The 144,179-nt window shown below is 38.3% G+C and overlaps 1 protein-coding gene and 1 long non-coding RNA gene across 5 annotated transcripts; one reads left to right on the forward strand and one right to left on the reverse strand.

The window, feature by feature from the left end:
* Positions 1-32,203: 32,203 nt before the first annotated feature.
* LOC125355578 lies at positions 32,204-76,336 on the reverse strand. The gene is made up of 5 exons (XR_007211686.1): positions 76,326-76,336; positions 58,000-58,005; positions 55,749-55,854; positions 33,657-33,662; positions 32,204-32,215 (listed from the first exon to the last, which is right to left on the reverse strand). It is a non-coding gene; the product is annotated as an uncharacterized LOC125355578 (long non-coding RNA).
* On the forward strand, positions 39,060-91,911 carry Ptbp2 (polypyrimidine tract binding protein 2). 4 transcript variants are annotated; one of them, XM_048352015.1, is made up of 14 exons: positions 39,060-39,230; positions 40,845-40,875; positions 54,153-54,228; positions 62,038-62,210; positions 63,516-63,659; positions 68,968-69,132; positions 69,215-69,325; positions 74,261-74,456; positions 82,040-82,179; positions 83,603-83,636; positions 84,054-84,146; positions 89,854-90,070; positions 90,170-90,247; positions 90,420-91,911. In XM_048352015.1, the coding sequence occupies exons 1-14, from the start codon at positions 39,223-39,225 to the stop codon at positions 90,550-90,552; spliced, it is 1,599 nt and encodes a 532-aa protein (XP_048207972.1). In that variant the 5' UTR covers positions 39,060-39,222; the 3' UTR covers positions 90,553-91,911. The 4 variants fall into 4 exon arrangements, with proteins under 4 accessions (XP_048207972.1, XP_048207973.1, XP_048207970.1 ...); XM_048352016.1 differs by having other exon boundaries at positions 90,423-91,911; XM_048352013.1 differs by having other exon boundaries at positions 39,122-39,230; positions 82,025-82,179.
* The last annotated feature ends 52,268 nt before the right edge of the window (positions 91,912-144,179 follow it).

The raw sequence follows: 144,179 nt of genomic DNA on the forward strand, positions 1-144,179 counted from the left end.
AGTAGAGAGAGCTGGGTGTTGGTGGCTTACATCTATCATCCTATCTATTCATGAGACCAAGATCTGAGAATCCATGTTCAAAGCCAGCCCATAAAGACAAATTTGAGAGACTGTTATCTTCAATTTACCTACCCCCCCAAAAAAAATAAAAAACATGGGGGGGGGGAGAGAACTGTGGCTCAAGTGGGAAAGTGCCAGCCTTGAGCATAAAAGCAACTAAGAGTGTGTTCAAGTCCACACACACACACACACATACACACACACACAGAGACACGTAGGCCAGAGAGTGTCCACTACTACTCACCAGCTTACTCTAATGTTGACACGCTTCATAAGTAATCAGGGTACGTTTGTTAAAACTATGAAATTAACATCGATACAACACTGTTAACTAAAGCACTATTTCACCAAGTTGTTCTCTAAAATGCTTTTTCTGTTCCAGAACTCAGTCCAGGATACACATTGAATCATCATGGTTTCTCAGTCTACTATGGCCTGTGAGTTTCTCAGTCTTTGCTTCCTCATATGATCTTGATTGATAGGTACTTATGAAGATTCATGGTCAAGTTTTTATTCTTGTGAAATGTCCATCAGTTTGAACATGTCCATTGTGTCATGATTTGACTGAGTTTATAAGTCTTTAGGAATTGTACCCCAGAGGTTGCCGGGAGCCAAAATGGCTGTCAGGATGTAACTTAAAGAAACTATAAAACTTAACTGATAAGAAAATCTGGCACTGTTTGTCATGCTCTAACAAGAAGACACTATAAGTCTTAGCTGATAAGAATGTTTGATGCTTTTACAACCTTGCCTGTTAAACCTAACATCTTGTCTAGTTTTAATTAACAACCTTGTAAACTTTACTCAGTCCCTGTCCTGAGAAGGACCATCCCATGGTTCTGTAACCTAGCAACCTAATGACCCTGTCTGTGTGAGTTACCCTTTGCTGATTACTATATAAGCTGCCCTGCGAAAATAAAGTTTGAGACCTTGATCAGAATCCTGTCTTGGTCTCCCTCCTTGTGTCTGGTTTGTCTCTCATTCAGGTCAATTCCCCCTCGGGCTCCTGTTGATGAAACCCCGCCGGCCGGGGCAGAGTGGCGCCCAACGTGGGGCTCGAGGAACGGAGTTTGGTCTGAACGTCGACCTCACAGAGCAGCTGCACCATTCATTGGATCGCCACCCAGCCGGTGAGTGAAGATCCGCACTGAGATCACCGCAGAAACGCCCATCTGCGATACAGATCCGTGAGGTAAGAGAGGCGACGCAATTATGGGACAAACACTCAGCAAGCATGAGCTGTTTCTCTGGGGGCTAAAGGCCTCTATCAAGGCACGAGGAGTACGGGTTAAGAAAAAAGACTTAGTAGAGATTTTTATATTTTTGGAAGATATTTGTACATGGTTCCCACAAGAAGGGACGATAGATGAAAAAAGATGGTGTCGTGTTGGAGATTGCCTTAAAGATTATTATCAGACTTTTGGTCCCAAGAAGGTACCTGTGCAGGCCTTCTCCTATTGGAATCTTATACATGAGGTTCTACAAGTCCGCCATTATCAGGCGGATGTTTCCAAGGTAGTTGAAGATAGTGAAACTTTCCTAAAAGAAAAGTTCAAAGGGAGCCAGGCTTCTCTCCACGAGGAGCCTGCTAAAACGCCCTGCCCTCCCTCTGTTATGTCTCCTTGTCCTTCTGTTTCCATTCCCATGCCTGAAGTCAGCAGTGATCCCCAGCCTAGGGGCCCAAAGTCCATTTACCCGGCCCTCTCTGGTTTAGAATCTGGTGGCTCTAATGATGATATGCCTCCACTGGGAGATAGGGCCACTTTAGGGGAGGAGACAGCCAAATACCATAATCCTGACTGGCCCCCCTTGGCCGCTTCCAGCACACGGCCACCTCCTTACAATACAGCACCTTCCTTTTGTGTTCCCACTCTTGCCGATTCCCCCAATCTTGAAGAAATAACCAGGCAAGCAACAGTTAAACTCTCCTGGGAGGCTCAGTCTTTAAAAGCCCTCCTTCAAGCCAAAAAGAAAAGTCTCAGCTTCTTAAACAGTTGTGAGATCTTGACTTAGAGTTATCATCTCTGCCCACCGCCCACCTCAGTCCTGGCAGAGTTACAGCTCTCCTAGGTGCAGGCTACTCACAGAGGGGAGGGACCTGAGGCTAGGGAAGTGCTAACACCACAGAGGTAACTTCTCCTGACCCAGTGCTCTACAATGGGAGGAGCACAATCTAAAAGCTGCTCAAGTTTGAGCCTAGCCTTACAAATTTGGAATATTTTATTTAACTTCTATGAGTGCTTGGGCAGACGAAGTTCTCTCTGTCTCTCTCTTTTTCTGCCTCTCTCTAAACTCTGCCTGCCTGCCTGCTTGTGATAGATGATGGGCTGGTGCTAGCTTCCAAAGGTACCAATGTTTGTTTAACATCTGTTTTGAAAGACACAAAGAAAGGTTTTTTATTCTTGTTATTAATGTTTGTTAAGTTTGGAGATTGCATTAAATTCTGCTTGTTTGGCTAAATCCTAAGTTTTCTCTAGCATTCAGCACATGGTGGACAATAGAATTGGTTGGAGGTGGAAGCCCACCCTGAACTCTGGAACTGTGGCCTTGCAATTCAAAGGTGCCTTGCAATTCAAATGCTGGGAGGTGAAGCTGTCTTGCTGTGAGCCTGCTAAGGCTCTGACCAGCTCCTTTGCCATTATGCCTTGCCACATGTCTGTGTTCTTTCTGTTCATGCCCTGTCTCCCATCTCCTGGACCTTCTCTGGTCATAGTGTCCCATTTCAGCTCCTCATTGGAACTAAACTGGTTTCTCAAAATGTGGCTTCTCAGATAATCTGTGAAAATTTTTGTTTGCTGAAAAAGTTTTTTGTTTTCTAACCACGTGGTTCTAAAATATGGGCAAAATAATATCATTTTGCTACTGGAATTCCAGAAAATGTACATGGCCAATTAAAAAACAATTCTAAGCGCGCCCCAAAGCTTGTGCACAACTCTCTGTATGTCTGTTTGTCTGTCTGTCTGTCTGTCTGTTGGTAAAAGTAAAACAACAACAACAACAACAACAAAACAGGTTTTAAACCCATGTTTGGGTGCAAGCAAGTGTGTCTAAGAAAAACTCCAAAAAGTTCTAATATACAGCACGTGATATAAGTACAATGATGTAAAACCAGTGTGTTATTCTTTATTTCTATCTATGCTAAGAGTCAAATGTATATCTAGTCCTGACAATTCTTTGGTATAGATTAAGATTTGCTTCTCCATTTATTTTTTCTGTGCTCTCATAAACTCTTTAAGATCAAGGGACAAGAGTCATTTTAAAACAAGTATACAAATGTGGCTGCTAACCTATATTTTCCTGACCCAGGATTAATATTTTGCTTTATAGGATTCAGGTCGACATATGTGCTAGATGCACATGTGCTAGCTGTGTGGACTGTGGCAGTCCGTGGCTACAGGAAGCTGCCTCCACAGTCTGCTCCCAAACTGCCTGGTTTCACTGATTCCTTTCTCTCTCTTTCATGGAAAACTGTTCAGGAAATCTATGAGTCCTGTAAAGATTTTGACAGGCCCAGCTCTGCCCCACCCCCTCCCAAGATTAGAGTTGGATTTATAGCAGGCCTATCATGACAGAGTTGCAACAGAAATTTACTCCAAGGTTAAAAGCATCAGAGTTGTGTTTGGTGGCCACAGGGTTGCATTGGGGAAGCATTGGTATCTTCCCCCTCCATGTCTCAAAAACTGTCGTGGCTGCTGCAGAGAGCAGACTTTGTTGGCATTTGGCCTTTGTGGATTTTGTGACTAAAAAGATGGTTAAAGGCCCAAGCCTTCTAAAATCTTTTAAAGTTGTCACCCTGCTTAAACCAGTAGGGCACCAGCCAACAAAAGCCAGAGTACTCAGGGTAAACAACCAAGGAATACTGGAAGGTTTCAAATGTCTTTAACCAGTCTGTGTAGAAATTTGCAGGAAACTCAGAAGAAGGTGTGACAATCTATTCAGGGGACTCAGAGATGCCACTACAGCCTTGCCCAGATCCAACCCATCCCTCCTGCTGGCCTACTGATTCCGGATGTAAGACATAAGCCACTTGGGATGCACTGAAGCTGAGACTTTTACATTGTCCTGATCCTTTGCCCTCTTGATTGTTATTCATTTGTGTTCTCTTCCACCTGCTGGTAAGGTAAGGTTAAATAATTTGATTTGATTTAATGGCACATGGATCTCATTCAGTCTGCTGTTTTCTAAGTGTTACAGCAGAACTCTGGCAAGTATTTGTTGGTCTTATTTAGGTCATTGTTATTTTACTAGTCAAAAATTACAGATTAAGACTTCTCATTTGTGTACCTTGCATGATTTTCAAAAACTTTTAGGAGACATTAATTGGCTTCGGCTGTACCTTAAACTAACCACTGGTGAACTTAAGCCTTTACTTGACATCCTTAAAGGGGACCCAAATCCAACCTCTAGTCGGTCACTAACTGCCCCCGCCCAAGAGGCCTTAAAGATAGTGGAAACGGCCATCACAAATCAACAAGTAACTTTTATTTCTTACAATAAACCCCTCCAATTTATTATTTGTGCCACCAGCTTTACACCTACTGGAGTCTTCTGGCAAGAGGGACCCCTCTTTTGGGTACATTTACCTGCCTCCCCGCTTAAAGTTCTCACCCCTTATGCCACCTGGGTGGCAGAACTAATTAAAGTTGGAAGAGAACATAGCAGAAAAATGTTTGGCAGAGACCCTGATAAAATAATATTGCCATATTCCCCCACTCAGATTCAGTGGCTAATGCAAAATGATGACACTTGGACGGTGTCTTGCATTTCTTTTCAAGGAATCTTTGATAATCATTACCCTGCTGATAAACTCCTCCAATTTTTAAAATACCAATCCCTTGTTTTCCCCACTCAAACTTCTCGTCAACCTCTTTCCCACGCTTCCCTGGTGTTTACTGATGGGTCCTCAAATGGAATGGCAGCCTTTACTATTGACAACCAAACCACTTCCCTACAATCCCCTTATCGCTCTGCACAAATGGTTGAGCTTTTTGCTGTTTTACAAGTGTTTATTCAGTTACCTAATACTCCTTTTAATTTGTATACAGATAGCGCTTATATTGCCCACTCCATCCCCTTACTTGAAACAGTATCCTATATTAAACCAACTACAAATGCCACTCCATTGTTTTCCTTAATCCAACAACATATTTTAATTAGACATTGTCCCTTTTATATAGGACATATTCGTGCTCACTCTGGTCTCCCAGGGCCCTTGACAGCAGGCAATAAAGTAACTGATCAAGCAACTCAACTTGCCCTTTTGATCGAATGTGACCCTATAGCTCGAGCAAAAGAAGCTCACTCTCTGCATCACCTTAATGCCCAAACCCTGCGCCTCCTCTATAACATTACCAGGGAGCAGGCACGACAAATTGTCAAACAATGTCACAATTGTGTCACCTTTTTACCAATCCCTCACTTAGGTGTCAACCCCAGAGGATTGGTCCCTAATGAAATTTGGCAAATGGACGTTACCCACGTCCCTTCTTTTGGTAATCTTAAATATCTTCACGTCACTATTGACACTTTTAGTGGCTTTATTTTTGCCAGCCTCCACACTGGAGAGGCCTCTAAAAACGTTATTGCCCATGTACTTAATTGTCTAACAGTCATGGGAAAGCCCAAACTTATTAAGACTGATAATGGCCCTGGGTATACAGGGAAAAACTTTCAACAGTTTTGTGGCCAATTACAAATAAAACATATTACTGGCATTCCCTACAACCCTCAAGGCCAAGGAATTGTTGAACGAGCTCACCAAACTCTTAAAAATACTCTTCAGAAATTAAAAATGGGGGAATTTTACCCCACAAAAGGATCCCCCAAAAATATTCTTCATCATGCCTTGTTTGTCATTAATTTCTTAACTTTAGACGCTAATGGAAAATCTGCAGCCGATCGTCTCTGGCATCCACAAACAATTCATAATTATGCTACTGTTATGTGGAAAGATCCACTGACCTTTCAATGGAAAAGCCCAGACCCTGTATTAATCTGGGGTCGACGGTCTGCTTGTATATTTGACAACAAAGAAGGTGCAGCATGCCGGCTTCCTGAATGCTTGATTAAAACTGTTGATCATAACCTATCTTCCAGGGAAACATGACCCCCTGAGAACACCTTTTTCTTTTTCAGGAATAACAATGACAACGTGGACTTTTATAACAACAATCCTGTTGGCCCTGCCCTTCACAACTCATGCTGGATTGGGGGCCCCGATAAACAAACAAGAATTGCTTAAAGCCCTTTTTGTCCCCCATGCGAGTGTCAGGGAGGACGATTTAAGACCATTCCCAAACGATATACTAATGTTGTTGACTGTGGCACTAGCACTGCATACCTTCAGATGGAGCCTAGTAATGCAGGAGGTTTTAGAAAACAAGAATGGATATGCATTGATAAACCAAAAATTATACCATCCAATAATGGTATTCCTGGAAAATGTCCCCAGAGTTGTAGCTATGTTACCCAAATGCACTCCTCTTGTTATTCCACTGTACAGGAATGCACTGACACGGATGGCAAAAGATATTTTACTGCCATATTACAAAAAAATAAACTGGCAGTTCAGGGAGGCGATTGGTCCAATTTTCCTCAAGTAGTGGGCAACAATAAATACACTCAAGCCTCCTGCATGGGCACCCCAGGTGCTGATGCCTGTTGGCCCACTAAAGCCCCTATTCATATCTCTGATGGAGGAGGACCTATAGATATAATTAGAGAAGCTGAAGTACAAAAAAGGCTTGAGGAACTAGAAAGACAAATTTACCCCAAAATTGATTACCACCCCTTGGCCCTCCCAAGGCCCAAGGAAACAAATCTAGATGTCCATACCTCGGATATCCTAAAGGCCACACTTAACATCCTAAATACTTCCAACCCCGAATTGGCTAATGATTGCTGGTTATGCATATCTTTAGGAACGCCCATGCCCCTTGCTATTCCCTCTGATAACTTAATTAATTTTACAGATAACAATCTTACTTGCAGTCCGAGTCTGCCTTTTAAAATACAACCTGTTGGTAATTTTTCTATTTGCATATATGGTGATTTCCAAAATAATAGCCTAGATATAGATGTGGGCCTGATCTCATTTGGCAAATGCTTACAAGTAACTAATTATTCTTCTCCCACAAGCCCCCTTTGCCCCCCAAAAGGAAGTATATTTGTATGTGGAGGGAACTTGGCTTTCTCTATGCTTCCTGCTAACTGGACTGGATTGTGTGTGGTTGCTTTGTTACTTCCAGACATAGACATTGTTCCAGGTAGTGAACCATTACCCATTCCTAGTTTTGATATGATAGGAGGAAGAAAGAAAAGAGCAGTTCAACTTATACCCCTTTTGGCAGGACTAGGTGTAACTGCTGCTCTGGGCTCGGGAACTGCAGGCCTGGGAGTAGCTGTACATTCTTATGCAAAACTGTCTAATCAGCTAATAGAGGATGTTCAGGCACTATCCAGCACCATAAACGATCTTCAAGATCAAATTGACTCCCTGGCTGAAGTAGTCCTACAAAACAGGAGGGGACTGGATTTACTTACTGCAGAACAGGGAGGGATTTGCTTAGCTTTACAGGAACGCTGCTGCTTTTATGCCAACAAATCTGGGATCGTCAGAGACAAGGTCAAAAGGCTCCAGGAGGACCTGATCAAACGGAGGCGAGAACTGTTTGACAGCCCATTGTGGACCGGACTGAACGGACTCCTTCCCTATCTTCTCCCTTTACTAGGCCCTCTGCTTGGAATGTTAATTTTTGTGGCTGTCGGCCCCTGTATTCTTAATAGAATTATGAGCTTTGTAAAACAGCAAATTGACTCCCTTGCATCTAAACCCCTTCAAATTCACTATCATAGGCTGGATTTGGCCAGCCAAAGGCAGGACAACAGCGGTTCGGTCACTGTGTCCTGCTACCTGTGTGGCCAGGACAGAGAGCCTTGCGCTCCAAGGCAGCCGGAACCCGGACCGGCTAGACACATATGCCATGGGCACCTATGGGAGGGTAGAACCTAGCGGTATCTGCCGGCGAGGGCTATAAACAATTGCCGTTCGGGCTCGTGGAAGCATACCCATCTGCATAGAGGTTGGATCCGTTTAAAATCCTCTCCCCTCAAAAAGGATCATTAAAACACTTTAGGGGGATGGGTCCCTACTTCCTTCCATGGGTTAATGCCCCCATTCCCGATATAACTGTACAAAAACTGTCTTCTAAAGCACTGGCTATGTTCTGGGCCTTCCACCCCCACCAAAGTAACAATTGGCTTTTTAATTATAATAGAAAGGGAGGAGATGCCGGGAGCCAAAATGGCTGTCAGGATGTAACTTAAAGAAACTATAAAACTTAACTGATAAGAAAATCTGGCACTGTTTGTCATGCTCTAACAAGAAGACACTATAAGTCTTAGCTGATAAGAATGTTTGATGCTTTTACAACCTTGCCTGTTAAACCTAACATCTTGTCTAGTTTTAATTAACAACCTTGTAAACTTTACTCAGTCCCTGTCCTGAGAAGGACCATCCCATGGTTCTGTAACCTAGCAACCTAATGACCCTGTCTGTGTGAGTTACCCTTTGCTGATTACTATATAAGCTGCCCTGCGAAAATAAAGTTTGAGACCTTGATCAGAATCCTGTCTTGGTCTCCCTCCTTGTGTCTGGTTTGTCTCTCATTCAGGTCAATTCCCCCTCGGGCTCCTGTTGATGAAACCCCGCCGGCCGGGGCAAGAGGTGTTATGAACTTGTCCATTGAGATTTTGAATGATATTGCTAGCCTTCAATTCAACACTAACATTTCATATCACATGCTGCACTTATCAAAACTTATGCCAAATATAGTTGAAATACTTCATTCACATGTATGAAAATAGAGTAATGAAACTCATTAAAAATAGTTTAAAGATGGAAAGTAGGAAAGAGCAAGAGTGGGTGAATTTGATCAAAGCACATTATATGCCTGTATGGAAATATAATGAAACCCCTCTGTAGGCAATTAGCATACGTTAATAAGGAAAGAGAGAGAGAGAGAGAGAGAGAGAGAGAGAGGCATGCTTGGTGTTGGTTGCATTATATAAATCCTCATTTATAGTACATTTGTTTACTAGAACAAATGAATTCAAGCTCTAGCTATACAGATATAGGCTAGAAGCTAGGCTGGAACGAAGAGATCAAAGACTAAATTTATCAGATGGGTGAAAGATTTTCAGATTCTGATTCTAGTAGTTATTGAAGTAAAAGATTTGATTAGAAGATACCCATTTCTTGTTGTGATGTCATGGAGGATGATACTTGGTAAAAGACTCACCACATAATAATAGTAATAAATATTTGTTAAATTACTATTGAAATAAATGGTTAAATTAGTGGTCTGGGTCACAAAAACATATTGCTTGGTACCAATAATAGACTATTGGACTCTGAGGACAACAGATCTGACCCAGTACATCTGGAAATTTCACTCTTTAGATACCATGGTAACATGATTTAAAAAAAAAAAAAAGCTTTAACACAGACAGTTGAAAAGAAACTGCCAGTGTGATTTCATCAGAGGTTATGTTAAGAATAAAACCTAGAAATTAAGCCGAGCCACATATACTAAGCTCATTCTTGCTTATGAACAAAAAAAGTAGATTCTAGAGAAACAATGATTTTGTTTCCAGTATTTTAATTATGCATGTATATTTAACAGTCTTAAATCAAGGCAATTGTTTCCAACATCATTGTGAGCTATGCTGACAAGAATTTCCTTTCTGTGGCCAAACTCAACTGTTATGTGTACTATTGGCTGAATTTGATTTTCATTATTTTTAAGGGTTTGACTTACAGAAATCCAAAATTGCACATATAACTAGAGAGGCAGTTTCTCTATTTCAGAAATAATTCCCCCTTAAAAAAAATCCCTGGCTTAAAGAAAATTTCGAAAAGGTTTTCTCTTTGAAAAACTCAGATGATTGAAGAGATTTCACCTTCAAAGAGTTTCACTCCAAAAGGAACCCCCTTTGAGAATTTTAAGCATTGCATGGGAAATGCATTCTTTGAAGATTCTCATGTTAGAAAAAAACAGTTGCATGACTTGGGTATCCTCTTTGAAGTTCTTTTAAAAAACAATATTTAAAGGATTTCCCTCTTTGAATGTTTTCATGATGCTGAAGGCTGCTTTTCTGAAAAGATGTTACTCTCTATTCAAAAGGTTTGCATCTTCTTTTCCTCCTTTATTACTATACCATTAATTATTTTGCTATAATAAGAAAAATTGAAGCTGATACTTTGCTAGGACTATCTGCTATATTAGGGTTTCTCCAACAAGGATTGGTTTTCTTGGCTTCTACTTACATCTGATTAGACCCAGAAATATTATAAAAATTATTAACTCAAGTAAGTAACAAATATAGAAATGGATCATAACATAGGTTATCTGAGAACTGGGAGTATCTGGTGAGTTACTTTGGAGCTTGATAAGTGGATTCTTGATAATCAAGAGCTTCTGAATGAATAATATCATCACATCCCTAAAGCAGATACAGTGTATTATTTCATGATTGCACTTAGCTTAATGTTTTCAACAGGCACCATGCTATATAATAGATCACAATTTCACTCCTTTCTAGGGCTCACCTATGTGTTTTTATCACAGCATCTTATTACAGTGCATAAGGACTCCTTAAAATTTTACATATAGCCTTTCAAGTTTGATCCCAGCACTTTTCAGGCCAGAAATGAGATTCCTCCTGCTGCCTTACTACCAGTCAGCAGCTGACATCCCCGTAAAGAATCATAAAGGGGAAAAGGGGTTATGCTTCCTGCTATATAATCATCTAACAACCTCATTCCTTTATTCTGTTCTCTGTGCTGCCACTCCCAGCTCTCACAACTCTTCCAGTTTCTAGTTTCAGAAGCTCAGCAACCCAGTCCTTCTGCAAGCAAGCACCCATCTCTCTCTTCGCCAAATTCTCTGAACTTCTAACACATTGAGGGACCATAGATAGATTCCTTCCAAAGCTTCTTACCCAACTGTTGCCATACACTAGATCATTGCTATACAGCCAACAGACTATTGCAGGATAGGTTTGCTAAGATGAGTTGAATTCCTTTTTTAATGTGATTGTCACTGGAATATCATTGGCCACTTCAAAGTGATGGTTAGTGATTGCACATTTAATTCCATGTAGAACTTTTGTTTGTTTGTTGTTCCCAGGCGTGGGACTTGAACTCAGGGCCTGAGCACTGTCCCTGGCTTCTTTTTTGTTCAAGGCTAACACTCTACCACTTGAGCCATTGTGCCACTTCTGGCCTTTTCTGTATATGTGGTGCTGAGGAATCGAACCCAGGGCTTTATGTATATGAGGCAAGCACTCTTGCCACTAGGCCATATTCCCAGCCCCATGTAGAACTTTTTTTAAAAAAAGAAAAAGGCTCTTGAAATATTTCTACATAATAATATTTGGATAGAGTTGGGATATGTTTAATTTCCAGCTCTATTAAAGCAGTTTTGTGTCATTTTCCATATATCTGGATGCTAAGGAGCTATTCAATGTAAATATCAAATAACTGAGGTTTGGATTTCAAAGAGCAAAGTAATACATTTGAAAGACCAGAGGAAGCTAACTACCAGAGATATGTTATCTTTCTGTTTCTTTCTCCCCCTACTTTACATATGCACAGAGATCCTACAAAGCCTCTTTTGTTTCTATGCAAAACGAAGGACTATGGTACGCTATACCTTGCCTGTCATAGTATTTATTGCTTCTTATGGTATTGGTTTCACCAATTTCCTCTACACTAGGAGACACTCTGCATGAAGACATTCATGCATTTGTTTTACTCAGATCTGTAACAGGAATCTTGACCTAATATAAATTCAGGCCTATCACATGGCTAGGCAAATGTAGTAGTGCCTTTGCTTATTCTCAGCTTTGCCTCTATTGCTAACCTAGAAGTAAATAACTAGATGCACAGTTCCCAGTGCTGGGCTGTCCTGATCTCATCCTACCAGGGATTAGCTCATGAGTGGAAAAATGATCTAGGCTTGGCTAGATCAGAATTACTTTAGGACCTTTCCTGGAGCTTTCAAGAGAAGGGAATCCCTTTCATTTTGAATCTAGAGTTGCTGGATTCTGAGACTGCTAGCCTCGGACTTCAAGATATTCCCATAAATAAAACCAACCTGGAGACAATAACCCCCAAGGAAAAGCAGAAGATGGAGTCCTCTTGACAGATTTTGAGTCCCTCAGTGCAATTCTGCTTGGCCTTGTACATCTTTGTATTTACCAGTTTTATCATAATAAATATACCTATGACAAAGAAATACATTGTCTTTCACTATCCAAGGATTTGAATTTTCTATCATTTGCAAATAAGAGCCCTGCCTGGGAAAGTAGGTTTAAAATAGATGGCCCATTTGTAAAGCAACTGTGATTATTTGTAAAAAAAAAAAAAATATATATATATATATATATATATATTCTTCTGTTATACATACAGATAATTTAATGAAGTCTCAAGCTGTTATTTTTATAATGGGGGAAATATTTTATTTAGTTAGTTAGTTTTACTGGTTTTATAGCTTGAACTCAGAACTTCCAACTCATGCCTAAGGGGATGGTTTGGAACTACAACAGCCACTTTGCTACCATGAGGAAAATTGAGTCAACACAGAGACAAATGAAGCTGCAAAAGTCAAAGACAGGTCCAATCTGTTTCCAAATCAAATTTCCTGTACCTTCAAGCTCTGTAGGCTAGTGCATCAATATGTTTTATAATTGCTGAAGCTATCTGACCTACATTGTCTTAATAGTTGGATTTGGAAGTATTCTATTACAGTGTCTCAATTGAAGTAAAAATCAATCAACTAATGAGACAAGACAAACTCCTGGAAAAATATTTTACTTTGCTAAAATATCTTTTTTGAGGGGCTGGGAATATGGCCTAGTGGCAAGAGTACTTGCCTCCTACACATGAAGCTCTCGGTTTGATTCCCCAGCACCACATATATGGAAAATGGCCAGAAGGGGCACTGTGGCTCAGGTGGCAGAGTGCTAGCCTTGAGCGGGAAGAAGCCAGGGAAGGTGCTCAGGCCCTGAGTCCAAGGTCCAGGACTGGCCAAAAAAATATATATATATATATTTTTTTGAGGAGGCAAACCAAGTAGTAGAACATGGAATATAATTGTAGCCCAACAAATGTTGATTAAATTGAAAATGAGCCTTATTCTTAATAATAAGTATCATTTTAACCAGTTATGGCAGTCTGTACTAAGGACTTTATAAGCTTTTCATTAAATCTTCACAACTTAGTCTATTATTAATCCTCATTTTACAAAGGAGGAGACTAACCAGTCAAAAAGATTCGGATTTGGGAGCACTTTCGTTTAATTTTTAAGCTCCAATGTGCCATTTATAAAAAGGTTTTCAAGTTCTGAATCCTGGATAGAGAATATTAACTTATATTTGACAAAGGGTCCATATATTTTAAGAAATAGCAACTAAATTTTCTCCAATTTGAAATCATTAAGAGGGAAGTTAAGGGAAAGAGTGTACTATTAAAAAAGTCCCTAAGTATATAGGTAAGAACCTATTACCAATTATCTCTCTGTGCATCCTCTAACTCTTCTCTACTAGAGCAGCGGGGATGAGGTGATCAGGTGAGAGTAAATAAGAGCTAGAATGGAACTTGTATAGCCTAACACTAACCAAATAAATAACAAAGAATCATCCATACTAAAATCCAATGCAGAAACCCCTCCAGGAGCCTCTTGGAGCTAAGATGTTTCTTCTCTCACTTGAATGGGATGTGCTTTTAGGATCTCAGTTCTGATCCAATCTATCATTAGAGAAAACTGACATATAGGTAAGAAGAAAATAAAACTACTTCTGAGCACTGGTGGCCCATACCTATAACCCTAGCTACTCAGGAGGCTGAGATCTGAGGATGATAGATCAAAGGCAGCCTGGGCTGAAAAGTCCCCATGAGACTCTTACCTCCAATTAGCCACCAGAAAACTGTAAGTGGCACTGTGGCTCAAAGTGGTAGAGCACTAGGCTCAGGGACAGCACCCAGGCCCTGAGTTCAAGCCCCATGAGTGACAAAAGAAAACTACATATAATAAGGATGATCATGTAATTTAAGATCTAAGTGGGGATACTATTGAGAGAGTAAAGGAGATAATGACAATTTCAAGGAGAAAACTGATGGAAACTTGAATTGTCCCATACAAAGTGGTGACATAGAATATAATACTAACAGAATGACAGGAGGCAAATATGATGTCTAGGCGTAGATGCGCTGATATTATACTAAGATACTATTCTTATCTTTATTTCCTTTAGGATTGACCTTACAGTATACAAATAAATGCATGACGTTGCTCTCAATCAGTTCTTCAAAATTATCTATTTTCTCTGGCCACACTTTCCAAAGGCCTCAAGTAACAATGAATTGGAGATTAGAATAACAGGGATAGTACCTTCATTGAAAATTGCATATTTAAAACAGATTCACGAGCTGGGTACTGTGTCTCACGCCTATAATCCTGACTACTTAGGAGGCTGAGATCAGGAGAATAATAGTTTATGATTCAAACAAGCATGAAGTACTAAAGTCCCCATCCCAACCAATAAAAAGCTAGTGTGTAGCTATTATCTCAGGTACATGAGAAACATAAATAAAGAAGGATCATGGTGTAGGTCAGTTGGTCATAAACACAAGATTCTATTAAAACATGAGAAAAAGTCAGGCGCTGGTGGCTCATGCCCGTAATCCTAGCTATTCAGGAGGCTAAGATCCAAGTATGGTGTGTGAAAGTCATCTGGGGCAGAAAAATCCATGAGACTCTTATCTCCAATGAACTACTCAGAAAAAGCTGGGAGTGGCACTGTGGCTCTAGAGCCCAGTTCTAGACTTGAGCACAAAGAGTCTCAGGGACAACACCTAGGCTCTGAGTTCAAACCCCAAAACCAGAAGGAGGAGGAGGAGGAAGAGGAGGAGGAGGAGGAAGGCACAGGGGCAGAGAAGAAGAAGAAGAAGAAGAAGAAGAAGAAGAAGAAGAAGAAGAAGAAGAAGAAGAAGAAGAGGAGGAGGAGGAGGAGGAGGAGGAGGAGGAGGAGGAGGAGGAGGAGGAGGAGGAGGAGGAGGAGGAGGAGGAGGAGGAGGACAAGGACATGACAAAAGCAAAAAAGAATACAGATGTAGCTCAAGTGGCTAGAGCACCTGCTTAGCAAGTATGAGGTCCAGAGTTCAGTCCCCCAATACTTCAAAACACAAAACAAAACTAAAACAAACAAAACAGTTCCATCTATTTGAACAGAGAGGGTGATATTTGCATCTCCTATTACTAGAATTAGCAGTTTTTACTTAGAAAATAAAATAGCCTTTAAGATAAAATATGCATGTATATATACACATGTACATTCACATACCCATGCATATACATACCTCACTAGAGTTTGAACCTAAGGCTTTGAACTTACTGAGCAGGCACTCTAGCACTTGAACTATTTCTGTATCCCTTTTACTCTCATTATTTTTCAGATTAAGTCTCCTTTTATAGAGGCCAAATGTGGACAGTGAACCACTTATTTATGTTTCTGAGTACCTGAGATTACATATGCATGGCACTGCACCGATCTTTTTAGTGGTTGAGATGGGACTTCACTAACTTTTTTCCTCAATAGGCCTTGAATTGATCTGAGCTTTCTAAATAGCTAGGAATTTAAGACATGTGATCTCAGCTTTCTGAATAGCTAGGCTGATAGGCATGAATCACCACATCTGACAGGACATGGAAATTTCATATTATATGTTCGTTTTGTTCTTTTTCTTCATTGTCCTTTGAAAATTTTGATTATACGGAATCAGACTCTGAAACACAGGGCTACACACATGCTAAGGCAGAAAAAAAGCTGTACCACCAAGCCACATCCCAAACTCTTGTGTTGAAATTGGCTTGGGGTGAGACCCCGCGCTGGCCCCGCCCCCGCACGTCTGTGTCTGAGCTTGTGGGCTGGTGTCTCCATCAAGTAAAGGCGAAGTTGTGATCCCATCCTACAGGCAGGCTCAAGATTTTGACAACAGGAGGAGGAAGATGATGCCACCACAGTAGGGAGGCACCCCAACTCGCTCCAACTGAATAGTGAGCTGGGAACTCCAGCACCCAACACCCCATCAAGAGCCCAGCAAAACCAGCAGCCAGAAGCAACAGAGAAATGCAGGAAATAAAATAATAATTAAAAAAAGAAGCACCTATAACCTGCACGGAGCCAGAAAAACTCCTGGGTACACTCCCCCCACCCGCCGACCCTGGCCCGAACAGGGCCAGGCTGGGAAAGGGGACCCGGTGCCAACAAACCGACTGCTGAAAAGTTATGCCAGGAGCATAGAGTCTAGACAGCAGGACTCCACGGACCCCAGGGGGTGTGCGGACCAATCAAGACAGACGGCAGCAGACGGGAGGTCCGGGACCGCACAGCCGGGATCGGACATGAGTGGCGGGGGAACCGGGAGGTGCAGAAGGGGAGAGCCGGGGCCAGCACCACCAAACGACCGATCGCCGCAACCCAGCACCACAGCCCCGAAGGGCCAACAACAGCGCTGGACACACACACAATCCAGGACCAGTAATTTCCCCATTACCCCCATCCCCAACAGGAGACCAGCTATCAGAGACCCAAACCCTACAAAGAAACTAGTGCTCCCGCCCTCCCCCTCCCCACCCCAAAGGAACAAAGAACCCCCAAGTCAGGCGGCAAAAGGTCCCTTCAGACTCTGGGAGGACACAGGAGCTAGCAGGGACAGAGCAGCGCCAAGTCAGCAGAGGAGCCTGAGCCGGTCGCACTGGCCACGCCCCCTCCCCAACAAGGGCCCAGGGACCAGCAGGCATTGGAAGCCCCACCTGAGGCGCCTGGTCCTCACAGACTTTTTGAACAAAAGTCACAGGCTAGCTGGTGGGCAATACCAGCCCAGGAGGGACAGCTGGGCCCAATCACATGCCCCCCTCGCAGCAGAGGCACAGAGTCTGGGGGCACCAACCCACGCCCGGACACTTGATCCTACTGGGGCCCACACATAATGTCCCCCACAGCAAACTCCTGGGAGGGCACAAGCACACAACAACAACCCGGGCCCGCTCCAGTAGGCATAGTCTGCAGAGGTGGGCAGGGCCCCCCAGCAGCAGCACCCGCTCTGATAGGCACACCGCCCAGGAGGGCAGAGCCCCCCAGCGGCAGTGCCCACCCAGATTGGCGCATTTCGCACAAGTGGGTGGGCTGCCCCTCAACAACACTGGCCCCGGAGCAATCCACACAGTTGGGCGAACCACCTGAGAGGGGAACTCCTCTGACCAAGATACCGAGTGGAAAAAACCAAAGAAGAGAAAAGCCTCCATGCCACGCAGAATCAGCGACCAGCAAACCCCCACCAGGGGCACACTAGGGTCAGCACAACACAGCAGTAGGACACTATCCCACAGAGAAAGACACAGAACCTACCCACCCCCAAGTACAGTGAGGGTGACCACCTCGGCAACAACAGAAACGGTCATCCTCACCCATTGGGCAGTAAGGTTCAACAGCCAAACTCAAACCCAGAGCCAGGACACAGCAGGAACTGATGGCCCAGCAGGAACCAGCACAAAGCCAAACCAGGGAAGCCACCCACAGATCTCCAGATGCACAAATAACAAAGAAATATAACAAATTTCATCAAAGGGCAAGCCAACTCGCCAGCTCCAAAAAGCAGTACGACTGAAGAGGAGATGGAGAATAAAAAAACAACTGAGACTATGATAGCAGAAATGATGGAAAGCCTCAGAAACTAAATCAGAAAACAATTCCAGGAGTTTAGAGTGGAAGTCTCGAAGGACATCCAGGAAGCCAAGAAAGAAATGGAAGCAAAAATGGATACAGTGCAAACCTCCGTAAAGAAGACCTAATATCCTGAGAAGTGAAATGCATGAAAAAATAGATTTAAAATACAACTCTTTAAAGGAAGAAATTTCCACCAGCAGAGCTGATCTGGTAACCATAAATAGCTCCCTGACATCCATAAACTCTGCACTTGAAACCACAGCAAAAAGGACTGACCATATTGAAGCCAGAATCTCTCTCTTGCACGATGATGCAGCCGATAAGGACCAAAAAATTACCACAATCCAAGAAATGGTAACGCTCCAGGGCAGACTAATCCGGGAGCTAGTGGACAAAGACAAGAGATATAATCTGCGCATAATTGAAATAGAAGAAGGAGCCGAATACCAGACCAAAGGGCTTCAACATATTTTCAATAAAATTATTGCAGAAAACTTCCCCAATCTCACAAGGGACCTCATTCAGGTAACCGAAGCCTATAGAACACTTGGCAGACCAGACCCTAGAAAAGCCATGCCCAGGCACATAATAATCAAGACTTCAGATCTCAAGAATAAAGAGAAAATTCTGAATGCAGCCAAAGCGAAGAAAGAAATGTATTACAATGGGAAGAGGATCCGAATAACAGCAGACCTCTCCACACAAACCTACCACACGCAAAGAGAATGGAAGAACACCATCCAAGCCCTACAGGCCAACAACTGCCAACCTAGAATAAAATATCCAGCCAAGCTGGAGTTCATATCCGAGGGGAAAATCAGATCTTTCCATAGCAAAGAGGATCTAAAGGAGTATGTGAATAAAAAACCAGCCCTACAGAGAATTCTAAGAGGGGAACCCCACCCAACAGAAATTGTACAGGACACACAGACAGAAACAGAAAGAAACTACAACAGCCAGAGCCCAACAGAAAGAACAGCTCAGTAAAAACAAGGAAAAAAAAAAAAAGAGGAAAAACAGCCTAACAAGAAAATGGAAGGAGAAAAAACACTCTTATCCTTGATCTCTGTGAATATAAATAGTATAAACTCTCCGATAAAGAGAAGCAGACTGGCAGAATGGATCCGCAAACAAAAAGTTGCCATCTGTTGTCTACAAGAGACCCACCTTACAGCAAGGGATAAAAACAGGCTCTGAATGAAAGGATGGAACAAGATCTTCCAAGCAAACGCATCTACCAAAATGGCAGGAGTAGCCATCCTGATCTCAGACAAGCTGGACTTCTCATTAAAATCAACTCAAAAGGACAAAGAAGGTCACTACATTTCAATACAAGGAAAAATCCAGAATCAAGACAACACAGTGATAAATGTATACTCACCGAACAAAAGAGACCCTACATATGTCAAGCAAATTCTCACAGAACTACAGAACAAGATAGACCCAAACACAATCATAGTGGATGACTTTAATACCCCACTCTCTCCAAGAGACTGATCCAACACCCAGAGGATTAGCAAGGGACCTGAGGACCTAAGTAACACCATATCCCAAATGGATCTGACAGATCTACACAGAATCTTCCACCCTACAGAGACCCAACACCTTCTTCTCAGCAGCCCATGATGACACTCCAAAATAGACCATGTCATAGCCCACACAAAGAACCTCAGCAAATACAGAAGTATTGACGTTATCCCATGTATTATATCTGACCACAGTGGATTAAAGGTAACCCTCAATAACAACGGTTACCACAAAGGCTATACACATTCTTGGAGGCTAAACCCCACACTGTTATCCAACACTTGGGCCACAGACCAAATTAAAGATGAAATTAACGAATTCATAAGCAACAATGACAATGAAAATACATCACAAAGAAACCTATGGGACAGAGCTAAGGCAGTACTGAGGGGCAAGATCATTGCCCTCAGCACTCACATTAAAAGAACGGAAACAGAGCAGGTGAATAACCTTATGATGAAACTAAAACAACTGTAGAAACAAGAAATGACCGAATCTAAAATGACTAGGAAGAGAGAGATCACAAAGATTAAAGAAGAGATAAATCTAATTGAATATAGAAAGACCATTCAACAAATAAATAAGACTAAAAGCTGGTTCTTTGAGAAAATAAATAAAATTGACAGACCCCTCGCAAGACTTACAAAAAAAAAAAAAAAGAGACTCATATATGTAAAATCAGGGACTCTACCGGAAAAATTACCACAAGTACACATGATATTCAAAGAATCATAAGGAACTATTTCCAGAACCTCTACAAACTAAAAAACAATAATTTTACAGAAATGGATCAATTCTTAGAGAAGTATAAACTGCTCAAACTGAACCAAGAAGAAATAAATCAACTAAATAAACCAATAACTTACAGTGAGACACAGGGGGTAATCAAAAACCTCCCAAAAAAGAAAAGTCCAGGCCCAGATGGATTCACCAACGAATTCTATAAAACCTTTAGTGAGGAGCTAATACCAATACTCCTCAAATTCTTCCACAAAATAGAAACAGAGGGAGGAATAAAAAACTCATTCTATGAAGCTAATATCATACTCATTCCCAAACCAGGCAAAGACCCAACAAAAAAGAGAACTACAGACCAATATCACTAATGAACACAGACACAAAGCTTCTCAATAAAATATTAGCTAACTGGATCCAGAAACTGATCAAGAAAATTATACATCATGACCAAGTAGGCTTCATCCTACAGTCACAAGGATGGTTCAACATGTGTAAATCAATCAATGTAATTCACCACATCAACGGAACTAAAATCAAGAATCACATTGTTATCTCAGTCGATGCCCAAAAAGCCATTGACAAAATACAACATCCATACTCATTAAAAGCTCTGGAGAGAAGAGGAATAGATGGAACATTCCTCAAAACAATAAAAGCCATATACAACAGACCAAGTGCTAACTTCATATTAAATGGAGAAAACTAAAATCATTCCCCATAAAGTCAGGAATAAGACAAGGATGCCCACTCTCCCCACTTCTTTTCAACATAGTGCTGGAATCTCTAGCCATAGCAATAAGGCAAGAGGAGGACATCAAAGGGATCCAAATCGGCAAGGAAGAAATCAAACTTTCCCTATTCGCAGATGACATGATCTTATATCTGAAGGACCCAAAAAACTCAGTTCCCAAACTCCTACACCTAATAAACCGTTTTGGCAAAGTAGCAGGATACAAAATCAATCCACAAAAGTCAGCAGCTTTTCTATACACCAGCAATGTACAAGCAGAAAAGGAAATTATGGAAACAATTCCATTTACAGTAGAAAAAAAAAAAGTACCTAGGGATCAACCTAACCAAGGATGTGACGGACCTATTTAATAGAACTGTATAAATCTAATAAGGGAAATCAAAGAAGACACAGGAGATGGAAAGACCTCCCATGCTCATGGGTAGGCAGAATCAATATAGTGAAAATGGCCATATTGCCCAAATTGTTATACAAATTCAATGCAATCCCTATCAAAATCCCAGTTACATTCTTCACTGAAATAAAGAAAGCAATCCATAAATTCATATGGAACAGCAAAAGACCTAGAATAGCCAAAGCAATTCTAGGCAAAAAAAAGCAGCGCAGGAGGTATCACAATACCAGACTTCAAGCTCTACTACAGGGCCATCATAACAAAAACAGCCTGGTATTGGCATAAAAACAGACCAGAAGACCAATGGATTAGAATTGAAGATCCAGAAATAAAACCGCACTCTTACAGTCAGCTGATATTCAACAAAGGAGCTAAAGACATACAATGGAGCAAACATAGCCTCTTCAACTACTGGTGCTGGGAACACTGGGCAGCCATATGAAGAAAACTCAATGTAGACCCAAGCCTATCACCATGCACCAAGATCAACTCAAAATGGATCAAGAACCTCAATATCAGACCTGAATCCTTGAAACTACTGGACAGAGTAGGAAAGACGCTAGAACTTATAGGCACAGGAAGGAACTTCCTGAATATAGTCCCAGGGCACAACAAATAGGGGAGAAACTCGACAAATGGGACTACTACAAATTAAAAAGTTTCTGCACAGCTAAGGACATAGCCACCAAACTAGAAAGACAGCCCACCATATGGGAAAGGATCTTTACCAGCACAGCAACAGACAAAGGCCTAATATCTGTCATCTACAGAGAACTCAAAAAACTAAGCCCCTCCAAGCCCAGTAAACCAATTAGGAAATGGGCAAAGGAGCTAAAGAGAGACTTCACAAGAGAAGAAATAAAAATGGCAAAGAAACATATGAGGAAATGTTCAACATCCCTGGTAGTAAAGGAAATGCAAATAAAAACGACTCTGAGATACCACCTCACTCCAGTTAGAATGGCCTATACTCTGAACTCAGGCAACAACAAATTCTGCAGGGGGTGTGGGGAAAGAGGAACCCTCCTCCATTGTTGGTGGGAGTGCAAATTAGTACAACCACTTTGGAGAATAGTATGGAGGTTTCTCAAAAAGCTCAACATAGACCTACCCTATGACCCAGCCATACCACTTCTAGGCATGTATCCTGAACAGCAGGTCCCAAGATATCAAAAAGACATCTGCACTTCCATGTTTATCGCTGCACAATTCACAATAGCCAAAATATGGAGTCAACCCAGATGCCCCTCCACAGATGAATGGATCCAAAAAATATGGTACCTATACACAATGGAATACTACATAGTGATTAGGAATGGTGAAATATTGTTATTTGCAGGGAAATGGTCAGAACTCGAACAAATAATGTTGAGCGAGACAAGCCTAGAACACAGAAAACAAAGGGGCATGATCTCTCTGATATATGACTGTTAAGATGGGGTGATGGGGAGACAGTAGAGACCAGGTCTGTGAAACCAAAAACTTCTTGTCAAATGGTATTTCCCACAGGATTGGGTCAGCGACCCAACATTATGTAACTAAAACCAAACAACTACTCAACATATAAAGGTCAAAAATTGACCTCTCAGTGGAATACAATAGCTCAAAAGCTATGTATGTACGTTCATATAAGACTATTGTCAACATATTGTCTAATGTGGACATTACATTTAAAGCCCTAGGCGAATTTTCTTTGGCGTAGGCCACGTGGCTACTGTATATGTTCTTGGTACATTGTGTATTGTATATATGTCTACCTGACCTAGGGAAGGGAAAGAAAAACAGGGTGTAAGATATCACAAGAAATGTACACACTGCCCTACAATGTAACTGTACCCTTTTTGCACAACACCTTGTCAACAAAAAATTTCGTTTAATTAATAAATAAATTACAAAAAGAAAAAGAATTTGGTTTGGAAGAGATTTGTTACTTTTGGGGCGAGTTTGATTCTTTCAGACTTGGTAGCTTGGTCAGGGATGATCAAGAGGAATCTTAACTCTAGAACTAATTTAGTTCTGCTGTCCAGTGGTGACTTTGGGGTATCTACTGGGCATCAAGGGAGTTTGGAAAAGAGTCTCTATAGTGGCTTTTTAGAATTCAAACTTCTCATAGCCCTGTATTGCAAGGGAAATTTCTCCCCTTACAGATTTTCATTCTTTACCCTCCTTGTAGAATGACATTCTATGCATGAGCATTCTATACTCAGCAGACACAAGTGCAACCCTTGCCTATTTCTGGAACTCTCTTATGCTCTCTTCCCTTCCATTTCTCTGCACTTCAAATTTACATGACTTATCCTACCCTAAATCTGAAATCTGTCACCTACTTCTGCTCTGCTTAGCATTAAAAAAAAAAAAGAAAGCCTTCTAGCACAAAGCTGGAGACATCAAGAGGCTTGTACAACTCCCCTCTCCCCTACTTTACTATTCCTGTATTGTTCTTATGCAATATATAAAAACATTTATTTGTTTACATTTTGTCATCATTTCCAAGTTTGTGTGCGTGTGTGTTTTTAAGGTACACAGGGAAATAAGATACTAGTTACTCTGTAATAGCTGCAGTCAGATTGCACAGTGAGAAAAGAGGTGAGTCATGTAGCCCAGCCCAATCCAGGAGTCTTCAGCACCATCAACTGCCTTCATTACTTAACAGTGAAGTTCCATTCTCCCCCATTATCCACTGCAGCTGTGTTAGCCCAGAACACAGAGTTCTACATGCAGAAATATGTTCAGGTTGAGAGATGGAAGTAGCTGACAGTAATCTTAGAAGAAGGGGAAAAAAATAGAGAACTGTCTGCTTACTTTCTTGGACCACTATTATTGCTCATGAACCTTATACTGACTCCAAGTGAGCAATGTGAACATTTTTGCACCCAGGGACTCATGCAGGCTCTTGGCCATTGTTCCCTAACCCCGGTGGTATGGTTTAATGAATATTCTCTAAATTATTTATGTACTGTAAACACTTATATACTATGTATGTATATATATGCAAATTTTTGCTAGACTTTCACTTACAGCAAGGTTGAAAGTTTGTAATTATGAAATTCATGTTTGGTGTTTTTAGCCTTTGCCATGTGAATAGACTCTTGTGGTGACTTTGTTACCAGAAATCAAAAAGCAAACATACAATTAAACCACAAATAAAATGTCAGCTATCCAATGACCATTAACTCCAAAGATACAGGATGCAGAGAAAATTATTCTGTGCTATGAAGAAGCTGATTTAATATAGTTCAATGTTTTAGTGCAATTCAAAATATTGGTTTATCAGCACAAATAAAATGTAGCTTCTATCCTCAAGTAACTAGCAGATATCTGTGGCTATGATGTGGGGGGAGTACAAATGAGATAATTAGAAAATACTCAATAAGAAAAGTGAGAGAAAGCCAAGAGATGGTACTGCAATGCAAAGAAAAAGGCTTTTAAATTACATTAACTGATTCTAATAAGGTCAGCAGACATTAATTAGAAGAAGGTGTGTATGATGCATTGTGATATGTGTCAAAATGTTGGAAAGTTCTTAAACAGACATAAACAAAGACACTAAAGCAAGAAATGGTATGATAGGAGCAGGAACCACTGCTTCCATTCTATTGGGAGACTGACAGTCCTTGGAAGTGAAGTTCAATACAAAGTGTGTTTGCACATTATGTTCACTACATTAGATCTCACCTACAGTGAAGAGAAGCCACTAAAGGATTTCAAGAAATTTAAACAGATCTGTACTTTATATCTAGAGGAGTTAATATGGGCAAGAATAGAAGTGAGAAGAGCCAATAATTAACATAGTGATTGAGTGAAGAGATGATACTTAACTCCTAAACAAAGGAAAGCAATAGAAGAGAAAGAGTAATGAATAGAATAAGAAGATAGATAATACACTATCAAAAAATAGAAGTATACTCCTTCCTTCAAGAAGAAAGGAGAGTAAATGTTTTGTATAAATTCACAGGTGAAAGTTAAGACAGCGTAGACATTATGGCTTCAACTAAGCAAGTGAAGAATTTGATAAGATGTGTAAAGATTTAGAGTGGTAGTTCCTTTTTTAATACAGGAAACTAGAGGCAAAACGAATGATGGATCGAGCCCCCACAAGTGGACTTCATCAGGAAGACCCCCCTCCCCCACTGCAGCTTCTCAGGACAGAATACAAACAGATCCCTATCTGCCTCACTTGGCTGTCTCCCAGGCCTTACACTTAGGAAGCATTCAACAAATAAACACTTTGAGGCACCGCTCTCAGGGACACTTGCTACCTTTTATAAGAGAAATTGAAGAGTAAGAGTGACTAGATCTCTGACCTTTCATTGCCTCTGAATAAACAACTCAAAGCACAGCTCAGTACTGTCATTTTCATATAACAAGGGCATGACATTTTCAAACATCTGAATACTGATAGCACATGAAAATTTTCTGAGAGAGACTGTATAACCAGATATATATGTGTCCTTGGTAACTGCCATACAATCCTGTGGCTAGGCTATAAAATAATGACACTGTCATAACAACCCCACATCAAAATCCATAGAAATCTCTTCTTATAGTCAAGTGCTAGCTTTCAGATTTCTTTTGGCTGGTAATTATCATAGCTATCCAGCTAATGGTGGATAAGCAGGCCAAAATTTTGCTTAAAATTCCAGTAAATCAAGGCTACTGCTTTTTGTTTTCAATGCAACTCTTTCAAATAGTCACCACAGGAAAATGTGTTAGACAGGTTTAGAGAAGTTTGGACTGGGGATTACATTTGAACTACAGAATTACAAATCTTACTTTTGTGAGAAATTATACCTTCAAATTTTATTTTATTGCCTCTATTGATATTGTCCAAAACACAAACATATTGGGTTCTAAATAAACAAGTATAGAGCATGTCAAGGTAGTCACTGTGTTAGTCAACTGTCTGTTATCATGGCAAAATATTTAAGATCAAATATCTTAATGAGGAAATATTTATTTGACTTATGGTTCTGCAGGTTTCAGCCCATAGTTGTTTGGCTCTGTTGTTTTGGAACTGCAAGGACATGGCTAGAGGATTTGGTAGAGCACAGCTACTCACCTCATGGTGATTGGAAATAGGAAACAAAGAGAAGGGCCAGCATCCTACTGTCTTCTTTAAGGGCATGGCACCAATGACCTAACTTCCTTCCACAAACCTCTACCATCTGATGATTCCATTACTTCCCAATAGTGTTACCCTGGAGACCCAGATTTCAACCCATGGACCATTGGAGGTTGCTCCAGATCCAACTGTAGCAGTCACTGAGGAGGAAAAGAGAAAATATCTCAAGTTCATTTGACAAGAGCAGAAAAATATTTGCTTGTTTTACCTTACTCATTTAGGTATGAAGTGGCAAACAACTCAAACTCTCAAACAAACAAAAAGTTGACTAATGGAAGTCATTAAGGGATCAACTTAATGAATAATTATTCACAAATAACTCATTATTAACATAACATTTGTATGGAAGTTTACTACTTCCAAAGTACTTGAAAGTGTTGAAATACTTAGGAAAGTTTAGAGTCTACATTATTCCACATATTTTGCAAGTCAATTATACTGACTTAAGCTAAGAATTAGTTTGGTAAATGTTATCCTTATTGAAGTCTGCTTCAACTTTAGAAATTCTAAATTACCATATCTGAATATTGTAGAGGGGTTTTTTTTTTAAGTTTTATTATAACTTCTAAACTTTCTTTTTTAATTATCAAAAAAATTTATTAAATAGAAAAGTTACAGTTCCATAAGTCAGGCAAACAATACATTTCCTTTTGGTCAATGTCACCTCTTCCCTCGCTCTCTGTCAGATTTTCCCTCCCATCTCACCCACAAGTTGTGTAGTGTTTTTACATCATAGTGTTCATGAGTAACAGTGCTTCATTTGTTTGCCCTATGTCCCTCCATTTCTGTGCCCCTACTTATATTCCCCAAAACATATAGACAAAGAAAATAATAAAGACAGAAAAAAGATAAAAATCTCATTTGCATTTCCTGTAGTTGATTTGGATAAATATTGTTCTGTATGATCAGATGCACATAGGCATTGTACCTTTCTGTTCCTCTCCTAAGAGTATCCTCCTTTGGTCTCACTGTGTGTGAATACCTAGAGTCCTGTATAATTTATCATGACCTGGTGTATTGTAGATCTATCTTCTGCATATGAGAGAAAACATTTGCCATTTGTCTCTCTGAGCTTGGCTTACCTCACTTAACATGATTTGTTCTAGGTCTATTTCCCAGCAAATGACATAATAGTATTCTTTCTAATGGTTGTGTAACATTCCATTGTATATAGGTGCCACATGTTTTGGATCTACTCAATGTCGGGGGTTTTTAGCCTCCCACGCTCTCCTGTCCTACAGGAGAGATGGGATAGCACACCCCACATGGACGGGTCCAGGAAGAGGATAAGAGGGCTGACAGACTGCCACCCAGGCCCTGTCTCGACAGAGGACACACAGACAGTCTGGGAGCCAATCAGCGCTGACTCATTTAATGGCGGCAATGAGCTTCTCTTTTAAAGGAGTCTGAGGGCAGCGGAAGGGGAGGGGTACATGCACCTACGTAGGGGCGGGGATTTGATGCCTGAGCTGTCCATCAGGGTGGAGCTCCAAGGGACCTCCCTAAGGGCCTGCCTACATCTACCTCACGGCCCACAGGACCACGTCTGGGTTCACTACCAGGTGCCATCTTGGCCACACGTGGTCCCAAGGCTGGGAGGCGGGGCCAGCTAGAACCGCCTCTTAATGATACAAGACATCCGGGCGGGTATGCCCCACACTCATCTATTGTAGAACATTTAGGCTATTTCCACAATTTGGCTATTGTGAATAGTGCAGCAATGAACATGAATATGCAAGTGTCTTTATGGTGTCCTGTCTTGTGATGCCCAGAAGTGGTATGGCTGAGTGGTAGACAAGATCAATGTTTAGTTTTTATGAGGAATCTCCAGACTGCTGTCCAGAGTGATTGCACTAGTTTACATTCCCACCAGCAATTCATAGGATTCCTTTTTACTCACATCCCCACTAATATTTGTTGTTTGAATTAATGAGGTTGTCCAATCTGTAGTGAGATGGCATCTCAGAGTTGTTTTGATTTGCATTGCTTTTCCAGCCAGGAATGATAAGCATTTCCTCATGTATTTCTTTTTTTTTTTTTGGCCAGTCCTTGGCCTTGGACTCAGGGCCTGAGCACCGTCCCTGGTTTCTTTTTGCTCAAGGCTAGCACTCTGCCACCTGAGCCACAGCACCACTTCTGGCTGTTTTCCATATATGTGGTGCTGGGGAATCGAACCAAGAGCTTCATGTGTAGGAGGCAAGCACTCTTGCCACTAGGCCATATTCCCAGCCCCCCTCATGTATTTCTTTACCATTTTTACCTTTTCCTATGAGAAGTCTCTCCTGAACTTCTTTGCCCATTTAGTGATTGGTTTATTAGCTTCTGGAGTGGTTAGTTTCTTGAGCTCCTTGTATATTTTAGATATTAGGCCTTTGTCTGATGTATCACTGGTAAAGATCTTCTTTCTCCCAATCTGTTGGCTCTATTTCTACTTCAGTAACTATGTCCTTTGCTGGGCAGAAATGTTTTAGTTCATTGTAATGCCATTTGTATAGTCTCTCTCCTATCCGTGTGCCCTAGGAACTCTTTTCAAAAAGTCTCTACCTATGCCTATGAGTTCTGGTGTTTGTCCTACTCCCTTTTGCTGTAGTTTCAAAGTTTCAGGTCTGACAGCTAAATTATTTAAGACTTTTAAAGCTGAACTAGCACTGGTACTCCTCAAATTTGTCAATGAAATAGAAAAAGAAGGATCCAAACTTGTTTCGTGAAGCCAGCATCACTCTCATCCCCAAACCAGGTAGGGACCCAATGAAAACAGAGTACTATAGCCCAGTCTCTCTGATGAACACAGACGCAAATCTCTTCAATAAAATACTAGCCAAGATAACTCAGCACATAATCAAAAATATCCTACATTATAATCAAGTAGGTTTTATCTCAAAGAGACAAGTTTGGTTTAACATACATAAATCAATAAATGTAATAAATCACATCAATAGAGCCAAGGACAAGAACCGCATGATCATCTCAAAGATTCAGAAAAAGCCTATGACAAATCCAACATCCATTCATGTTGAAAATCTCTGGAGAAGCTAGGAAAAGAAGGAACATACCTCAATATAATAAAGGCTATATATGGTAGACCAGTAGCCAACATAATACTGAACAGTGAAAAACAAAATCCATTTCCTCTAAAATCAGGACTAAAACAACCCTCTTTAGCATACTTCGGGAACTCCTAGCCAGAGCAATAAGGCAAGAAAAAACATATAAAAAGGATTCATATGAGGAAAGATGAAGTCAAACTGTCCCTATTTACAGATGATATGATCTTATATTTAAAGGACTGAAGAGACTCTATCCTTAAGCTATTAGCTTATTGAAAACTTTGACAAAGTAGCTCAATACAGAATTAATCCACAAAAATCAGTAACCTTTCTGTATACCAACAATGTAAAAGCAGAGAGAGAAATCAGGAAGATAATAGCAGTCACAGTAGCATCAGATAAGCTATCTAGGTAGGTAGGTAGATAGGTAGGTAGGTAGGTGGATGGCCGGGCAGGTGGGTGGGCGAGCAGGTGGGTAGGTTGATGGATAGATGAGAGAGAGAGAGAGAGAGAAAGAAAGAGAGAGGAATAAACATAATGGAAGAAGCAAAAGGCCTTTATAGTAAAAACTATAAAAATGATTGAAGAAAGATTTCAAAGATGACATCAAGAAATGGAATGACCTTCCACGTTCATGGATATGTAGAATAAATATTGTAAAAATGGCCATACTGCCAAAAATGATCTGCAAATATAATATGATCCCCACCAAAATTCTAATGAAGTTCTTTACTGAGATAGAGAAGACAATCCAAAAATTCATATGGAACAGCAAAAGAATAGCCAAAACAATTCTAGGCAAAAAATGTAATGATGGTGGTTTAACAATCCCCGACCTCAAGCTCTACTAAAGAGATATAATAATAAAAACAACTTGATATTGGCACAAAAATAGACCCAAATATCAATGGAACAGGTTAGAAGACTTGGAAATAAGACTATATACTTACAGCTGTCTGATATTTGATAAGGAAGCCAAACATATACAATGGAAGAAACATACCTTCTTCTTCAATAATTGGTGTTGGGAAAACTGGGCACCTATAAGCAGAAATCTCAAAGTGGATCACTGTCTGTCACCATGCACAAATATCAGCTCAAATTACATCTAAATTTTCTTAATTATTCTGATAATTCTGTGTGTGTGTGTGTGTGTGTGTGTGTGTGTGTGTGTGTGTGTGTTTTAGGAATGGAAAATAGATGCTTCCACATTTCATGAAGTAAATGTCTAGAGATAACTGATAAAATCACAAATTACAACAAACATTATCTGAAAATAAGCTGTAATTTTACATTTTAAGCACTTACCACTTCATAAAAGCTAGACTGGTATCTTCTATTTAACTATAAGCATTAATCAGTGGGGCAAGGGTTTCCTTTTTGTGGCTAAAATCTAGAAACATTTTTCTGTATTCATGGAAAACATGAGAAAGAACATTTGTAATGAGGTATATTTAAGCTTTGTCTGATTAATATTTTAAAAAAGTGTTAATATATTACATTAACCATGGTAGTTATATTATTAACTCTAATATCAGTGGGAAATATCACATTGGCCTATTACAGAGGCTTCAAAACAAAGATGTTTTCCATCTCATACTAATTAAAGGGAAACTAACATACATATCTTGGACCTTAGATATATTTTCTACTTGTCATTATTAAAAAGAAACAATATATTCATTATAGTGGGGTTTCCTCCTCCTTTTTTTTTTTTTTTTTTTTTTTTTTTTTTTGCCAGTCCTGGGCCTTGGATTCAGGGCCTGAGCACTGTCCCTGGCTTCTTTTTGCTCAGGGCTAGCACTCTGCCACTTGAGCCACAGTGCCACTTCTGGTTGTTTTCTACATATGTGGTGCTGAGAAATCAAACCCAGGGGCTTCATGTATAGGAGGCAAGCACTCTTGCCACTAGGCCACATCCCCAGACCCCCCTCCTCCTTTTCTAAGATAACAAGAGTCTCAAGTGTTTTATAGTCCTTGACTTCAACCAAGTTCAAATCTCATCTCTCCTCAATTCTCTCAAGTATTTATCTTATGGCTTTCGGGACCACTTCCTATCTCATTGCCTTTAGGCTAAAATTTAAACTCAATCACATGGAATATTCAGACATTTCAGGATTAGGTCCTCTCTTCACTCCCACCATCCATCCAAATCCTTACCAACAGCATCATATCTTTATTGGCAGGTTGTGAACCCTTCATTTTACCTGACACTGTCTCAGTCTCCTACCTTGAGTGTTCTCTCGATTTGCCATGTTCTCTACTTGCTATGTTCTTCACAGCTTCAACAACTGGAAATTCAACAGCCATTGTTTTCATGAGGAATGATAGAAGAGGAGTCAGAGATTGAGTGAACACAGAGACCATATTATAAAAATCTCACTAGTCCCAATCAGAGATACATTGTTGAAATGTAGATATTCTTCCTGTCTTTCTGTAGGCTTTACATTTAGGTAAACTCATTTTGTCTTAGTGTAGTCATTAGTATGGATCAAAATTACCAGGACCCATTGAATAAATAATAAATGTGTGTCTTCATCAAACATAAATTATATGTCTACTGATATACCTCTACACCAGTTCCTAGGTTCAAGGAAATGTTACACTTCTATGAATTTAGTTACTAGTTTCTAGATAGTCAGAGTATAGAGAATACCAGAAACTCTGAGACCAGCAGGAGAATGATTGCTTTCATTAGTTTACCCCTGGAGCTTGTGAAAAACTGTCAAACCTACCTAAATTGCACAAGTGCTCCATAAGGAGATACCAGAATGAATATTAACCTGACAATCATAATATGCTCCACAATCATCCTCATAGAAGTACTGTTTGCTTAATATTGATTCTAACTCAGTATAACTAGCAGGAAAAATTGGAGTAGAACACAATGAATCTATGCTATCCTTAAGTGAGTACTTTAATTTGATTAACAAAGCCTAAGGTTTTAAGTGCTTTGGGTTATTGCCTCATGATTTCTTTACAGAGATTGTTATCAAGCCACAGTATCTTTATGGGTATAGAATTTATACAGCTGAATTTCTTTGGTCTTAAATGAAAAGCTTTATATATGTGTCATAATCCTTTCAATATTTTGAATGCTGATGCTATTTTCCCAATATAAGTTCTATTCTGTCATTTGCAAATATGGTTAGCATACTTTATTGCAAATATTAAATAAGAACTCAAATCATATTTCTTTCCCTTTCTAAAATGGATATTTGAAAATGGGTTTGTGGGTGAGAAAATCATGTATTAGAGTAAAAGTGTTTTAACAGACACATTTATTACTAAACAATAGACAACCAAATCAGAACTATTTTCAGCTCTCGTTTCTCAGTTCTTCATTGCAGTTGTGAAGGACCCAAATTCCTTTGGAAACCAGGAATATTAAAAGATTTGAAAAGGCTAATGGCTTCCTTTTGTTGTGTGGTTCCTTTCTTTGTCAAATTATCAAAGGATTTAGTTTCTGTACTAGAGTCTGAGTTTAAATATGTCTGTTCACTTAAACTGCACTATTTTTGTTAGCAAAGCACTTGTTCTTAGTTTTCATTTGCATAAAGCCACACACATTATGATGTCGGTTTTATACTTCAGTTCATGGTTTAGAATATTCTAAGGTAAGACGTTCCCTTTATATTTTTTGTCCCCATCTTTACTTTTCCATGTATTTCTTAACTTTTCTCATCCCATTCTAGTTTAGTTTTTTGTGTGTATGATCATTCTAAAAACTGCTGATCTTCTCAAACCATTGTGTTCTCTTCCAAGAATCATCTTTATTATGTGCAGAATATAAGGACAACCAGCAATGCCAAAGTTTTTTTTTTCCAGTAAACATAAAGATAAGCAGTCTCTACTGCTGAATAAAAGAGCCTTTGATGCTAAAATGGCCTTTGCTCCCAGCCGTCTAATCCCTCTCTTTTTAAATATGCAACTTTATTTTTATCTAAGTTAAACATGCACATAACTTAAAAAGAAAATGGTTTTGGAGGATTTATCATGTAAGAAACAAACTCCAAAACTATACTACTTTGTCTCACCCTTCCTCAGTCTGAACTACCCAAGCAATCATCTCCGAAATCTCTCCCTACCCACCTACTATTTATGTCCAAGCCTCTGAATTCTATGCTGATCTGCCATTTCTCACCTATTGAGACATTTTGTATTGATTTCCTACTTTGGGAGATGAAATTTTAAAATTTCATTCCTACACACATACACACACACACACACCTTTTCTAACCTCTTACAAAATAGTTTTACAACCTTAATCTTATTAATATATTATATTAATATATTAAGACACTTTTTACTACTGGGTACAGAGGATTGAACTCAGGGCCTTTGGCTTAAGCCCTCTATCACTTGAGTGACACCCTCAACATCTTTGCTTTTCATTTGTTTTTTAGATAGGAATCATATTTTTGCTAAGGCTGGCCTTGGACTCCAATCCTCCCGTCTTTCTCCTAAGTAGCTGGGATTACAGATGTGCACCACCAGATAAAACTACTTATCAACAGGGCCATATATATATACCTTGTTCTCACATCCTGGTGAGAAGCCATCCTGGTGCCTAGCTGGATGATGAGGGCTTTTCACTCAGCTTCAAAGGCCTAGAGGTGAGACAGCCACCCTTTGAATTACAGCTGCCTAGCTCAGTCAGGAGAGCAAGGAGGGCTATGTTTCAGAGGATATACAAATACACCAAGTTATCTAGTCCCAGAGAGGATATGCAAATGTATCCTGTTGTTAAGACCCAGGGAGAAAACACCTGTTCCAGATGCCTTTGTTTATGGTGGGGCTTTGCCAACACCCAAACATGTGGTTTTTGTCTTTAAAAGCTTTGTGTAGGTGCTGTGCTGGGGCTACAGGTCTTTGAGACAATAGTCCGCCTGCAGATGTGGTTTCTAATAAAGACTCCAGATTCCATCTCTCAAAATGTGGCTTTTCTGTTTCTTCTGCCTGGATTTACCTTACATATGGTTACTATATATCTATATATCTATATCTGTATACACATAAACAGATATATATATACATATATTATGTGATTATATATACACACATATATATTATATGGTTACATATATACACACGCATGCACACACACACACACACATATATATAAAACTATCTATCTATCTATATATATCATATATAGTCTTTTCTTTTGTTTGCCAGTATTGGGGCTTGAACTCAGGGCCTTGGTGCTGTCCCTTTGCTTTTTCACTCAAAGCTAGCACTCTACTACTTGAGCCACAGCTCCATTTCTGGCTTTTCTGGTGCTTAACTGGAGATAAGAGTCTCATGGACTTTCCTGCTTTGAACTGCAATCTTCTGGCTATGGTTATATTTTATTACATTATTCATTATTCCAGAGTTACTTTAAACAAAATAGTACTTGTGTTTTTGGTTCTTTTCCTAAGTTTGCCAACAGCACTAAAAATCTCTTAATATATTCAGACTTTTAAAAGTCTGTCTCACATTCCCTTTTTTTGTTTTTAAAGAAATATCATTCCTGACATTTGGCAGAGGGGGTGGGGGGGGGCGGCGGACTATATTAAGTGAAGCAAGCCAGACCCAAAGAAATATATAGGTTGCATGTTTTCCCTAATTTTCTGTAACTAGATGGTACCTATTAATCTACAAGTAAACACACCAGATAGTCAAAGCAAAACATTATATTTGGACATGATAAATTATACAGGACTCTAAATATTCACACAGCGAGACTAAAGGCGGATATTTTAGGAAAGGATCACAAAGACTCACTAGCTGTGTGTATATGATCATATGAAATGATGTTTATTGAAATGAACTGCAAAATATGGAATCAAGAGGTGTTTTTTTTTCTCTTTTGTAGCTATTTTTTATTTCTGTACCTTTTGTCTTGTATGTAATTTTATCTTTTTGGGGGAGGGCCAGGGGGAGCCCAGAAATGATGGGACAAAATATGAACAAATGTAGTAGTGATACTCACTTGACACTGTTTCACCTCCCCTTTGGGAGGGCAAAAACCTGGGAGAAAATAAGGGAAGGGCTCACACTGTTCAAAAGAAAGGTACTCATTACCTGACTTACATAACTGTAATCCTTCTGTACCTCACCTTTACAATAAAGAAAAGAAAAAGAAGTATCTTTCCTGAAGCCCTGTGGTCTCTTAATTCCATTGAACCCTCCAGGACTGTTACATAACTGTACTTTAAGGTCTCTTTAGCTGACATCCAACTTTCTTTTCTTCATAGATAGGGATCTATGGCTTGGGATCCCGAATGTTCTTGATCATTTTGGATTAACTCATCCATAGATTCCAAAGGAACAATTCTGTGAAAAAAAAGAGTCCACTTTGACATTTTAATATATCTTGAAGTGTCTTTATTCTGTCTTCACATGGTACTGATAAGCCAGGAAAGGAATCCTTTCTCTCAGACTCAGAAGTTTTGTGCTATATCTTAGGGAGGATGTGCTGTCAAGTTAAAGAAAAGCAGTTTAGTATGGTTATTTTTGTTGTTATTGTTGTTTTGTCTTACCTCAAATTCCTTTTCAGTGAGGCTGAGGATATTGGTTGTTAACTTTTGTGTGTGATTTTACAAATTTATTCAGATGCTTCATCCACTTTTCCATTTAGCTCTTGGCTTTTGAGTTTTTATTTGTAGGAATTCTTTCCATATTAAGAAAATCAGTCCTACCTGGGTGCCGGTGGCTCACACCTGTAATTCTAGCTACTCAGGAGGCTGAGATCTGAGGATTCAGGGTCAAAGTCAGCCCTAGCAGGAAAGTCTATGAGACTCTTATCTCCAGTTATCCGCCAGAAACCACAGGTGGCACTATGGCTCATGTGGTAGCCTTGAGCTGAAGAGCTCAGGGGCAGTGTCCAGGCCCAGAGTTCAAGTCCCATGACTGGCCAAAAAAAGAAAGAAAGAAAGAAAATGAGTCCTTCTCCACTTCTCCATTTCTTCTTGTTGTTGTTTTTATAGTTTCCTGCTAATAGTTTCCTCAAAGGACTTAAGACCCAAGTAGGGCAATTTGGTTACATCTTTTTTAAGTCCTGGAGCTTGAACGTTGTGCCTTGGACCTGCAACACTTCTGGGTTTTTTTTTGAGTTGTTTGTTGGAGATAAGAGTCCCACAGACTTGTCTTGCTCAGGCTGGCTTTGAACCAAGATACTCAGATCTCAGCCTCCCAAATAGCTAGGATTACAGGCATGAGCCACTAATGCATGGCTATTGGTCACATCTTTTAAAATTAAAAGTGTATTATGCCAGTAGTTTTACAGTATTTGTTCAGGAAGTATATTCACACATATGGAAACTGATTTATAATACAAATATTCATTATAGAATGGCTTGTTAAAAGCAAAATTAGAGGTAACCTAAATGCTCACCAACCTTATCTAGTTAAATAAATTATGATTTATGTAATGGGGAGGCCAGATCTGCCCAGTGCCATTAATAGCTGTGGAGGGACTTCAGGTTGACTCCAGCTCAGATTAGAGCAGAAGCCAACTCCATCTCCACTAAGCCCTCCCCCACCCTATTCAGGGAAGCTCCCTTTACTATGTAGATTGACTACCTGAGGCCTGGGAGCTTCAAGGGAACCTGTGTCCTCCTCTTTATTATGATAAGTTATGTAGATTAACCACCTGAGGCCTGGGAGCTTCAAGGGAACCGGCTGTGAGTAGGCATATCCGCCTGCATCTTGTGAGCCCCGCCAAACCCATGCATCAATTCTAACTAGAATGATAGGTTAGTTCAAATGAATATTATGAGACAGACTGTAACTCTATTGGCCACCTGAGTGCGGCCTAGCATGCTCTGTAAGTGTTGTATCTTCATTGGTCACCTGCGTGTGACAAGTTTGTCTGTGATGTTTGCCTTATAACCAGGCTGGAAGGCCACACGGGGGCGGTCCCAGCTCCCTGGGCCGCCCAGGTGTGTACAAGCCCAGCTCCCGAGTCTGGGCTCCACATGTGGTTGGCAGTTTCAGCTTCCGAGTCCGGGCTGCGACCGAGGCCGGTTGGTTCACTTTTTGTTCACTTTTTACTTCCCCAATAAAACTGTCTTTTTGTCACCTTGTAGCTGGAGACTGTGTGGTGGACTCTTGGGGGAACCAGGAATCCCCTCCCTTGGTGGGGAACCCTGTTTCATTGTAGCAAACCCCCACTCTACTTCAATTTACTTGGTGGAATATTACATGGCCATATAGAAAGATTGGAGTCTTCTAAGTGTACTAATAAGGAAAGATTTCTAAGATACAGATTTTTAAGTTGCAAAATAAATTGCCCTATCATTACAAAAATTGGTACCCCTTTGAATAAAAGCACAATATGTGTGTAGTGAACATACATGTTAGAACATCTCTGAAAGAATATGCAATAAACTGACAAGATGGATTGTTCCTTTTTAAAAATTTAATTATTTTTATTATCTTCTAAGTAGTTATAAAAAGTGGTTTAAAAATTTTTTTTAAAGCAGTTTCAATTCAACATGTCAGTTTGTGAGTATAATGCATCTGGATAACTGTTTCTTGAAGATCAAATTCAGTAGTGGGGTAGTAGGAATACAAGGTACATACTTTTTCTTTTGGTTACAGCTTTAGTGGCATATAATTCACATGTCCTGAAATTCATGAGTATTAACGAGGTGTTTAATTCAATATTGAATACATTTGTAAGTTATAGAATGCTTATCACATTCTAGTTTTGGACCAATTCCATCATCTCCAAAATGACTCCATGTCCATTTACATTAATTCCTCTTCCCTCTACTAGCTCCCAAGTTACTACTTACCTACTTTTGGCTTTTATATTTGCCCGTTCTGGATATTTTCTTTTCATTGGACTATACATCATTTGAATTTTTTTCTCCATTTTGAATTTATAATCACCTATTTGAAAATAAAATAGGATCTAGTTGATCCTTTTGCTATTTTCTAGTCCCATAAGTAGCAACTGCATCATGAAAAAGTTAAATGGTACCTCCCATAGATAAGCAGGTAAGTGAGCTATATGTGGATTTAAATTCAGCATTACGAACATGATCTCATTTCCTATTTTTATTGCATCAGTGTTGGACCTCATTTTGCTTTAGCATACACTGAATTTTAGATTTAATCATTGTTCACATAAGTGTAAATCTCTGTAAAATGTCAAAACATATACCATTCAGACAAGAAAGAACACATCATTAAACCACCAACTGAAATGAGAACCAGGTTGGCTCCCAGTCATCCTGATCGATTCCAAGTTTGCAAGCCTGAGATGTGGCCCTAGCTTTCCAGAAGTATTACTTTTTACTCATCAGCGGTCTGGCTGCTTGGGACAAACCTTTTGCAGGGGAGAATTGGAGAAAGGGCCAGGGAGACTAACAAAGCAATTCTCCACCCCAAGGCACCCTTAGGCCTTAGCCTAGGTCAAGGCTCGCCCAGCTGGGGCAGGCTAGGGAGGGAAACTGCAGACGGCCTGGGGGCAATCATTTGCAGCCAAGGGCCGGGTCTCAGCAGGTGTGGGCCAGGCCTGGGCGGGGCTTCAGCTAGGGAGCCCTGGAGAAATAGGGGGACTTCCCCGCCCCCTCGTGGCCCCGCCCACGGCCCCGCCCCCTCAGGCCCCACCCCTCGGCTTCCAGCGGCCCAGCGCCCGCGCGCTCGGCTCTTTCCGCCGCCACCGCTGCCCCGCGCGCCCTGGCACCTTCGGCAATTTCCGTCGGGGCCGGGCCGCCATTTTCTCGCCGCTCGTGTGGCTCGCTGGCTGCGTGGCTCCGTTCTTGGGAAGTGAGAAGCTTTGTCCGGCTCGGCAATGGACGGGTACGTGAGCGCGCCAGGGCGGAGAGGGGCGTGCGGCCGGAGGCGTGGGGGGCCGCGGCCCGCGGAGTGCGGGGGTCCGGGGGTCCGGCGCCAGGGGCCCCGCGGCCCCTCCCAGGCCGGGCTGCCGTTACCCCACCCCCGCCCGGCGCGCACACCCCTCCCCGCGCTCGGCAGGCGCGGAGGCCGCGGCGGGGCTGGGGGGCTCGGGGTACCGCGCCCCGCGTTCCCCTCCCCTCGGGGGCCCGCGTCGAGGGGGCGCGGGGCGCGGGGCCCGGGCCGCGGCGGGGGCGCGGGCTGGGGGCCGAGCGGGCCGGGGTGTGCCTTGGGGGTGCCGAGGGGAGAACCCAGGTCCGCGGGGGGCCTCGGCCGCCCCCAGCACGGCGGGCTTAGGGCGCGGCGCGCGGACGGCGGGAGCCCCGGGGAAAGCCGGCCGCGGGGAGCCGCCGGCGTCACCTTCCTTTGTTTTCCTCCAAGTGGCTCCCGAGCGGGAGGCCGCACAAAGGCCTCTTTATTTATTTGCCTTCTCTTTGAAGTGGGGAGGGGGAGGCGGGCCCCGAGGCCTGGTCGAGCTTGGTTACCGGGGCCCGGAGATGTAATCGGCCTCCTCTCTCACCTCCGCCCCCCACAATTAAAACAAAACGAGGTGCTTGTGAGCGACTTCAGTCGAATGGGCCCCGGCCAGCCGCCTTGGCGGAGCCCGGGCCTCCGTGGCAGTGGCCCGCGTTTTGTTTTTTCTTACCTACTTTGGTCAGTTTCTGGGGGGAGGACACCCAAAAGTACCCACAGGCACCGAAAGGCAGAAGCCAGCTGCGTCTCTTGAAAGCCAAGGGGTGATGGTCGGATGCTGAGGGATGTGAAACTGGCCAGGGGAGAGGTGTGGCCCAGCCACAGAGGCCCCACATAAGAACTGAGTCAGTTTACCTCATTGTCAGAAAGTGAGGGAAGGCCCTTGAGAGTACAGAATGACAGCCCAGCCATGGGTATTTAAAACAGACAGACAAAAACTGTGTCTCTTTAACAAAGCACATCTATCCAACTCAGTCTTGGAAGAGTAAAGTTGAAATCCGAATTTGTTTAGGCTAAGCCCAGAGGGTTTGGTGTTTAAAAGACAGGAAAAGTTAACAGATCGAAGAAATCATCTTTCTAAAATATTAGCGATTCCGTTTTCCAGATGAAAACATAAAAGTTCTGTAGTTATATTCATCCAGATAAACAGGGGAAACTGATTTTTAAAAAATCTTGAGGTTCACTTCATATTCTTTTACCCCTAGATTTCATCTAGAATACTAAAGAATTGAGATATTAAATCAGTTACTTAAGCATAATAGTATGGTGGGAATGCCATAATGTTTTGGGTAAAACCACTCAAAGTAAAAACGTTAAAAGTGTTCTTAAAGATTACCATGAGTTCCCTGACTTTGCTGAAGTGTTTGAAAGTTAGTTGTAGTAAACCATGATGTTACTGGTACAGAGAAATTACCACTGACTTCTGATGTATTTGTTTCCACCTAGACTGTTTGGAAGTTTATGAATGGTGACTCTGGAAACTTAAAAGTCAAGCAGTGATCATTAGGAAGTTAAAACTTCTGTTTCTGTTTTTGTTTTTCTCTACAGAATTGTCACTGAGGTCGCTGTTGGTGTGAAGGTAGGAGGTTATGCTTGAAAATAGTATTCCTGTTTATTAATGCTTCAGTGCTGGAAAGGGTAGAGACACAATAACACAGTCTGCCTAAGGGTATTAAAAATGGTGTCAATTAACAAGGGTTGTGGTGGAAGAGTGCAGTTAATATAAATAAAATAGCTAACAGTATAATAAATTATAGTGGCTAACAAAACCTGTGCATGAAATATTTGTTTGTAAAATTTGGTTATATAAATCATAAAGCCAACCATACCATCAACTTTTCTAGAACTGACAGCCTGCAAGAATAACATTTTAAAGTAAGATTGGTGTTCAAGGCATGTTTTATAGTCATTACTTGTGAATACAAAATTACATCATAGTTTTCTCAATGTAAGTAATAGTTTTAAGTAGATAATTTTTATTAAGTCTTGTAATTTTGTTAATCTAAGTTTTTACTCTTCTGTTTTAAGGAAATAAAAGTGTTTTTGTTAGTAGTGCACATCAGAAGTAAATTCTGAGCCTTAAAAGGAAAAAGTTGAGACAATTTAGATTTGTGTCAGAAGTTGACCAGTTTCATCTATTAGGTCAGCCTTCCTTATTTTTTTGCCAAGGGAAACTCATCTTTTAAACTATAGTTTTTACACGTACACCTTTCATTCCTTTGAATAACCTTAGAGTTTATTGTTTGTAAGCTTGTGTGTGTTCTTTCTGCCTACTAGAATATGATTCTTGTCTTTAACCTTTGTTTTTGTTTTGTTTTGTTTTTGAGATATAGGGGCTTGAACTCACGGCTTGAGGCTTTGAGTTTTGCTTTACTAGAGCCATCTTTCTACTCCTGCTTTTTGTTGGTTAATTGGAGATGGAGATTGGAAGACTTTCCTGCCCAGGCTGGGTTTATACTTTGATCTTTTGGATCTCAGCCTCCTGAGTAGCTAGGATATCAGGGGGTTAGCTTTTTAATTTCCATAGCATGGGACAACAGTGAAACTTCCCTCCCTTGCCCCTTTACTCACTCCCCTCCCAGGTGTGAGTAGTCTCCTAGTCTTGGGATTGTTGTATACTTAGTTCAGAGAGGATGACTGGCATGTTCTTAAAATTCCTTAAATTGCATTTCTAGTGATGTGATAATTCTTTCTAGAATGGCTTTCTGCCTCTTGAGCACTGCCTCTAGCCCATGTTTCCTTAGAATATTTTTGGTGGTATGTTTCTCTTGTTCAGTTGTGAACTATACCCTTGTCCATGCCTTTGCACTTACGTTTCTTTCTTGCATGTAGAGGTGTGGTATTAATAAGCTTTTGAGGAAGGACATGCTGGCAGTGACATATTTGAAGTTGTGATAGTTAAGGTATTTGAGGTAGAGTAGCTTGAATGTAATAAGGTAGATGCAGTTTTTATCCAAATAGATTTATGAGTTCTGTGAAAGAAGAAAGGAAGAAAAGTTCTTCAAAACGAAAACTCAAAAGCTTGAGTTGTCTGGTATTAGCAAATGGGAGAAGATTATCGACAAGACATAGAAAGGAGTAGCTAGGAAAAAGTGAGGACCCTTACACTAATGTACCTAGATTTGGGGTATTGGTTTTATCTGTTTTCTACCTTTGTAGTTCTGGTAGAAAAAAATTAGAAAGTGATACAGAAATATTAGTATTTTTTAAAAAGCATTGCTTAATGTGAAAGTTTGAATAGTTATTGTTCTGTCTATAGTTTTTTAGGATAATGGCTAACATCATTTACTTTGGTGTCAGAACTGTGTAGATGTACTTAAACTTTGTTAAAACTGAAAAGGCCATTTTAAATAAATAGTACCTGTGTCTGTTCAACGAAATTCATGTGAAACATTTTCTCCTATAGTTACATTTGTAGGTGTAATTTAAATTTTTAATTTTTAAAAATCAAAGTTATTCCACTCAGTGGTTTTTGTTTTACATTTCCACATGTTTGTATTAATAGTCTGTTTTATTGCTCAGTAATATTACACTCAATGGCTATATGGCAATATTGAACTCTGATGGATATCTGTGTTTAGCTGTTACAAGTAGTTCCTGTATGTCTTTGTGTAGACATACACTTTTATTTCTTGTGGGACTTATGGTTAAGAATGGTTGTATCATATGGTAGACATGTTTAACTTTTTGAAAACTTTCCCACAGTGGTAGTACTTACTGTTTTACACTGCCATCAGTGGGACGTGAGATTTCCAGCTTCTCTCCATTCTGTCAGCCTCTATTGTGTTTCTCTCCATTCTGTCAGCCCCTATTGTGTCTTTAGTTACACCTTTTGGGGGGTATGAAGTGACAGTTGTATTATAATTGGTTGGGGGAACAGTCTCAAGGTTTGAACTCAGGGCCTTTTGCATGCTAGGCAAATGCTTTACCACTTGAGCCATGTCCCCAGTCCTATGTATTTTGTTAATTTCAGATAGGATTTTGTATTTGTGCCCTGGGTAGCTTGGGTCCTGACCTGTTTATACTGTGATGACAGCCACCTGCCACCATATCCAGCTTTTACTGGTTGAAATGAGTCTCCTTAGGTTTCCCCCAGCTTCTGTGGTCCTCATCTCTATCTGTTAGGACGATAATAGGCTTAAGCCACCACACTTGGTTGGGTGTAGTTTTAATTTCTGTTTCGCAATATATATAATGACGAACCTCTTCTGATGTGCATTTTGATAAAGTTATTTTTATTGGTCCTATTGTTAGTCTTGGGGCTTGAACTCAGGGCATGGGTGCTGTCTGAGATGTTTTTGTACTCAAGGTTAGCACTCTAGCACTTGAGCCATAACTCCCATTTCCAGCTATTTTGGTGGTTAACTGGATAAGTGTCTCACAGACTTTGCTGTCTGGGCTAACTTCAAACAAACCATGATCCTCAGATCTCTACCTCCTGCATAGCTAGGAGGATTACAGGTGAGAACCACCAGCACCTGCCTAGTTTATTATCTTTTGCTAAGTTTCTGTTTAAATCTACTCACCTTTTCTTGTTGGTCATGAGGCTTGAACTCAGAGCTGGGCACTGTCCCTGAGCTCTTTTTGCTCAAGTTTAGCTGGCTGCTGCTCTACCACTTTGAGCCATAGCTCCACTTCCAAATCTACTCACTTGAAAAACTTTTTAAACTGAGTTTGGATTTTGAGAGGAATTAAATAGTATGAGGTTTGCAAATATTTTCTGCCATTTACTGTTATAAGTTCTCAACCTAGACCTTTTGTAGGAGAGAAATTATGCTGAAAAATTCTGCCCAGTTTACCAACATTTTCTGTTATAGATGGTGCTGATGATATCATACCTAAGTGATTTTTCTCTAACCTAAAGTAAAAAAGATTTCTCCTTTGTCCTCTAATAGCATGTGTTTCATTTTTAGTTAATATCTTGAATATAGTACAAAACTATGGGTTGAAGTTTTTTGTTTCAGATGCAGATATCCAGATCTAATATCTAATGTCAAAAAGAATAACTCGGGGCTGGGGATATGGCCTAGTGGCAAGAGTGCTTGCCTCGTATACATGAGGCCCTGGGTTCAATTCCCCAGCACCACATATACAGAAAATGGCCAGAAGTGGCGCTGTGGCTCAAGTGGCAGAGTGCTAGCCTTGAGCAAAAAGAAGCCAGGGACAGTGCTCAGGCCCTAAGTCCAAGGCCCAGGACTGGCCAAAAAAAAAAAAAGAATAACTCCATTGAATTGGCTTATACTCGTCAAAACTAAATTGTCTATGTGTGATTCTATTTTTAGACGGCTTTTCCATTCATTTCTTTATATAGATGCCAAAAACATTGTCTAAATCACTTTATATATATATTGAGTTTTAAAATCAAGGTGTGTGTGTGTGTGTCTGTCTGTGTCTGTCCTGATGTGTGTGTCCTCTTGCTTGGACTTAACACTTAGATGCCTTCCTTAAGCTTTTGTGCTAAAGGATCACTGTCTACTACTTGAGACACAGCTTCACACCTGGCTTTTTGGTGATTAAATGGAGAAAAGAAAAGTCATGGCCTTTCCTGCTCAAGCAGGCTTCAACTGTGATCTTCAGATCTGTCTCCAGAGGATTGTAGGCATGAGCCACCAGCACCCAGCAAAATCTTGGTTTTCCAACTTTGTTCTTTTTCATAATTTTTGTGGCTTTTCTGTGTCACTGAAAGCATGCCAGATATTCCTGGATTTGACTTGAATCTGTTGAGCAATTTGGGGAAATTTGAGTTTCATGTTGATTCTCCTATCCATGACTAAATATAGTTTCTACTAATAGAGGTCTGTAGTTGTCTTCAGCATTGTTTTTAAGATTCATTGTAAAGTTTCTATCCTTAGATCCATCTTACTTCATATCTCTTGATGTAACTATAAGTGATACTTTTAGATATTTAACTTCAATAGTGGTAGTACTTAGAAATAATAATTTTTGCATATTCTTGAATATGCAGAATATTTTTAGACATAATAGCATTTTTAAAATTCCATCATATTTTCAGACCACCTTTAGACAGTATTCTCCCTTCCTCTTTCAGTATCATTTTTTTCCCCCTAGTCTATGACATTAATAAGAATGCTGAATAGAACTGCTGAGAATAGGAATCTTTACCTTGTTGCTGACATTAGGGAAGAGTACTCAGTGGTATTATTTTTAGTTCATCTTCCTCAACCATGATTTGTGAATTGTACCAGTTAAGGGAGGAATATTATTATTCAAATAGTGTGAAAGTGCCATAGTTGCTTAGTATTTAGTGGCTTTAGGAATGATGTCTCAGGCTTCCACATGTTCATAATCTTTCTACCACTTACTAGTAAAAAGACACAAACCAATTTCATTGCTCATATGTATCTCCTCCCTTTCTCTCCCACCCTCTCTCCCTTCCCCTTTTCTCCCCTTCCCCCTCCTCTCTCTCTCTCTCTCTCTCTCTCTCTCTCTCTCTCTCTCTCTCTCTCTTTCTTCGTCCATTGTGGGCTTGAACTCAGGGTCTGAGTGCTGTCCCTGAGCTTTTTTGTACCTCTTTGAGCCATAGTGCCACTTAATAAGTGATCTTCATAGCCTTTCCTGTTGGGGCTGGCTTTGAACTGTGATCCTCAAATCTCAGCCTCCTGAGTAACTACTGTTAATTACAGGCATGAACCACCAATGCCCCTTCTACATTCTTTTTATTAGAGAGCCTAATGAGATTGTCTTTTAGGAAGACCTTTTTTACCCACTTGGACATGTAAAATCTCGTTTAAGTGCCATAAAACTGTGGTAGGAGAGGTTACTTTTGGTTAGTAGGCTAAGAGTAGGTTTTCCATGATTAAAGTGGTAGGCTTGACCTGTGCCTTCTAGATAGGTTTGCAGATGAGAGGAACAGAACTGTACGCAATATATGAAGGGATGACAGAAGTTGTGTTGATTAGCTGGCATGAATTTATAGTCATTGCACAATGAGTCCAATAATTTGGTATTGTTTTCTGTAAGAATACTGATCAACGTTTATTATGCATAAACTCTGCCTAGCAAAACAAGTTAAAAAAACCCCCACAATTTCTGTGCCTTCTAATGGAAGAAGTAGCACCAAAAGTAGAAAGAGAATTTGGTCCAAGTTTCTAGTTCTGACTGTTCAGTTTACTGAATATAATGGAGAACATACTATGTTACAATCAGGGTGTAATCACAAGTGCAGGCTGTAGTTAGGTCTGCACAACCAATACCAGTAACCAGTATAAGGCAGTTAAACCAAACAGAATGGGAGAAAACTTGTACACTAAAAGATATTAAAGAGGAAAAATGAGCATATCTAGTGTGTTGCTTTTATTAGACTGATTCTTTCCACTTTAAAACGTTCCTATAAACATACTATAACTTTTATTTGAAATGAGAAATTTTAACACAGATTTAACATTTGATAATTATTAAGTTTTTGGTTTAAAGTATTATAGTTGTATACATATTTTTAAAAGAATCCTTTCGTTGTAAGCTCTAACTAGGACTTATACATGGGAAGTAATATGCATAGTTGGAACTGATCACAGCAGGAAGAGAAAAATGGACAGTGCTATTATAATTTTAGCTATGTGTTGATAGCACTGATAATAGATCATGGTTTGATACTGTCATGTTAAAGATTCATGATAGGTTATGAAAGAATTATTGCTCAAAGTCTCCCATGTTAACTTTTAGTGTTACTGTTTTTAAATCAAAACAGTAGTAATAAAGTATGCCTAAATACTAATAATGTCCAATATTAAAAATATACCTAAAACTTGATCCATTCTTTTGTTCGCTTTAAGTGGATCTTGAACTCCTATTTTTTTTTTTTTTTATAAAATGCACTCAAACTTATGGATAAGTTAAGAATGATAGCTTTGGCACTATGTTGGCTTTTACAATTCTCCTTTTCATTAAAAAATTTACTGTAAAAGTTTTCAGTACATACAAAAGTAGAGAAAAAGTTATTACATGCTCCTTCCTGTTGAAGGATATTTTAGCAGATGTCAGGTTGTCTCATGTCATTTCAAGATAGTGTAGTATATATCTTTTAAGTAACAAAATCTGTAGTAAAAGTGACATTAGTGGCATTGATATATACCATTATTATAATTAATAAAGTTTAAAACAGTATTCAAAATGATTTTTGCCTTTATTTCAGGAAACAAAACATTGACATGACTTGGTTGATGTCTCTCTTAAGTCTCTTTTAATCTTAAATCACTTTATCCTATCCTCTTTTCTTGCCTTTTCTTTGTTAGAGAAATGGTCATCTATAGAGAAACAGAGTTGTCTACCCAATATTCACTTCCTGGATTCTGCTGATCATACCTCATTTTATGGTCCTTATGTCTTATTTCCTACAAGTTTGTAGTTAGATGAGGCTTAATCAGATACGGGTTTTAAGTCTTACCAATATTTTGTAGATGTGTTCCCATGTGAATTCCTGGTGTACCTACTGTTCAGGAACAGAATGTCTAGTTTTTCTCTGATGTTAACATCAGAAGGTTGAGATATTGTCAGCTTGATGCATATATTACAGAATGTTCCCATCCTTTTACCAAGTAGTTTTTAGTAGTAAATGACTGCATAAACTTTTTTGTTATTGCAAAAAAAGGCAATATTCTTTTTTTTCTTTTCATATATTAGATGAAGTTCTCTATTAACTATTAAGAGCTTTGTGAACTATTTGGTAACAATGAAGTACCTCTTTGTAAGAAAAGCAGGTAGATTTTCTAAAAAAAATAGCTAGTTCCTTTATTATTTTTGTATCATCGTGAAAAAGCTAAACACTTCAAGTTTATTGCAGAGATTTCTTTTTTTTTTTTGAATAATTATTGTCAAAGTGATATACAGAGGGATGGCTAAATTGTTTAATATTAGTCCTGGTGGACCTTGGAATACTAGTAATGTTGAAGTATAATTATCCTTTCTTGATCCATACTGGTTCCATATTGTGAGGTCCCAAACCATGATAATGGGGGTTCCAAAGTGCTAGGTTGTTATATTCCAAGGCCCTTTCATTTAATAGACTTAACTTTTTCTTAAAGCAGAAATCATTTATGTGCCTAGCTTTTACTTCAAATTAATATTTTAAGTTATACAGTTTCTGCCTATTTGATTTTATATTTGTGGTTTTTTTTGTGGTTTTGTACACTAAAAAGATCTTTAAAAATACTTTTTTAGCAGCTAGTTGCTTTTTTTAAGTATCAACATTATACTAACATTGTGATTAGTAGTCATTTTTATGTTTAGTTGTTTTCCACAAAGCAAGTATTATGCAATCACTGTATGTTAGTGAAGATGGAAGGATCACAGTTCAGATGAACCAGACCACAAAAGTTATTAAAGCAAGACGGAAAAAATAAGCAGCTGGATGTTGTGACTACACTAGAGAAAAAGGCAGACAAGTCATGGTTCCAGCCCTGAACGTCTCCATTCTGAAAAGTACACTAAAACAGAGGGCTGAGGTTATGGACTAATTCATAGAAGGCCCTGAATTCCATCCTTAGTATAGCCAAAGGAAGAAAGACATCTCTGTGGTTAACATCAAGTTGATGGTTTGACTTGTTGCATTTTTATTTTATTTTAAATTTTAGTTTTAAAAACTTGTAATTAAAATTTCCAAGGTTAAGATTGTGAAACAAGTACCTTTAGAGACGTCTACCCAAACCACTGCTGTGTGTCTGTCTACTCTGTGTTTCTTTCTCCTCTGTTATTTTAATAGTCCTGGATTTATCCTCTTTTCTTCCCCTCTTCCATGTGGATAACACAATATGTACAATCTTTACACCTAAGGATATGCATCTTAGAAGTTACTTTTTTATGGCTCTGTGTGTATAAGTCTTCCTTTCTGATTGCTGCATAGTAGTCTGGTAGACATCTGCTCCCCACCTCCCCATTTTTCTACTACAGTTTATGTTATAGTAAACAGCTTTGTGCATAGGCACTTTTGCCAGTGTATTTTAAAAGCCAGTATTTCTTTAGAATAGTTCCTGTATGTGGAACTCTGCTGGACCAGCAGGTAAATACACATTTCTGTTTTGGTAATTTTTTGTTTTGTTAGTGTAGAAATTACATTTTGCTATCTAGGAAGAATCCTACGGTTCACTCAACAGAGTATATTTGGAGTTTTGATAGACTTGATAGGTAGGTGGAGGCCATCCAAATGTAGTTTGGGATTTGTCTTGCCAGAAGTAAGATGGAACAGATTTTGAACAAATTTTCAGTTTAAAGGTAATATTTACTTACTGTATTGAGAACTTTATATGTTTTCTTTTTTAAGCTAGAGTAACTAGCCTTAATTTTTTTTATAAGTTTCTATTTGAAGTATAACTGTTGAGTGAAACATTTCTACACTGCTTTTAAGAAGAGGACAGTACTAGTCTTTTTATACCAATATTTAAAACTTGTAAATTCAGGTGGAGGCAGAATTGTATGAAATTTAAGAATAGTTAATTTTGAAGTGAGAAAGTCTATTTTTAAAAATTGAAGTTTAAATTTTTGTTAATGATTTTTTTAATGTTAGCCAGGGTTATCTGACCAGAGAAATTATGGTCCATATTTCCTTCTGTATAATATACCTATTCTAAAAATATCTTGCTTTATGTTGCTTTAAGTTTTCACAAAACGATGACCAGAATATGAGATAAAGAAATTCTTTGATTAGCTTTGTAGGTCTTGTATCTTGGTCAGTGAAGATTGTTAAGTAGAACAGCTAAATTTAGGGATAGCTTAGTTGTAGGATAATGCCCAGTTTTAGTACATATTGGATTTTCTTCATGATGTTTTTGAACTTAGGATCTCACTTTTGTTCATCTTGCTTGCGTGGCTGGGGCTCTACCATTTGAGCCATGTATGTCTCAAGCCCTGCTTGTTTGCTGGTTATTTTGGAGGTGGAGTCTTAAGACTATTCTTCCTTGGTTGGCTTCAAGCCACTATCCCTGGTTTTCATCATCCTGAGCCATAGGCACTCAGCCAAAAGTCATATTTATATATGCAGTGTTTTTAGTTCCTTAAGTTATCCTTACTCCTTCTGTGTTGTGTAAACTGCTTGTGAAAGTACTCTTTTCTGGACCTTCCTTTTGCTTGGTGGATGTTAAAGTTATAAAGGTTTTTTTTTGTTTGTTTTTTGTTTAACTTTAGGAATAAAGCTACTGTGATACTTCCTGTATTTTTTTGTTCCTGGTGTATTTGTGGCAGAGTTTTTGAATATAAGAATATTTATTGCTGGGGGTGGTTAAGGCAATATGGAATGTCACAGGATAGTAGATTGATTTCCTAGAGTATCAGTCTAATTTATGTCTAATTAGTACATGAGTGTTTCAGATTGTCACAAGAACTATAACTATTTAGGTTGTTAATTTTTGTTTGTCTGATACTACAATTTCTCTAGTCTTCGCATTTTCCTGATAGCAATCGTTTCTCTTTTGAAGTATACATTATGTTTACTGATTTTCTGTTGGCTATTTATGTTGGCAATGTTTTTTCCCATTGTAGACAGCCTTCTCACTGCTTAATGCTGTCTTTTGATGAGATGCATTTTATAGTGTGGACTTTTAGTACTAGATGTTCCATTTGCATCTTATTCTTTATGCATTTGACATTTTTCCTGTTTTGGATTCTTCTTGGTTGACTGCTGGAAGCTTTGAAAGGAGTTAGAAAAGCAAAGTTTTTCCTACCAAGCTAGAGTGGACACAGATGAGTTCTGTGACTACAAACTAAAGTAGTATCATTTTTGCATTTCAAGGGTTTTGGGAGTTGTGTCCTAGGAAATGGAGATGATCTCTCTCTCTCTCTCTCTCTCTCTCTGTGTATGTATGATTTTCAGTGTTATTGATAGAACAGAGTGTATTTCTCTCATAAGCTGAGGTCTTTCTGTCATTCATGATTTCCTAGGCTGACATCTCCAAAAGAGGAAGTATTTGGCCAGATCTTAGTATAGAAATCTAGCAGAGTCCAGGGATTCTTGTCAGCCTCAGCCTTGAGTTCTTGCGTAAGTTACTGGTGGCTCCATGGTATTTGGCCAAGGAGTGATAGATGTTAGTTGGATTGAACAGAAGAGTAATATCAGTCACTATGAGTAGAAAAACACTTCCATTCGAAATTCTTGCTAATGGATACTAAAATGTGCTTTTGCACTTAAAAAACTTTTATTCTTCTGATTGATATTAAATTGTGTCATCTTCTGTATTTTCCTAATTGTTTTTGTGGTATGCTAGATTTTTTTTATGAACATTGATATTCTGTACAAGAATTTTGAGTTCAGACTTAACATGACATCCAAGCCAATATTAACAATTTCTGTTTTTACTGACTAAGATCAATTGGTAACTGTCTTGTAAGAATTAAATTACTAAATATTTTTAGTGCAGATTTCCACCCAGAGTTTACATACTACTAATTTGATTTGGTTTCAACAGCCACTAATGTAGAATAGCTGTCAATTATTATCATTGTGTCATTCCATTTAAGTTAAATAAGTAGGCTAGGCTTTCATGTAAAATAGCTCTATCAGTAGATATGAAATCACCTAATAAAATTGACTACATATACAAAAAAAGGACTGCTATGGGTATGGACTCATTTCAGGGTATAGATTCATTTTAGAAACGTTAAATAGTTAACATGGAATAGATACATGGAAGCTGAACTTCAGAGCTCATTTTCTTAACATCTTACTGGAAGCAGAAAATTCAAGAAACATTTTTTACTGTTGCTAGTGAGCCAGTAATATATATCATTGGTTCTTACGTGTTAGTATCAGCAGTACCCAGAAGTCTTAGTAATATTGGCTTGCTGAGCCCTATCCTCAGGGTTTAATTTTTAGTAGGCATAAGACTGACATAAAAACCTCTTACAGTCTGACAATGTCCAGATCTGATACTGATTTTTGAGGGACTACACTTGAAAAATATGTATCTGATCCCTTGGGTGGCTAAGAATATGGCCTAGTGGTAGAGTGCTTGTCTCATATACATGAAGCCCTGGGTTTGATTCCTCAGCACCACAAAAAAATAAAGTATCTGATCCTACATACCATACCTTTATTAAACCTAACTATGCCATGGCAGGTCTTCTGGGCCTTGATTAGAAATTAGACTTAGTATAAAAATGGTAGGATGTAGTGTGAAACTTCTTTCTCTACTTTGTATTTCAGTAAGTTTTTGAGACTAATGAGAAGACTTTATTTTTAAATCTTAAATGTTTTTAACATTTTTATATGTTATAAAGCTTAGGAGTTTCAATTACCATACATTTTATAGTTAATTGCAGTTTTCTTGGATTTAATGCTTTGATAAATGCTCTTTTTACATTTTACATTTTTTTTATTTTTAAGTTACATTTAACTTCTACCTACTAGTTCATTTCATGAGGTAGTATTTTTTTTTTCTTTTCTTTTTTTTTTTTTTTTTGCCAGTCGTGGGGCTTGGACTCAGGGCCTGAGCACTGTCCCTGGCTTCATTTTGCTCAAGGCTAGCACTCTGCCACTTGAGCCACAGCGCCACTTCTGGCCATTTTCGGTATATGTAGTGCCGGGGAATCGAACCCAGGGCCTCATGTATATGAGGCAGGCACTCTTGCCACTAGGCCATATCCCCAGCCCTCTGAGGTAGTATTTTTAAAGTTAATATCTGTGTTTGTAAATGTGTTCTTAAAATAAGCAAAACAATTGATTTAGCTAGTTTAAATATTAGGCTTTACACACACTTTTATAAATGGAAACATTCTTAAAGTCCTTAAAACATCACTGATGCCTTGTGCCTGTGCCTCACACCTGTAATTCTAGTTACTCAGGAGACTGACATGTGAATATGTGATTTGAAGCCAGCCCTGAGAGGAAAGTCTCCTGTTAAGCAACAAAAAGCCACAAGTGGAGCTGTGGAACAAGTGTTAAAAGTGTCAACCTTGAGCAAAAAAGCTGCTCTGCCGGGCCCTAAATTCAAGCCCTTGAATTGGCATAAAAACAAAATAACATAAAATAAAAATATGACTGATTAGTTAGAACAACTGTGCAGTTTTAAAACCTTTCCTTAAGAGTTTTAAGACATAATTCCACTTATTCATTCTGTAGATGTTGCTTTGGCTTTCAATGTTAGGGTAACTGATGTACATATGCCTTTTAAATTTTGATGGATAAATTCAACTTTCTAATATGCATTTGTAATTTTATGATGGCCTAATTTATTTGCATGGAGAAAGAGTTCTTTGGAATGGAACTTTTGAGAAGGTCTAGATACTGGTATAAAGAATTTTTGTTGTTGGTGGTGGTTTTTTTGTTTTTGTTATGTGGTGCTGAGGAATCGAACCCCGGGTTTCATGTATGCGAGGCAAGCACTCTACCACTGGGTCATATTCCTACCCCCTAAAGGTGTTTTTATAAATAGCTTTTGACTATGAGTCTTTTTTCTGAACTCTTCTGGCACTTATGTGAAAGAAAAAAAAGGCAACAATTTTGCTTTTGTGGGAGAGAGAGATGAAAATAATGAAGTTCTTTTTTTTTTTTTTTTTTTTTTTGCCAGTCCTGGGCTTTGGACTCAGGGCCTGAGCACCATCCCTGGCTTCTTTTTGCTCAAGGCTAGCACTCTGCCACCTGAGCCACAGCGCCCCTTCTGGCCGTTTTCCATATATGTGGTGCTGGGGAACCGAGAGCTTCATGTGTAGGAGGCAAGCACTCTTGCCACTAGGCCATATTCCCAGCCCTCATTTTTTATTTTTAAGAATTAAAAATTTTGACTTACCAGTAGTGAAATTTTGAGTAGTTTTTTTAAGGGAATACTTGGAAAGTTATAGATAAGTGACACACCTTGATATTAATGTATTTTTAATTTAAAGATGTCTTATGCTGATTGTTTTGTTTTGTAGAGAGGATCTGACGAACTACTCTCAGGCAGTGTTCTCAGTAGTCCCAACTCTAATATGAGTGGCATGGTAGTTACAGGTAAGTGTTCTCCCGTTAACAGCCTATCATTTACAATTTTATGCAGCAGACTATTAATACAAAAATAGCTTTTATTTTTTAAGAGATATGTTAAAACTTCTAGAGGAAAAGTAAGTGTATTACATTCTAGATGGAAACATGCTCCAGGTTGGTGACTTGTAGACAAACAGCTTTTTTAGGTATGATTGCTTTAAAAAATATTTTATGTGGTGCTAGGGATGGATTTCAAGGCCTTACACAGACAGGCTAGACAGTTTACCAGTAAATAATGTGTGTGTGTGTGTGTGTGTGTGTGTGTGTGTGCTGGTTGTAGGGCTTGAATTCAGGACCTGGGCACTGTTCCTGAGCTTCTTTTGCTCAAGGTTAGTATTAGTACTTGAGCCACAGCACCATCCTGGCCTTTTCTGAGTACTTTATCGGAGACAAATGTCTCACAGACTTTACTGCTCAGGTTGGCTTTAAACCATGATCCTCAGATACTGTTTCCAGAGTAGCTACAGGCATCAGCCTGTCTGGCTTTGTTTGCATTTTAGTTGATATAGAAATTACATGTATTTATGGTGTTAAAGTATGACATTTTGATACATGTTTATGTTGTGTAATGTTTAGGTCAGGGTAATTGGCACATCAGTGAACCTAGATTTTTACACTTACCATTTCATGTTGCAAACCCATTGAAGATGTTCAGTTTTTCTCTATGGGCCCTGATCTCACTTTTGTCCAAGTTAACCTCCAACTCCCAAGTCTGTAGTGGGCAAGTTAGTCATTTTTCTGTTTTGAGTTTTTAAATCATGAAAAAACAATTTTCATTTCATATCTCTATGTGCTTTCTTTTGCCTTTGGTTGTTAGGTTTTGTTTTGTGTGTGTGTGTGATATGCTTTTAAGTTTTTCTTTATACCAAAACCTTAGTCTGCATTTTAAACAACAACAAAAGTTCTATATAGTTGCTTTTCTTCATCTTTTTCTTTCCTGTAACTATTTTTATTATTTCATTATTTAAAATGATTGATCTTCAGAGTTAGCATTTCCTTATATCTCTAAATAGTATTACTTGTAGTTTAAATGTCTACTGGTGAACAAATGAAGATGAAGTTTTTAGGTTTTAGTGTTGAGGTTGATAAGTATAACTTTTGAATCTGAATTACTACTGAATTGATCTTTATAACCACATATTTCTAACTATCGACCTGAAACTCAAGGGTTTTTTTCTATATACTGTCCTGAATTACTTGCTTGAGGAATGTATTAAGCAGTCAAAAAGTTGTTAAGGTTACTGATTGCTTTTGTCAAAGTAACACACACTTGCTTATTCTTTTTTTTTTTTGGCCAGTCCTGGGCCTTGGACTCAGGGCCCCAGCACCGTCCCTGGCTTCTTCCCGCTCAAGGTTAGCACTCTGCCACTTGAGCCACAGCGCCGCTTCTGGCCGTTTTCTGTATATGTGGTGCTGGGGAATCGAACCTAGGGCCTCGTGTATCCGAGGCAGGCACTCTTGCCACTAGGCTATATCCCCAGCCCGACTTGCTTATTCTTGACAATTCAGTTAACCAAAAATTATAATAAGGTATGTTTTTCTTTGTAGAGTTTACAAAACAAAACAGCAGACCATGTTTTTAAACAAAACATACTGATTGATACTTGAAATCTTCTCAAAATTAATATTCAGGGCTCTGAGTGAGTAACTGCTAGCAGCCTTGGCCATTTACCACTTCCTGCAAAATCCTCAAACTATAACAAACATCTCAAGCACTTGAGATTTGTAGTGAAGTGCCCTGGAGAATAGGAAATCATGCAGAGATTTTGGCTGAGGACAGAAGTTGGTGTAGGGCTTTACTTCCTTCAGAATTTCAGATGATGACTAGGTTGTATGGATGTAGGTTGAGTATTTGAAAGATGTGTGAGAAATTGTATTGAGCTTAAAGGTGTTTCATATGGTTGAGCAGTGCTCTTAAGACTTTGGAGTTCTGGAACGTCCATCATTTAAACCTCTTGCACTCAGTTTAGATCACAGAAATCTCAGAACTAATAAAAAGGTACATATTTTGTAGCTAAATACCATTGATCTAAGTAAGAAACTGCAAAGTCTGATAGGATGTGAAAGCTTCATCTGCAATTTACTTGTTAGCAAAACAAAATAGCTCTTACGAAGACTATGATTTAATCTTCTATCTTCATATCTATCTTTAGTCCCATTGCAAAAGCACAAGTCATATGAAGGAGGAAAACATAACCTATAACTGGAGAAGAAACACTCAATAGAAGCAGACTTTGAAAAGGTCGTATATGGTATAATTAGCAAAGTAGACTATAAATATTTTCAAGCTATAAAGAAAAAGATTGAACTAAAGAGTGGAGAGGAATGTTTTAAGAGATAAAGAACTATAAAGACAGTATATAGAAATACTCTTACCAAAAGAAAGAAATACAATATTTGGAGTAAAACATGTACTAGTTGAGATTAACAGTAAGTGGAGATAACAGAAGAATGGTTACCTGCCAGAAAAATCAAATCTACCTATGGGACAGATAAACAGTCTACTATATATGTAGTTGCCAGAGAGTGAATAGAGACAATGGAAAAAGTAAAATGTATATGTTATATGTGTATGTGTATGTCATGCATATGTATGCATACTGTATAAAATATTGTAATATGTGTACATGTGTAATATTTGTCCTTGTGTAACTGGATAAAACAAAAGACAGTTGATAGCAGGAATTAGCATAATAGGAGCTCCTCGGTATGATCATACTTAGTGAAGGCAGCCATGAGGTAAGTAAGCCTCATGATCACTGGCTTTCTACTTTGGGATTTCTCACAGCTTTTAGCACAGGAGAGTAAACTCCAGGAATTCCTAGAGGTCTTGGAACTAAAGAAACATGTTGGATTCAAAGGGAATCAAACACCTGTCACCTGTGGGTAGGTGTCCTGTGGAAAGGAAATCATCCAGAGATTCATGCCGAGGACAAAAGGCAGAATTTGGTTTGGGGATTCACTTTCTTCTGAATTTTGGTTAATGGCTTCAAATATTTGAAGCTGTGTTTAGTGAAACTTGTAATTTATAGGCAGACTGTTCCATTTAGTAATAAGGTTAATAAATTCCCCTTATACATTTAAAAACACAGGTACATATTTTTTAAAATATTTAAAACTATAAATAGCCAATCTTTAAAATAGGTGGTGATCTCCAGGTTAGGCATTTAATTTGCAGATTGCCATCTGTACTAAGAGAAATAAAAACTACCTTTTGAGATTGAATTGAATAGCAGATAAAATCCCTGTCTGAATTGTTTAAATTGGTTTTATGTATTATGTGTTTATTGTGTGATCATGGCAATAGGTAAAATAAATGGAATTTTATAATGGTAAAGTGTAAAGTAATTGTTTTGTGGTACTGGGATTGGAAGTTAGCCTCAGGCTTCCTAGATTGGATTTCTAACACTAGTTCACATTTCTAGCCCTGCCCTGTTTTTTATTTTTTTTATTGGTTATTTTAAAAATAGGGTCTTGGTGACTTTTTGTACTCAGTTGACATTCTACAGGTAAGCATAAGGGGATTTCTTCACTAATGTTAAACTGCAGTTAATAAGGAGAGCCCAATAGAGTGAGCTGAGCTCTGCAGTTTTCTGATGGCTCAAGGATGGTCTATAGATACTAACAGATAGATAGCTCAACAACTCTAGAGTGGTGAGTATGAATTCTCCTTCCTACAAAGCTCAGCTGCTAAGAAAAAAAAAATGCCACAAGGTGCTGAGATTACATAGATCCCACTTTATACTGTCCACCTTCTTGGCTATTATTGGGCTAGTCCTTTTGTTGTTGTTGTTTCTATTTGTTGTTTGCTTTGGTTTTTACACTGAGAGTGCTGTTAATCTGCTCCAGGCTGGGAATGTACGGTTAGAGTCTTTTTTGAGGAAAAGAATAGCCCAGCTATAAATAGCCTTTCTAGTCCTGATGAACCAGAAGCAGTTGTTATTGATTTGTCATGTTTTGAGTTTCTTATGAATTTTCAGTATTGCATTTTACCTATTGTGTTTGAATATATATTCCTTCAATAGTTTTTCTATTAGAGATTTCTCTAGAGATTATAATACTCATATTGTACTTTCTTTACCTGCTACCATTGCAATTTGGAATGAAAATAGTAACAGATATTCTCCCCATTCCAGCTACCACACACTATATTTACAACGAAAGCCTCATCAGACAGTATTTTATTGCTTTCTGTTATGTATAACTGAAAGAACTGGAGCGTGTAGTACTCAGCATATAGCCACAGGTTCTACTTTTCCATCTTTACTTCAGGGGTTCCAAGGTCCCTCTGGCATTATCTCCAACAAGTTTCTTAGGTCAAGTCTACTGGAATGAGTTTTCATATTTTCCTCATCTGAGAAAATCTGTGAATTCTTCAGGAATATTTTTGCTGGATTGATAACTTTCTCTTTAAAAACTCTGCTGTTACTTCTGGTCTCCATGATGAAGAATCCATCCCCATCTATCAAGCCACAGTTCCTCCAAAAGACTGTTGTAGTTTCCTCTGGTTTCAAGAATTTACTTTTTAGGTTTAACAATGTGATATCATATTTGTGTGCAGATTTCTTCTGTTAGGGGCTTTAGGAGATTGATTTATATTATACTGATTTTGTATTATTGAAATATTAAAATAATATAAACATTTAAAAAATCCTCCTGTTTTTAGCCTCCTAAGGAGCTAGAATTACTGGTATAAGCCACCAGCATCAGGCTGTAAAGTTCAGACACACACATTAAGTATATTGTATGTATATGTGTGTTAGGTTTGTGTGTATGGATATATATTTCATTGTATAGTGTTTGAACTTAGTTAAGACCTTGCATTTGCTATTAGGCCATCTGCCACTTAAACCATATCCCAGCCCTTTTTGCTTTAGTTATTTTTTATTTTTTATTTTTTTGCCAGTCCTGGGCCTTGGACTCAGGGCCTGAGCACTGTCCCTGGCTTCTTCCCGCTCAAGGCTAGCACTCTGCCACTTGAGCCACAGCGCTGCTTCTGGCCGTTTTCTGTATATGTGGTGCTGGGGAATCGAACCTAGGGCCTCTTGTATCCGAGGCAGGCACTCTTGCCACTAGGCTATATCCCCAGCCCTGCTTTAGTTATTTTTGAAGTAGGGTCTTTCTATACTGGATCCAGAATAAACCATGATCCTGTATATCTGGAGCGATAGAAGTGTATCAAGTCCAGATTTTTGTTCATGTTTTTTTTTCTGTGCTGGTTACTGTGGCTTGAACTCAGGGCCTGGGTATTAATCCCTGAGGGTCCCCTCCCCCCCTCAAGATTGGTACTATACCATTTGGGTTATCACTCCACTGTTGGCTTTTTTTTTTTTTTTTTGGTCGGATGGGGTGGGGCTAGTTAATTGAATATGAGAATCTCATGGACTTGCATGCCCCGGCTGCCTATAAACCACAATCCTCAGATCTTACTCTGAGGATTACAGGCGAAGCCACCAAGCACCCTGCTCAAGCCCCATTTTTATTGGTTGAAATAGACTCTTAGGAACTTATTGCCTCTCCTGGTCTGGCCCAGCTGAAACTTCTATCTTCCTGGTTTCTACCTGCAAAAGTAGTAGAATCCTATAGGCATCATATATGGCAATCTTTTGTATTTCACAAGAAGTAACACAGTTGATTCATAACATACAAAGATTCTGATAACTTAAAAGTTTCATATTGAAATCTCACTTGCTGTCTTAAAAAGGGCTAAAGGAAGTGTAGCTAAAAGCCTTCAAACATAATAAAATTTCAAATCTGATATTGTGGTATTTTCATCAGTTCTTTTTTTCCCCCCTAGATTGCTTTGGTGATTCTTTCGTATTTTAAATAAATTTTAAGATTAATAGAGCTGGGAATGTAGCTGAGTGGTAGAGTGCCTGCCTAGCATTCATGAAGCACTGAGTTTGATTCCACATAAACAGAAAAGGCCAGAAGTGGTGCTGGGACTCAAGTGGGTAGAGTGCTAGCCTTGAATAAAAAAAGTTCAGGGACAGCGCCCAGGCTTTGAGTTCAAGTCTCCAGGACTGGCAAAAAAAATACGCAAAAGATTTATGTTCTACTTGTGATACATGAAAATTACAACCTTTCTAAGTAAGAGGATACAGTAGGGAATTTGGACAAATGATCTAGCATAATAGAATTTAATTAGCTTTCAAACAATTCTGCTTATATATTACCAATTTCATGGGCAACTTTTTATTTTTGGTACAGCTTTGGAATGAAAGCAAGTAAGTTTGTTGATTGAAATATGTTTATTTAAAACTCAAGAGTAACATAATAAGACAATTAAGTTCATGAGAGATTTTGTACTGTGATATTAATAACCACAAAATATTTGAGTAGATTTCATAGCAATATTAACAAATTAGCAATTTAGCAAGACTCTTTGTTGCAGATAAGCTGTACTGTGGATTGATTGCACAATCATTTTTATAGCACTGCCTTTTTCATACTACTATTGAATATGGCACTTTCAAGTTAGAAGAAATAATAATTTCTCAGTAAAATATGGCCTCTGTGGTTACTGCCAACCCAGTTTTTCACACTTCTTTATTCAATGGCCCCTACTTGTGCCCCGTTTTGTTTTCTGTGGTTCCAGTTGCTTGCCAATCTGCTTCAGATGAAATGGAAGATTCTAGAAATAGAGAAGGTTGAAGCTTGTGCTTTTGGGGTAAAGAGGGCCTTGGGTTAGACGTATTGAGAATTGAACTGTACCTCATACTTGGGAGGCAAGTGCTAAAGCACTTCAACAGTGCCTCAGTCTTTTTGCTTGCCTCAGGGTGTGGTAGTCCTGTTTGCCCACAAGTTGGGATTATAGGCATGTACTTACACATCTAGCCTCACAAATTTATATGTTTGAAGTGGTTCTTCTGGTGTGATAAAAATCTCTTGATTTCTCAATTCATCTCTCTGGGGATGAAAATCACCCCTTTGTCCATTGTATCCATACTGTTGAAATTATGCCTGGTAGATATCTGCTGACTCAGTTATTAGATTGACTCTCATGGGATCACATCCAAAATAGCCCTGACTGTAGTAATAATGGCCCCGGTGCAGTTACAATTGATCTATGTTACCATTGTGCTAATCCCTTATTGTGCTTAGTTTTTAAATTAAACTTTACCATAGGTATGTATGTGTGTAGGAGAAAGCACAGTATATAGAGAATTTGGTACTATCCCTGATATCTGACATACACCGGAAGACATGGGATGGATTCCACTTGCTAAAAGGGGACTTGTTGTGATTTCTATAATTGATTGGATAGCTTATGAAATTGAACTTTGATATTTTTTCTGTTTTCAGAAATGTTGATATAATAATCTTAAATTAATTTTATGTTTTTTTTTCTCTCGTAAACCAAGATTTTGAATTTTAGCAACTCAGGTTTACTTAGCTATGGTATTTTGTGTGTGTGTATGTGTGTATACAGTATGCTGATCTTGGAGCTTGAAATGAGGACTTGAACACTGTCTCTGAACCTTTTTGCTCAAGGCCAGTGTTCTACCATAGCTCAACTGCTGGCTTTTTGGTTGGTGGTTAATTGGAGATACTTTCCTGCCTGAGCTGGCTTCAAATCGCAATGCTGTTTTCATCTTCCTAAATAACTAGGAATATATCCCTACGTCACTTGTATCTGGCTTTTTTTTTAACACTTTTAATTTTAGCTTTCATAGGTTTTATAAAAATTAGGGAAATTAATATATTTTATGTATTAATGTAGTAAGTTGTAAAAATAATGTATTACTATGTAAAGACTATTTAAATGTCTTTCAGCCAATGGTAATGACAGTAAGAAATTTAAAGGAGAAGATAAAATGGATGGTGCTCCTTCTCGTGTGCTTCATATTCGAAAATTACCTGGTGAAGTGACAGAAACTGAAGTCATTGCTTTAGGCTTACCTTTTGGTAAGGTAACCAACATCCTTATGCTGAAAGGAAAAAACCAGGTATGCTTATAAAATGCTAAACTCTACAGCATGTGTGAAATCACTGTCACCTCATAAAAGGATTACTTTTATGGCAAAATGTGAAGAAGTGTTACTCTTTAAGTTTTTCTGGAAGATGTGTTTAGAAAACTAATAGTGGCCAAAACATATCTGCTTAGTTTAAAATTTATATTTGGTATATTTACTTTTTTTTTTTTTTTTTTTTTTTTTTTTTTTTTTTTGGCCAGTCCTGGGGCTTGGACTCAGGGCCTGAGCACTGTCCCTGGCTTCTTTTTGCTCAAGGCTAGCACTCTGCCACTTGAGCCACAGCGCCACTTCTGGCCGTTTTCTGTATATGTGGTGCTGGGGAATTGAACCCAGGGCCTCATGTATACGAGGCAAGCACTCTTGCCACTAGGCCATATCCGCAGCCCCAGGTATATTTACTTTTAAGACTATTTTTGAAGAGTTGTTAGATGGTAGAAAATACAAATGAAGTGTTTCTTTCATTCTATTTTATGGGATACTGTGAATCAGTAGGCTTTTCCCATGAAAATATTCATCTGGAATTAGCAGATTAGACATTAAATCTGAGTATCCAGTAAGTATAACAAGCATCAAATCCCAGAACTATTAAGTTTGAATTTTGTCACAAAATTTCTGGTGATACTATTTGGAGGAGGAACTTAATGAAATTTAATATTCCCTTGAACATAATGAATCTGAAACTTATCTTTGTCTCTATATTGCTACTTTTTAACAAATTATATATACCTTAATTTTCTCTTGGTAAAAATATTCTGATGCTTCAAAATTTTTATTTTTGTAATTTTATTGATTCAGAAAGATTTGTGGAGTGTGGAAAATCATAACTGGAATGATGCAGTAGTACACATTGTGTTTTCTTCTGTGGTTATCTTTACTTACATACTTAAACTTCAATAGGTGATTTCTAATTTTACTTATTAGACCTTTTTTTTTGTTGTTGTTGGTCATGGGGCTTGAACTTGGTCTGGTTGGTTGCTGTCCCTGAGCTCTTTGCTCAAGGCTAGTGCTTTACCACCTTGAGCCACAGCTCCACTTCTGCTTTTCTGGTGGTTGATTGGAGATAAGATTCTCACAGACTTTCCTGCCTGAACTGGCTTGGAACCAGATCTTAGCTTCCCAAGTGGCTAGGATTACAGACTTCAGCCACCAGTGCCCAACTTATTAGAACATTTTTAGTGTAATTTAAGATTATATTCTAGATAATTTTTTTAATAGCTGAATAGATTACACAGATCTTTGAAGTTAATTCATACTAAGTTTGTGCTGTTACATTTACAGGCATTTTTGGAACTGGCAACAGAGGAAGCAGCTATTACTATGGTTAATTACTATTCTGCTGTGACACCTCATCTTCGTAACCAGCCAATTTATATCCAATACTCCAATCACAAAGAACTAAAGACAGATAATACATTAAACCAAGTGAGTATGCATGAGTACAGGAATAAAATGCTCTACATATAAAGAATCTCACAAATACCATATTAATAACCAGAAAATCAAATTCTTAACCATGCACAAGATGTTTTTATCAGCCTTTTCCTGTTATATTAATGATATTTTCACACATGTCCCTAAAGTATTACATTTACAGAAACTTTGTGTACTTCATTAGTTTGTGTTACAAATTAGCAGTAGATGAATTCATTTAGAGCTTTTTGTCAGGAGTTAAAAATTGTGTACAATTAGAGCTGAAAGATGTAAGTTGTCAATAGAGCACAAATACACATGCACTGGTACCTAATAACAAAACGAAAAATAATGACATAAGATGAACATTGCGGATGAACATTGAACTACCCATAATCCTTATTACTTTGGGGACTGAGGCAGGAGGGAGCCCAGAAGTTAAGGGTACTTTGATCACTGTAAAATAACCTTTGTAAAAATAATAGAAAAAATGTATAAGAAAGTGTGATTCTTTGAAGACGAAGTATTGTGTTTTTCATTGTTGGTTTAATTGATGAGGGAGGATGTTAGTTGGTAAGAAGAGAGAAGATTAATTTAGTTTGTGTAATTACCTAGACTTTCTGTTAATATTGTTTTTCATTCTCTCCCTTAATTGCACATGGCAGTGTCTACTTTTTGATTCCTGTGTGTGCTACCAGTGTCTCCAGCTGGTTCTGTGTTCATTGGATCTTCTGTCCATTTGGTGCTATTGGTGTTGGAACTTGGAGCCCTTTATTGCTAGGCAGATGCTCTACCCTTCCAGCTCTTTTATCCATTTGTTTCCATTCATTTCCTCTCTTCTATGAATTTGATAAAAATTTCATTCAGTTATCAAGCATATTAATATTAGCTCAGTGTAGGATCTTGGTTCAAAGGTAGTCTGGGAAAAAGTTCCATATCATGAAATACATTAATACATGATGTCATACTGTAAGTCCTGCCCAAAGCCAGCCTGGGCAAAAATAGGAGACAATATTCAAAAATAGAGCAAAACAAGGTGCCAGCGGGGTGGGGGCTCAAGTGGTAGATCATCTGCCTAACAAGTATGAGGCTGAGTTGAGACCCCAACACTACACACAAAAGTTGTCAGCTAAAGATCACCTTCCCTCTCTTCAGATAATGATTTCATTCTTATAATCACTTATAGATATTTTAATAGGATTTTATAATAGAGGCAAATGAATAGATATATATCTGTGTTATTCTATAACCCTTCATTAACTAGCCCAAGTTCTGTTCATTCCTATCAATTATCTAGCAGTATTCATGTCTCCTGCTCTTGCTTTTCAGACAATACAGTCATTTTCTTTTACTGTATTACTCCAATAGTGGTCTTAATCTACAGTCTTCCCTTTCTTTTCTGAATTTTGTTCCTTGTGTAGCCATGTATATGTCTTCCATAAATGTATGTCTAATTAAGTTACTCCCTTATAGCAGTTCCTTTCCATGCTAAAGATAAAGGCTGTTTGTATATTCTGCCTTAGGTTATCTCTTTGCTAGTGCTTCTGTGTCAAAATTTATACATCCTCTAAACTAGTATGGTTGCTCTTGATTTCAGTCATTTGCACCTGTTTTACCCTCCTATTTTATAACATGGCCAGTTGTTAAGTATCTTGAGATACCTCTTTTGTTGCTGCTTTTTTCTAGAAAGTTGTTATTTGACTGAAAAGAGTGGGTTAGTTTGGGGTGGAGATCCTTTAATGCAAATTAAAATTACAGTATGATACCATGCACATATAAAGAGGAATATGAGTGTGTACCTGAAGGCTGAAACAAGGTCAAGAGTTTGAGGCCATTCTGGGACACGTAGCAAGAACCCTGTTTTATAACAAATAGTCAAGTTTTTTAATATAGGGAAGTTTGAACTGTCATATATAATGTGAAAAGAATGAAAATCTGGTAGCACTTTTTTAGAATAGCTTATATTTACTAAAATGGAGCATACACCATGTTCTTTTGATATAAATCCACCTGAGAAAGCATATACCTAATAGTAATTTTCATTAAAAAAAAAGTTCTTGGTGCACTATATCTACTAAGTGTAGAGATAGGTGGAAATGAATGATTTAGAGCTATATTTGTATCTGGAAAATGTTGATATATATATATATCTTAAAATAATTACAGTTGCTGGAAGAGGAAGTGTGAGAGTGGTTTGAATATCCTGTTTTTATGTGGGTAATTATTTCATAGAGATTTTTTTAATTTGTAATGTCCCATTGAATTTCATTCCTAGGATTTGTGTCTTGTTCTGTACATATGTCATATTTTGATAAGTTCATATAAAATCTAGGTTGGCAAGCCAGCTGTGTTATGAATTAAAACAGACAAATGTGAAGTTGGTTGTTACTGATATGAGAGAATATAATTGTAAAGCTAAAAAAATGAACAGTGTTGAAAAAAAGACTAAGTATATGTATGTATGTGCTTATACTTGCAGATAGTATTTCACTACCTTATCTAAGGTCAGTGATGGTGACCAGTTAGTATAGGAAAGCAGGTTTAGGTGAAAGAGTTGGAGGGTAATGTCACATTTTATATTGGCTGATTTTCTATCATGATCATGTCATTACTGTTTTTAAGACATTGTTCTCCGTCATTGTCAACATGTCAGTATAAGAGTACAATGCATCTTGACCAATCTCACCCCTTCTATCATTCTTCTCCATCTCTCTTAACCCTATACAACTCCTCAAGTTACCTGGATCCATTTCCTCATGTACACTGACTATCACAACTATGTTTGCCTACCTTCCCTCTGTCAGTTCCTTTGTCTCCATCTTTTAAATATTTGTTTTGTCTTAAAATGTTGGGTTTTCTTGAACTTACGTACATGCTTTCAGTTCAAAATGATGAGGATTAGCTAGGTTACTGCAGACTTTTTAGTGTCAAGTTCCACGATCTCTAGCTATCTATTAAGGGTAGTCTTACCACATTTAACGTTTGATTGACAGATTTTCTAAAAATACCATATTATTTTAGGTTCATATGTGTGTTTCTCATAATTAAAGATCTTGAAATGTCTTAGATTCTGATCCATATTTTTAAAAAATATGTTATTGGTGACATTCAAAGAGTTTACTGTGATATAAGTCAGATAATAAGTACATTTCTTTTGGGACAATGTCATATATCTTAAATAGAAACATCTTAATCCACAAAACAATAATGTATTTTACAGTTGACATTAGATATTGTAAAACGTGAAATACTCTTCCTGTTATATTGAAGTTTTCCTGAACATACTAGTTTCTGTTACAAAAATTTAGGTTTCAGAAGTTAACATTCAAATCTTTGTATTTATCTATTACAGTGATATTAGAAATTATAAAGTTAACAGATAATCCTTGTTGCCATGTACCTATATTGTGGAGTGAATTAACTTTCTTTTATTTTCTAAAAGTTTCTATTGCAAACATGTTGATGATTACATAGTTCTGCCAAACCATACCTTTTTTGGGGACCGGTCCTGCGGCTTGAATTCAGGGCCTTGGTTCCGTCTCTGACAGAGGCTAATGCACTACCACTTGAGCAACAGTGCCACTTCTGTTTTTTTCTGAGTAGTTCATTGGAGAAAGGAGTCTCCTTCCAGGGGTGGCTTCTGACCATGGTCCTCACACCTTAGCCTCCTCAGTAGCTAGGATTACAGGCTTGAGCCACTAGCGACCTTATATATTGAAGAACCAACCCTGATGCCTCTCAGTAGATGAATGGGTCAGAAAAATGTGGTGCATATACGCAATGGAATTTTATGCTTTTATCAGAAAGAATGACATTGTCCCATTCCTAAGGAAATGGAAGGACTTGAAAAAAATTATACTAAGTGAAGTGAGCCAGACCCAAAGAAACATGGACTCTTTGGTTTCCCTCATAGGGAATAATAAGTACAGGTTTAGGATTGTCACAGCAGAGGATCACAAGAGCCCAATAGCTATGCCCTTATGAACACATAAGATGATGCTAAGTGAAATGAACTCCATGTTATGGAAATGAGTGTTATATCACTGTTGTAATTTTAACATGCCATGTGAAACCGTAGCTTTTTTTTTTTTTTTTTTTTTGCCAGTCCTAGGGCTTGAACTCAAGCCTGAGCACTGTCCCTGGCTTCTTTTTTATGGCCAGTCCTGGGGCTTGGACTCAGGGCCTGAGCACTGTCCCTGGCTTCTTTTTGCTCAAGGCTAGCACTCTGCCGCTTGAGCCACAGCGCCACTTCTGGCCATTTTCTGTATATGTGGTGCTGGGGAATCGAACCTAGGGCCTCATGCATGTGAGGCAAGTGCTCTTGCCACTAGGCCATATCCCCAGCCCCCAAACAGTACATGTTGACTTTTTTTTTTTTTTTTTTTTTGCCAGTCCTGGGGCTTGGACTCAGGGCCTGAGCACTATCCCTGGCTTCTTTTTTGCTCAAGGCTAGCAGACTGCCACTTGAGCCACAGCACCACTTCTGGCCATTTTCTGTATATGTGGTTCTGGGGAATTGATCCCAGGGCCTCATGTATACAAGGCAAGCACTCTTGCCACTAGGCCATATCCCCAGCCCAACCCTGGCTTCTTTAAGCTCAAGGCTAGCACTCTACCACTTGAGCCACAGTGCCACTTCTGACCTTTTTCTATATATGTGGTGCAGAGGATTCGAACCCATGGCTTCATGTATTCGAGGCAAGCACTCTTGCCAGTTGATTATCAGAGAAGATGTGCATCAGCTCAATAGAGATTCGATGGGCAAGTAGTTAGGCAATAATAGATAGGCAAATGTGAAACCATAGCTTCTTTTGTTGATGGTCCTCTTGTTTCCCCTTCCTGTGGTTGTCCCCGTGCTATTACTCTATCTTATCTGAGTACCCTGGATACTGTATATACTGGTATTAGAACTAAGGAAGGGAAAGGGAATATCAAAATCAAGAGACAAAGGATAAAAAGACAAATGACTCGAAAACAGTACTTAAACCATTTGGTATAAATCAACTGAACAACTCATGGGGGGAGAGCGAAAGAGAGGGGGGGCAGGAAATGAGGGAGGAGGTAACAAATTGTACAAGAAATATACCCACTGCCTTTTGTATGAAACTGTAACCCCTCTGTACATCAGTTTGACAATAAATTATTTAAAAATAAAAAAGTAAGTTATATTGCTTGTCTTTGCTCACATTTGGTGTCAAAGTTTACATAACTGCTTTAGAATGGATAGAGACTTGAATTACAAGCAAGGTAGTATAATGTAAAATAAAGTATAAGTGGAAATAATAGGTGTGCATTTAAACTAGTTATCTTTTATTTTCAGCGTGCTCAAGCCGTTCTTCAAGCTGTGACAGCTGTTCAAACAGCGAATACTCCTCTTAGTGGCACCACAGTTAGTGAGAGTGCAGTGACTCCAGCCCAGAGTCCAGTACTTAGAATAATTATTGACAATATGTACTACCCTGTAACACTTGATGTTCTCCACCAAGTAAGTTTAATTTAATTTGCATGGTTATCTGTAAAGTGAAGAAATAATAAGCAGATAATATTTTATTTTAATCTTTTAACAGATATTTTCTAAGTTTGGTGCTGTATTGAAGATCATCACATTTACAAAAAATAACCAGTTTCAAGCTTTGCTCCAGTATGGTGATCCAGTAAATGCCCAACAAGCAAAACTAGTAAGTCTAGAGCTTCCTCTGAGATAATGATTATTATTCTATTCACGCGTGGTATTAGTACTGGTATAATTTATACATACAGAATTCTGTGTTCCTAAAATATTGTAGCTTAGTGGTAATGTGCTTTCCTTGCATGCATGAAGCCCTGGGTTTGACTCTTCAGTACCATACAAACAAGTTATCAATTAATTAAATTTAAAAACCCTTGAGATTGTGGTAAAAAATGCTAATTTTTAAGAATAATGACAGATGAAGTTACCTAGTTAATTTGTTCTGATTTTTGCATGTATTGTGCAGCACACCTATAGGATTTTAAGTGATTTCTTTTAAGTTTGCAAAATAGTAAACTTAGTTTAAAATTAATAATATAAAATTATTTTGAGGTAGGTAGATAGTGATATATATATCAATATTGTAGTTCAAGTGCTAAGATAGCCTGTAGTTTAACTATATTTTATATTCTTTAAAAAAATTTTAAACAGATTTTCTGAATAAGTTTTCTGAATAAGTTTTAAACAGATTTTCTGAATAAGTCTATTAAGTCATACATTTTTTTCTTTTTTGATTATATATGGAGGAGGGTAGGAGACTTAAAAGAGGTAAAATGTTCCCATGTCATAACTGTCATTGCAGAGTATGCATACCCTTTTTTTTCTTTTTTTTTGGCCAGTCCTGGGCCTTGGACTCAGGGCCTGAGCACCATGCCTGGCTTCTTTCCGCTCAAGGCTAGCACTCTGCCACCTGAGCCACAGTGCCCCTTCTGGCCGTTTTCCATATATGTGGTGTTGGGGAATTGAACTGAGAGCTTCATGTGTAGGAGGCAAGCACTCTTGCCACTAGGCCATATTCCCAGCCCCATACTCTTGCTTTCTAATACCTAAATCTTTGTGCATCTTAGTTTTACTTTTACTCTTATCTCTTTAACTTGGACATTTCATCTGTTGTTCCATGAGCCATTAACAAATCATCAACCCATTACTATGAGGTGGTTAAATCAGCCATCTTTATTTTCTTTTGTATTACCTCATTTTCTTCATTTCATTTACTTTGATATTAACAGTCTCGTGCTTCCTTCAGATCGTGGTTATTTTGACTGCCGATTCATTGCATTTCCACCCTCAGTACTTATTTGGGGAATAAAAATAAACAGCTTAAGATTGTAGTCATATTAATGGCACAAAGTACTCTTAATCTTTTCTGACCAGTACTGTGTGTTGTATGGAGAACAGTGTTTGTTGTCCCCCTTTATTACAGAAGGATGCTAGGACTTAAAAAGAAAAAACAGTGTAATAAGATATACTAACAGCTGGATGCTAGTGACACTCACACCTGTAATCCTAGCTACTCGGGATGCTGAGATATGAGGATCAAGGTTCAAAGCCAGCCCGGATAGTAAGTCTGTTTAACCACCAGAAAGCCAGAAGTGGTGGCTCAAGTGGTAGAACTCTAGCCTTGAGTTGAAGAGCTCAGTGACAGCACCCAGGCCCAGAGTTCAAGCCCCAGGACCAAGGGTGTGGTGGGGGGGATGTACTAATATATTAATCTACCTTTCAGATAATCTTTCTTGCTAGCATTATTGCTGTTCATTAGTTCTCAGATTACATAATTTGCTGTTGGTATATTACTTTATTGATCTTGTGAATATACTCTTTCTACTTCAACATCTTTTCCCCACTCTCATTATTTTTCCACAGAGAACCAAGAATGAACTCAATAAAGTCATATTACTTCAGTTCCCAGTGCACCCTTCAAGTTGTCTTTTGTTGTTAGGATAAAGTCCGGTTATTCACGTAGTTTACAAGATTAAATCACTCCCTAACTTGTCTCTCTAGTCTCATCTACCTTTTCAGCTCTATTGAACTTTTATTTTGGTCATATTTCTAAGTTCTACTTTTGTTTCGAGTAAGTTTAAACATCTTTTAGAGAAATCTTCCTACTGTTTCAACCATATTTTTATAATTGTTCATTAAAGGTATGTTACTCTCTTACACTGATTTATATAATATTTGTATTTATGTTTTGGATACCATGTTCTCCTGTCTTTACTGAACACTGACATTAGGATGATAATCTGGAGTCACAGTTATTAGCCTTAGTAATGGAAAGCAAGTGATCTCAACATTTATGAAAGAAAATATCTTAATCCTTTTGAAAATTTTTCTTGATATTTATTTGGTGTGTCAACATACTGGGATGCTTTCCTCTGGCTTTCTAATAGGGCTTTTGAATACTTGAGGAAAAAATTGCTGGAGGTTTTCAGTTTTTTAATAACACCTTTTCTACATGGGAAAAGGGAGCAAGTCTTTTTGGCTTTTGTTTGTAGAAACATCTCTTTTTGTAAGACACTGGATAGTGACACTGTGGCTTTTAGAAGTCTTTGTATTTGGTATTTTACCCTGTCGGTTGCTGTTATTATTAATTCCTTTCAGGAGATTGTACATCATCTGTTTCTACAACCATAAAAAGAAAAACGAGGTAAAAGTTATTTGCATTAGTATGTAGTATGTTCATATCATTTTCTTCCTCCTATAGTCTATCTATTGCCTTATGCAAATATTTGAGAGACTTTAATGGAATTAATGCTCTCTTACTCAGTTTTTGTTTTATTTTTATTTTATTTTATCTTTATGTGCCAGTCCTGGGGCTTGAGTTCAGGGTCTGGGTGCTATGCCTAAGCTTTTTTGCTCCAAGTTAATGCTGTGCCAGTTGGGCCATAGCTTCATTTTGAGCTTTTTGGTGGTTAATTGGAGATTAAAAAAAATAAATAAAAAAGTCTCATACTTTCCTGTTCAGGCTGGCTTCAAACAAAGATCCTCAGATCTCAGCCTCTTGGCTAGAATTATAGGCATTGAGACACTAGCAACTGACTAAATTTATTTTTAATTATCTTCAAATAAGTTGAACAAAGGGGTTCTAATTCAGCATGTCAGTTTATGTGTATAATGCTTTTGTTGTACCCCTTCCCCCAAGACTGGCTCTCAAAATCACTTATCTGATCCCTTGCTTTTCCTTATTGCCTGGCCTTCTACCATGTGAGCCACACCATCATTTTGATCCATGTCATCCCTTCCCATCTACCTTAACCCCCACCCTGTCCCTTTATGTTTCCTAGTTGCATTTTCACATAGAGTTAGTATTATAACTTTTTCTCCATTATTTCTCTGTCCAATTAGTCTAAACGTCCACTTAAGCTCCACTTCCCTCATAGAAGACATGTTTCAATTCTCTGCTGTTCCTTTTGTTAAACTGTCTGTTATTGTTGAGAGATTATGCTGTGGAAATCCACCCCTGCATATACCATACTTCCTACTTGCTTGGGGAAACATTTTTTTTTTTACATCTGCTTAATTCTGCTATTTAGCATTTACAATTAATGCATTCTACATGCATATGGATGAAAGATTTATGGTAAAAAACAAAAACTGGTTTTAGGTAATTCCTGAGTAATTTACCAGTGTGAAGTATTATGTTGTAAATAACTGGTCTGAAGTAGTTTATTAGTATGTAAACTTAATTTTATGTTTTTGATATAAAGCATCTGTTAATTTAATCACCACAGTTTTTACAAACAAACACATTAAGTAAATAGTAAAACTTAAGATAAAGTATGACTTATTCTTAGTCTGTTTGCAGTTATTCATTGTGTTATATTTTGTCTTAACATCTTAACTGAATTTTGGTTTTAAATTTTCTATGAAAACTTGTTTCCAATTTTTTCTGTTTTAGGTACTGTCTAAATTTTTACTATGAGTAAGCTAAGGTACATTTGGGATACATTTGAAACTGTCTGCAAATTATCTTGAGCTTTTGCCTCTCAGAAATCTTTGCTGCAACAAGATTATGGCATTTCTGATTGATGTACCCCAAGACTGGTTTTGTGCCATTATTTCCTGGGTTTTTTTAAATATAAGAGATTGAAATTAATTACTTTCATAAATTTTTAAATTTGATTTTTGTTTTTATTGGTGGTTATCTTACTGTAGCCCACAATACCTTATGCCTAGATCCTGTTTTCATGCAGTTTGAACTCCCCCTCCTCATTTTCCTTTGTTGCTTACAATAACAATTGGAAAACTTGCTGTGAATAGTTTGGCAGTCTTCCTCAGTATTACTTAGAAATAGTAGATCAGTTTTCTATCAGTACTGTTAGCATTAACCTATACACTGTGGTACAGGGTGAGCTCTTTATTTTACAAGGCATTTTCTCCTTGATAAAACTGATTTTTGATATGTAATTCTTGAAGCATTACAGCCTTTAGTCATTCTTGTTTTCCATATTATTCAGAGCTCTATAATGTGCTAAAAATGGCCTGGTTGACTCTAGGTTTCATACTCTACACCTGATGTTCTTTGTATTCTAGCAGTGTTTTGAATGTCATTGGGCTTGCTAATTTCATCAGTGTATTCTAACTCCACTTGACTGTTTTGTCTTAAAGGAGATACTAGATTTTACCCTATTTCAGGGAATTACTATACATTGTAATGATACATTTATTTGCTTTGAGACAAACTCAAGTGTGGCATCCAACATTACCTTATCAGAATAGTGTATGTATTGCCATGTAGCAATAAATATTACAGTATAATAAAGTTTACTGTAATGCCATAATTACTAAAGATGTCAAGATTTCACACTTTGAGCTTTCAAAATTTACATGTGACTCATTAATTTGAAGAATATGACGTCAAATTTTTGTGTCTCACTTGCAAATCCTACCTTGGCAGGACTTACACATGTGTGACTCTTAACTAATTTTTTAAAGCTACTTGCAGATTTTTTAAAATTATAAATATCAGTATTGATTATTTTTTGTCCTTGATGGCAACCACATCTTCAGGAGGACCAACCGTGTATATATGTGAACCTTGTTTTCTCTTTTTGCTAATTTGCATTCTGTATTTAAAATAGTTGATGTGCTTTATTCACTTTTACAGGCCCTAGATGGTCAAAACATTTATAATGCTTGCTGTACACTAAGGATTGATTTTTCCAAACTTGTGAATTTGAATGTAAAATACAACAATGATAAAAGTAGGGATTATACCCGACCTGACCTTCCATCTGGAGATGGGCAGCCTGCCCTGGACCCAGCCATTGCTGCAGCCTTTGCCAAGGAGACATCCCTTTTAGGTATGAATTTTACTATTTCCTGTTGTGCTAAATGGGAAATTGCCCATAATTCCAGTAAGTATCATGGACCCTTTCTTTTGTATCTTAACAGTTTGGGGGTAGGCATCATGAATTTTATTTTTCTCCGGTGAGAAGGTATATAAATGTTGTTAAGATAAAAACCCTAAACTGTTCTTTATAAGAATAATTAAAATTAGAAGATTTTATCCTTTTAACACCACATTTTTTTCCATACCACTTTCCCAAAACAGAAGGAAAGCCTGATGAAAAAATACTATTGAGTTCATGAGGAAATATCTGTGCTTTAAGTTTCATATTATATCATTGTATTTATGTCTAAGTCCTATGTAAAATAAGTATAGGTATGTATTATTTTTCAAAGTATATTATATCCTCTTAAACAATCAAATCAGCATACTTCTACAAAATGTTTTCCTATTCTTTTGCTTTTTCCTTAAGATTTATATTTACTGTGTACTCTAAAGGAATTTGAGCCATCTGATAGAGGATAATTGATGCAGTCATGATGAAGAACAAAACAAAAAAGTACTTGGCTTTGAAGGAATATGAGGAATAGATTCATAGGTTCAGGTAGAATTTTACAGCATTCTTGTACTTAATTTTTTGTTTTCTGGTGTTTGTAAGATTAGAGTAGGACATCTATGTGGAATCCAGTTGTAATGGAAGAAAACCACCTCTTTTTGTTGGGTCTGCATCCATCATTTTTAAATAGCTAAATGAAGTGGTATTAGGGAGGAAAAAGTTCTTCACTGACAGAATTTGTTATATATATGATAGAGAATCAACATTTTTGAGTTGCTGCTGTGAAATGTTAGCTATTCTGCAAAAGCATTTGGTTGGCTACATGATCAGATTTTTAAAACAGCCAAATAACAATGATGTTGAGATTTTACAGTTTCTGAGGTTCAAAATTTATAAGCAGTTATTGAAGAAGCATTTTGAAGGATAAGATGTCAAGAAACTTGTGTTTAGCATCAAACATGGACTGTACAAAATAATTAGTTCGTTGGACTCCACACAGTTTGGGTATTTGCTCATCTAGCAGTATTTGTTTGGATCTTAAGTAAAAAACATCCTTAGAATTTACCTGGATTTTTCTCCCAGAGAGTTCATTTTTTTTCCCCTTGTGCTCCTAAGGTTTTGGTGAAAGTTGTTTTTTTTTTTTAAATTTTTTTTTTTTGGCCAGTCCTGGGCCTTGGACTCAGGGCCTGAGCACTGTCCCTGGCTTCTTCCCGCTCAAAGCTAGCACTCTGCCACTTGAGCCACAGCGCCACTTCTGGCCGTTTTCTGTATATGTGGTGCTGGGGAATCGAACCTAGGGCCTCGTGTATCCGAGGCAGGAACTCTTGCCACTAGGCTATATCCCCAGCCCTTGGTGAAAGTTTTAAAGATATAATAATAGAAGCTTTCACATGAAATATTATAAAGCCCCAGCACAAGTTTTAGCTTACTTTATGCTGTTACTCTTAGTTTTTCCAAGGTCTTACTGTTTTGTTTTGTTTTAATTTTTTAGTGTTACTGGGGTTTGAACCGAGAGCCTCACTTACTGTGCAAGCATTTTAACCACTTGAGTCACACTTTCAACTCCTCCAGTTCTTATTCTGTTGACATTCCCTTCCGTGCTGAACTAGGATAAGCAAAAAGAAAACATTTTCTGGTCAAAATATGGTGAATTCAGCCTTCCTTCCTTCCTTCCTTCCTTCCTTCCTTCCTTCCTTCCTTCCTTCCTTCCTTCCTTCCTTCCTTCCTTCCTTCCTTCCTTCCTTCCTTCCCTCCCTCCCTCTCTCCCTCCCTCCCTCCTTCCTTCCTTCCTTTCTTCTTTCTTTCCTAAATGACTTCATCTTCCACATCTAATGATTTTTTAATGTTTTATTTGTTTATTATCTTAAACATTGTTAAGTAGTTTTGAAAATAGGTGAGAACTTTTTAAAATCAGAGAATCACTCATTCGACATATCTCACTTAAGGCACAATGATTTTTTAAAAAATACATTTGATACATGTTAGGATTTTTATGGAGAAGCACTTAATCTTTCCTTTTGTTTGTTTCTTGGAAAGGGTCTTGTTTTGTAGCAAGGCTGGCCTTAGTACGTCTTCCATCTTAATCTTCTGAGTATTGGGATTACAGGTGTACACACCATGTGTCCCTCTTAAAGCTTTTCTTTTTACAATTGTCTTCAAATATTCTGCAGGGTGAGCATTGGCATTACACGTGTATAACCATTGTGTCCCTCTTAAAGCTTTTCTTTTTACAATTATCTTCAAATATTCTGCAAGAGTGAGGAAATTTTTCTGCCCAGGGCCATTGGGTATTTACAACATCATTCTAGGGCCTTAAAATTATCAATACTGCTAAGAAGCATACAAGTGTGTACAGTCCTGTACCAAATGATTTTGCCTTTTGCAGGCCTTGTATATAGCTTGCAGGCTGGGTAACCCCCCCCCCCCCAACACACATTACAGGGACATCAAGTATTATGCTAGTAATGCATGCTTTTTTGTAACAAGAACTAAATCTTTTCTATGCCTCTTTGACCTTAATGATATTTAATCAGTGTACTTTTGGGATTCATTTCTTGGTTCATTTTCTTTAAAACCTAAGAAATAATTGATAAGGTACCTCTTTATTTCAAAAGTTTGGTAAGAATATAAATACAGTGATAGTCTACTGTCAAAAATTGAGGAGTGTGTGGCTGCATTAAAAAAAATGAGCCCATAGAATTAATTCATTGCTTCTTGAGTCAGTATTACAGATTTTATGTTGAACAGTAAGGTTTGGACTTTGTGTGGATTTTGTTTCTTTTTAATTCTTCATTGCCAGTTTATTCTATAGATGAAATGAATGGATTTTTATTTATTTCCTTTTTTGGGCCAGTCTTGAGGCTTTAACTCGGGTCTTGGTCACTGTCCCTGAGCTTTTGTGCTCTCTGCCACTTGAGCTACACCTCCACATCTGGCTCTTCTGCTGGTTAATTGGAGGTGAGAGTCTCATGAACTTTTCTGCCTGGACTGGCTTTGAACCATGATCCTAAGATCTTAGCTTCCTGAATACCTAGGACGGGTGTGAGCCCCTGGTGCCCAGCTTGAACAGTAAGCTAGATGATCATAGCTGGGTTCTGTATTTTCTGTAGTGCTAGTGATCACAGGTGTCTCAGAACAATGTAATTTATTCGTAGGCAGAAGACTGTAATTAGTTAAGAATCGGATAATCACAATAAGTAATCATAAACCTGACAGACCATGAGTCATTCACATCTTCTATCTCAATGACAAAGTTGGCCAAAAATTATAGAGACATTGTTATTATCATAATTGGTCATGTTAAAAGTTAGCTAATTTACTAAAGGACCGATTGATTTTAGAAAATTGCCATTTTTTAGTCATGTAGTTTCAAAACTTAGAGTTTTGTACTATTTTAATTTGAATGAAATGATAGCTATTCTTTTTTAAACTTATTTATTTAAATTTTTATTGTAAGGGTGATATAAAAAATAGCTGTTCTTACACGATTTTTACAAAGATAAACTTTTATCTTTGTCTTGCTGCAATAGTTAATTGGAAAAAAATATTTAATTACATTTTCTTCCAAGTTCATAATGTGGTTATCATACCAAAGATGACTGGGGAAATGTTTGTGAGTAGTGAGACGAATGTATCTAACCATGCATTTTAAATTGTGTCTTCCAACATCCAAAATCTGGCTCATCCTTACTGTCTCCTTTTCCTCATTTGTAATGGACATATTGGTAATGGTTCCTATCATCTTAGAGTAGTGTGAGAATCACTGTGTTAATATGTGCAAAGGAGCACAGTGTTGGGTGTATAATGAATACTTGCTCCCATTGACAAGTGTTTGGTTTTAGGGCTAGATTAAGTAGTAGACTTGATAATTATAGTTGATGGATCAAAAATATAATGGGAAATGTTGAGTTTAAAAATATACACATGCTTTTTAGGCCATGTGAGACCTAGAAAGGAATTTTATCATGTTCACATAGAAATTCCAGAGCAGAATTGGAGCAAGAACTGATATCAGTGTATTACTGATTTTTTAAGAAAAGAGGACTTTGAAGTTAGTTGAAAAACATTGAGATTTCTGATACAGATTCTGTAAGATGCTTGCTGAATACAAGAAGATAGTAGGATAAGAAAATACTTAGTAGAAATTGTAGTGGGGGGGTGTATTTGTGTGCTTTCACTCTAAAACTTGTCATACCCAGATGACACCATAAAGTACAATAATTAGAGACAGTAAAAGCAGACAAGGAGTGTATAAACAGGAGGAATAGAAAGGGAAGCATTCATCATAACAGCTAAAAGTGGCTCACTGGTCATTTGGGAGTGGGAGGTCCAATGAAGTTGTCAGGAAAGAGGATTTAAATGTTAGAGATGAATTGCTGAAAGAGAAGGGGGTGTGTGCATCAGGAAAAGTTGTTATAGCCACTTGATTTTAAAACCATGGAAGAAGTTTTTAAGAAATCATGTGGCCAATTTGGGTCAGTGACACTAGGGAAAGAGGACATGAAGACAGATACTGAAGTGTTTAGTTAATGTTCCAGTGACTTTTGATGAGAAAAGAGCTGTGGTATGTTTAGATTCTTGATGTTGTTTGAACAGCAATCTTTACATAAAATTGGATGGTGAAATAGCCAAAATTCACTTTTTCTCCCCTCTGGGGGAACTAGAGAAGTTTCAGAATTTTTTGTTTTTAGTTTTGTTTTGTGTAGTACTAGGAATTGAACTAATGACCTCTAGAAAACATTAACACTAGAGCCCAAAAACCTAGAGCCCAAAAACCTCTCGTTCTCTTTTTTTGGGGGTGGTGGAGAGTCAATTTTGGGGCTTCAACTCGGGCCTGTTGGGGCACTGTCTCTGGGAAAATTATTCAAATGAAGGGGCATCTTTAAAATAATCAGAGTAACTTTTTGTGGTTAAGAGTCTTCTGAGTATACAACTCATGTGGTGGGGGAGAAGGAAATGGGAAGGAGGGAGGTGGGGAAAACGAGGGAGGGAAAGCAAGTTGGATAAGAAATGTACTCACTGCCTTACATATGAAACTAATCCCTCTGTACTTCACTTTGACAGTAAAGAAAAAATATTTTAAAAAGTGCTCTGAGGAAATATGATTAGTAAACAATGTGGAATCTCAGAGAAACAACAGAAAGGTGCAAACTAAGAAAATGTAAGTGGAGTTAGTATAGAAACATTGGTTGATTTGCAGCAACTATGCTGTACTAAGAGACAGTGTTATTGGGAGTGGTGGTTTGAGATGCCCACCTTAAAGTCGAGTGAAATTTATAAATAGCTTAACAACACTTGAGTTCTTGAGTTGAAATGTGCAAGGTGAGGGTGCCTGTATACCAGGTCTCTGTCGAGTCAGTATACACTGCCACTCTCAGTGGAAGATAAGCCAGGAAATAGTAAAGGGGCTAAACTGAATGAAATATTTCCAAACTATCTGAGTGGTCCAGCTGATGAAGATCATTTCATATTAAAAAGAAAAAGCCGTGTGTGCTAGCACTTTGGCTTTTCTTCAGAAAATGGCAGTTTACAAAGCTTTTTTGCTTTAACCTTTACACCATCCTAATAGTAGAATTATCATAATACCTTCTCCTGCTCATACGTAAATGCTGTTTTCCAGCATAACTACTGCCTCAGTGATGGCTTGTATGTTTTGTCCCACAAGGTTCATGTGTTCGAAACTTGGCGACAAGTGTGTCAGTGTGTGGATGTGTGTACTGAATGAATTGGTATAGTTCTCTTGTTCCTGAGAAGGTTGTTGTAAGAGTATGACTGGCCTCATCCATTGGGCTGGTTTTCTGTCTCTCCATATGGCTTCTTGCTCCTCTCCCATGCAGTACTGTCCTAATATCATTTGTGGTCTTGTAATGCAGTCAGGGTAGCTCTCACCAAAAGCCAAAAAGATTGGGCACTTCTTACCTTAGATTTTAGTCTCCAAACTGAGCTGAACAGACTTCTTTTTAAGAACCCAAATTCAGGTATTTCCAGGTACTTAGCTAAATTGGAATTGATGTATATATGCAACGTGTCTAATGTTACATCTTTTTATAGTAACACTAATTTAGAAAATACAGTGCGATATTCTCTTGTAGAATTTATTGATTTAAAATAGTATATCATTAGATATTTTGTAAATTTTCATATATTTATTGTTATATCTAAACCTGAAGACTTGTGTATTCATTAGTGAACACTAGACATGAAAATTTTCTGTTTTAAGTAAGGTACTTTATGGAATTTATCTTAAATTGAAATGGGTTGGTAAATGAAGCCAGATTGTCCATGAGGTGATTTTTTTTGGAGGATAGACTGATAAACTGCCATGTTCGGCAGTTCATTAAGTCAAAATAAGAGGGAAGGGAAAGGGTCACCTCAGAACATTTACTCCACCGATGGAATTGTCAAAAGGGATGGATTCTGAATTAAGAAAAGTTTGGAGGCGAGACTTTTATGTACAGACTACCAATGAAAGTTCATACTAATTTCTATGAAACAGTCTAAAACCTGACTAAAGAGTAAGATGTGTGAAACTAAAGGTAACAACAGCTCCTCTGAAATGCACAAGAAGACTGGAAAGAAAGAAGAGAGAATTAAATGTGAACTTAACTATTCTGGGAGCCCTTTCAACCCCCAGGTATGTCATAAGGTCAGCATTGTTTAAGTTGGGTGATTGTGCTTTTATCATAGGAAGGTTTTTGGACATGAACTGATAGTTACTGATAACTGATGTTGGGATTTAAGAGATGAAAGTATTTTGAGATCTTTGGTAATTGAAAAGGAGGTAAGAGGTGCACCAAGACAAAAAGGAATTCTCAAATGATTGAAGAAACAGTGATGTGAAAAGGACAAGAGTAATACCGGAAACTGACAATAGCAGAAAGAAAGAAATGTTAAGCAGATTCCCAGCAAGTTGAGAAGTCTAATAATTAGTGTAATAATTTCTTGTTCATTTTTTCGGGGCAGTGTTATTTGACAAACCACTGTTTCCACATGACTTGAATTGAAGAGGCAAAAATAGTTTACTAAGGATTTCTTAGGATTATTTGCAAGAATTCAGTGTTTAGGTGATTTGTCTCTAGGAGTGGAAGGGATAACTTCTTTTCATAAGTAGTGACTAATTTCAAAAGTGAGCTTGTGAAGAAGAAAGGATGGATTGAAAGTGCTATTTTTTATATTAAACAAACTTTACTATATAAACTTTGAGAAGTGAATTTCAAGTCCTTGACTTGGAAACCTGTTCATGTTCTGTTTGCTTTTCAGTAGCAAGGTTTGAAGTGTGTTGTATATGTAATTTCTTTTTAACGTAGCACAGGTATGTACCATACTTCAAGTAATTAATGACTGTTGAAATTAGTTCTTCTGTAACTATTGTACACCAGCAAATCATTTTGTGAACACCAATAATTAACTTTTATAACTTTCAGGAGCCGTTTGGTCACCCACAAGCCACACAGCCATCGTGCTTAAATTGATTTTTATAAACGACTTGTGTGTGTTTCGTAAAATATGCTTTATTTTAAAATTAGGGCTTCCTGTTGCAGCTGTTCCAGGAGCTCTGAGTCCTTTGGCTATTCCAAATGCTGCTGCAGCAGCTGCTGCAGCTGCGGCTGGCCGAGTGGGTATGCCTGGAGTCTCAGCTGGTGGCAATACAGTCCTGTTGGTTAGCAATTTAAATGAAGAGGTCAGTAAAATAATTTTCTAATCTTGAATTTGAACTCCCATTTCATTTGTGAAAGTTTTTCATGTTTATTTTGTTTTGCTCTTGCCTTTTTTTTAATGTACATTCATTAGCCAAAGTATTTTGTGTTTCTACTTCTGAATGAAATCTATGTGCTTGTATAGGTAATCTTTTCCTTAGTCATATCTGTGTATATATTTTTAAACTGATGACCTATTTTTCCTAAGAAAAATATGGTGAAGTACCATAGTTTGGCTTTTTATCTTTTTGTTGTTTTCAAAGGCAAATGTGATCTAATTTGCAAATTTTAATCGTAAAATAATTTTGCTCTTTGCCTTTTCTGATTATTTGCTTGTTCATTTCATGCTTATATGTCATTGCATTTTATTTAAATCTTATTTTATGTGAACTACTCTAATGCATTTTTCTTTGAAGGTTCTTCCAAAGATCTTGGCGAGGCACTCTTCCAGTCTCTCTTAGTAATTTTTTCTTTGCAGTTATTAGTCATTGTCTCCAAAATTTTTTTTCAACTTTATTCCCTCTCCTGTTCTTGTTAAATAAAATTGCTGTTATTTTCTTGAGTTGTATATTTTATGTCCAGTATATTTTATTTTGATTGCTATAAAAGCTGGTATGAAATGTGGGATGCTTTATGTATCAGTTTATGATGTCTATTTTGGATACTTGTTTCAGTTTGAATTGGCCTCTGCTAATAATGAACATTAAACTTATCATTTAATACTGTTACCACTCATAGTTCTGCATGCTAAAACATTTGAATCAGAGTGCCTTTGTTTTTATTTTTAAGACTTTTGCCTGCATTTCATAACCAGCCATGCTTAAGCAGTTAAAGTTCAAAGTTTAAAATTCCAATGCATGCTTTCCTTCCCTATGTTGATGAAATGCTGTATATTTACTCTTGATGTAGATGTACTTTACCCATATTTGTCTTGGATGACTACATTTTACTCAGTTTTTCTTGTACAGTACATAAACCAACCATTTTCTGACCAAATTCCTGCATTTCCTATGTACTGACCTATATTTTATTTTTTTTTTGTTCCCCAATTCCTTATTTTTTTCTTCTGCATTGCTGTTTCCCTTCCCCATTTCATCCTTTTCCCTATGTGTTCACCTCCCCTTTCCTTGTCTTTTCCCAAATGCCCATTCCCTTCCCTGTCTTATCCTTTATTTTCCTTGTCCTTGTCTTCATTCCCTGTCTTCATTCCCTATGTTCATGCTTCTGTGCTTGAACAAATGTTCCTCGGACCAACTTGCCCCAATTAACCGCCTTGAACCATGATCCATGACCACCTCACCATTCTGCGGGAACCACCCTTCGTTATGGATGATCTGTTCATCTCCGCTCTTCCTCGACTCTTCTCTCTTCTTGTCTTACGCTGCTTGCTCTTCTCTCCTTCTAAAGATGGTTACGCCCCAAAGTCTGTTTACCCTCTTCGGTATGTTATTGTTAGCACTATACTTTTATTATTGATTTGATTTTGGTTTCACCTTAATTCTTATTTGTAGCTAGCACTTTGGCTTAAAGTTGAATAGTAAATCTTTTGCTATTTTCCTTTGCTATTTAAAACTCTCCATAGACACAAAATTTGTTTTAATGCATGCTGATTTATTTTGCATGATTTTTTAATTTAATATCATTCACATAGCTTTGAGGGTTTATCAAAATTATTCTTTTCAAAATTCACTGTTCAAAATCTTGATCTTCTTTATTCATTTGTGAGAATGGTGAGATTGAATGAGTGATCATGTTGCTGTCTGAATGTTTCATTGATATGTCAGAAAGATAATCTTTAGCTGGCTTGCACATAAAATTAATTACATTTTTGGATTACCTCTCTGTGACTCCAAAAAAGGTGTTTATGGAGATGTGCAGCGCGTGAAGATTTTGTACAATAAGAAAGACAGTGCTCTTATACAGATGGCCGATGGGAACCAATCACAACTAGGTAAGAATAAATGCAAGTTGTCTAAGCATTGTTCATTTTAAGTACGCTAGTGTGAATTGTGACTTTATTGTGTCAGTAGGAAATAATTTCTTTTTTAATCTCCAGGGCTCAAAATAATTCTTATATTTTAATTTTTGTATTTTCATGTGAGTAATTGCACATGATGTGTTTGTAATTTTTCCTGCTGTTAGCTCCAAAATTAATAAGCATTAAATACTACTATCAAAACGTCTTCTTGCTGCTTTTCATTTCCTAAGTATACCCTGTTTAAAGAAACTACTTGTTAAAATACAGTTTGTGGCATTTTAGTTTCTCTAAACTAGGTATTTGACTACATGTAGTAATGGAAAGTCACATGAAAATGTGTTTCAGATAGATAGCAAGTTCTTGATAAACTTGTACTAGTTATTCTCTTTTGGAGAATTTTATACTGTAGTCAAGTTACATGTAATACTACTTTGATAATGATTTTAAATAAACTTTCATCTTATTTGACTTAGTACACATATTTAAGGCGTATAAATCTTGAGTAAAACTGAGTATTCACAATATGGTTACCTTGTAAATATCGTTAAATTCTTACAATTTTGTTCATTGAGATTGCTGGATGACTGTTGCCTCAGATTATTCCTATTGTTAATTTTGATTTACCATTTTGATGTGAGGAATCTGAATTTGATTTTGACATGAGAAACTTACTGTTTCTTGACAGTAAATTTCATAGTTAAAGTGAGGTACAAAACTGTTGACCTGGCTTTCCAGTTTGAAAATGGCAATATGTGTATTAAGTCAGTGAAAGAAATACTGAAGTTCTCACCATCATAGGTGTTTAATGTGTCCTTCACTGTGTGTGCACTTCTGTGCTTTGCTCAGAGTGGCAGTTATTTTTATATATACTGTTAGCTGCATTTTTTTTAGGGGGAGGGGGGGTGGAATCTCGGGGCTTGAACTCAGGGCCTGAGCCCTTTCCTGGATTCTCTTTGCTCAAGGCTAGCACTCTACCACTTGAGCCACAGCCACTTCTTGCTTTTTCTCTGTATGTGGTGCTGGGGAATTGAACCCAGGGCTTCATGTATACGAGGCAAGCACTCTTTATCAATCACTAGGCCATATTCCTAGCCCATTAGTTGCATTTTACAAGAATTTGGTGGTGGACAGTCCATAAAACATCATCAAAACACTTAATTTTTGTCCTCATCTCCATTTAAGTATATAGCATTATGTTCATATAAATACCAAACATTTTGATTGAGAATTACAAGGTAGAGATAAATTGTTCTAGATATTTTGTCTTTGTTTTTATTTTATATAAAGACTGTTGTGTTATTTCATTAGGTAGTTCTCCCGGGCTATCATAACAAAATGTGGTTAAACAACAAATTCATTTTCTCAAAATGGATACTTACGGATGCTGAAGTGTCAGATCATAGTGCTATTCTTTGGTGAAGGTTCTCTTGCTGGTTTATAGGTTCTCCCTGCATCTTCACATGCAAAGGCTGTGAGTGAGAAAGATCATTTCTTCTTGAAAGGCTATCAGTCTTTTTTAGACTAGGGCCCCACAATTATGAAGTCATTTAACTTCTGTTAATAAAAAGTCCTGTACTTACATAAGGTCATGTTGGAGGATAGGGCTTAAACATACCAACTTGATCAGGGAGACAAATTTCAAGTCTATTATGGTACTTTGTAAATCATATGTTCTCAGTTCAGTATTATTAAAGTTTTAGTATTACTTATAAGTTTTGGACTTTGTAGTGATACAATTATTTCTTATTGCTGCTCAGATAGATTTTGCTTTCTTAAAGTGCATGACTATACATCATCATGTATGACTCATACATCATCAAGGCACAGGTGGCTCACACCTGTAATCCTAAACTAGGAGGCTGAGATCTGAGAATCACAGTTCAAGGGCAGTTGGGCAGAAAAGTCCATAAGACTCGTAGCTCCAGTTAACCACCAGAAAACCAGAAGTGGTGCTGTGGCTCAAAGTGGTAGAGCACTTTGAGCTGAAGAACTTAGGGACAGCCCCCAGGCCCAGAGTTAGAACCCCTCAAATCCATACAACTCATGCCACACAGCTTATAATGCTGTGTTTTCTCAAGCTTTTGTGGAATTTTGTTTTGAAATAATCATTGCATTAAAATATACACAGATAATGCCTTTGTTCTTAAAAAATAGAATAAAAGAAATACAAGAAAAATTTATACATGCATCCAATATTATTTATATTTGAATGTCATTGTGTTAAGTTTTAATGGATAGCAAGCAAGAAGCTGAAGATACACTTTTTAGATTCTTTGCACACTCAATTGGAATAATAAAACTATCAAAGTGAATACATTGCTCAAACTGTATTAGAGCAAAGCTTACAAAGCATAGAAGTCCAAGGGAAAGAATTAACTAAGAAATTGTTAAATTGTTTAGGACTGGAGTTTTTAAATCTGTGGACATTAACGTATTTCTTGGATGACCTGTATACCACAAACCTATTTGATCAATATAGTATTTTTTAATTCATATTTTAAAAATAATGTAACTGGTAAACTCTTACCCTTAAATATAATGTACTGAAGCTAGATTTAGTGGTGCATACCTCTTATCAAAGCCCTTGTGGGGAGGGTGAGCTAAGGCAGAAGCATTGAGTTGGAAGTCAACGTCACCTTCCTAAGGAATCTGAGGCAATCCTGGGCTATCTAGTGAAACCCCATCTCCAAAAAAACTCAGTGTACTGATCTCCAGAGATTAAAATAAATGAAATCTACTAACATGTCAAAGAGTTCACTCCTTTGTGATAAAATAATTGTCTAATTCTCCCAGTTTATGTTTTCAAAAACTACTTTTAAAAGTACCCTGACTATTCTTATTTACCATATAATTGCCATTTAAAAAGAACACTTTATTTAGTTCTTCAGAACAGACTTTACCTACCTACTGAATTATTTATTGTGTGCAGTAAAAGGAGTGGAAGTAATATTTACTTAGTATCAAGACCAGTGTCTGCTATAGTAGCAGATATAAAGAAATAAATTCATCACTTGAAAGATTATCAGCTTTGGTTTTTGAAAAGCTACCCTTGTTTTTTATAACTTGTAATGCATTTTCTCTGTTGTAAAAATAGTTCTACCTAAGAGAATAGAAGTATAGAACATTGAGAGTCTTTTATAATTCAGTTGGTTTGGATAATTTGGAGTTGGTTTCTTTTAAGTGTATGTAAAGTACAAAGGAGAGATGACCTATGCCCAAGAATGTCTGCAGTTGTTGTTGTTCTGTTACCTTCTGTTGGAAATTTAAAAGAAAATGTTAAATATGTAATTGTGGTGTTTTTACAAAGTAGAGTAGTATTAAGTAAGGAAAGGTTACTTCTGTTTCTTTCTGAATGGTGCCTAATGGTTATAATGGCATTTTTCCTTTTATATTGAACTGGTTTATTCTGCACAAGTAAGAACAGATTTCTGACTACCAGATTTTTGTTGTCTTTGTCAGAATGTGTTTGTATCCCATATTTCTAATTATATTAGAAACTTTTTGAGAGTAAAGATAACCATTTGTGAGTTTTTCAGTCTTCTCCATTGTTGCTCATACTTTATCTGGTTTTACTTGTAGTCAATTAAACCTTCAATTTAGCTAGTGTGTGAGACTTACTAGAAATTTTAGTTTCTATGACTTATTTATTATGACTTCTGTAACATCAGATCAGTTCACTTCATTTAAAAGCAGCCCAGGTGGTTACCTTCATGCAGGCTTGTAACGTGCAGGGTTTGCACACTGCTGTGCACTACGGTCAACACTGATTCCTGTCTCCAGATTCCTACAGTGTGCAGGAGGGAACAATAGACAATAAATATTTGGGAACTTAAAAATATATATATGCTACAATGTATTTGTTGGCACCTTGTCTCATATCTGTTGAAGTCTGCACTTTTGCAGAAGATAAAGGAAAGGACTTTTCAGAGCAGTGGCTTTGAAGAATGAGTAGCTAAGAAATTCATTAAAGATAGAAAATTAGCCCTTTCTGTTAGGATATATGTTTTCTATAGCCAGAGCATATATAGGGCAAAGAGTACAATACTGAGCTGTACCCTAAGTTCTGTCATGGGTGGAATAGTGTCTTATAACTTTATTCCCAGCACTCAGAGTCAGACTTGGAAAGATATGTGCCAGATAATAATGTTATACTTTGTCCCTAAGTGTTTTATGGAGGTAAAGATACAATCAGGTTGTCATTTATGAAGGTCTTATTGCTGTGTATATGAAATGCATGTGTTAGAACCATCTAACAGGAAAGCAAATGAAATCAGCTTGAATTACCCAGATTTTTTTTTTAAGTGGCAATGAATAGTTAGGAATGACTTAAATTTACGGGTAGCTTATTGTTCAAGAAGATGGATACTTACAATATGGATTTTTTTTCTGTGAAGTTTTTTTGCCATAATGCCTTTTTGGGTAGAAATGAAGATGAGATTTATGTCTTAACAGTGGCTATGGCAAACTTAATGACAATTTTATTAACATAAAGTTGTACAAGGAAGTTTCACTGGTATTTTTTATACATGCAAGTAATGCATCCTGATCAAGTTTACTGCCTCTATCATTCACCTCCTTAAAATATCTTCAGCAAGTTTCATTGTTCTGTTTTCATACATTTATGTAATTTGATCCTGTTTACCACCTTTCACTCTCTCCACTTGTCCTTGCTGCTCCCAGTGGTCCCCACCCCAAAGAGAACCTGGTTTACTTCCTTGTCCTTCAGTTTTAAAGACTAGATTGCACATACATGTGAGAGAACAAGTGATACTTGTCTTTTTCATTCTCACCTATTTTGCTAGGCATGATCTTTTGATCCATCCATTATGTCATATCTTTCTTTGTTTGGTGTTTGTTGCCTTTAGTTTTAGTCAGTTCTGTCTATCTGTACACTTAACAAACAAAGGAAGCTACAAAGAAAACAATCTAAACATTCATATGAAACTACAAAAGGCCCCAAATCCCCAAAGCCATCCTGAACAGAAAATACAGTGTTGGAGGTATAGCATTAACAAACTTTGAATTCTACTAGACCTATAACAATCAAAACAGCTTGGTACTGGCACACAAACAGACCGATGATTGATGGAACAGAATAGAAGACCCAAAAATAAGCCCACAGACATATATCTATCTAATAATACTGGATGAGTAAGCCAAAATCAGGTTGGAAGAAAGCCTCTTCAAGAAATGGTTCAAACTAGATCACTGTCTTATCACCTTTACCATTTACAAAACACGTCAAAGACCTCAACTAAGACCCCAAACTATGAAACCTACAGTAAGGAAACTAGATCACTATCTTATCACCTTTACCATTTACAGAATACATCAAAGACCGCAACTAAGACCCCAAACTACGAAACCTACAGTAAGGAGTAGGAGAAACTTTAAGACTCCTTGGCGCGGGCAGGAATGTTTTGAGTAAAGATCCAGAAGCACAGCATATCAGAGAAAGACTTGATAAATGGGGTTGCATCAAATTGTAAAATTCCTACATGGCAAAGGACACAGCCAATGACCTAAAATTAGTTTAATTACAGAATGAGAGATGTCTGCCATCTGTACATTAGACAATGGCATAATCAGAATATCACGACTAGTGTTTATAATTTCAAATTGTGACAATTTTAAAGTTATAAAAAAATTCTGATTTAAGAGATATTACTTGTTTTTATAGCCATGAATCATCTTAATGGACAGAAAATGTATGGGAAAATCATTCGTGTTACCCTCTCTAAACATCAGACCGTGCAGCTACCTCGAGAGGGACTTGATGACCAAGGGCTAACGAAAGATTTTGGTAATTCTCCATTGCATCGTTTTAAGAAGCCCGGATCCAAAAATTTTCAAAACATCTTTCCTCCTTCGGCAACCCTTCACCTATCTAATATCCCGTAAGTATTTGAGCTTGACTTTATTAAGGATACATGTTGTATTTAGTATAAACCTCATTACTAATGTTTATTCTTTTTTTCCCCATCCGATTTTCTTAGTCCTTCAGTAGCAGAAGAGGATCTCCGAACACTGTTTGCTAACACTGGGGGCACTGTGAAAGCATTTAAGTTTTTTCAGTAAGCAAGCTTCCTTGTCTTTAAATTTAGTGACTTGATAGAAATAAAAATTTTCCTCAAGTAATGTTTAGTATTTTCATTTTTAGAAAAAAATGATAGCTCTGCAGTGAGAAAAGTTCAAGTATTGACACTCTTCTCTTATGTAGTATCTAATTTCATAATTTTGTTTCAGAAGAGATCACAAAATGGCCCTTCTTCAGATGGCGACTGTGGAAGAAGCTATTCAGGCCTTGATTGATCTTCATAATTACAACCTTGGTGAAAACCACCATCTGAGAGTGTCTTTCTCCAAGTCCACAATATAAAGAAGGAAGGGAAGAGGAAGACTGGGGTGAATCACATTGTTTGGTGTCATCACCTGTTGACTGTTCAGAAAAGTGGGGACCAGAGTTTGCTTTTTTTTCATGCTGTTATCATTCCTCAGTTACAAAACGAATTGGCTTATGTAAAGGCAGAGTCATTAACTGCTCTATTTCATCTGTTGTATAGGGAAGCCATTTTTATTGTCTGTTTAAAATTTCAGTTTAATTTTGCTTTTTTTTTTTCTTTTCTTTTTCAACTTAGTTGACATACGTGCCTTACAAAGGAAAACTAGTGTTGCTGTTGTGCATTTACTAGAGAAAAAGGAATTGGTTGTCTAGGGCACATTGTTACATGGGAATTAAAATATGTTTAGGCAGGGGTGTGTAAAAAGGTTAAGTTTTTGTTTCTCCTGCTTGGGACTTCTTTTGGATTATTGGCTTATCACATTTCTTTCTAGTATTCAAATAAGATACTTGATATTGAAAGAATAAAAAGGCATTTTTAGTTTTTACTACCTTAGCCTTTATTGCTTTTTTAAAATAAAACATTGGCCTTTTGTATCTCACAATTCTGGTCTAGATTCAGTTCTGAATGTAGGCATTAGTTAAAGTTAACACGATGCAGAGTATTAATTTCTTAAGAGAAGAAGTGATTTCTGTAAGTTTGCACCCTACATGGACAGCATTGTGGAACCTTAACCTTTTTGTACACACTCTTGTGGGACGTATCACATAAATGTCAGCACTAAGTAATGTCTTGTTTGTGGCTGAATATTTTTCGTAGATGTTTTTGAAGTTGACATGACTTATGTGCATTTAAATATATATTGCCATCCTTAGTTTGTAATTAAGATTTGGAATATGGTTGTGGATTTCTGAGCATGTGCAGACTGGTCTAGCTAGTTCAGGAACTGGTGCATGTATTTTTCAAAGACAAAGAAAGTGTACTGCAAAAATTTGCAGGAAGATTAATTTTGTGGCAGTTTTCTAAAACTGACAACCAGGTGGGACCAAAGTTTATGTGCCTTTAGTCTTAATTTACCTTGCATTGTAATATTCAGTTTTAATAAATCTTCAAAATATTTTGTATTTAGGAATAGATCTGACTTTAATAAAAACATGGCTCAGAATCTACAGGTCAAATTTATTTGAACAGTTCTTGTCAATCTGAATTGTTGATTCTGTTAAATGACCAATACTTTTTGAAATTGATGTACTTAGTTTCAAGATTCATAGATTCTGTTACCTATGTAGACAGAATGGTCATGTATATTTTCTATTAGTTGAGTTTTTACATCTTTAGAAATGTAAAATTCAGTATAGTTTGAAAGCGGCACAATTAAAAATTAATTTTCTAACAAAGTTGGGAGGTTTGATGGTTGTTTAATTTCATCTGTGTGTACTCTGCTTACCTCTGTAGCATGCTCAATAAACACTTCTGTAGCTCTGTATTCACCTTTTCTGTCTTTCTCTGCTGCCTTTTCTCTCTCCTCTTTGTTTTCACTCCACTGTGCTTCTGAATTCATGTTTATTCTCTGCCAGGGTGGGAAAGGAGTAATACTAGTACAATCCTATAGCTTTATACCACAAATAAATCTAGATGCTGTGAAAATACACCAGCTGTTCTTTTTTGTACTATAAAAGATGGTAACTGGTTTTCAAGAGGACACATATTAAACATTTCCCACCCTGTTTATAATCTACTGCTTTAAAGACATAACTTCTATTGTAGCTTGTTAATTCTCTCTATCTCTTTTGTTGTTGTTGTTGTTTTTCAGTAGATTTATGCACTAATAGATCTTTTGGATTTGCCATGCTCTCTTGCTGCAGTTTCATCTTTCATCTTTTGTGTCTGCTAAAGATTTCCTACTAATCTTAACTACCTTGTGAGTTTTATTTAAAAAAAAAAAAACAACCTGATGGTATTGGAAAGAAAACATTATATCATGTGTCTTGAAAACCCTGGGTGGGAAAATACACATTCAATGTTTTATTATTTTGAAGTAATGTACAATGAACAGGTGAAGGTGTTACTATTACTTCACAGCTGTGTATAGAGGGCTTACATAATTCAGAATATCTTTAGTCACTACATTGGCATATGATTGTCAAGTATTTTGAAGTTACATTCCTTAGGTTCTTAGAAAATACTTCAAAATCGTACAATTTTATGCATTTAGGATAATGAATGCGAATAAGATATTTAAAGATATTTTAATACAATAATTGGTAATCGCCAAAAAAAGAATATAGTAAAATACTTAATTTACAATTGCATCAACAATTTGAGGGTAAGTGGGAAGCAAGACGATTGCATGATTCTTTTTAACATTGCAGTACAGGGGCAGTCCTGCAACACAAATACGTATTTAAAAATCAATGCCATGCATGGCTAAGGACTAGTAACTGGACAAAGCTTGTATAAGCAGCCCCATGGTGGTTTTCCCTCCTTTTCCATAGTTCCTTGTGGGTGGGTTTGCTCAAAGGGAGAAATAAAGCCTGAAGCTGTTGTTGGACTCTGGTTTCTGCAGTTGCTGTTACAGGAAGAGTTCCTGCTGTCTCCTGAGAAGATGACCAGAAACCAGTTGTTACTCTGCTTAAAGATATAGCAAATTCTACTTTTCTTTTATTGTATGCACTAACACAAGGAGAATTTTGACATTCTAGACTTCTTTTTTTCTTGGTTTGAATTCATGACATCCTGTTTGCTAGGTAAGTGCAACATCCCTCATTCTTTTTGCTTTATTATTTAGGTTAAGTTGTCATTTTTTTCCCAGGCTGCCCTCAGATCAAATCCTCCCCTAGCTTATTTTTGGCTGCCCTGAAACTTGATTCTCTTATCTCACCTCGAGTAGCAGGGGTTACAAGCATGTATCACCATACCCAGCTCTTAAGTTCATTAAATTCCCCATTGCTATGTACTATGTTGGGTGGTAAGTGTTGGTAAGGGGTCTTTGTCAGTTTTTAGTGTTATAACTCTTACAGAGAACTGACTAATGTGGAAAGTCTTGCAAGTTTCAATTGCCTTGTTAGACGCTGTACCCTGAATATTTAGGAAGAAGTAACTAGTTTTCTTTAAGATTGTTGACAGAGAAGAACATTATGCCTCTTGTGCTACGTGTGCCAAGTCCAAAAAATTAAAAAATTCATTACATGAAATAAGATTTATTTTGGAGCTGCATTTCTTTGCACCTACTTTTGAAATAGTCATACAGTTTAATGTTGGATGTGTGCATTTATGTTTGAAAGCAGCTGAGAAAACTTGCTTAACCAAGAAGAGTAACAAACTTGGCAAGTGTGAGACCCTGGGTTCAGATCCCAGTACCACCAACAGAACAAAGATTTCAGCTTGACAGAATACTTAGTGTAATTGGTTTGTTCTAATAGTTGTGTTTGAAATAGTTTGAGGGGATGGAGATTTCTGAGCTTGGGTATCTGTAGAGTAAAGACCATAAATTGTGTAGTTGTGAGGCCGTCAGGTAGGTGAGTATAGGAGTGATGGTAGTTGAGCTAGATGCATGGTCTGCATGGCCTGTATGGCCCCAGGCCATCCTGCTCCACCATTTTCCCTATGCGTCCCAATTTTTCTGGGCTTAGGTGACAGAGGTGCATGGCTACATGCAGCTTTTTGTTAGATTGAGTGGCATCTCAGTAGGCTAGCCTAGAACTGAGCTCCTCCCAATCTCTGCCTCCCAAATAGCTACAGTTGTGAGCCACCATGCCCAGGTAACTTTATTTTTTATTCAGAGATCACAAGCACACATGAAAAAATCAGACTATAATATTTATTACTCAGCCTCAGTTACCAACTTCATACCCGTATATTTATGCTTCTAATGGATACTCAGACATCATGGAATTTGGCAAATTTTCTTTAATGGTGCTTTCATTTCTAGTCATAGTCTGTAGTAGTATCGATACTAGCTTGTCACTATTCAGTTTCCTCAATTCTAGAAACTTTCCACCTGAAGTTCAGTCATCAGACTAAGATGCGTTTAGTATCACTTAGGAACATACTAGAAGGAATTGATCCCATCTCTGACTTGCTGAATCTTACCTCTTATTTTGACGAGATGGGCTGGTTAAAGGCCAGAGCTCTCCCACCCCCAGTAATTGCAAGTTACTGAAGGATATGTGTTGAAAACACAGGAGTAATTGTATTACCAGAAAAGATTCCAGATACCTAGTTTTCACCTGGATTTAAAAGTGAACAGTTGTAGTGAGTTAAATGAAACACTAATTTTAACAGGTTCTCGAGTTTCCAGGCCACTCTTGCAGTGCATTAGTGTGGCTGAAGGAAATAAAGGCCTGGTATTACTAATAACAGTTGATAGGTAAATCACTGATTAAAACAAGTATGACATATTTAGTACTAAACATCAAATTTGCCATGTGAATTGGCTTTTCTAAGTGACTACAAATTAACACTCTTTAAGCTATGTCTCATTTATTATGTTGTGTGACATAATGAAATGATACCCTTGGGTCATTTTAGTAAATAGTTTTCACTTAGCACTGCTGCTTCAGTGCTTTTCCTCACACCAGTCAGCACAGTTTTATAGTTGTGCCCAATGAAATGCCTTAGCATTCCTGAAGGATGGCTGACCCTCTCCATTAGAGCTTTGTCATAAACATTGTGCCACAGTAGGCTTTCAGAGTCCATTCCCACCTCTGTTCTTAATATTCATGTGACTAGCAAGTTGTTTGTGTTGCAATCTTGCCACTCTCTGTCTCAGTCTTGCTACTTAGAACTACCCATGGGTGGCATGGTCTATGTTTCCACTTGTTAAATCTTTTTTTGATGTCTTAATTTTTTGCTGCAGTTTTTGTTGCCTTATATATGTAAACTCTTAGAGTTGTAACAGTTCATAAGTCTCCAGAAACCATACCTCTTGTATCTTGTCACTAGTGTATTCAATGTAAGTGGAAGGAAAGTGAATAATTATAGTATTTAGGTAATGGTGGCTCTCACTTGCTATCCTAGCTACTCAGGATGCTGAGATCTGAGGATCACAGTTCAAAGTCACCCCAGTCCGGAAAATCTGTGAGACTCCATCTCCAAAATAACCAGCAAAGAGCATGGCTGGAGGTTTAAGAGTGGTAAGAGTGCCAACTACATAAGTGTAATGCCCTGAGTTCAAACCTCCTAGTATTGCAAAAAGAAAAAAGATGATTAAAGAAATAATTCTAAAAGGTGATTCCAAAACTCACCTTGTCTTGATTTGTGGAAATTTACTCCAGGGAGCATAGAAATGACACTTCTGTAGTTTATGCATCACTAATGATGATTTCATTATGGCCCTGACATTTTCCCCATAAGTCCTCTTTATTTCACAGTTTGCACAATGTGATAACTTTTGGAAATGCTTCTGACATATAGTAAAATTTACTTTCTACATTCAGGCTACTAGTGTAATTCACATGAAAGGATAGAGTAAAATAATACACCACTGAGCATCAGAACACAAAAAAAGCCATCTTTTAGACTGGTTTTAATGTAGCATGGTTATATTTTTTTCTGAGTATACAAGTACTTTGAACCACAACACCTCTATCTTTTCTCTGTATCATATACCATTGTGTATATAGTATGATTAATTTATTATATCTGCTGTCCATTTCTATTTTGTTTGGGTAAATAATTTATTTGTATCTATAAAATTAGCAGCTGTAGAGTATCCCAGTGCCAGAAGAGACAGATTTTAGTTTTCAAGATTGTGTGTCATGGTAAAACACCCATTACTTAGCTTTCACACTAAATGGCCTCTACAAATTAGGATTTCTACCAACAAGAAGCCCAGTTTATAATTTGAAAAATAGTTTTAGATTTTAGGTTTACATCTACTTTTCATCTCTTGAGACTTTCATTCCTTAACAGATACACCAATTACATTCCAGCCCAGCTACGAAGAGTGAAACAGCCACCCAACAGTTTCTTCCTGTCATAAGGCTTTCTACTTAGTGTAATATAAATAATATATACAGCGACACTTTTATGGAGAAGACACTGTATGGCTATTATGGCATATGCTCAACCTTTAGTACTAAAGAATTGTTGGGGCTGATATTGGTGTATAGTACTTTCTGACATAAATGTACACAGAAAAAATTTGTGTTTAAAAGAAGACCAGACTTTATGGGATTCTGGAGTAGCTAAGTTTAGCATGGCTAACCTCTTTATTTGTCTCCTGGGGAATGAATAAGTAGGTGCAGATTGGAAGAAACCAGGTTGTAGGCCATGTTGACATGTTCAGTTTTCCCTGAGACTAGTGTGTGCACAGTAAGGATTTAAACCCAATTACTGGCAGAATGGATTTAGGAAAATGGAACAGGGTTGACAAGACCAAACAATAATGTCCATTATGGTATCCCTTTGTATGCTTTAAAAAAAAAAAAGCCTAAAAGATTTCTAAGAATATCATTTAAATATACCTGTCCATGAAGTGAAAACAAACTGGGTCTTAAAATTCTTTTCCAAACATGGCAGAATTAAGGATCACAAAATAATCTTGTACAATGTCAGTAAACCAAAGATCTATGCTGCATTATCTCAGTATTTTAAACCCCCAGAACAGGGTTAGTCTAATCCTTGTCTCAGAGACCATGCCCTGAATTCACTGAGGCGTGCGTGTGTGTTTTACTACTGTCTTTTTATAGTAATTCTGAAATTACTAGGAAATTTTAAATGTAAAATTTTACTGAAAATAATTCAAAATACCTATATAAAGTTTTTGAAGCCATACAGGTAAATTAAATATTACTTGTAAAATTAAAGTAGAGTGATATATGCAATTTATTTCTGAGTTCACAATCATACATAAAACCAGTTTGACGATTGAAAATATAGCGTACTTCACCATCTGTGCCTCTTAATTCTATCTACCTCAAGCATTTTGGGTATAAAATCTATAGGTGATTGAGTTTAAGATTATTTGAAATTAAGTAAACACATCTATGGAATTCTGAACTTTACAAAAGATAAATAATTTCCAAAAATAAATACTGTATTCTCTCTATTTTTATTTGTGTATCTTTTATATTAACCATTCATAACTGGAGTGATGTATGGAATTGGTAGCTATATTCAATCAGTTTAGAAACTTCAAAAGAATCAAATTTGCACATGTGCATTAAATGAGGTGTTGCTGAGTAGATGTAATTTAGTTGTCATTTGTGTTTGCGATATCTAAGAAAATCAGAGAACTCCCATTTTAGTCATTCCATATGTAATGCATCTCCTGAATAAATAGACGATCTTACTCCACACATGGCCTGAAAGTCAAATTATGTATCAAAATGGGTGCAATTTTTTTCTCACTTGCCATCTCCTTTCCACTAAATTCTGAACACAATACACATGTACTATTACAAGGGAGTCTTAAGCCTTTTTCAAAAGAAGCTAGAATATTGTATTTTATTGGGTCAGACACCTAACATATGTAGGTTATTTGAAGCAAATGATAGGAAACATTTCAGATGATAGGAACAAAACTTAATAAAAACATGACAGAAGGAAATGTGTAAACAATATTCCTGGAAGAACACAAAGATCAGATTTTCCTCTTGTGTTTGCATTCTATCCACCAGTCAAATCATCATGCACTAGAGTCAGGGTGATCACTTTGCCATCCTTGTCCTTTTTCAATTTTTTTTTTTTTTTTTTTTTGGCCAGTCCTGGGCCTTGGACTCAGGGCCTGAGCACCTTTTCCCTGGCTTCTTCCCACTCAAGGCTAGCACTCTGCCACCTGGGCCACAGCGCCCCTTCTGGCCGTTTTCCATATATGTGGTGCTGGGGAATCGAACCTAGGGCTTCGTGTATCCGAGGCAGGCACTCTTGCCACTAGGCTATATCCCCAGCCCCAAATATTTTTATTTTTTGTGCTGTTCCTAGGATTTGAAATTAGAGTCTGGGTGCTATCCCTGTGCTTTTGTGCTGAAGACTAGCATTGCTACTTGAGCCATAGCTCCACTCCTTGCTCCCTCCCTCCCTCCCTCCCTCCCTCCCTCCCTCCCTTCCTTCCTCCCTTCCTTCCTTCCTTCCTTCCTTCCTTCCTTCCTTCCTTCCTTCCTTCCTTCCTTCCTTCCTTCCAGGTGAGTTGGATAAATCATGAACCTGGCTCCAGTGATTCCTAATTACCCAGGAGGCTGAGATCTGAGGATTACGGTTCAAAACCAGCCTGAGCAGGAAAGTCCATGAGACTCTTATCTCCAGTTAACCACCAGAAAACCAGAAGTGCTTAGTTCCAAGTAATAGAGTGCTAGCCTTGAGCAAAGAGCAGCATGGGGGCAGTGCCCAGCTCTGAGTTCAGGCCCTAGGATCAGTAAAAGAAGTCTTGGGGCATTTCCTACCCATGCTGGCTTTGAACCAGAATCCTCAGATTTCAGCCTTCTGAGTATCTAGAATTGCATACATGAGCCACAGGCACCTGGCTTCATATTTATTTATTACCTCTTATTGTCTTGCCCACATCGGGCTCTGGGGTTCAGCATCAAGTGAGGAGAGAATAAAGACAAAGGTAGTGGTATAAGCTAGTTTCTGTCCTTATTGATCAGATTGAGTGAGTGCTTCAAAATCTGCCCTGTCCTTCCAAGAAGGGATGTGCATGTGCAGGAACTAATTTCAGTTTTCTACTTCAGCAAAACTAGCTGATTTCTAACAACACGAATCCCTTCCTTCCTTCCTTCCTTCCTTCCTTCCTTCCTTCCTTCCTTCCTTCCTTCCTTCCTTCCTTCCCTCCTTCCTTCCTTCCTTCCTTCCTTCCTTTTTCCTTCCTTCTTTCCTTCCTTCCTTCCTTCCCTCCTTCCTTCCTTTCCTCCTCCTCCTCCTTTTTAAGTTTTCTCTCTTTCCTTTTTTATTTTATGAGTTGGGTTTTTCCCTGTTTTTTTTCTGTGCAGGGTGTATAGATATTTTCATCTGCCTCGTCTTCTATCAGTCCTCTCTTATTTACTGTGTACTGCTTGAGTGCTGGGGTGGACGCATATTTTCTATGCATCAGAAGCCCAGTGGTAGCCAGGCACCAGTGGCTCATGCTTATAATCCTAGCTACTCAGGAGGTTGATATCTGAGAATCATGGTTCGAGACTAGCCTGAGCAGAAAAGTCTGTGAGACTTTCTTATTTCCATTAAACTATCAAGAAAGCCAGAATTGGAGCTATGGCTCAAGTGTTAGAGCAAAGAGAAGCTGAGGGACAGAACCTGAACCTGTGTTTAAGCTACAGGACTGGCACAAAAAATAAATTTTAAGAAAGCCTAGCAGCAGCAGAAGATACCTTCTGCGTGAATGGGTAGTTGTTTAAACTTTTTCCTTCTTTGCTCTTTTATGTTTAAAGCACTTTTCCTTTGCTGTGCACTCCATGTTCAATTCAGCACAGAGTAATTTAGAAAGTAATTTCTGGCAAGGTGCATAATATAATGAAATTCCACCGCAGGGAGAAATTTGAATGCTCCACAGAACTACTATATAACTCTAGGCACAGTTTCTTTTCACCTTAGAGACTTTTCAAGAACATGGAAAAGTCTTTTCTCTTTACTTTTCCAAAGTGATGCTGATGATGCATTGTAACATCTATTGTGCTTTGAAGTTTAAAATATATGCTAATCAGAAAGTCTACAACAAATAGGCCTAAGTAGTGTACAGTTTTCACATGTATATGAAAAAGTACTTAGTATATCAGTGCTTATTCCATGATGATCAAAATGAGACATATAATATCAGGAAAAGCACACAATTCTACACCTATACATACACTTGTTGATGGGCTGAATATGTTTGTACATATTTATTAACATTTTATTCCTTTATATTGGAATTTTCTATGAGGTAAAGTTCTCTTTCCTTCCTTTCTTGCTCCTCTGTTATTTTCTCTCATTCTCGCTCTCTCACAGATGTGTCTCTTTTTTAAGTTTCCTTCAGGCTCTCTTTGTTCCATTAAAATCTCCAAGTTAAATAAGCAATTTTCTAAGATGCCCTTGTCAAGAGACATTATGGAAATTATTTGAATATCATTGCTAAGCCAGGTGAGTCATTTAAAAATGTAAATAATTTGCAATACCATGAATTTAGCTGATGAAGAGCAACCTTACTGCTGATTGATTTATTAGAATCTTTTCCTGATTAGTAATTGCCTCAAAATCTCTTTTCTATGGTTCAGTTTATCATTTTAGTGCCAGCTCCTAATACATAGCTGTAACACTATCACATCTGTAATAAGCATTCCACATTATTAATTACCCTATATTTTTCCAGGCAGTAATAGAGGGCCACACTCTGTACATTTCTTAACAGCTATTGACTGTTCTTACTTCATGCCAGGCTGATAGCATTAATGATCTGACTTATAAATATGTAAAAGCTCTGCAGTGGTCCTATTGAGCACTATGTTTTCCCAGGGAGTTCTATTGTTTTAGTATATAACATGGCAACAAAACAACAGCCTGGTGGTCATGAACTTTCAGGTTCCCACTCCTTCTTTAAAATTACTTTAAAAGATATAATCATGACCTTGAGGCATTGTGAACCTGAGCTTGACTTGAAATTCACCAACATGATTATCATTTCACGACGCACTGTCTTAAAGTTGTTATCACTGTATTGAAGCTGCTAGAAGTTTCACTTATTCTCAAGTTAAATCTCCAGAAACCTATTTTATCATAGGAAATCAGTCAGTGCTAAAATACGACATTGACTCTGGAATTCAAATTTATTCATATTACTCCTGAGAAATGCCTACCAGTCAATCACAAAAAATTTATTGCCTATCTTATTTATTTTTTAATATAAATTTCAATTTAGCGTTCTCTAAGGGTAAGCACTCTGTGTATTGCTACTTTTATCAGATGTGTATCGTCACTTATTTAACTGTGAGGTACATTGGGAAGTCTGCCATATTCTCTGTATCGTGGATTTTGATTGCATAGTTATAGTAGGATTTTAAGTGCAATATATAGTAACCCTAACATCTATGATCACAGCCTACTTTCAGTCTTCTATTTAGGAAAGTTAAGAGAGAAAATATAAAGCCAGAAGAGCCTGTAATCCAGCATGTGAGATGCTGAAGCAAAAGGATCATGAGTTCAAGGCTAGGCTCTGCTACAGAGTACAAAATGAGAGATTGAGGAAAGAGGATGACACAAAATTAGTTTGACAGCTATCATTGTCATAACCACAATGATTTACTAACCAAAAATATAAAAGTTGTTATATTCATGAAAGTGAGGACAAATCATTCATTAAAATAATAACAAATGCATATCTCCTTTTAAATGTTCCCTAAGTGGCTCAAAATCTTACATGCCAATGTTGTATTGTTCCAAAGCTGTCCTTGTGCAAAAACAAAAATCATGGGTTTTGTTAATGTTTCAAAAATATTTTTTCCTGGAAAAAATGAAGGGCAATGTAATTGCACAAACCATTTCTGTGTAGTGTCCTGTGACTATAGTTTTACAGTAATTATTCTTATGACAAGGAATCCAATATGGTTCAAAATTCAGAAAAGGAGCCAAGTCCCAGTGGCTCGCACCTGTAATCCTAGCTGCTCAGAAGGCTGAGTTTTGAGTATCATGGTTCAAAGCAGGAAAGTTCCTGAGGCTGTTATCTCTAACCACCAAAAAATCTAGAAGTGCTTCAAGTGCTAGTCTTGAGCACAAAAACTCAGTGACAGTGCCCACTCCCTTAGTTCAAGCCCCAGCACTAGAAAATAAAATATAATAAAAAACTATGTCTCATAGTGTTGCAGGTCAAATATGGTTCCTTTCTATGTACCATATTGCCAGAGTTCATTAAAACCATGTGTCAGGGCCCCACTATGCCAACTAAAGAGAGAAGTGGCAAAGGGCAGAGAAGGGGAAGGAGCAGGAGCAGGCTGTGGAATGAGACAAAGTCAGCATACCAGCACATATTTGACAGAGTACATGCATTTACTTTCAGTTTAAATAGAGGAAGAATTGAGGCAAGGGAGAGAGGTGTGCATAATTAGTCCTTGTCCAAATAATGGCCGAATTGATCATTTGCTCAGTTCTAGTTGTTATAGGTTCCAGCCAAGTTGTTAGAGCTGTCACTGTCTTCTCCCGTAGGATGTGGAAAACAGTCTGTTTGGTGAATGAGTCTCTGCTGTTCCTTCCCTTGAGGGGTAGTTGCTCATCCCTGGTCATAAAAATGTTGTGGTTCTGTCTTGTTCTTCCTAGAACCAGGCAGGAAGAGAGGGAGTGAGACTCAAGAGTAAAAGAGCAGTTGTGAAATGGAAGAAAGGATGCCAAGCTTTTTCTTTTGAAAGTCACTCTGCCATTTGAGCCACAGCTCCATCTTCTTTTTACCTTTGTATTTTCAGGGTAGTATCTCTCTTTGTGCTTGGGTTGCCCAGACTTCAATCCTCCTATTAATGTTGAGCAGTCTTTGTACCCTAACACATACAACATTGAGCAGGCTGCCTGCTCCCCAAATTACCACTCAATGTATGCTTTTTAAGAAAAAAAATACATTCATGTACTTAAATTCCAGGGTATATCTGTGCAATGACCCTAGCTTTGCCCTTAACCAATACACAATGTATTACCATCCTAACACTTTCACTCCGTAATTCCTCTATTGCTATACCAGCCTTCAAGGCTTGTCTTCTAAGACAGAGGGTCCTTATTGAGTGAATGCTTCATTCTGTCCTGGTTTCCCAAGGCCCACACACAGGACAGAAGAATGAAAGTTCTAAATTCATTTCTATTAACCTCTCCATGGCAATCATCCATATATCTACTTCATGAACTATTCTTCTAATATTCTTTTTTTTAAATTTTTTTTATTATTAATTGAACATAAAATTTTTTTTTACAAGGTGCTGTGCAAAGAGGGTGCAGTTACATAGTAGGGCAGTGTGTACATTTCTTGTGATATCTTACAACCTGTTTTCCCATCCCTTGTCTAGGTCAGGTAGACCCATATGCAATATAGAATGTATCAAGCACATATACAGTGTTCACAGACTTGGTCTCTACTGTCTCTCCGTCTCCCTTTGTTAACAGTCATATATACGGGAGATCATGCCCCTTTGTTTTCTGTGTTCTAGGCTTGTCTCACTCAACATTATTTGTTCGAGTTCTGACCATTTCCCTGCGAATAACAATATTTCACCATTCCTAATCGCTATGTAGTATTCCATTGTGTATAAGTACCATATTTTTTGGATCCATTCATCTGTGGAGGGGCATCTGGGTTGTTTCCAAATTTTGGCTATTGTGAATTGTGCTGCGATAAACATGGAAGTACAAATGTCCTTTTGATATCTTGGGTTTTGCTGTTTAGGATAGATGCCTAGGAGTGGTATGGCTGGGTCATAGGGTAGGTCTATATTGAGCTTTTTGAGAAACCTCCATACTGTTCTCCAAAGTGGCTATACTAATTTGCACTCCCACCAACAATGGAGAAGGGTTCCTCTTTCCCCACAGCCCCTCCAGCATTTGTTGTTTCCTGAGTTCAGAGTATAGGCCATTCTAACTGGGGTGAGGTGGTATCTCAGGGTTGTTTTTATTTGCATTTCCTTTACTAGCAGGGATGTTGAGCATTTCCTCATGTGTTTCTTTGCCATTTTTATATCTTCTCTTGTGAAGTCTCTCTTTAGCTCTTTTGCCCATTTCCTAATAGGTTTATTGGGCTTGGAGGGGCTTAGTTTTTTGAGTTCTCTGTAGATGACAGATATCAGGCCTTTGTCTGTTGCTGTGCTGGTAAATATCCTTTCCCATATCGTTGGCTGTCTTTCTATTTTGGTGGCTATGACCTTAGCTGTGCAGAAACTTTTTAATTTGTAGTAGTCCCATTTGTTGAGTCTTTCCCCTATTTGTTGTGCCCCTGGGACTCTATTCAGGAAGTTCCTTCCTGTGCCTATAAGTTCTAGTGTCTTTCCTACTCTGTCCTTCAGTAGTTTCAAGGATTCAGGTCTGATGTTGAGGTCCTTGATCCATTTTGAGTTGATCTTGGTGCATGGTGATAGGCTTGGGTCTACTTTGAGTTTTCTGCATATGGCTGCCCAGTTCTCTCAGCACCAGTAGTTGAAGAGGCTATGTTTATTCCATTGTATGTCTTTAGCTCCTTTGTCGAATATCAGTTGGCTGTAAGAGTGCGGTTTTATTTCTGGGTCTTCAATTCTAATCCACTGGTCTTCCGATCTGTTTTTATGCCAATACCATGCTGTTTTTGTTATGATGGCCTTGTAGTAGAGCTTGAAGTCTGGTGTGGTGATACCTCCTGCACTATGTTTTTTGCCTAGAATTGCTTTGGCTATTCTAGGTTTTTTGCTGTTCCATATGAATTTATGGATTGGTTTCTCTATTTCAGTGAAGAATGTGGCTGGGATTTTGATAGGTATTGCATTGAATTTGTATAACAATTTGGGCAATATGGCCATTTTCACTATATTGATTCTGCCTACCCATGAGCATGGGAGGTCTTTCCATCTCCTTGTGTCTTCTTTGATTTCCCTTATTAGATTTTTGTAGTTTTCATTGAATAGGTCCGTCACGTCCTTGGTTAAGTTGATCCCTAGGTACTTTATTCTTTTTTTGGCTACTGTAAATGGAATTGTTTCCATAATTTCCTTTTCTGTTTGTCTATTGCTGGTGTACAGAAAAGCTGCTGACTTTTGTAGATTGATTTTGTATCCTGCTACTTTGCCAAATTGGTTTATTAGATGTAGGAGTTTGGGTACTGAGTTTTTTGGGTCCTTGAGATATAAGATCATGTCGTCTGCGAATAGGGATAACTTGATTTCTTCCTTGCCGATGTGGATCCCTTTGATGTCCTCCTCTTGCCTTATTGCTATGGCTAGGGATTCCAGTACTATGTTGAACAGAAGTGGGGAGAGTGGGCATCCTTGTCTTGTTCCTGTGTTTAGGGGGAATGATTTAAGTTTCTCTCCATTTAATATGATATTAGCAGTTGGTCTGTTGTATATGGCTTTTATTGTTTTGAGGAATGTTCCATCTATTCCTGTTCTCTCCAAAGCTTTTAATAGGTATGGATGTTGTATTTTGTCGAAGGCTTTTTGGGCATCGACTGAGATAACAATGTGATTCTTGATTTTAGTTCTGTTTATGTGGTGAATTACATTGATTGATTTACGGATGTTGAACCATCCTTGTGACTGAGGGATGAAGCCTACTTGGTCATGATGTATGATATTCTTGATCAGTTTCTGGATCCTGTTAGCTAATATTTTATTGAGGAGCTTTGCATCTGTGTTCATTAGTGATATTGGTCTGTAGTTCTCTTTTTTTGTTGGGTCTTTGCCTGGTTTGGGGATGAGTATGATATTAGCTTCATAGAATGAGTTTGGGATTTCTCCCTCCGTTTCTATTTCGCGGAAGAGTTTGAGGAGTATTGGAATTAGCTCCTCACTAAAGGTTTTGTAGAATTCATTGGTGAATCCATCTGGGCCTGGGCTTTTCTTAGTAGGGAGGTTCTTGATTACCTCCTGTATCTCACCGTAAGTTATTGGTTTATTTAGTTGATTTATTTCTTCTTGGTTCAGTTTGGGCAGTTTGTACTTCTCTAAGAATTGATCCATTTCTGTAAAATTATTGTTTTTTGTTGAGTAGAGGTTTTGGAAATAGCTCCTTATGATTGTTTGAATATCGTGTGTACTTGTTGTAATTTTTCCTGTGGAGTCCCTGATTTTACGAATATGAGTCTCTTCTCTTCTTTTTTTTGTGAGTCTTGCAAGGGGTCTGTCAATTTTGTTTATTTTCTCAAAGAACCAGCTTTTAGTCTTATTTATTTGTTGAATGGTCTTTCTATTTTCAATCAGATTTATCTCTTCTTTAATCTTTGTAATCTCTCCCCTCCTAGTCGTTTTAGATTCTGTCATTTCTTGTTTCTCCAGTTGTTTTAGTTTCATCGTGAGGGTATTCACCTGCTCTGCTTCCATTCTTTTAATGTGGGTACTGAGTGCAATGATCTTGCCCCTCAGTACTGCCTTAGCTGTGTCCCATAGGTTTCTTTGTGATGTGTTTTCTTTGTCATTGTGGCTTATGAATTCGTTGATTTCATCTTTAATTTGATCTGTGGCCCAAGTGTTGGATAGCAGCGTGGGGTTTAGCCTCCAAGAGTGTGTATAGGCTCTGTGGTATCCTTTGTTGTTGAGGGTTACCTTTAATCCACTGTGATCAGATATAATACATGGGATGATGTCAATACTTTTGTATTTGCTGAGGTTCTTTGTGTGGGCTATGACGTGGTCTATTTTGGAATATGATCCATGGGCTGCTGAAAAGAAGGTGTATTGGGTCTCTGTAGGGTGGAAGGTTCTATATAGGTCTGTTAGATCCCTTTGGGAAATGGTGTTATTTAGGTCCTCAGCTCCCTTACTAATCCTCTGGGTGTTGGATCTGTCTCTTGGAGAGAGAGGAGTATTAAAGTCACCCACTATGATTGTGTTTGCATCTATCTTGCTCTGTAATTGTGTGAGAATTTGCTTGACATATGTCGGGCCTCTTTTGTTCGGTGAGTATACATTTATCACCGTGATGTCTTGATTCTGGATTTTTCCTTGTATTAATATGTAGTGTCCTTCTTTGTCTTTTTGAGTGGACTTTAAAGAGAAATCCAGCTTGTCTGAGATCAGAATGGCTACACCTGCCGTTTTGGTGGGTGCATTTGCTTGGTAGATCTTGCTCCATCCTTTCATTCGAAGCCTGTTTTTGTCCCTTGCTGTAAGGTGGGTCTCTTGTAGACAGCAGATGTCAACTTTTTGTTTGCGGATCCATTCTGCCAGTCTGCTCCACTCAATCGGGGAGTTTAAGCCATTTATATTTAAAGAGATCAAGGATAAGGGTGTTTTTTCTCCTTCCATTTTCTTGTTGGGCTGTTTTTTCCTGTTTTTTTTTTTTTTTTTTTCTTCTTGTCTTTAGTGAGCTGGTCTTTCTGCTGGACTTTGGCTATTGAAGTTTCTTTCTGATTCTGTCTGTGTGTCTTTTACGATCTCTGTTGGGTGGGCTTCCCCTCTTAATATTCGCTGTAGGGCTGGTTTTTTATTCACATACTCCTTTAGCTCCTCTTTGGTGTGGAAAGATCTGGTTCTCCCTTCGAATGTGAACTCCAGTTTCGCTGGATATTTGATCCGAGGTTGTAAATTGTTATTCTGAAGTACTTGGATGGTGTTCTTCCACTCACTTCGAGCTTGGTAAGTTTGTGTGGATAAGTCGGATGTTATTCGAATCCTCTTCCCATTGAAAAAAGTTTCCTTCGCTTTGGCTGAATTCAGAATTTGCTCTTTAATCTTGAGGTCTGTAGTCTTGAATATTATGTGCCTTGGGGTGGTTTTCCTGGGGTCTGGCCTGCCAGGTGTCCTATAGGCTTCGGTTACCTGGATGGGGTCCTCTGTGAGATTGGGGAAGTTTTCTGCAATAACTTTATTGAGAACATGATTAAGCCCTCTGCTCTGATATTCGGCTCCTTCTTCTATTCCAATTATGCGCAGATTATATCTCTTGTCTTTGTCCATTAGTTCCTGGATTAATCTTCCCTGAAGCTTCACCTTTTCTTGGAGTGTGGTCATTTTCTGGTTGTTGTCAGCTGCTTCATCGTCCAGGCGAGAGATTCCGGATTCCATATGGTCCACTCTTTGTGTTATGGTTTCAATTGCGGAGTTTATGGATGTCAGAGAGCTATTCATGGTTGTCATATCAGCTCTGATCGTGGAAATTTCTTCCTTTAAAGAGTTGTATTTTAAATCTATTTTTTCATGCATTTCAATTCTCAGGGTGTGGAGATTTTCTTTAAAGGCGGCTTGCATTGTATCCATTTTTGCTTCCATTTCTTTAAACGAGGCTTGCATTGTATCCAGTTTTGCTTCCATTTCTTTCTTGGCTTCCTGGGTGTCCTTCCAGATTTCTGCTCTAAACTCCTGGAATTGTTTTCTGATTTCATTTCTGACGGTTTCGATCATTCCTGTTAACATGTCCTCATTTGCTTTTTTATTCTCCATCTCCTCTTCAGTTGTGCTGCTTTTTGGAGCTGGCGAGTTGGCTTGTCCTTTGATGAACTGAGTTATGTTTCTTTGTGATTTGCGCATCTGGAGGTCTGTGTAGGTCTTCCCTCCCTTCTGTGTAGGCGTGTCTACGGCAGCAGGTGCTGTCGCTGTGGCCCCGCCCACCAGTGCAGGGCGCGCCTACCAGAGCGGGCGCTTTCGCCGGGGCCCCGCCCTCCTGTGCACTGTGAGTCCCCTACAACAGGCACTTTAGTGGGGTCTGCCTCCCAGAGCGAGCCCTGGGTTGTTGGGTTGTGCTTGCGCCCTCCTGCGAGTCCGTTGGGGGGGGAGGCAGTATGTGTGGGGCCCAGTGGGATCGACTGTCCGGGTGTGGCTTGGCACCCTCAGACCTCGCCTCCGCTGCGAGGAGGGGGAGCGAGATCAGGCTCAGGTGACCCTGCTGCGCTGGTATTGCCCACCAGCGCCTGTGATTTTAGTTGTAAGAGTCCGCAAGGTCTAGGCGCCTCGGGTGGGGCTTGCCCTGCCGGCCGTCCCCCAGCCCCTGTTGGGAAGGGGACGGGGCCGGTTCTGCCAGTTCAGGAACCTTTAGGGGCTTGGGGCTGTTCCGCCCTTCCCCTGCTAGACTGGCTTCCCAGCGCCTGATGGGAGCTTCCCACCTGATTTGGGGGTCCTTTGTTCCCACGGGAGTGGGGAGGGGGAGGGAGAGAGATATAGCTTCTTTGTCGGGCTTGGGTCTCCCGTTGGGGGAAGGGATTATGGGGGACTCACTTTTGCTGCTTTGTGTGTGTGTCCCGCGCCGCCGTTGGCCCTTCAGGGGTTGGCGAAGTGTCGTGGTGGCTTCCCCCGTTCCCTCTTTCTGCCGCGCTGGGTTCCCTTGTCCAAATCCGGTGTGGACCCGAACTTCTCGTCGCTGCCGGGTGTGTCTTGGTCCGCACCATGCTTTGTGTCCGTGGGGTCTCCCGCTATATGGGTTCCAGCTTCAGCACTGCTTTTTCCTGGTTAGTTGTGGAGATGGAATCTAATGGACTTTTCTACCCAGGATGGCTTCAGATTACAATCTTCAAGGTCTTAATCTCCACTTACTCTTTTGGTTCTCAGTTGACTGACTGTGGAGAATATTCTTTTTCTTCCTGTGCATGTAAGAAATGGCTCGGCATCCACTACTGAAGCACGGTAGGGCGAAGTCATTCAGAATCCCCGACATCTGAACTGAGGTCCCTTATATGCCTGAAACAGTATCATATTTGCAATTCTCTTCTTAGTTGGTATGATGCTTTGTTTTTCAGCCTATGTCCTTATTTCAGCTTTTACACACATTTTTGACACACAAAGCTGGAAGTCACAGGGATTCAGGGAGGCCCAAAGAGCCTAATATTCTTATTAGAAACAAATATATGCTCTTCTGATTTTACTATACATTCCTACACAATTCCCTTGAGCATTTTGTGTTTGAGAATTGTTCATTATACATTAAAATTTTTGATTTCATGAGAATTGCCACTTTTAGTAACTGCGTTATTATAAATGTGTTGTACAGAGTGGTTATAGTTAACATAAGTCAGTTACTGAGTACATTTCCTTTTGAATTATGTTTTTTCCCAGTTTTCCCTCCCAAACTCCCTACCCTACATATTGTATAGTTTATTTTCAACATAGGGTCTAGTGAGTATCACTGCTGCATTTGTTCACTCTTTGTTCCACCATTTCTGGGAACCTCCTTGCCCTCCCCCAAACAGATAAAGTTACATATAAGACAAAAGGTGCAGAAATCAGAAACAGCAACAAAGGAGGGGGGAAAAAGCAAAAGAACAAAAAGCCTATTGTTTTCATTTTGATAAACATTTTATATTACATGCACCTAACTATTGAACCTTTGTGATCCTCTCCTGAGAGTATCCTCCTCTAGTTTCACTGCATGAATGTTTAGAATCTTGTGTAATTTATCATGTCCAAGTATAATATTTTTTGTCTTTTACCATCCAAGGTATTTACTTGTAGATTTATAGGCACATTCTAGTTATAACAAATGGGTAAACGATGCAACCTATGTTTATTTGACTCTGGTTCACTTCAGTTCATTTAATTTTTCCCATCTTTCCATTTGCTTATGAATGGGACAATATCATTCTTACTGGTGGAAGCATAGAATTCCATTGTGTATATATACTACATTTTCTTGATCCATTCATCCACTGAGATACATCTGAGTTAATTCTGTATCTTTCATATGGCGTAATAAAAGATCCTGAATAGGAAAAGTAATCCTTAGCAGGAAGAACAGTGTTGGAGAAATATCAATATCAAATTTCAAACTCTATTACAAAGCCATAGTAATAAAACCAGCTTGGCTGAGGATCAATGGAATAAAAGACCCAGAAAGGAACCCACAAACATATATAGCTGCCTAATCTTTGATAAAGGAGTCAAAAACAGGATGAAAGATAGCCTCTTCAACAAATGGTGCTGGCAGAATTGGCTACAGACATGCAGCAAACTGAAGCTACATCCTATTCATCACCTTGCATCAGAATAAATTCCAGATGGATTAAAGACTTCAATATAAGGCCAGATACCATGGAAAATATTATAGGAAAGAGGTAAGGAAAACACTAGGCACAGGTAGGCTCCTAGGCACAGGAGAACACTTCCTAAATAACTATCCAGAATCACAACAAATCAAACAGAAGCTTCTGCATGGCAAAGGACATAACTAGCAAGATAAATAGAAAGCTCACAATGGGAGAAGATTTTTACTAGCTAGGCATCAGACAAGGGCCTCATATCTAAGATATACTTAGAGTTCAAAAAATTAAACCCCTGAAGAATAAACCCTCAAAGAAATAACAATTCAATTAATAAATGGGCTAAAGACTTCTCAGAAGAATAATGACCAAGAGACATGAATAAATACTCAACATCTCTGGCTATAAAAGAAATGCAAATCAAAACAATATTGAGATTCCACTTCATCCCAGTTAGAATGGCCATTCTCAAGAAAAGTAACAACAGATGCTGGTGCGGACTGGCCAAAAGGGAACCTTACTACACTGTTGGTGGGAATGTAAACATGTTCACCCACTCTGGAAAGCACTATGGAGGTTCATGCAGATCTTCTTTCCTACCCTTTCTCTTGTCCTGGTCAGTTTGCACCTACAAGTTTAAGCAAAACAGCCAGAGTATGGATTCACCTGAACCATAATTATGTCTTGGAATGAACAGCTGCTCAGTGAACAACTTCATTTATAAGAATATTCTAATTCATTCCCTTAAATATTCTATTTTTCACTATGGTAAGAATATGTAGAGTAATTTCAGTACCTGATTCCACGTCTCTTTCTGTTCTCTCTCTGCTGAATCCATTAGCTCTTAAGTAGAATTATTGTACTTACATTGGCATCTTCAGAGATGATTTGGGTACAGATATATGTTAGCATTTTTAGCATTTTGACAAAAATATGACAGGAATAGCTTCCAGTAGGGGGGGAAGTGTTGCCTCATGACTTTTTTATTCAGTCCTCGGTTGGCAGGCTCTGTCAATTTTGAGCTTGTGTTCAAGGTGTATGTGTTGGGGCACGAATGCTTGCCTTGTGGAGGTTGGGAAGCAAAGTGAGAACAAAGGAACTTGGGCTTTCGTTATCTGCTTCAAGGGCACGGCCCCAATGATCTAACTTCCATGAGGTCCCTCAATTTAAAGATTCTACCCCTGTCAGTAGCTCCTCTACACTAGCAGCAAAACTCTTAGGACATATCCCCCCGCTCCCAGCCCCTACCTTGGGGGAGCACTTCCAAGCCATGGAAGTTGGTGGTTCATTTTTATAGCCTTCATTGGAACTTGGCAGGTGAAACAACTGAGATAGAAAAGTCAGGAAATTAAGACACTTGTTAAAAGCTAAGGAGGATATTTGGTGAGAGCCATGATGAAGAAGAGGCCAGATGTCTGCCTGAGGTTCTGTACTCACCATTCTCCTGCTCCATGAAAAATACACACCACTTCACTGTTTACATTCTGCTAATAGTAGCAGAAATAATGCCAACAAATGTTAATGAAGCAGCCACAAGATGATTAAAACACTGATGGCTGGGCCTCCCTAGCAAGTGTAAACCTATTAACATTTTCTTACTGACGCTCAGATGTCTCACTGTGGTCTGTCTCCATGGAACAAAACATTTTTTTTCTGATCAAAACCGTTTATCTCAGGGGGGCATCAGCTTAGACAGTCCCACATGGCTGGTGTATGGGGGATGCTTACCTAAGGCAGCTAGCACCATACCTTGCTTGGGATCAGGGTGAATGAGGCCACCCTGCTCTTGCCATTACCAGCTCCTCTTTGCCCCTTGCTCCCATGAAGAAGACAAAGTTACAAGGACAGCCCCAGAACCTGATGACACAGGTGAGAGGTGAGCTTATGCATCTGTGTGTCTTCCTCTCCAACAAGCCACATGGGGACTAGCTTTGTCATTTTGCCTGGCACAGAGACAGGGGCAGGACACAGCTTACTGCCAGCTGCTATTTCCCTAGCTCTTTCCTTTGTGTGCCAACAGGTCAGTGCTAGCTTCTTTGAAGTCCCGTATGTCTTCCCTGGCAGAGGAACAACGGGTGGAATATTTCCTTTGTTCATTAAAACAAATCTTGTAAATATTGCCGGATTGGTCCCTTTATGGGTCAGTGTTTTTCAACACTGGGTGCTGTGATTTTTGAAAATGCTTCTCTCTCTTTGTGTCTCCCTTCCTTTTTTTCCTCCCTCCATCCCTCCCTCCCTCCTTCCCTCCATTCCTCCTTCTCTCCTTCCCTCCATTCCTCCTTCTCTCCTTCCCTTCCTTCCTTCCTTCCTTCCTTCCTTACTTCTCTTCCTTCCTCCCTCTCTTCCTTGCTTTGTTCCTTTTCCTTCTTTCCTTCCTTCTCTTTCTCTCTCCCTCCCTCCTTCCCTCCCCTCTCCTTTCTTTCTTTCCTTCCTTCCTCTTTTCTTCTTTCTTTCTTTCTTTCTTTCTTTCTTTCTTTCTTTCTTTCTTTCTTTCTTTCTTTCTTTCTTTGCTCTTTCCTTCCTTCCTTCCTCCCTTCCCTTCTCTCTCATTCCTTCCTTTCTGCCTTTCTTCTTCCTTCCATCCTTTCTCCCTTCCTTCCTTTCGTCCTTTCTCCCTTCCTTCCTTTCTCCTTCCTTCCTTCCTTCCTTCCTTCCTTCCTTCCTTCCTTCCTTCCTTCCTTCCTTCCTTTTTTTTACCTGTCTCCCTCTCTCTCTCTTTTTCTTTCTGTCTCTATCATTCTCTGTCTCTTCTCTGTGTTTTTGTCTCCCTCTGGGTCTCTGTGTCTATCTCTCTGTTGTTGTTTTGCATTTTCTAGGGCCTTTCCTCATGATACTGTCACTGCCACTGAGAATTTTCATCTGCATTTGGGCGATAGGCAGCCCCCAGCTAGGAGTTGACCTAAAGCTTGGTTTTCTAGTATTTCCCTAGGCTACAGACACTTGTCTTTAAAGGAAGTGGAACTTTTCTGCCAGCAGATTGTATTCACTAAGAAAAATCTACAGTGATAAGAATGTTAAAACAAGAATTACGAAATTCATTCATGGAAATGTTTTCATGAGTGCTGGGCTTCCAAAACCACGATGCCTGCCTCACAAGAACTCATTAGATAATAATACAGGGCCTCTGTAATCTTATCTGAGTATATTGGAAACCGTGTATACTGGTATTGGAACTAGGAAATTGAAAGGGAATACCAAAACTGAGAGACACAGGGTAAAAAAAGACAAACAACTACAAAAGCAATACTTGCAAAACTGTTTGGTGTAAGTGAACTGAACACCTCAGGGGGGGAAGGGTAAGGGGGAGGGGGGAGGGGAGTATGAGGGACAAGGTTACAAACAGTACAAGAAATGTATCCAATGCCTAATGTATGAAACTGTAACCTCTCTGTACATCAGTTTGATAATAAAAATTTGAAAGAAAAAAAAAGAATCCAGGAAAAAAAATAATACAGGGCCTGAAAGGTCAGCAGTGGTCAACACAGTGAGACAAGTAACCCACAGGTGCATCCATATGTAGCCATGTAAGAGACATACAAATTAGACCAGTCGGATCTACTGGAGGAAGTAATGTTAAGGTCTAGTAGTTCAGGATAAAGGGAAGCCTTGGTAAGACTGTGTCTAGGAGTCTGTTCCAGTGTAAGGCAGTAATCTAAGGAGCAGACTGTGGCAATGAAGTAGAAGGATGATATAGGACCTGGTAGACCACTGACTTAGCAGAGAAGTGAGTTATTGATTCACTTTATCTCATGCTACCATCTCTCTCAACTCTACAATCTTGGTAGAAAGAAAGATAGAACAGACAATTGTTGTCAAGTATCTCTCTACACATGTATCTGGCACTAAGAATTGACCCAGGGCTTTGTACTTGCTTTACCATTGAACTAAACCACCATCAGCCTCAATTTGTCCTTTGAGTGCCCTCGGGTGGCTGTTTCGGGCACTGATGTAGCAAGGCAGGGAGGGGTAGGTGTTTTTGTTTTGGACCTCTGACTGTGAGGTGCTCACAGACTTCAGTCGCCACTGGCAGACTCTGGCACTGTCATGTTCCCTGGCCCCAGCTAGGCAATGCCAATCTAAGAGGAGACTCAGCATTTTCTGAACAGAAGGAAACTCTTCCAAGCTTTCAGGAATGTGTAGACTTTTAGAGCTGGAAGGACACTTAGAGAACAATGAATAGCTTTATGGTGAAGCTCTAGCTTAGCAAGTTTTGCACACCTTTAGGAGAGACAAGGGCTATCATTGGCCTATATTGGAAGGTAAAAATGGCCAAAAGAGATTTCCGTTGCCCCAGCCCAGAACTCTAGATTATGAGGCCCTTTCTCTGCATTAATTCTAAACCTATTCTATTTACATGTGAATGAAAATCCAGAAGACACCTATTTACTGAATCGTGTTGCAAATAGACAACTTTATCCGAGATAAAGGAGACCCTTTTCATCAGAGCTGCTTAGTAGCCAAGGCTATCCATATTCCTTTATCTCTGGGACAAGGTCAAGAACAGGAATTAGAATCTGAATGACATCCACAATCTCCCTTGACACATCTTCATCACACCAAACCCTGTAAAATTGAAAGATTCCACATTTACCACGCTTTCTGCTCCAAACACTGCCAAGTACCATAAATCAGAGACAGAAAGGGAGAAGAAAAGACAGAGGCAACCCTCAGAACACTCGTGGTGTAGCAAAAGCAACACAACACCCAAATGAAACACGAAATGAAACACCAAAAACACACATTCTTGACTTTTTCTCTAACAGGTTTCATTTCTCAAAGGGTTTGTAAGGAAGCAGCAAGAGGAACCAGTGTTTAGTCTCAGATAGAGATGGGACTCATGTTTTATTTCCCACTCAAAGAAAATAAACTTTAGGAGAAGTACTAGATTTTAGAGAGGGAGAAATCCGAGTTCTGGTGGATGAATTCCTGCCATTCAGGATATGCTCAAAGCTGCCTAACTGAAGGCAATAGTACTGTTTTTATTTTCATTTGTTTTGAAGAGAAGCCAAACTGCAAGTGAGTGACCTCAATGAAAACGTAGACCAATGTTCTAAGTTTGATTTTATTAAAATAAAAAAAAACCCAAATAAATGGACAACTACTTAGAAAAAGAAGCACAATTAACATGAACCTTATGAAGAGTAAAGCATGCCCGGGGTATGGCTCTAAGGCTCTACACTGTAGTATCATGAAAACACATTTGGCATTAGGGATCTAATTTACCTGGGCACACCAGCTATGATTTTTTAGGGCCACAATTCTAACAATATTGCAAGAACATTAAAAATTCTCAGAACACAGCCTTTCAGTCCTGGCTTTCAGTGTAATTAAATTCCCGTATATTTGCAATATCCTGGAGCCCAATCCACAGAAAGCCATGGCACTGCCCAGGAGGCTCCTAGAGAGAATCCAGCAGCCACATTGGAGTTATTTATTTACTATATCTCATGCTAACCTCTCTCTCTCTCTCTCTCTCTCTCTCTCTCTCTCTCTCTCTCTCTCAGCTTTCCCAACCTTTCCATTAATATGTTAGCTTGTCTTTACACTCTGTCTGCTTTAAGTTGCTTTTCTCTGGCCCTGGCACTTGATTAGGGGAAATATCTATGCAATTTATCAAAGCCAGAGGAAAATCCAACCAGTCTTTGGAGTTTTAGGTGTAATGTAACCTTCTGCTTTGGCCTTGTACTGATTAGCCAGGTCAAGTAGTGGACATGGGCCCCTAAAGGGTCTCTGCTAGACTTCTGAGCCCAGCTGCTTAGAGAAAACAACATGGACTTAGCGTATAGATTGTTTCTAACTTTCCTGACATGAGATCAATAGATTTCCAATTTTTCTCTACCATGACTGCTATTTGCAGGTGGCCTTTATGTGTCTCATATTTTGGTTGTTGCACCTAAATTATGTGGCCAGGATCCAATTGGGTATCATTAATGTGGTATTCTTGTCATTTTACCTGTAAATCCATACTTCCCTTTTTTTCCTTAAGAGAATACACTGGGCTATAAGGGAAATTTAGGCCATTACAGTGAAATAATCTTGATTCTGGCCTAATATTTATTTTCAAAAATTTACTCTTTGGAATTTGTTACAGATGACAATTTCTTTAGAGCAAGCTGCATGCTGGTGGCGCATGTCTGTAATCCTAGCTACTCAGGAAGCTGAGATCTGAGGATCATGGTTCAAAGCCAGCCCGGGCAGGAAAGTCTTTGAGACTCTTATCTCCAATTAACCACCAGAAAACTGGAAGTGGTGCAATAGCTCAAGTGGTACAGTGCTAGTCTTGAGCTGAAGCGCTCAGGGACAAGGCCCAGGCCCAAAGTTCAAGCCTCATAACTGAAGACAAAAATCTTTACAGCATATAGTAACTGATGATATGATGGTACAGCACCAGTGGATTGTCACTCCAGGACTGGATGTAGCCAATGGTTTAATGCTACAATATAAATTAATTACTGCAGTGAGGGAAATTCAGTCTATAAAATTTCTCTGCTTCTAATAACAGCATATTTCAGATAGGGCAGTTGTTTTCCATGCTTTAGCTAATTGTTTCATGGATTCAAACACACACACACACACACACACACACACACACAAACATACAGAGTTAGCCAATTTCCAAGACTATGTTTTTCAGGTTAGAGTTCTTATAAATTAGATAATAAACTGTACATAGTTACAATAAACCTCTGCAGAAATTCTTTGATAATTCTGTGTACATTCTGCATTAGTTAAGCACACATAGTAGGCAACTAATTAGGGTTTTGTTTTTTAATTAAAAATCAGGGTTCAATACTGGGGGTTGGGGGCGGGAATCCCATTGACTAATCTAACTGCTTAGGCATTTAAATTTTAGGTTAAAACAAACCATACCCCTGATTAGGTATTTGCTACATTTCAATTTCTTTAATTTGAAAAGTCAAACTGAGGATAATCACTGTCATTTAGAATAAAAGGGTCTAAAAATTACCACACATATTGGTGGGGAAGAAAGACACATTTAGAATACGAAGCAGTTCAGCACCCGCATTTCCCTGTGGGAGTTGCTACTTGAGCTGCAGACCTGTGCTACCATATAGAGTCAAGGTAGAGCCCACAAAGGACGGTGGGTGGCAGGAGTCCTGAGGTGAGAAGCCCATCCTTCCCTCAGTGTGGTGATGGGCACCTTCTCTGACCTCACCATTGAGGTCAAGAGGACCCCAAAGACACTGAAAGAATGATTCCTGCACCAGAAGGTACAAACTCACACACTGCCTCTCTCCTAGTCAGTTTGGACTGCTTCAGGAAACAACAAAAATATCAACAGAAACCACAAATCAAGTGCCTTTAACTGCAAGTCATGTATTATAATGCTGGGTTCTGGAGGTCTGGGATCAGGGTATTCTGGTCAGGGTTGTTTGTCTTCCTGGCCCCCACATGGCTGAGAGAGGGCGCTCTCGGGTCCCTACCTGGGCACTGATCCCATCAAGAAGGCCTCCCCCTTGGGATCTCTTATTATCCTAATCACCTCCAAAGGCCTTCCTCTTGTCACCATCACATTTGGGTCACAGATTCTCAGGTAAGTCAGGGCTAGACAGAAACAGTTGATGCATAGCAGTCCCGTAAAAACTTTGCAAGTATTCCCACCTTGAGTTAGAAAGCTGCCTGTCTCACAAACTTAGTTCCCATCTCTCACCCCTCACCCGATGGGCAGAATGTCATGTCAATGTGCTCCGTGTTTCCTGATGGAATTTTACACATCACCTTCTGGAATCTCCTCCTTTAATTATCTTCCTTAAGAGTAATTCTTCCTCTTTCACCATGGCCCTTGTGGCTCTTTTCTTCTCTTTCTTCCACCCTGTTGCTTTCCTTCACTCAATCAGCTATGGATTTGGGGCTTTGTTTATTGACTTAGAAAGAGCAGAAAGTAAAAGACAAGAATCCATCCTTGACTGCTGATTTTTAAAAGCCTTAGGCTCCCAATGTAAGACAGCTTTTGAATTTGAGAAAATAATGAGGCATAAAAGCAGCTTTTGCCCTACCACAGATGAAAGCAGCAGACATGAGTTTTCTATGTGCTCAGGAAGGAGGAGCTGGCGGAGAATTGAAGAATGAGTCTTGGCATGTGAGAGTGCTGGGAGGAAGTGGTAGGACCCTAGAGAGGTGTGCCTTATTCTGGAGCATAGGAGATTCAGTCTCCCAGGGGGAAGGTACCGTGTCCGAGAGGGGATGGCTGGATGGTCCATCTAAGCAGAGATGCCCGCAACTCTAGGTGTAGTCTCCAATGTAGGGCACTCTAACATCGCAGAAAGATCTCAAGGGAAAAAAAGTGCCATAGGATTTTAGCACCATAGTTTCCCAATGCACCATAGTGGGAAGAAAGTTGCTTTTGCTAATGTGAAGGATGCCTGTGTATGAGCTTCTTGGACTCCCCTGGGGAGTAGGTGGGCTGATGGAGGTGGTGGTAGATGATATCTCTTCAGCCCAGGCCCCACTCAAATAGCACCTCTTCCCTGAAAACACCATCAGAGCATGGGTGCACCTCAAATGGACCGAGTGAAGGTTCATCCATGTAGAAGAATGGTCACACAGGTAGAAATTAAGTTGTTTTCTTAAAGACAACATACTGTAGGTCAGAATTTGGAAAGCAGAGATTGAAACCCACAGAGGTCTTTCTGCCTTAGCTGAGGCATCATTCTTATGGCCCTTCTGGCAGAGTGAGGGGCTCCCTCTTTTTAAACAATATATTATTCTTCATAAAGTGAGTGCAAGTATAATGATGGCATGTTTATGAAAGATGACAACATAGCACCTGATTTGTAGCCAACCTTCACTACTCTGGATTTCATTCCCATGTCTCTCACCTCTGTGTGTGCTTTGTTTCATACAAAGCCCACACGTGAATGTACTCTAAGTCAAACCCTGATTTCCCTTCCAGTTAAGATGAAAGACTGTCACCTGCTAGATGCCACTACCTGTAAAAGATCTGTATTTGTGGAGTGGTACAAAATCTATTACAACAGTTGCTGCACAGAAGGAGGAAGACAACACATACATTAATAGCCTGACTTCCTAAAACCTGAACTTCAAGGAGGCAGAAAATTTGTTTGTCAAAGACATCAGATACCCTCATATGGAATTTTGAGATCAGTCCTCTCCCATCTGGACCATCAAAGTTTTTGGCTCTCATTCCAGCTTAGCGAACATATAATGTTGTACATGTATATAAAAACAGGAGTCCAAGCACCTACCAAAATTCTTGGTGGCATTTGGTTTCCATTTCAAAGTAATGCTTGGAGAAGGCACTGAGAAATACAGGGCTCTGCTGCAGTAGGTCATGCCAGAGGCTGTGACAAGATGACAGGAAGTGAGAGTTGTCTCTGTAAGAGAAAGGAGAGGAGACAGCAGGAAGTGCCACCTCCCAACTCCCTTCCCTTCGTGGCTCAGAGTTTCAGGCCACTTCACCTTCTCAGCCACGACAGGATATTGGACTCTTTGAAGAGCTCTCTGGCTGTGGTTTGGCATAGTGAGGAAGACCACGCCAGAATCACTAATCAGATACCTGTAAGTGTCTTTATCTGCATGAGGTAGAAAATTAATTGGAGCACAGACCTACCATGAAAGTGTGAAACAACCGGGAGAGAGTGACTTGATATATGCCACACTTGGCTACAAGAAAATAATTTCTGTAAATAAATTGTGAGAAAAGAGTAAAGAGAAATGTTCTGTTGGATCCAGCGGTCCTTCTCTTCCATTTGTCCCCATTCCCACTTCCCTCTCATCTCTCTGTGTTCTTCACCCACTCTCCTTCCGACAGCAGATGTCATCAGGGAAGCATCCCTGTGAGGAAGCCACAGGTGAGAAGGCACTTTTCCAAGGAGAGCATCAGTAGAAACTCCAGACCTCCCCACTTATGGAAGCAGAAATGAGGAAGGGAAGGGAAGTAATTCTCGTGAGAAGTTCTACAGCCAGAGAAGTAGCGATTAAAGGGCTCTTCTGGGTGCTTTGGGATTAGGGGAAGGTTGCAAAATATGTAGGGAGATGGAATTCTGTTTTCTCCCACTGAAGTGAACTCTGTAATTAAGAATGAGGTTCCAGGAATGATGGGAGAGTAGGGCTTTTTTGGGGAGGGTGAGGGGGGGTGAAGGGGGGGGGTGGAAATGCTGCAAGTGAATTAGGAGGTACTGAGATGTAGAGAGCACAAATCCATAGATTCACATTCACTGGCCTAATGGTGTGTGTGTGTGTGTGTGTGTGTGTGTGTGTTACTGTAAAGGCATCCAGGTTTTCTCACCCATGGCATTACGGCTTAGAGGGCTGTCCTGGACAGTGGATGATATTTAACAGCATTCCTTATCTCCATGAACAAATTCAGTATCATTCTTTCTCACGTAGTGATAAACGAAACGTATGCAAACATCCGAAAACTTTCCCTTGGAGCATATTACAGAGATTTATACACATATTATTGATATTTTTTCCCTTTTTAAAAATTCTCTTTAAGCAGTTGTCCAATGGAGTTATCATTTAATGAAGCAGTTTATGAATGGAATATATCTTGATCCCTGTCAGCCCCTCCAACATTCTCACCCATCCCTTCCCTACCCACCCTTTCCCTTGCACTGCTTAATTTTGTATACATAGGTTGGAATCTAGACTGCAGTCTCCACGTCTTCTCCTCTTCATTTGTCTTCCCCGTCCCCCTTGACCTTACTCCACCTATTTCAAGTATCTGCTTCCTGAAGTTTTTATTTTGCTGAACTTTGATTCTGCCTTTCTAAAGGATTACAGGATTACACTATTTGAGATCTCCCTTGAATCTTTTGCATTTCAGTTAATAGATTTGTATACACTTGTATATCATACAACATGTTTACTTATAAGTTTATAAGCAAACTCTAGCTTCCATATATACATATATCATGAGAAAATCTCTGGGCCTAACTTACTTCACTTAATATGATGTTTTTCCAAGTCTTTCCATTTGTTTACTAATGACACAATATGATTCTTTTTAATGGATAAATAAAATTCCATACTACGTTTTCTTGATCCATTCATTCATTGAGTGGCTTCTGAACTGATTCCATACCTTGACTATGTTGATTAATACTGCAATAAATATGGTTGTGCTGCTGGTTTTACTGTAACCTGGTTTGTAATCTTTTGGGTAAATACTCAGGAGTTGAATTGCTGGATCATAAGTTTTATCTTTAATTTTTTCCTTTAATTTATTTTTATTGTCAAAAGTGCTGTACAGAGAGATTATGGTTACGTAAGTCAGATAAAAGTACATTTATTTTTGAACAATGCCATTCCTTCCCTCACTCTCTCACAGTTGTCAACTCCCATCCCCACCCACAAGTAGTATATTCATTTTCAAAATAGTGTCTAGTGAGTACCACTGCCAAATTTGTTCACCTTTGTCTCACCATTACTGTTCCTCTCTTTCCCTCCCAAAGACAGATAAATGAACAATATTTTTGAGGATCCCCCAGAATGGTTGAACAAATTTACTTTCCTTCCAACAGTATATTAAGGCTAAAAGGAAACCCCAATTCACCTGTATTTTTAACCCTACACATTTTTTTTTAACCCTACACATTTTGGAATCTATGGTAGGGCAAAACGCCTTTTGACAGTCTACCAACAAAGTCTCCAGCTTGATCCAATTCCACAGCATGAGCTGAATTTAGAATTTCCTTGAGTTTTCTGAGTGCAACGGGCACATTGATAGCATTCACTGGGATACTTGGCTGTGTTTCTGCCTAGAACAATTGTTTCAAAAGCCTTTTTAAAAAAGGTGTTTGTGAGATGCCAGAGAGGTGGATTTTGAAAGAGGATTAGTTAAGAAATTTCATAGATTTGAAAATAATATAGAATTCACCTGAATGGCAAATGACACTATGGCAGAGTTGGGGACAGATGAGGTGATGGAATGAAATCGGGTCACGATTGTATACAGTCACTCCCCATTTTCTTTACCCATCCAAGCTGTTGATCCAGGACCATAATCAAGGAAGTAGCACATGATCTATTACTATGTTTGATGTCTGAACACACAGGAAGAGCATTTGAACTAGATTAGAAGATCTACTAACATGTTAATCTCAGACAGGGAAACACATCTGGGAAATGACAGGTACACAGGCTTCAGCTATGAGCAAATCCCATGATGTGCAGAGAGAGAGAGAGAGAGAGAGAGAGAGAGAGAGAGAGAGAGAGAGAGAGAGAGAGAGAGAGAGAGAGAGAGAGAGAGAGAGAGAGAGAGAGGGAGAGAGAGAGAGAGAGAGACAGACAGACATTGGGTTACAAATGCAGGAGAACAGGGCTATAACGCCCTACCAATGAAGCAGTGGATAAAGTAGACTTCAGTTGTTAACTAATGGCATGTGGTCTTCTAACACCTGTATTTGAGAGGTTAAGAGAGTTTGGAGATGATATATAAGGATCTAGTTTTAGTTTGTTGCATGTGTTGAACCAGTTTTGCCAGCACCATTTGTTAAAGAGGCTATCTTTCTTCTAGACTATAGTTTTAGCTCCTTTATTAAAGATTAAGTAGGCATAGTTCTGAGGGTTCATTTCTGGGTCTTCAATTCTGTTCCATTGGTCTTCAGGCCTGTTCCAGTGCCAATACCAAGCTGTTTTTACTACTATAGCTTTATGATACAGCTTGAAGTTGGGTATTGTAATTCCTCCAGCACCATTCTTTCTGCTTAGGATTGTTTTTGCTATTCTAGGTCTTTTGTTGTTCCATATGAATTTCAGGATTGCTTCCTCTATTTCATTAAAAAATGGTGTTGGGATATTGATGGGTATTGCATTGAATTTGTAGATCACCTTTGGCAATATTGCCATTTTGATTATATTAATCCTCCCAATCCAGGAGCATGGGAGGTTTTTCCATTTCCTTAGTTCTGCCTTAATTTCATTTTTCATGTTTTTAAAGTTCTCATCGTAGAGGTCTTTCACTTCTTTGGTTAAGGTTATTCCTAGGTATTTTATGTTTTTTGACGCTATTGGAAAAGGAGTTGCAATCGGCAATTAGTTTCCTAGTAGGCAAACTCTTCAACTATCTAAACCAAACTCCTGTGAATGACAGAGAAAATCTCCATATCACTAAAGCAAAGACAACCAACTACTCACGGTCAAAGTACAAGGGACATCCCTGGTAGTTTAGCGTCTTCTCAGCTCAAGGCTTGAACCTGATCAATTCCTTTCCATATGAAATCTTACTTTATTGAACTGTTTCAAGGGGGAATCTAAGTAAGAAAGTCAGATGCAGCTGCTCTCACAACTTGTTTCAGCCCAGTCTGCCATTTTCAATGTGAATATCCTAAAGCACTGGCCATGGACATCCATTCTCCAAGCTGCAGTGACCATGATGGCAAGGTGATAATTGGTATTACATGGCAGTAGGACAACAATAGTCAAGAACTCCAGTCAAAAACTCTGATCCTGGCACCTGGCTGCCTCCTTGTCCACTGACCAGGTCTCAATGTCATGGCTCTGGATAGTACTTCAGTAAAAATGGCCCAGACGATGAAATTGAGAACAAAGGGTCCTTCCCTACAAACTGCCTTCACAATAGGAGACTTGAATAATACTGACTTTAGCACACTGTAATATTAACAAATAGATGTAGGAAAACTAATTTTTCTAAGAAATAAACATGACTTGCATAATAAAAAAAAAAAGAGAGTTTGGATGCTGAATTCTCCTTTGCCCTTTTCTACTTGGTGCTTACAATAATCCTGATGCTTTTCTATATTTTCCACAGGGAACTTGATCCTTGATCACACACACCTCAGTGAGAGATTAGCAAACTATTGTCAGGAGAATAATGAGAGCTAGCAGATAAACCTTGATCACTTACAAAGAACACACAAAGAGTGGTTATTGTGGGCGAAGGACCAGACAAGGATGTGGATCTGCTGGACTCTCCCAGTGAATGAGCCTTGAGCCCACCAATAGCACCCAAGCCTTTTTACCTTGAAAAGAAGGTTCATGTGGTATTGACCAAATATGCAAATAACACAAAGCTTGCAGGTAAGGGAACTAAGGCAGATGACATATTACAAACACAGCAGAAAATAGATAATTCAGGGCCCTAGTTGAACAAAAGCGAGATGAGGTTTAATATGAAGACACACAAGATAATATATACACCTGAGAGAAAATAACTCTCAGCGCAGATTGAAATTATGGAGATATTACTCCAGGAAGCTGTCATGCCCAGTGAGATGTGGGGAGGATGGAGGATAACAAATTACATGGGAGTTCAGAGTGCAGTGTTTCAGCAAAGAAGGGCAGTACTGTTCAGAGATGGATAGACAATAGAAAGCCATCTTTGGAAATATGAGGAGGGGCTGGAGTGTTGCTTTATTTCATGTCCATAACTTCTCACCTTGAACTTCATGGTGTCCTGACTTTAACAAAGATGCAATAAATTGGATGGTTTAGCCAAGATAGTCATTTGAATGCTATTTAACATGATGCACTGGTGTTCCTCAGGAAAGCAGAATTGTTTCCTTTTGCCAGGCAGACACACACACATTTATAACAAATAGCTTTCCTATGATAAAGTCTTCCTGCTATTCTATTTCTTTTAATGCCTTTTTGACTTTCAGGAAGGGGAAAATAATTACTTAGACAGGGGAAAAAAAACCAGACTAGAAAGAAAGAAACAACCATATAAAATCTTTCACAGAGCAGAAAAAAAGTGAATGTTTCATAGGCTTGTTGATATTTATTGAGTGTAAATTCTCACTTTCTAAAATCTTTGACTCTAATGAGAAAGGAGTTGGTAAAATTATCATACGAGGACAAACACAACAAAAACAATGCTAGTTTGCAAAGAATATAGGCCATAACATTACAAAGGAAAGAGCTTGTGGGGGCGGCGGGGGGTGGTTAGAAGATTTTACAAAGGGCTCTCCTTCCATACTTAATATCAAAAACTCAGGAGGTAGAAGTGGGTGGATGAGTGAATGGATAAAGTTGTGAACAAATGGATGGATGGGTGGATAGGTGAGTGAAGGAAGTGGAGGGGTAGACACCTGAGCTTGCTATAGGGGCGTTGGAAATGCAATGGAACAGAGAATAGGGGAGTTTAGCCGAAGGCACCAGTAACACACAAAAAGAGCAAGGCTTTGGAATCAGGTATGCTGAAATGTAATCTACATTTATAGATGTAGACCTGTAATTTATTTAATATTTATTTATTTACCTTTGATGTCAGTGTAGGGGCTTGAATTCAATGGTGTATGCTCTCACTAGGCTTTTTCTACTCAAAGCTGCTCCTCTGCCACTTGAGCTGCACTTCCATTTCAGACTTTTTGATGGTTAATTTGAGCTAAGGGTCTCACGGATTTTTCTGCCTGGGTTGGCTGTGAGCCAGTGTCCTCAGATCTTAGCCTCCTGAAATTACTAGTGTGACCCACCAGTGCCCAGCTTTTTTGTTGTTGTTGTTTTTGCTGTTGTTGGTGCCTGTGGGGCTTGATTCAGGACCTGGGAGCTGTCCCTGAGCTTTTGTGCTCAAGGCTAGCATTCTACCACTTTAAGCCACAGTGCCACTTCTGGCTTTCTGGTAGTTAATTAGGGATAAGAGTCTCACAGACATTCCTGCTGCACCCCCCAGCTCTAAACTGCAATCCTCATATCTCAGCCTCTGAAGTGGCTCATATTATAGGCATGAGCTACTAGTGCCTGGAAGCCCAGCTTTTTAATCTCTTCACAACTAAGTTTATTTTTTTTATCAGTCACAGAAACTACTCTTCAAGAGTACTATGAGAAGGAAAAATAATATGAACAAAGCACTGAGATTACAAGTTTAAACTCATACAAGGTCCATGACAGCTGTTTATAGTTTTAGTCATTGACATGTTGTTGAAACTACAGGGGAAAATAATAAAACATTGTGAGGCTTTATTCCTGAAGTGTACTTTTGCAGTATTTTTAGAAATAGAGAGACAGAAAGAGGAGTTATTAACTTGGCAAAGTGCTCCAACTTAGTTACCCACATTGAGTTTGAAGAGAAGATAAAACACCTGGCTTTAAATTTTGCCAGAAATGGCCTCTTCAAATGTCCTAGGTTTCTAAATATGGTGAAAGAAAGAGACACTATCAAAGTGAATTTGAGGAACTCAGTCTAGTTTTCAACACTTATGAGAGAACTAACAATAATGTATTGAAGGGTTTAAGTTAAGCTGCAAAAGCACTTAAGGTTACAAATTCTCAGTGTGTTGGATATTGCTTTCTAAAAACATAACTAGCTAAAGTTACTGATGCTATGCTCAATTTCATACCAATAATTTCATACAATAATGTATAATACACAATAATGAGTTCTTACAAATAATTAGCAATCTTAAAATGAGAATCAGGAGATTGTGTGGTAGAGGTTTCCATACAGAATGTTCAGATAAATGAATAAAGAAAACAATAAACTAGCAATAATTTACATAATGGATATATGTGGAATTGCTATCTTGGGTTTATGGTGCTGTATGGAGACGGATCTAGGAAGTGGAGCTGTGGCTCAAGTGGTAGAGTGCTAGGCTTGAGCAAAAGGAAGCCAGGGTCAGTGCTCAGGCCCTGAGTTCAAGCCCCAGGTCTGGCAAAAAAAAAAAACAACAAAAAAAAGAGAGACAATCTAAACTTTATGTTCTAGAGAATAACCAATGGTCATTGCTTTGTCTCATGGCCACTGAACAAAATACAAATATCTGGTTGAAACTCACTCATTTGTTCTCCTTTGTCTTCATTCAAAAAGACATTTTCATAATTGTTATTTCAAACAGCTATAACTTCTTAAACTTAAAATTATGAGTGAAGATATAAGATACAATTAACATCATAATGATGGAGGTGTATTTAATTTTCCTGATAATGTTTTAATAAAGGAGAGCAAGATTAATGTAAATTCTTTCTAATCACCCAAATTTATTTCCCAACTCTTAAATTTTTGAGCCAAGGGGTCGGCAAACATTTTGTGTAAGGAAATGGAGAGTAACAAGTATTTTGTTTTTGTGGACCCAAAGGCAAAAATCAAGGTTATTATACAGGTACTATATAGAAGAGAGAAAACAAATGTCAACAAACTTTTATATTTATAATCATTATTAATAATACAGCATAATAACAACTGAACAACCACATACATATTTTTCTGAGTAGACTACTGAGAAGAATAGCACTTGAGCTTTTGTGATGAACACTAGTGCTCTACTACTTCAGCAAGAGCTTCACTCCGGCCTCTCGGTGGTTAAATGGAGGTAAGAGTCCCACAGACTTGCCTACCTTGACTATCTTGAATCGTGATCTTTTCCTCTTAGCTTTCTGAGTAGCTAGGAGGCATGAGCTATCAGTGCCCAGCTTAACTGCTATTCTTTTAATTAAAAAAAAAAATGTAGGTGGGTGCTGGTAGCTCATGCCTATAATCGTGGCTACTCAAGTGGCTGAGATCTGAGGACTAAGGTTTGAAACCAGCTGGGGAAACTCTTATCTCCAATAAACTACTGAGAAAATGCCAGAAGTGGTGCTGTGGCTCAAGTGGTAGAGCACTAGTTTTGAGGAGGGGGAAAAAAAGGAGCTCAGGTACAGCACCCAAGCCCTGAGTTTAAAACACAGAGAGGCCTGATGCAAACAAAATGATGGAACACTATCGCTTAGCTCATGGTTAGCACATAAAAGTCTGTGGGCAGCTTTTGCATTAGGAACTGTATTTTGGCAAAACTTTCTTTTGCTGATGGAAGTTTGGTAACCTAGCAAGTGAAAGGCCCAGAGTTCAAATCCTGGTACTGTTCTTAAAAAATATTAATATTAAAAAAAACTTAAGAACCATTATGGACCTAAAGCTACCCCTGTCCTGTGAAAACTAGCTTGCTCATGGTATAGATAAATAAATGGACACTCAACTAACTGCCTTATCCTTGCCATTCAGTTTTGCAGTGATAGGTTGTATATTAGAACCCAAGGTCTAAGGATTCCTACAATGGCAAGCACAAAATCTCAGCCTGAGATGGTACTGGAAACAAGAGGACAGAAGTCCTGACCTGAGTTAGAATGATGAGCTCAGACACTGAAGTCTCGCTGAGCTTTGAAAAGGAGACTCAGTGTTCTTGCCATCTGCCTGAGACCCAGAAGTCAGGAAAACTCTGGAAGAATTCTCCATAGTAAGAGAAGGCAGGATGTGCAGTTGATAACTCTTTCTAGTGTCAGATTCACACTCTCAAAGGATTTGTGTTTGTTTTCTAAGACTGTCTAGAAAGTACCACAGACCAAGTGGTTTAAATAGCAGAAATTTATTCTCACAGTGCTGGAGGCTGGAAGGCCAAAATCAAGGTGACAACATGGCCCTTTTCTTCTGTGATTTCCTCCTGGGTTTGCAAAGGGCCATCATTTTGTGTTTTCACACAGTCTTTCCTCTGTGCATGCCTGTATTATGTCCTCATTTCTCTTTATGTGGACACCGGACATTTGATTAAGGCCCACCTTAGTGATTTTACCTTAACTAAATTCTTTAAGTACACCCTGTTGTACTTGAGGTTAAGACTTTAACATATGCATTTCTGGGAACATAATTTTACCAACCCAAGGATCCTAACGAAGTATACATACCTGATTTTGTAATACACAGAAAAGAGGAAAACTGGGAAGAAATGGATGGGAAGGACATGTATGTTGTCTTCCTCATTCACAAGTCTCCCAGATGTTCTCTGAATTTAAATTTTCTCATCCATAAAACAAAAATCCTGACCTAACAGAGGCAACAATGTGGCTCATTGTAGAGTGAATGCCTTAGAGTACATGAGGGCTGGGCTCAATAAGGAAGGAAGAAAGGAAAGAAGGAAGGAAGGAAGGAAGGAAGAAAGAAAAGAAAGAAAGAAAGAAAGAAAGAAAGAAAGAAGGAAGGAAGGAAGGAAGGAAAGGAAGGAAGGAAGGAAGGAAGGAAGGAAGGAAGGAAGGAAGGAAGGGGCTGGGAGTATGGCCTAGTGGCAAGAGTACTTGCCTCGTATACATGAAGCCCTGGGTTCGATTCCCAGCACCACATATATAGAAAATGGTCAGAAATGGCGCTGTGGCTCAAGTGTCAGAGTGCTAGCCTTGAGGGAAAGAAGCCAGGATCAGTGCTCAGGCCATGAGTCCAAGGCCCAGGACTGGCAAACATAAAAATAAAAAAGAAAGGAGAGAAAGAAAGAAGAAAAGAAAGAGTGTAGAGAGAGGGAAAAGAAGAAGGAAAGAAAGAAAGAAAAAGGTAAGGAAGGAAGGGAAAGAGAAAAAGGAAGAAAAGAAAGAGAGAGAAAGGAAGAGAAGAAGGAAAGAAGGAGAAAGAAAGGGAGGAGGGAAGAAAGCAAATGAGAGAGATAGAGGCTGAGGGAGAGAGAAACAGAGAGAGACAGAGACAGAAAGGAAGATGAATAGATGTCTGCTAACTATCTCAGGATCCTAAAGTAATTCCATCTTCCCAAAGTTTTCAGGTTCTGTATTGCAATTTTAGAGCCATATTTTTAACCAGGCCATATTTCACAGAGCTGACATAATCATCTAATGACATTCCATTAAGTCCTAATTATAGAGGGTCATTGCAATGTACCAACATGACATATTTGGTCTGAAATATCTCTTACTTTCCCATGCAACATATGTTAGAAAGAGTTGTGCTTTTGACATTCCATTCTGTCACCTTTGCCCTTCACAAACATTTGTCCCTCTAGACACAAGTTTAAATTAGTATGCAGAATACAGATTTTTACTTCCCAGAAGTTTGAGCATTTCTGAAGACATGGGCAAAGATAACTTTCTAGGAAGAGTGTCAAGAGATAAAATTTATCTACATTACTCTGCACTTCTCCTTTACTGATAATTTTACATTTAATAGGTGAGGTTACCAATGGTAATTACCAAAGGGCGAAGCTATTTAGTTTTGTTTGACATGGACTGGAGAGAGACCTTATAGATGAGGAAACTGGATCAGTAATTCACCCAAGATCACAGGGTTTGAAAGAGTGCCATTCATGCTTTCCCAATTGTCAATACTAATTTTTTTTTTTTATAACAGTGCCTTCTCTCTCAGAATGGTTGTCATCAAAAGAACCTAAATATTTGAAGTCAATAGGGTTCTGGAAAATGATGTGCATATCTGTTCATCTTCACATGATTTTTTTTGTGTGTGCATGACATTCTTCAAGAAAAAAATTAAAAGATCTCAAACAGACATAGCAACATCCCACTGTGGCAGTGGAAGGCTTTCCAGTAGCGATGGGCCCAAACTGCAAAAAAAAAAAAAAAAAAATTAAATAAAATAAAAAGGAAGACTCTTTTTCAGAGAAATAGAGATGCTTATTATGAGTCCATCACACCTTTCCTTTGATCTTATTGATTGTAATTAGACCACATATGCAGGCAGCTTGAACCAATCAAGACCATTGGTGTGTGTGTGTGTGTGTGCGTGTGTGTGTGTGTGTGTGTGTGTGTGTGTGTTTGTTGAGTTTAATTTTTTAACTGGCACTGGTAATGTTGCCCTGGGGAAAAGCTGTAATTTGAAGCTCAGAGAGAGCTAGAGGACTGTGACTTAGGTGGAAGAGAACTTGAGCAGGAAGACATGAGTTCAATTTTCAGCAACATGAAGAATAAAGGAAAATCATGCCAGAAAAAATTGATCCTAGAGTCAGGTCACAGCAGCTATGACTAACAACAGTTCACATTTTTTCTTCTCCTTCTTCATTTGTCATGTGGCTTGAACCCAGGGCCTGGGTTGAGCATTTTTTTTACTCAAAGTTAGTGCTCTACGACTTTGAGCCACAGCAATACTTCTGGTGATTAATTGGGGAGAGAAGTCTCATGGACTTTCCTGCCTGGGCTGGCTTTGAACCATGATCCTCAGATCTCAGCCTCCTGAGTAGCTAGGATTACAGGCATGAGCCATCGCCACCTAGCCAGTTCTCATTCTGCTTCATACTTTTGTTCCTCTATTTTTCTTCCACTTACTCTGGAAAGACGACATTCCTCTGACCAGAGGGGGAACTTGGCCTCAGCATGGAATTCCAACGCCTTTTCCTGGAACACCAAAGGGCCAGTGGAGGAAAACTCCCACTTAGGGATTTCCTCTGTTTGTTGGCCAAAGGAAGCCACTCTGTCATGAGATTCTCCTTCCATGAATAGAAAGTCCCTGGGTTGTATTTTCTGCCCAACTACTCCGGAGAAGGGCTTTTACTGGTTGTATTGTTTGCCCAATTACTTTGGAGAAGGGCTTTCACAGTATTAGGGAATTCCATTGTCAAGATAATTGAGTTTTGTGGAAGTTAATTAGAGCTTTACCTTTGCTAATCTGATCTTTTGTTGCGATGATATCCATGGTGTGAATGGAGTAGTAAATCATTCTGTTTTGCTCTTGGATTTATGAATTGATATCTAACTCTATATAACCCTCACTTCCCAAAAACAAAGCATGTGTCTTCTTCTCACAGAACCACGTCCCCCATGTCCTGTTTTTGTCGCAGTTACCCGTGCCCCAACAATTTACTTTTTTTTTTTGAGACAAGGTCTTAGTGATTAAACAGCCTGGCCTCAAATTCATGATCCTCTTGCCTCAGCCTCCCCAGTGATGGCATTAGCCATTGCTCCTGACTCCTTTGTTAGTACATGTGAATAGACTCTATATTCTATTTTCCTTAGAATCTTGTAGGTTTTTTTTTTTTTTTGCTATACACATATATTTTTATTATTTTTACGTAGTTGTACAATGGACTTGCCATTTTACAAAGCAGTTTGTGAATACAGTGCATCTTGATCCATATCACCTTCTTCAACATTCTCAGCCATTCCTCCCCTCCCCACTCCTTTCTCACTCTTCTTAATTTTGTAGGATGTACTTTGGATTCATGACTGCATTCTACCCCAGGGACATTAAGTTCCAAGTAAGATGACTTCTTTTGCTACAGCAACATTCTCTCAGGGAAGAAAATACCTTAGCCAGGCTGAAGAAAGGGGCTGAGCACAAGCCCATCTGGACCAAAGGCACTTTCATGGGAAGTCCATTTCAAGCACATCACCTCTGCAGAAAGGTATCAGTGTGATCTAAGAGAAAAAAGGCTATCATGCCCACATTTTCACTGTAATACTTAAATGCATAATCTTTTGAATTTGTAAAGGCGAACATTTGCTTTTTAAGCATTTTGGTATTTTTTAAGATTTTTAAAGTTATAAAGTAAAAAATGCACTTCTTGGAAAGGACTTTTTGTTATAAATAATGTTCTATATTGTCTTTAACAAAAAAGGAACAACACAATAACGTGATGAACTATGTCAGTCATAGTATTACAGTGAAAGTGTTTTGCAGCCCAATGCAAAAGCAGTGCCCCCTAAAGAAGGAATATTGGTAATGGAAACAAAGACATTTTGAAAATTTCCTTGGGTTTCTCTTAGAAGCACCATTTAGCAATTTATTCTAGATCATAGGGATAAACTATCAATTTCAAATTTTCTGAATTTAGAGAATAATTTAATAGAGCTATGAAGAGCTAATATTTACAAATTCATAGAGAGTAATAACCAGTATTTAATTTTTTTCAGGTTGTTAAAGTTTTCATCATAGAGGTTCTTCACATCTTTGGTTAAGTTAATTTAGGGTCGTTTTTTTTTTGTGGCTATTACAAAAGGATTTGCTTTCCTTATTTTAGCCTCATTCTTTTCTGAAAAGGTACTGATTTTTGTGGGTTAATTTTATACTCTGCTACGTTGCCAAAGTTGTGGAGCAGGTCAAGTAACTCAGGGGAGGAATCTATAGGCTTCTTTAAATACAGGATTTTGGCTTTTGAATAACCAGCATTTACTGAGTATTTTAAAATAATGTAATAGTATTATAACATTTTGCAACATTATATAATATTTTAGTATATTTTATTCTTAGCATTATTTATTAACATTACAATACTATGTCATTATTTTAGTACTATCATAACATTACATATATTAACAAATTTACTCATTATGACTCTAACTTTCTTTCTGAATGGGAAAAGTTAGGTTTCAGAAGGTTGCATGGTTTGTAATGTGATCCAAGCTTGAAACATCTGGCCCAAGGCATTCCCCTTGTTCATGAGTCTGTACTATTTTTCCAATCTTTCTCTTCTTAACAACCCTTACCCCAGTAGTTATTTCTCCTAACTTTATAGCCTCATAGCCTTTCTTTCATCACATTATCTGCTCATCTTATTGGTTAATCAGAGCTAACACTAGAATAGCAGTTGTTTCTCAGAGGTGCTCACAGGATATTTAAATTATGAAGTAGATTTCACTTATATTTCCACTTTGCAGAAGAGAAATTGAGGCTATGAAAACTGGAATTGCTTTCCTGATTTCAGTCTCCATCTTCTCATTCTTGGCATACAGAAAAGTAAACAGAGATGTAAACATTCTTACTCAAAGTCCCTCAGCTGTAAGGAGGGAGAGACAGAGACCATTACTTATGTCTTCTTTTGTTTTTCCTTCCACATGATAATGACTTTACTTCACATCAGAAATGAATTGTCCTCTGGGCCATCAGGGTTGAAAAGTGTGGAGTGGAGCAAATGCCAAAGAAATTTGAAACCAAAACAAGTCATAGCAAGAAAGTGGGTTCATGTCACCCCTTGGTTTTTATACACATTTCACACAAGCCCTCAGCTGCCTTTGGGACCTCAGGAGTCAGGAAGAAAGGATGGAGAGCTTTCATGTTTTCCCATCATAGGGGAAAATTTTTTTTTTATCTCTTTCCATTCTTTGCAATTCCACTAAATACTCTTTTAGACATAACAGTGTCCAGCTTAAAAGCTATTGCTAAAAGAACAAATAAGGCAAACAGAATCAAACACTTGTATTAATTCGCATACTTCAGACATGGTAAATAATTTCTCTCACAAATTACACTGCTCATAGTACCATAGACCCAGCAAAATCATAACCCAATTCTCCCTAGTCCCATCCCAATGTCCTTTCTTCCATTATATGATAAATGCTACCTTCCTAAAGAAAAAATCATTTAAAAGCCCATTACAGAAATGACAAACAGGGAGCCAGAAACAAAGTCTTATGGAAGAAATAGGCCAAGTGCTGTACTGAGGTCTTAGAAAGCTATATGAGTCTACTCAAACACTGATTTAATTTTTCATTTTGGCATGATTTGAGCTTTCCTCTTTCTCATGTCCAGCTACACCTCTTTTTCAAGAAACTCACTATGGACAATTATCTGCTTGGGGAAATAAATGAGTCTATTTTTTTAATGGTGTTCCTTTGCCCTGCTATGGAGAGGAATAAATCAAAATTTATCCCCTGAACAACTTTCCAAAGACATGAAAAATATGCCTTAACATTCCTACATAACTGTGAGAAAATGAAATATACACATGATAAGTACGGAAAATACATGTGATCAAAATGTTAAAAAGAATAAGTAATAAAACACATAATTTACCATGCAACAGAATGGGCACAAGAGTGTAAATTGTTGGTTTTTTTAACTAAACTGAAACAAGCTAAAAGTGATTATTTCAGCCCTCAGAAATGTTTAACGGTAATTTTACTCATTTAAAAAATGTAATCCTCTCAATGTAGATATGATAATTTGGAATATTACAGAGCTTTTTGATGATAACTCTGAATATGAATTCTCCCTGAGTTCTATAAGGTAAAAGAAATGGGGTTTAATGAATCTTACTACAAAAGACTTTATTATTTTCCAAATTCCTGAAAGTTTCTTTTTAAAATTTTCAATTACTTCTAGTCTAGCTATGACAGAATAAATGGTATTTGAATAGTACCTCCATACCAGGCCACATAATAGACAGGTTTGAGAGCCACACAAAATATGTTGACCAGCTGTATTTAGACATTGTGTGATAGGTGAAGAAAGAATGTGATCCTAAGAAAAAGAAAACAAATGAAATAATTCCTATCATTGTCTGGGATTTTTGCCTAAAAGTACTTTTCCAAACTATGGTAAATAGAACTAAACCTAGGGCACAGAAGTGTCACTGTGTTATGGTGTCAGAGGTCAGAGTGTAAGAAGGCTAGGAAGGTTAGAACTTGGGAGAGCAGAATACTAGAAAAGAGAGAGTTCCAGAAATTTGGGTAGAAATCCACTGAGTCTTTGAACAAGAAGTAGAATGTACATATGGTGACATATTAGAATAGGAAATAGAATGTAAGGCATCATAAGACAAACAATTGTCAGGCATCTAACAGTCTCTGACTAGCTCATCGAAGAGTCTTTTTGACCACCTCAAGCATTAGTAGAGAACACAAAAGAATCACTCCTTATAATACTAAGAATATGCTAGACTTTGAATAATTACTATTGTAGACCTGCTGTAGAAGAATTCAAATTTACAACTGAACTGCTTAAGCAGAAGTATGATCCTATCCCCAAAAAAGAGGTGGTGCTGTGGCTCAGTGGTAGAGTAGTTTGAAACATAGAGTTCATACCTCAGTACTGTGGGAAACCTTAAATGCAGAGCCATAAAGTCGGCCTTAGAGAACTGGACCGCCATTCTCTGCCCCTTGGAATTCTGAGGGCGGCCCTGTCAAGACCTACTGTGCTTAGCAGTACAATGGCCACAGTTTCCACCCTCCTGTAAATCCTGAGCACCTCAGGACCTTGGAGCTGGTTGGTGGCCTATGCAAAGTGGTTGTTTTCTTATCACCTCTTGTTTACGAGAAGTTGCCAGTCCTGGGATTGTTCCCCCTCCCCTCACCAACTGGTACCCTTATCTTTGAAGTAGCTCTTTGATGAGCAACCTTCCTACATGTACTCTTGTTTGATAATGAATAAAAGCCCTGTCCATGAGAGCTTTGGCATTTGTTACTGGAGTGAGGCAGCAGGTCCCCTGGTACCCTAAAACCAATTCCACTGTCCTGTCTCCATTATTGCTTTGCTCCCGGCCTTGCTCCCGGCCACAGCAGGACAAGCCATTAGCGACGGTTTGCAACACAGTACCATCACAAATAAAGAAAAAGAAAAAACAGTATAATTAAGTCGTTCTCCCACTTTAACCAATATTTTGTGGGGACTAGTGACTTAAAATTTAGAGTTGTTACTGCAGAGGTTATTGTAGCAAATGCAAGGCTGTGAGGTCAAACACCAATACTGCAAAAAAAAAACCCAACAAAAACAAACAAAAAACAACAACAACCATATATAAAATAATTGATATAGGAGTGTCATATTTAGCTTAAATGAAAATACTGTTCCTTTAGTATTCTTGTCTTTTTTTTTCTAGTTACCAACAAAAAAAAAGTCATTCCGACCTGGTTGCATGGATATATGTTATTGTCTCTTTTAATGTATGATTTTCTGTATGATAAGATAATATTAAGCAAAAGAAAGACAGAAGGTAAATTTAATCATTTCATTTTCCTTTCTTTAGTGATGCTAATTTTATTCATTCATTCACACTGAATATTTAACTAAGGCAGCACAACATGTACTTTTTAATCAGCAGAGTTGGTCTCTAATGCCATTGAGTTATTAGGGGACATTGGGCACTTTATTTTTTTTTATTAAAAAATTTTTTTGGCTACATACTGTGCAATCAATAAAGAGGAGAATTAATAGATCATTTTTTAAAAAAGGCTCAGAATTTGCTTCCAAGAACTTCCACCTAAGCAAAGAACCATGACATACCTTGGTCACTGGTAGGATGGAGAGACAGACTGGACAATGAAGGTCAAGTGAAGGACAATCTAGTGTTCAGAAACCATTTGGAGAAGGCACCAGAGAAGTCTATGTAGACTCAGTTTAAATAATGAGTAGGATTTTACAGATGCAACAAAGGCAAAAGGCCACTTTGATAAAGGAAACCTAAGTGTCAGTATAACAAAGCTTTGTAATATGGTGTTTACATATTATAAGCATGTGCAATGCCAGTATTGTAGGTGGGTGCCCAGGTCAAATGTGGCATGCTAAAGGACATTGCATTCTACTGATTTGTGGGGAAGGAGCTTTACTAGATTAGATACTAATTGTCTTATTTATCTGGATGTCTTACAGAAATCACAAGCTCATTAACAAAAAGGAATTGTGTGTGTATATGTGTGTGTGTGTGTGAGAGAGAGAGAGACAGAGAGAGAAATCTAGTAGTGCTAATAAAAAATTTCTGTTAGAGTTTAAAAAGTTGTTAATTTTGAATTTTCTTAAAGTTTATCAATATATTGATGAAATTGCCTTTCAATGTACAGTTTTTAAAATTTTCTATATTATTAGGTAATCTGATTCCAACTTTCCCTAAATTGAGAATCAAGTTCCCTACTTTTGAAATGATGACTGGATGAAATAATGTATTTTCATAAATTAAAAGATAATTAATGAAAATAACAGAGACTCCTTTATACTCCTTAGAGATAACTTTTAAGAAAGTGAAAGAAAAGAAAATAAATAAAACATCTATACTTACTAAAATCAAGTTCACATTTTGCCCCTGGAACATTCTGTTACTCTAACTCTGACATCCCAAATAAAAGCAGAGGAGGCTAAGAATACACTGATTATCAATCGAAGTTCATGGAGGGATTAACATCCAGATGTATTTCAAATAGTGAATGCTACAGTAGAGGGGTGTTTGGAAAGTTGGAGGCTTGGGGTGAGGAAGGGACTGTTGAACCATGAGTTTCAGACTGTCTGACCAGAGTGGCAATCCAGGATTTGGAGAAGCTGTTATCCTACCTTGCACCCAACACTGCCTTGCACCCAACACTGCTTCAGTGAGTGCCCTCTGACCCATGGGAAGCCAAAGACCAGACACCAGACTGCTGTGCCCACATTCAACCAGTGCCACCATCTTTGTGGCCATGATAGCAGGCACTAGCTGATGGGAAGCTGTTCTTTAATTCTACCTTCTAGACTTCAGGGATTGCAACTAATTATCTGTGGTTAATGAAGCTCTAGGGTTAAAGATCCGCAGTAGGCACTAAACCCTGGTTTAACCATAGCCCACATATCGTTCAGTCTTGGAACTTTATATCATGACAAGTAAAGGTGATAACTTGGTATTGCCACACACTGTAAAGAATCATGGTTTGGAAGCCAGTGTCCCAGAAAGCCAACTAGAAAGCCATTTCATGAAACTGTATCTGAGCTCCTTGAAGGACTGGTATCTTGTTGACCTTTGTGTTTTCTTTTTGTCATAGCATCTGATATGAAGGACCCTCAAAAATTTACTGAAGAAGTGAGCTGATATCATTCAAACATGTATCTGACCAAAGCTACTCAGTTATCCATTATTGTTAACATGTCTATGACTCTAGCAGAAATAAACAATAGGGCTGGGGATATAGCCTAGTGGCAAGAGTGCCTGCCTCGGATACACGAGGCCCTAGGTTCGATTCCCCAGCACCACATATGCAGAAAACGGCCAGAAGCGGCGCTGTGGCTCAAGTGGCAGAGTGCTAGCCTTGAGCGGGAAGAAGCCAGGGACAGTGGTTAGGCCCTGAGTCCAAGGCCCAGGACTGGCCAAAAAAAAAAAAAAAAAAAAAAAAGAAAAGAAACAAACAATACGTAACAATACATAACAATTTTTTAAATTTACATTTATAAAATATATATACCTAAAACACACCATTGGGGTTAATGATATCTTTCTATGTTTATCTCCTAAGAACAGATTGTTCAGTAGAAATAAATGTCTCATTGCACTAAAAAAATTAGACTCTAAATGGTACTCTATTATCTAATGCATTTCAGAATGTCTTTATTTTTTTTTTCTCAAATTTTTATTATCAAACTGACGTACAGAGAGGTTACAGTATCATACGTTGGGCATTGGATACATTTCTTGTACTGTTTGTTGCCTTGTCCCTCATGCCCAGAATGTCTTTATTTTGAGTGTTACCTCTGTGAAAAAAATTCTATGGTCCAACGGAGGATCTTGCATTGTATTCAATTGTTTCTCTCCACTGTCTTTTCATTATTAACTTCTCTAGTCATTATTTATCTATTATTTATTCTTCTATATCTGCATTTATTATTATCAGAATTTTGCTTTTCTGTGTGGGCAGAGAAGTTGTTTGCAGCTCATCCTTCAGCTTGCACTTGTCTATAATTAGAGTCATATTTGTATTTTAACATGTTTGGGGGGAGGGTTGTTGCTCTGTCCTGCGCTGCACCTGATATCAAGAGGCATCAGATGAGTGATGAGTGTGGTGGTGCACAGCTTTAATATTGACAACTCAGGAGGAAGAAGTAAGACTCATGATCAGAGGCCAGCCCAAGGTACGAAAAGTTTGCAGTTCTATCTGAAAATTAAATGAAAGCAAAAAAGACTGGAGGCATGACTCATGCAACCGAGAACTTGAATGTCAAGTGCAAGCTCTCAGTGCAAATCCCAATACTTGCCTCCCCACCAAAAATAAGGGCTACCAGATGTCACTTTGTCTCTTCATCAGTGATATCATAGTGGAAAGCTTCATGCATTTATTATTAATACATTATTTTAAGATTTGCATAGTGTACATAGTGATGCTGAATGTTTTCTAACATCTAGACAGATTATGTATACAGAAGGCATAGGTTTTTAAATTACTTCTCAGCAATATTAGGAGGTATTAAAATGGACAAAATAAATTTGAAAATTTATTTAAGTAAAGAACTCATAGCCAGAATATTTTCAGAGAGCTCTTCTCAGCAGAAAAGGCTGAGATCTTTTATATGCCAAGTAAGGAGGCAGAGTAAAGAAATTACCCAAGTGGTCTCAGGTAGTTATTTGTATTATTTGGACACGGTAGGTTGGGCAGGCTCTAGCAGTATAGCCAACTGGGTGGTTGGTTGTCTGATTGAGTCTGGTTACAAAATAATCAGCTCTAAAGAATGTTTCTCAGTTAAGTTTTAGTTTGTATGCTGAAATGTTTGGGGTATAGAAACAACCTTAGGCTAATGGCTTCCTGCTAACTTTGCTTCAACAAGGAGTCAATGAAGAATTTTTCCTCTTCAGCTGTTTTCCCTAGGGAGTTCATCACCCATGGATTGTACTTCCATGATAACTACTATCAACTCCACAGAAAAGAGACTGAGCAAAGCAGCAAGCACCACAATTTCTGAGTGTGACATTTGTCCATAAGGCCCAGTAAATCATTTCTGTCAGCCGACTCAAGTTGAAACTGTCTTTCTGGGCTGCGTGTTTCTCTATCATCAATCCTTTGCTTGTCTTAATATTTAAATTGAAGTGGCAATCTGCAGAGTTTATGAATCCAGACCAGAAAGTTACCAAGGTTTGTAATATTTTCTGCTCAATGGACATTTTCCCCAGCTATTCTGAGTACCTCTATGTACATTCATTTTGGATTTTTATGTTTTTCTTCCTTCTTGCTTTCTTGGATATCTTTTGAAACTAGTCTCCATAAGTAGAAGACAGCATGGTTATTTTAGGACAGAAATACATGATATTGAGACAAAAAAAAAAGATCAACAGAATTAAGAGTTGGGTTTTTTTTCACTGATTAACTTAAAAAACATTTTTCAGTAGTTGTATGATGGAGTTGCCATTTAACAAAGCAGTTTATGAACTGGAAAATAAAAATGACAAAACTTTACATTGACTAACTAAGGAAAAAATAAGAGTAAGAACTAAAAGGCATTATAAGCAACGTGAATAATTCCACAGAGATCAGATGATACTGTTGTGACATATTAGATATCAATAACTTGAATAACCTTGAAGAAATGCATAAGTTCCTAGGAACATACAACATGCCAAATATGAATCATAAAGAAATAGGAAGTTTGAACATCCTAAGAGCAAAAGGGAGAGAGATGGAATCACTAATTAGAAACCTTCTGGCAAAGAAAAACTCAGGGTCTGTAGACTTCCCCAGTAAGCTCTCTAGACATTTGAAGAATTACACCAATTTTTCTCAAACATTTCTCAAAAAATGAAGAAGACTTCTAAACTCATTTGTCAGGCTACAATTACCTTGATAGCAAAGCAAAAACAGACACTGAAGAAAAAAATTACAGACCTGTAGGTCCCTATGAATCTATTCAGGAAAAAACAAAACAAGAAAATCCCATTTATAATATCATCAAAAGCCACTTAGCAATACATTATATCAGGTTGACTAAAAAGTTGTACATTGAAAACTAGGAAGCGCTGATAAGATAAATTGATAATACAAACAATGGAAAGCCATTTTGAACTTATGGATTTGAAGAATTACTGTTAAATTACTGTTTAAATGCTCATATTACACACAATGATCTATTGAATCAATATAACCAATAACAAAATTCCAATGCCATTTCCATGGAAAAAAGCCCTAAATTCATATGGAATTTCAGAAGAAAAAGATACACAAAATAATCTTGAACAACAAAGCTGTTGTAATCAGAAAAACATGTGCTGGCATTTAAAGCAAAACAAAACCAAACAGATATGTAGACTATTGGGACAAAATAAAGAGCCCAGACCTAACCCTGAATTTTTTGGCCAATTGATCTTCTACATAGTTGTCAAGAACCCACAAAGGAGAATGAACAGCCCTTCAATAAATATTGGTGAGAAATCTGAATATGCACATGCAGAAGAAAAAAGTTATCTCATACCACATACAAAAATAAATTTAAAGTGGGTTAAAGATTACAATTAAAGATTTAAAATGATAAAATTACTAGAAGAAAACGAAAAGGCTGCTGGGAATTTGGTGGCTCATACCTGTAATCTTAGTTACTCAGGAGGCTGAGATCTGAGGATCATAGTTCCAAGCCATCCTGGGCAGGAAAATCCATGAGAATCTTATCTCCAACTATCCACCAGAAGACTAGAAATGGCACTCTGGCTCAAAGTGGGTAGAGCACTAGCCTTGAGCAAAGGAGCTCAGGGACAGAGCCCAGGCCCTGAGTTCAAGTCCAAAGAAAGTGAAAAGGCTTTTGGAGACTGTGATGAAATATCACTACATACCTGTCAGGATGGCTGTTATCTTAAAAACATAAAAGTTGTGGAGCATGCTGAGAAAAAAAGAAAACCATATGCATGTATACACAAAGGGTAGGAATGTAAATGGGTCTGGTCATTATGGAGAACACCATGAAGGTTCCTATACAAAATTAAAATAGAACTACCTAATGGCCCAGTCATCCCATTTCTGGCTATATATCCAAAGGAATGAGAAAAATGTATTGAAGAGATATCTTCGTTTTCATGTTGGAGCATTATTCCCCATAGCTAAACAATAAAATCAATATAAGCACATATCACTAAATGAACAAAATCATAATATATAATTGTAATATGTAATATACAATATAATATAAATTTATAATTGATATAAAATAATATATATTATACAATATAACATATTATATTATAGAGTCATAACATATATTTAATATAATATGTATTATATCACATAATATAATTATAACACTATAATATGTATTTATAGTGTGTGTGTGTGTGTGTGTGTGTGTGTGTGTGTGTGTGGTGTATTGAGACTTGGAATATTATTCAGTTTAGGAATGAAGGAAATCTTGTCATTTGTGATCATATGTATTACCCAGAAGGCTAGGGAAGAATAAATCCTATGCATCTAATGTATGGGTAAGTATAATTAAAGACACTGACTGTATAATTCAAATTTGATAAAAAAAAATTAGATGAATGTTACGTATTTTCACCACATATCTATGATAACCCTATGAAATATTTAGTTTCATATTATTTCTCAGTGTATACACATATAAAATTATACATTGTCCATTATGAAAAATGTACAATTTATTAATTGTACCTCAGTAGAGCTAATAGGGAGGAAAGGATCCAGTTGATGAGTAAATAAGAATTTCAGACTTTTCACTTTCCTGCTTGTGATCCTGCACTTCCTCAACTGGAAACTAGAGGAAATATGTACTTCTTTATGCATTGTGAAGATTAATTTGGTGATATTTTTCAAAGCATAGACAACGTTTCTGGCTATATGCAGTGTCAGAATTGTGGATATCAAGAGGAGTGTAATGGTTTCAAGAGAGTAATGATTTCATTATCATAGTTACCTTCTGTTTAGATTAGGTTTAGATCAGATTTCTTGGGTTTAGTTTTCACAAGAATGTGGATAGACATAGCCTAATGTTGCTATTCCTGCTTGCCTTATTTGAAGATTCTACTTATTTGAAGACATTAAGCATTGGACAAAAGCCAT

Source organism: Perognathus longimembris, chromosome 7 (genome assembly GCF_023159225.1).
Source record: "Perognathus longimembris pacificus isolate PPM17 chromosome 7, ASM2315922v1, whole genome shotgun sequence".
NCBI lineage: Eukaryota > Metazoa > Chordata > Mammalia > Rodentia > Heteromyidae > Perognathus > Perognathus longimembris.

Coding starts and splice junctions, on each gene's coding strand:
- Ptbp2 (XM_048352013.1), top strand. Junction 62,211..63,515: donor TGCTGAAAGGAAAAAACCAG/GTATGCTTATAA, acceptor TTACATTTACAG/GCATTTTTGGAACTGGCAAC. Junction 83,637..84,053: donor AAGTCTGTTTACCCTCTTCG/GTATGTTATTGT, acceptor ACTCCAAAAAAG/GTGTTTATGGAGATGTGCAG.